General features: G+C 37.0%; 6 protein-coding genes across 8 annotated transcripts in view; 3 read left to right on the plus strand and 3 right to left on the minus strand.

The window, feature by feature from the left end:
- Positions 1 to 9,859: 9,859 nt before the first annotated feature.
- LOC145991078 (tetraspanin-33-like) lies at positions 9,860 to 27,006 on the minus strand. The gene is made up of 7 exons (XM_083126804.1): positions 26,804 to 27,006; positions 26,107 to 26,310; positions 22,116 to 22,289; positions 19,560 to 19,691; positions 16,279 to 16,326; positions 13,101 to 13,217; positions 9,860 to 10,595 (listed from the first exon to the last, which is right to left on the minus strand). The coding sequence occupies exons 1-7, from the start codon at positions 26,897 to 26,899 to the stop codon at positions 10,527 to 10,529; spliced, it is 840 nt and encodes a 279-aa protein (XP_082982930.1). The 5' UTR covers positions 26,900 to 27,006; the 3' UTR covers positions 9,860 to 10,526.
- Positions 27,007 to 34,411: 7,405 nt separating this feature from the next.
- On the plus strand, positions 34,412 to 47,794 carry lost (methenyltetrahydrofolate synthase domain-containing protein lost). The gene is made up of 6 exons (XM_083126805.1): positions 34,412 to 34,638; positions 37,104 to 37,321; positions 37,951 to 38,155; positions 38,873 to 38,985; positions 41,203 to 41,393; positions 43,602 to 47,794. Exons 1-6 carry the CDS (start codon positions 34,581 to 34,583, stop codon positions 44,125 to 44,127), a joined length of 1,311 nt encoding a protein of 436 aa, XP_082982931.1. The 5' UTR covers positions 34,412 to 34,580; the 3' UTR covers positions 44,128 to 47,794.
- Positions 47,795 to 53,237: 5,443 nt separating this feature from the next.
- frc (UDP-sugar transporter UST74c fringe connection) lies at positions 53,238 to 59,250 on the minus strand. The gene has a single exon (XM_083126806.1). The coding sequence runs from the start codon at positions 58,872 to 58,874 to the stop codon at positions 57,879 to 57,881; it is 996 nt and encodes a 331-aa protein (XP_082982932.1). The 5' UTR covers positions 58,875 to 59,250; the 3' UTR covers positions 53,238 to 57,878.
- Positions 59,251 to 62,480: 3,230 nt separating this feature from the next.
- On the plus strand, positions 62,481 to 75,704 carry LOC145991830 (uncharacterized). Its single transcript, XM_083127875.1, has 5 exons — positions 62,481 to 62,519; positions 67,158 to 68,341; positions 69,565 to 69,702; positions 74,906 to 75,066; positions 75,468 to 75,704. Exons 2-5 carry the CDS (start codon positions 67,285 to 67,287, stop codon positions 75,702 to 75,704), a joined length of 1,593 nt encoding a protein of 530 aa, XP_082984001.1. The 5' UTR covers positions 62,481 to 62,519; positions 67,158 to 67,284.
- Positions 75,705 to 80,340: 4,636 nt separating this feature from the next.
- On the plus strand, positions 80,341 to 93,817 carry LOC145991081 (TGF-beta-activated kinase 1 and MAP3K7-binding protein 1-like). Of its 3 annotated transcripts, none has more exons than XM_083126807.1 (6): positions 80,341 to 80,614; positions 83,797 to 83,910; positions 84,602 to 85,210; positions 86,453 to 86,609; positions 88,275 to 88,374; positions 91,173 to 93,817. In XM_083126807.1, exons 2-6 carry the CDS (start codon positions 83,817 to 83,819, stop codon positions 91,668 to 91,670), a joined length of 1,458 nt encoding a protein of 485 aa, XP_082982933.1. In that variant the 5' UTR covers positions 80,341 to 80,614; positions 83,797 to 83,816; the 3' UTR covers positions 91,671 to 93,817. The 3 variants fall into 3 exon arrangements, with proteins under 3 accessions (XP_082982933.1, XP_082982934.1, XP_082982935.1); XM_083126808.1 differs by having other exon boundaries at positions 80,341 to 80,564; XM_083126809.1 differs by lacking the exon at positions 80,341 to 80,614 and adding an exon at positions 80,726 to 80,741.
- Positions 93,818 to 98,992: 5,175 nt separating this feature from the next.
- Positions 98,993 to 144,179, minus strand: part of LOC145991083 (succinyl-CoA:acetate/propanoyl-CoA:succinate CoA transferase-like) — an 80,611-nt gene continuing 35,424 nt past the window's right edge. Inside the window, exons 3-9 of the mRNA XM_083126810.1 lie at positions 139,853 to 140,001; positions 109,291 to 109,381; positions 106,686 to 106,874; positions 106,030 to 106,245; positions 103,305 to 103,442; positions 101,190 to 101,318; positions 98,993 to 99,841 (exon numbers count right to left, since the gene is read on the minus strand). Of these exons, the coding sequence (XP_082982936.1) occupies positions 99,657 to 99,841; positions 101,190 to 101,318; positions 103,305 to 103,442; positions 106,030 to 106,245; positions 106,686 to 106,874; positions 109,291 to 109,381; positions 139,853 to 140,001 (1,097 nt within the window). The 3' untranslated portion in view covers positions 98,993 to 99,656. The remainder of the gene's footprint in view (positions 99,842 to 101,189; positions 101,319 to 103,304; positions 103,443 to 106,029; positions 106,246 to 106,685; positions 106,875 to 109,290; positions 109,382 to 139,852; positions 140,002 to 144,179) is intronic.

Here is a 144,179-nt window from a genome sequence, read left to right on the forward strand (position 1 = left end):
GTGCAGTTTTAATACAACATTAAAAAACTTCTTACGTCATGTGCCGGCAACATTATTGTTAAAAACCATGCAAAAAAATAAAATAAACAGTACAATAAAAGACACTGAAAAGTGTGTTTTATCATAACTTTAATACTTTACACTCAAATGAGAAAAAACTAGCTGCTTTTGAATCATATACTAAACAAATTGCTACTGCACTACGAACTTGTTTTAAATAACTCAATATTAAATAAAAATCATAAAAGGTAAGCTACTCTGGAACAAATGCGAAAAAAGACATATTACTGAAATCATGCTGCAATTTTAATTCAGCATCATTTCATTTGACCATTGCATCACATCATTTTATTTGACCATTGCATCAAACTGACAAATTGAGATCTTAGATTTTGTGAATATACCTTATACATTTTGATTACATGCTCCGTGCATTTTATTTGCCAACATGCCCAAATAGGGCTGGGTACTAGGTTGCATTACTGTCAGCAAGACTGGTTTTTAGCAAAAACTATTTTACCTTATTCTGTGCATGTCGTAATTCATGCATATGTTTATGTCAACCTATCAACGAACAGTGTGACGACAATGTTGCAATATTCAATGTTAAAATCCTGAATGAACGTAAAGTTTAACGCGAAAAATATAAGCCATACTTAAAATGAGAAACTGTAAACAAGTTCATTACATATAATAAAGAAAGCAACTTGTACAGAAAACTGTTTTGGGTGATTCATTGTGCATGTTGCAACAGTACTGCACAACTTTTCAATTTACTGTACATGGATAACTTCACTTTATGCATCAGTTGTGTCACTGGTCCATAACAAACCAAATGCATCCACTTCCCCCTCATCATCTCTCGTAAATACACACAATAAAAAGCATGCAGCCTACATGAATATGTTCCTGTTATTAAAAGCAGCACACACCTTGTTAACCCCCACCCCGCTCACTCCCTCTTTCATTGTTAAGTTGAAGATGTACAAAGGAACACTGTCATCACATGAATGACACATTCACAACACATTTCCTTTACAATCCACGGAAATCTCTTCTCAAAAAACTTTCTGCTATATATTTCTAGCATTTTTTCTTCATCCCCCCTGCAACTGCAAATCAGCAAAAACTTACATTAATATAACATTACGTTGCATATTAATAGGAAGGGGGAACAATGTACATGACAATATATAAATTTACAAGAAAGAATGTCTCATTACAAACCACAACTGAACGAGTTTCTACAGCGTGAATTAATATTCACTTTAACTAGAAACTTTCACCGATTGTTTCTGAAAAGAAACTCATAAACCTCTTTATGCATTCAAATGCATTTTACTCAAAGGTTATTGTTTAAGCCTGTATTGTAAAGTTCTATGATGTATTGGAACTTGTGTGTATCTTGCTAATTTTTCTCACCTTTCTACATCATTAGGTCAATTGTGATGATGATGAAAGGCTGTTGCATAAAATTGAAGTACGAACAAACAGAAAAGAATACCTATGCCCAGGCTGGGGCTTGAACACAGAACCTTCGGTGGTGAGATCATGAGGTGGCAACTTCAGGTGTGGGCTACCACATTGCTGATTAGTTATGTCTCTTGGCTTTTGTGCAGGTGTTTCTGGGTTTGATCCCTGATGAGAGCTCCGAAATTTCACTGCTGATCCAGTCATCATGAACACAACTGGGAATATACTTGAAAAAAAAAATACCTGAAGTTTTATGTGCACTTTAAATTAAATATATCTAAAAAAATCCCTATGTTTTAGAGAAGCATACACACATTAATGAATACAGACAATATATCAATTCAGATTGTATTTTCACTTTCCTGATATTTTTTTCTAACTTTTCTGTACCATTTTAAACTAATACAGAAATGTAATTGTACTATTTTGCTTCACTGTAACTAGTAGCTCTCAATGTTTTACAGTCATAGACATTTACAGGATTTTTCCGGGGAACGGTGACAAGCAAAGGTAATTTTTATGCATGCAACTAGGCTACAAAAATTGACATTTTGCACTGAAAACTCACCAAGATATTACATGAACATACGCTATTGGAATTTTTTCCAACAAAATTCCATCACAAACAAAAACCTTCATAATGGCATTAAAAGTAAAAGCATTTATGATATGTTAGCCTCTTTTCACATGAGCACACAACCAATTACCACACCTCTTCACAGGGTATTGTTTCCATGAAGCAACTTTAAGTGGAGCACTGTATGAGATTCAAGCTCTTACAACTGTTTCTTGAGACCTACTTTTGTAATAATTTTTCCTTTCTTTTTTTATTTTTTCCATTTCCTTAACCTTTACCTTGCTTTTACATTTTGCACAATTGTGGAGTAGTGAAACTTCAGTAGGTTTTTAATCTTGAACCAATTCCTGAATTTATCACTAATAGAATTATCGCAGACAATGGATATTTCATGTGTGCGTGTATATTAATTATGGATGAAAATGTATCATTTATGATTTTCACTAAATATCTTGACACTTGCACACCTGACAAATTGCAGAATTCTACATTGATACTGGTATAAAAATTTCACTTGTACATCTCTATCTGCGTATGTGAAGTGGACACAGAATTCAAAAGAGGGCTTCTGCATAGCTGCAAGGTGGGAACAGTCCCGGATTGATTTCACAGTAAGAAGCCCAAAATTTCAGTGCTGCCCCAGCATCATGAGCACAAACGGTTAGCTACTTGAAATGAAATAGCAACCTTCAGTACAGAAAGCTATAATAACAACAAAAATGGGACCTGATGCATTGATCGTGCATCACCCAACGAAATGCCACTAGCGCAGACCTTTACTCTCAAAGGACTGTTGAACCACAGAGTTTAGTCTCTTAATTTCACCTAAAGCCAGAACTCGATTGATTTAGATCACTTGCACAAATCAAGTCCTGATTCACAACTGGAATTTCATTTCAATTTCAATGAATTCTTACAAGAATACTTAAAGTAACATGTTCTTGTAAGCTGTCCATAATTTATCATCCATCTCTTTGATATTGGAATGGAAAAAGTCCAATATCCTTCCAGGAGTATAAAAACATAAAAAAATACTTTGACAACAGAAAAATCTACCACACAATTACCTCTCTAAAATAAAATGCCTTCGCTTATACAGACATGCAAATACAATTTCTAATACTTCAATGCCTCCAATCTGTACCAGCAGATAAAACTTTGCTAAATGAACTATGTCACAACACCGTCACACTTCTTTCTTTCAGAATAATTTGTCCAATGTACACTATTAAGGTAAAAATACTGTACACAAAAAGTGCAATGGTAATGGCTATGAAGGTAACATGAAATTTGGCACTCTTTTAAATACATACATAAGGCTAATGTTACTTTTCTATTCAACATGAACATAAGGGAATAAATTATAATCGAGAAAATATTTTTTCTCTTAACAAGTCCCATTCAATACAGCAAACCCACTTCCCTAAATACACATTGTGATCATTGTTTTAAATATTTGGATATTCACATATTACACGTAATGTACCAATTATTTCATCCAATAAAAACAACGTCTACAATTTGCCAAAATGTAACAAAGTTTATTGAGCATAAAGAGTTTTGAACTTCCTTTCTGCTCATATGATGATGTCATACCGTAATTTGCAGTGTGCAATTTTATATTTATTACCTATGTGAGGATTGTCCCACAAACATGAGTCGCACATCTAAAACAATAGCTGCATGAGGATGTATCAAAATCATTGGGTTACACCAAGCATGAGTTTGATCACACGGTGCAAGCTGCTGCATACACAACAATGAAAGCTTACAATACAATATTGTTAGGGCTAAGGTGATATGAGAATCCAAAAGGTGGTACACAAAGTGAGAGACCAACACTTTAGTACAGTCCAAATATCATGCATAGGTGCAATTTTCTTTAACACATTCCAGATGAGTGGTGCCCATCATACAACTGTGGTCCTATAGGACTGGCATAGCCCACCCTTTGCTATACACTTGTATGGAGAATGAACGACTGTATAACTGCACCGTGCCTCTTGTGCACATATGTTGTAACCAAATCTTTATTTTACAAAGAATCTGCTTCAGATTTATTAACAATTAATGGCAATTTTGAATTTGAAGAGCAAGTTTTAAGTTAATTTTCAATAATTAATTACGTATTACATATGGAAAATATGTTTTCAGTAACTTTTATTATAGTGTTTAATTTATTTTCTTTCAAAAAATTTTAACAGAAAAATATTCATAAATGTGAGAAAATGTATGTAACATGTACCATATCATATATCTCTGGAAAGAGGACATAGTCTTGTAGAATTCTGAAAGAGCTGGTAACCATAAATTTAGCAACATATTTTCTATGACTTTCTGAAAAGGAGCAAAAAAAGTTGTCTCCTGGGAGAAACATGGAATTTTCAGGCCTGTCCGCAAAGTGTTGATCTTGTGCCAATTTTGTTATGACAAAAGTATTTTTTTGCAATTAAATGATACTCTAATGAGTATTTTTCAGCAAACATCTGGTAGATTAATATGGTATAGTCATAATGGAATACTCTCAATATTCTAATACAGATGGGACTGATATGAAATTTTCTGATATTCTAATGATGTGACAAAACTGAAAATTTTCCTTGAGAACCTTGAATTATGGTTTACTAACCATCTTGATTAATGATTGTAACCAGGTGACCACAATGGGTCCCACTTCTGAAAAAGATTCTGCCTACCTACGAAATTTACTTTACAAAATCATACGAATTATACTTTTATGTTGATAAAAATAATGACAAAATGGCAGAATTTTTACACTAAAATGCAAGTTATGCCTATCAAGATTGGTCATATTGTCAGTATTTTTTTTTTTTAACCAAGAAGCCCATATTAGTTAATACCAATATAGATTATGTGGCGCATCCCTGTATTCTAATATATGCAATTAATATCAGGGGCAGTGGGTGGATGAAATAAAACATTTGAGTTCCTCGCTTTCCATAGCAACAACCATGATTAGTGCATAAAATGTAATCTGGATAAATTTAAATTCTGGACATGAACAAAGAAGTGACGTGCTACCATCTCCACTCCAGATGCCGTACCCTTCGTGAATGAACGCAGTGAGCCTTCGAAATTAATCAGACAAAAAATTACCAATTGTGCAACATGATAAACACGAAACTTCACGTACGTAATAGTTAAACCACATTTACTGCATCCATCATGAATACAAGGAATATGTTGTGAAGCACTTTGATTCACAAAATAATATATTAGGACTGATCTGATACTACTTTGAACTTATACTGATAAGAATGCCTATACTCTCACTGATTCCTACCAATACTGATGCTTGTAAATGGCAATAATTTGAAGTTGTTGAAATTATAGATTAATACTAGTGTGTAAGTATCCCACTCTAATTGTATGAATCAATTTACCAAGATCTTTGCTTAAAATATTTTAGAATTACAATATTAAATTACATGTTTTATCATCACCAAATCCACTTCTTTCACACAAAACTGGTGTAAAATTAAAAGAAACTGAATTTTGCATAATTTCCCGGATAATCAGACTCAGTGAAAGTGTTGCACGGTAATTTGGCTCAGCCTGGCAAATACTAAAATACTGGAAAAGTATTGGCAAGTATCGGTACATAAATTCTGATACTTTCCAATACCGATACTGATAGATCAGCATTCGTATTGGCTCAGCACTAGAATACGTACGTATACACATACGCACACGCACATATATATGTATGTACGTTTATATCATAGCGCGCTAAAATCCTTCCAGCCTCGACACTTTCACCATCACAAATACGATTTTTGGTGCTTGCTGCAACTCCATTTTTTCTCTGCTAGAGGTGATCAACTCTGACCCGTGCAGAGCGGACTTTGCATGTCTACATATGTGCATTTATGCTGTTGTTGAATAGATGCTTAATTGTTATTTTGTGTATGTTCGAAGTTATGCTTACTATTGCTACAAAGTAATAAAGCCGAGCCTCTCTTAATACAAGTTCAAATAAGAATAGCCGGAAAAAGTAAGCTATTTGGAAACATTAGCTTAACTCACCGTTGGCATACGTGTGAGAGCAGCACTCACCCTGGGGTATAATTGTAAGTTTTTCAGGCCCAGATAATGATATCTCTTTCTGGTCTTGTGTAGCTGTATTTTGGAATGTCTATGACTGGTTGACGCCAGTTATATGACAGTCCATGTTTTGTGAGCACCACGCTCACACGTATACCAACCACGTAACCATTTTTTTCACGAATATTTTATTTCTGTGTGCACTGAATTCGTTTTTTATCAGTTTCTGTTTTGATTCTTCGGTAATTATTTTCTTTGACTTAATTCACTTATTACTGTCATTATTTCTGGCTAAATGAACTTTGAAATCAGATTTTCATTACAAATCAACAACGGCAGTTCTGAGTATTGCTTGCTGAACCTAGTGATCACAAAAAGACAAGACCTGGGCAGGGTGTTTGATTCTCAGGGCACAGATGATCATGTTGTTGAGGAATTATTAAAAAGCGAAAATGCTAGTAATGCGGATCAAACTCCTTGTGAAGATTAGCCTATTTTTACATGTTCTTTTCCATCAATATATTGGATAGGATGAAACTACGAAGTAGAATGTACATCTCTCTCGTCAACACGTAATAAATTATTGAATTTATTACTAATGTTGTGCAAAATAGTTAACATCAAAAGTAAATTCCAAATAAAATTATAAAAATTGTTGTGTTTTCCGTGATAAATTCTCTTACATTAAGTAATCAGTAATATTGCAATAAAATAATATAATTTTGTTATTATGTAATAAATAAGATAAATTTTAACATGTAAGTGATATATATCCAAGTTGGGTAGGAAATAATGGCCCGTGTTTTCATAGCATGCCGAAAAAAACATTTTGCTACTACTTCGTATTCATTTAAAAGTAAGATAATTCTTTCGCCTGATTGTGAATTTAGATAGGTGGGTAAATTTTCCCACCGTGTTGCTGCACAAGAGGGGTCTGGGTCTCACCCAGGTTCACATCACTGGATGAGTAAATGTGGCTGATCACATCACTTCCACTACATCCAAGATCAAGAATGTGTAAAGACTTAACTGCAAACCCTAAAGCACTTTTATGCAAATGAAACCCTTTTTTCCAAGGGATGGGGACAAACAATTATTTCCCAGGACAAATAACAATCTTTTTGTTGAGGCGGGCAAACAAAGCTTCCCCAGGGAGGGAATGAATGTATACTTCGTTATTTATTTGACTTTTCACGCAGAAAACACAATGAACCAAGTGACATTTTCAAGACTTGTTTTTCAGGGGAAATGTCTCTGCTTACCCCCACTGGATATGCCAATGTGACATAGCATTTTGTACATACGTAAGTTATTAACATGTTGATATTCAGAGCATAAACCAATCTATCTGTTATATTTATTATTATGATCATCATCATCATTGGCTTTCTTTCGAGCTCCTTGGCAGAAAACGGTACAGCTATCTTCTCTTGCTTTTTGCTGGATATAATTTTCTTCTTTACAAATCCAGCAATAATTGATTGATTGACCCAAGAATATTAAATCAATCAATCAATCAATTAATTACTACTGGATTTTGTAAAAAAGAAAATTGTAGAAGCCATGCCTTGCTCCAATTGCAACACAAATATTTACCACATCCTGTAGTTCAGCACTTTTAAAAGTGACAAGAATCGAATGATGAACTATCCATTGCCCAGCTTTATTTGTGTTTTGTGGACTATTCAGAAAATTCATCGAACCCCCAGTGTGTGTTAAAAGCAAAACCTACGAGAACATGTAGAGCCAACTACCGACTTTGAGAAAGTGCAATGTGTTGTTTTGTTCCATGAATAATGAACATTCTGAATACATAAGTGAACTTATCTGCAGATTCTTCATTCCAATTGTGTTGAAATGCATTGCTTCTTCAACGACAGAAATATTTGAGAGACCTAAATACTTAAATCACAAGCCTGTCAGTCGTAAAGTTTACCTGCTTCAGAAGCATCTTTGGTAGAAGCAGTAGGGTCTGACATCAGCGCCATTAGGTGGGTAGCGGCAGAAATTACCAGTTCTTGAAATAACATGCAAACTGGCCGAGTGCCAAGGCTGGAAGGATCGTAGCGGGCAATGGTTTATACATATCTGACAACCAAACCACAGTGAAGAAGTAAATTAGAATGAACTTACGTACACATCTTTGCTACACTATTACATATGGGTATACTGACAATGATGCACAATTACATTATTAGATTCCCAAGTTCACAAAGAGTTGTCATTTTGATACAAAGATTGCATCTAGAAAACTAAAATAACAGAGGACACACTTTGGAGGAATGGTACATAAAAATTAGTTTGTAATAAGTACGTATATAAAATTCATACACTCTTACAACATTTCTATAGTAGCACTGCCAAGCAATTAAATGATAAATATTGTGATGGATGGAAGATATTTTTAAAAAAGCAATGATACCAGTTACACCGAAATATCTTCTTACATCATATACTGATTAGAATATCATAGGTCACCTGGACCCAATTAAAACATTCAGTACACAACAAAAATGTAAAAAGAAATGTTTTTTTTATTGTGTGCTGATTGTTGTAGTAAAAAGCAAATAAACTTGTGGTCTACAAACAACAAAGGAAAATAACAGAAGTTCTCCGTAAAATAAATATTTGGTCCACTTCAGCATTAGTACAAAATTTCATATACTATTATGGTGGGCAAAGATCTGAAGAAAATTCAATTTTTATTTTTTTCTCAAATCTTTACCACTAGCTGCTCAGTCTCTTCTCAAAATGTGCTTCGTAGTGCTCTATGAACGGTAAATGAATCTGCCCATATATTTGCTCAAATATCTCTACCTACATATAATCACACTTCGTATTACAATAATTTTGTACATACCATTGAGTGATATTTTTTTAGAAAAATCATCATGGGTAAACATGGTTTCTGTATAATGGACACCAAACCATTGCATGAGTTTGTGTGTATGACATAGCAGCCAACTTAATACTGTTATTTATAATGTTATTTACGTAAGTGCAATGTAAGCAGAGGCGTGAAATGATTTGAGAAAGAACTGATTTGCGAAGAATTTTCTTGCTTACATTTCCATTATGGGGAACAACACATTTTGAATGGAAGCTGCCTCGGAAACAGTTTGCTATTTCCAGCTTCCTGCTTCTAATACATAACAGAGACTAGGTATCAAATTACATCTTTCTGTTGCAAAAAGGAAAAAAAATGTTTGTACATTTCGAAGGATTTTGATGCATAGTAATTTTTTCCTCAAGCATTCAGGCAGTGACTAATTATGAATGAGAAACTCTATATTGTTGTTTTATGGAAGATTTCACACTAATGTGGCAAGTGACACTTCACCACAGCCGGTGTCATGTGCAATGTATTGTCACTCAGCTGTGAAATGTTGCACTTATTTCTCAGAGTTAATATTTCAAGTGGCCTGACACTCAAATCACTTCGGTCTGAAATCTCCCGATTTCATGACGTGAAAAACTCATGTCCCGAACCATGTGCACTAGGGATGGGCCGATAAGAAATTTTGGCCAATACCGATAAAGTACCAATATAAAACATACTGATAACCGATATTCTACTGATCCGATATAAAATTCCAAATGGTCCTTGAAGAACCTGAAAGGTTCATTGAATTCCTTAATAAATGTGTGTTTCGAGTTGACTGCAGTGCAAAAGAAGTTTCATATTTAGACACTAATTTTTTTCAAAAGTAGGGCATGGAGATTCTCCATAAAAATTATAACAAAATGGCAGAATTTTGTGCTAAATGATAAGATATTTATAGATATACCGGATCAGTAAAATAATACTGATAAACCGATATGTCTATATCAACAGATTCCGATAGAGCACCGGTTAATCTGTCCCATCCCTAATGTAAACTACAAACACATACAAAGCATGATAAAAAGTGAACAGTAATACCAATACTATATACAACACAAATGCAAATACCCTTATATTACCTTTAGAACATACATACCTCGAGAAATGCATTCATTTCTCCAGATACTATTGACTAAGACTTGCCTGAATCCAGAATCTTACACCATACATGTATCCCACAAACTATATAATTTTCTCACAGCACGTAACACCCAAGTAGATCCTTTGATTGCCCTTACAGCAACAGTAGTTCACATTCCGGCGACACAAAATAACCAATCAAGTATTTAAAAATCTCTACAACACAGCTACGATGAGAAACATCCACTGTAAAAGGATTTCACATGTTAACAACTTTGGTAAATATGATGACACCAAGCGACATGGCACTTACCTAAAAAAATGTTACGATAAGAGATTTAAAAAAACTGTTCATAAAAAATGTTCTTGCCTGGATGGAATCTAAGAAAAACACACACGCATTAATTCTTTTAAGTTTGCTGACCCTTATATATGGTAAACGAGGTCTCAAGTCCATCGTGATCTTTGCAATTCTATTTGACCTTCTAATGTCTTGGCCAGGTATATAACAAATAGCTGCAAGAGAGGAATATTCACAGTTAATATGAGCAAAAAAGATAGCATCTACTACTTTTCATTTTAAACTACACCGACTACTGGAATTTAAATTCTTCACAATAGTACATATCACAACTTCCTTCAAAATACAATAAAAAATACGTGCCTGTAGTGGTCTTTATTATATTGTTATGACTAGGGCTCGCAAGTTGATGACAAATCATATTTTTTCTGAGCCTTGAAAACAATGTTAAACCTGATATCAGTCTGTTTCCGTTCAGTCAGAACCAGAAAACATTATTTTTACTTTGCATTTTTCAGCTTCTTTTGACTTTTAGGTCATTTTTCGGTATTTTTTGCCATTCATCTTCATTTTTAAGCTTTCTTCTCCACCCTTGTTGTTTCATGAATTTTAAATGCATTTGCTAGCATAACTTTAAATTTCCTGATATGGTCCTTTTAGCAAGTTTTCCATTAACCTTTAAACAGCCAATGGGTCATATATGTATGACCCATAGAAAGTATAGGCGAAAACAGCCAATGGGTCATATATGACCCATGGTGCCAATTACAACATTCACGTGCTTTTAGGACCTTCATTCTTGTATGTGAGGTTGTAAACGCTGACAGATGTTAAGATAAGATTTTGAAATGTCATGTGGAAGAACTCCCCCCCACCGCCCTTTCTCTAATATGCAAATTAGCTATTTTTAGCCAAAATGCAGGATTGCACATATTGCATCATATTTCAGCCTGTATGAGGCCTAGGGACTTGAAACAAGTTTCACTTTGTTGCAAAAGGTCTATTCTTTGAAAACAATGCAAAAGTTTGCACCCTTTTTCCAAAATAATGGGAGAAGAGGGGGTGAACGCCAGATTTTTTTTTAAAATTTGGAGCCTTGGCCCCTCCCAACCCAGTTTTACTCACTTGGGATTTCTGAATTGTAGTGTTGCGTGCTCCGATGTTTTTGCTTTCAAACAAAAGTTATCCGAAATAGATTGTTCAAATAGTCTCGGAGATGTAACGTTTTTTCTGAAATAAGTGTAAAAATTTAAAAATTGGGTGCAAAGGCCACGGCAAGAGAGGGGTTACTTTCGAAAACCGGCTCGGCTTAAAGGTTAATCGAAAATACAGTCAATGAAAAGTACAATATTATTTTAACTGAAATATTTTATATTTATTTTTCCTCCAGCCAACTTAAAATACTTTGTGTAAAGCCTACTTTGAGGTTCCCTTCATGGCCTCTATTATCACTTTAATCTGTGGTCTTAAAGAAAAATTAGTCACAATCTTTAAAAAATATAATCTTATGTACACGAAACACTGGCCGACTAGAGTATCATGAAAGGTCCACTCCGAAAGAAGATGAATGACTTATACAGAAAAATCTTGTCATGTATTTTATGAAACCTTGACATAAAAGAAAACTAGATTAACAGTTAATTGCTATTGGCAATGGTTGCACTCATGGCTGATAAGTAGGCCCTTTCTCAGCATTTTCATACGAAAATCCTTAAGCGGCAAAGGCCAGATATACATACACGGTGTGGCAATTTGAAATTGAGACTGGTGCTGTAAAAAATAAACGAGTCTTGATAGAAAGTTACTTACCTTGGATCATTCAAAGTAGGACCCTCCTGCATCCACACATCGTACCGCAATGCCTACCAGTGCATGGAAGGATTGCTGGAATTAGTTTTGTGTAACGGTTTTTAAAATCCATGTCGTAGTCTTCTTGATTGTTGGTACATCATAAAAGTAGGAACCTTTCAGTGCAGATTTTGGTTTAGGAAATAAAAAATAATCACACGGAGCCAGATCTGGTGAGCAGGAAGGGTGTGACAACACACAGTTGATTTAGGGCCAAAAAGTTCTTTGCAATCACAGTCTTGTGACTTGGGGCACTGTCATGAAGCATGAAGCGGACGCCTGCTGCCATCATCTTGATACTCGGGGCCTCACACGTGTTATTCCTTGCATCAAATGTTTCAGTACCTCAAGATAAAATGCAGTGGTAACAGTCTGTCTGAAATTTCAGTCTTCAGTAATGAATGTCCTCACTTTCTCCAGCAATTTTGGTGTTCTCACCGTCCCTGCTACACCTGGATGCTCGTTGTGTTCAATTGGCTCCCGTCCTTCACTGAAACGCCTGAGCCATTCAAATACATGTGTACAGAATAAACAATTGACCCTATAGACTTGCTACAACACGTGCCCACATTCAACAACGCCACAAGCGGCAATGTCACTCAAGGTCAACGAGCTCTGCGTCGATTGTTCGTGAGATACCCATTACTTGTTTGCACCACAGAACGCTTGCACAGTGGCACCACCTACTGAGAAAAAAAATCAGTCTCGATTTCAAATTGCCGCACTGTGTATGTCACAAACAATAACTAAAATTTTGCCAAACAATAGTTCCAAAACCTGCAGATTTAACAATTTAGCACACGAAAGAAGACTTACTTTTATACATGGAGATAGATGAAAGTAAACAGCAGAATTCAGATTTGCTAACATACCTGCGCAAGTGCAACTCCTAGAGCAACACCTGCAATTGTATAAAGATTTCGTTCTGCCCATACCCTCACAACTTCAATGCAACCGCTTGTCCAAACCTTCTTCCCTGCTTCTGCCACCTGTGGAGAGTAAAGTACATCTAGCCATTACTTTCACACTCAAAAGAAAAAAAATACATGTTGCATTAAAGTTTCCCACTTCTACCAGGGATGGATCTTGAATTCAATTTTCATCAATACCATTAAAGTTTACAGACACAATAACCTATATTTTACCAATATTATACATAATTGGGTCATTCCATATGAATTCAAACAAATGTAGACCGACTTTGTACACACCATTCCCAATTTGAAAACTTTTTTGTTCCTGGAAGTAAATATCAGTAAAATAACAGCACAGGCAATATACGAGTTAAATATTATGAAAAGATTCTCACGTATGATGAAAGTTGTGTTGTTTTTTATTTGTAAATCATTCTTAGCTATGTATACTTTTTAAATGCATTTACAACTATCTTTTTCTCGTAATTTCTTCATTTCAAAATTCCACATGTAATTTATTTATTATTGTAAAGGGGCTATTTTTAATCTTAAATATCTTTCCTATTTGAAAAACCATCAAATTTTAACATTATGTTGAGGTCTGAAAATGCTAAAATCACTGCACGCAACTAATTGAAAATGGCCACCAGATCTAAATGCAAGTCTCAAAAAAAAATTCAATGCCAATTTTGAACACTTCAAGGATATTGTTATTAATATTCTTTAAAATGTTAATGTGACAAGGGTTGGTCGAAATGGTATGGAATGACCCCATTCCACATTATACATCAGGATAACAGATCATAGAAACAATAGGGAATGGAGTGTGACTAGATACAAGCTTTGGAAGTTATGAGTATGTACTTATATGTAGTAATGATTACAACCATTTTATGAAAAAGAAGTCATCCTGTAAATTAATTCATGGTGGAATTAAGTAAATACTATAAAAAATGTTTGATTGATTGAGTTGGAGTTTTAAGTCCACAGTAAGGCTAATCGGGACTGGACCTACAGTTTAAAGTGGCATGACAACCACTATCTGCCTCATCCACCGGGTATAAAAAATGTTGTTATAAAGTCTAGAATCATTAATATCATAGTACAATGTGCCAGCAATCCTTTAAAAATCAAATGGAAAGAGATTTAGTAAGCAAGTATAAATGTAAAAATGTAGTTCATTAATACTCAGCATAAAATAGAACATACTTAAGTGTAATTTTACACTAACTAACTAACTAACTATATATATATATATATATATATATATATATATATATATATAATGGATAAAAGCAAGGAGGGCCAAAAGGGCTAAGTAAAAATCAAATAAGGTAAAAGGAAACACTCACCGGACAGTAGGAAAATTCAAAATTTTCGCTAATTTATAGCATCATCGGTGTGAGAAGAAACAGAAGACGGAACCGGAAGTTGGGGTCCTGCAGAGTTGCCCATAAGTGCCCCATTGAAGAAGAAGCGGTGCGTAGAACGAAAAAAACACTGTTTCGTCACCAGGCTCGTCGTAAACTGTGAGTGTGTAGGATGAGTTGGGAGGGAGGGCGGGAGGGTGGGTGAGGGTTGGGCATTACTGGGTGGCCTTGTTCAGGCCAGGTGGAGTGGTTGCACTCATGGCCGATATATAGGCCCTCTCCCATCTTTTGCAAACAGAGGTGTTGGCTGGTTGGGGTAGGAGGTGGATGATCGCTACCCGGAAGCAGTCGTTGAAACTGATGTTGTGGTGGTTGGTGTGGACGGTGACAGTGAAGTCCAGGTTGTGGGTGGAGGAGCGGTGGTTATTGATGCGGAGGTTGAGGGCCGTTGATGTTTCCCCCAGGTAAAAATCACCACAGATGTTGCAGGTGAGGATGTAGATAAGGTTTGAGGCATGGCAGGTCCCTTTGGGATGGAGGGTAAATTTGCCAGTGGCCGTGTGCACCTGGAGGGTGTGAGAAGTGATGAGGATGGGACAGGTCTTGCACCTGGATCGGTTGCATTTATGGGCAGGGGGGTGTTGGATGTGTGGTGAAGGAGTGTTGTGGACCAGGATGTTTTGGAGGTTAGGGGGGCATTTGAAAACCACCCTGGGTTTGTCGGGAAATATGTTTTTGGTTTCGGGATCACTGTGGAGGATTGGGAGAAGAGAGTGCAGTGTGTGCCTGATTTTGTTGAGGTGGGGATGATATTGGGTGATGAGTGCAGGTGGGTTGGTGGCAGCAGGTTTCTTGGTGGTAGTGGTATGTGAGGCAGCTCGTGATATTTGCTTGGTGACCAGGATGGAGGGATATCCACGGTTAACCAGGGCCTGGTGTAGGCGGAGGTTATAATTCTGGCGGGAGGTGGGTGAAGTGTTCAGGCGCTGTCCCCTGAGGGCCAGAGAGAATGGAATTGCTTTTTTTGGTGTGGGACGGGTGGGAGCTGGAGAAGTGTAGGTATTGCATGTGGTTGGTGGGTTTTATGTGGATGGAGGTAGTATATATATATATATATATATATATATATATATATATATATATATATATATATATATATATATAAATCAAATAAGGTAAAAGGAAACACTCACCGGACAGTAGGAAAATTTTGAATTTTCCTACTGTCCGGTGAGTGTTTCCTTTTACCTTATTTGATTTTTACTTAGCCCTTTTGGCCCTCCTTGCTTTTATCCTATATATATATATATATATATATTCTCCCTCTCTCTCTTCTTGTACCAAAAATACACAGAATGTGCAATGTACATAAAATTTACAATGTAATCAATACAAAAAAGGCAAGAAGCAATGCACACAACAAAAAAAATAGCAATATTTGATAATCTATTGACAAATGACAAATATCAAAATATAAATATGTAGAAACTAGTACTCACTTTATCCGCAAAACTGTTTTTCTTCTTTGTTCTGTTAATTTCAGTGGCCACTGCCACCAACTACAAACAAACGATGCACACCAAGCAACAGTACAGCGAGTTCCAACGAGGATGTTGGCAATGGCCACTGAAATTAATAGAACAAAGAAAAAACAATTTCGTGGATAAAGTGAGTTCTAGTTTCTCCATATTTATATACTACCATGTCTCTTTTCCCAATTATGAATCAAAATATAATCTAATAATCAAATTTAAGCTAACACTTACAGATAATTCCTGGACTCCATATCCACACATAAAATTCTGCAGCCCACTCTGAAAATAATATTAATGCAATTAGATGTTTATTATAACTATACAAATCACAAAATTATTGCACATTACAATTGCATGCATGCAACTGTAATCAGATGCTTATTAACCCTAAACTTGATTACTAGTAGTTGAAATCTAAGGAAACTCTGTGATATATTATCAATACTGAAGACACTTTGAATAGCACATGTATCAGTGTTCTACACATCAAGATAAATGCATGAAATGCAGTCCAGAGCACAGGTTGCACCATGTGTTTTCCATAACATAAAACAGGGTAAAACAAGGTATTCTGATTTCCATCAGCCCCTGATAAAGATCATGTTGGATGAGTGGAGGTATATACCATTTGTAAGTATACAGATCTTTGTAATGGTTAATTTCTAACCTAAAAAGTTTTAATTTTATAGCATATGAAATTTTCAATAAATTCCTTCTGTAAATTATATACCATATTTATTTCTGATAATTTCATATTGTGTTTATCAACAACTCAAAACCAAGAATCTATACACAATAGTAATAATGCATACAGTCGGTTCTCGATTCTACGACCCCGGATATAAAGACCCTCTTGAAGTAATGACCCTTTTCCCGGGAACCGTGAAAAATTTGGAAAAAAGTTGAAAAATTGAAGGAAATCAGCCAAAAAGTATGTTTGTTGAACTCATTTTATTCGCACTCATTCCCTTCACGAGCGCTCTACCGCTCGCAAATGAGTCTGATCTAAAAATAGACACCACCACACCATGCTTGAGTGATATCCAATTGCACTTGACCTCTGCCCTTCCGTCCCACAAATATGCCAATGTTACCCTGCACCCGATGGCCTCTACCCATCCCGCCAGGATTATTTTGCCATTGTGATTTCGCTTGCTCTTGGATACGCGAGAAGAGAAGATCAAATTTGCTTGGATGTTATTTTAAATCGACCTTGACTTGTTTCCTTGTCCTAAGAGCTGCTGACAACTCATGCAAGGGGAGGGGGGAGGCCAAAATGACTGCTGGACTTCCAGTCTTTGTCAATATTCATGGCAGGTCAAGCTCTTTAATCTATAAATGCACCACCTTGGAAATATTCACCAGTGTCCCATTGAGAAATGCGAGATAAGATTGCAGAAATGTTCCAAAATACAAACGCGTGGCCTCTGGAAGTCTCTCCCATTTTTCCAGCTCTGATCTAGAGTTCACCAGGTACCCGTGAGTGAGCGACTCTTGGCCTTGTAGCCGAAAACTTCCCGTAACCGCCTTCATTTAAAACATGTTCTTTGTTCCCTGTAACACTTCATAAAAAAGCGAAACTGTTACGAGATAATCAAAGCCACACAGACCAACTAAAGATTGTCAACCCACTTAATGTGTTGCCATCCAGGTTTCCGCAAAAGTTTACTTCGATCTTACGTACATCATAACTCCCATTTCCCACTTCATACGTTTTTATAACTGTGCCGATGTCATAATATTTGCCAAAAAAAGTATCCCGTTGGCTCAGTGATTTTTCCCTATTTTCCTGTCAGCAAACATGAAGGGGTGGGAGCGATGCCAATTGTTTCAGCTACGATTTTCTTGCTCGTGTGTGCACACAGGCTGATTACAGGAGAGGGTGGAAATGGACCCCTCCTTCTTTCCTTTGACGTCTAAAATGGAGCAACCAGTTCTAAATACATTCTTGAAAATGAACAAAAACCATAGGACAAATAAAAAAAGTTACTCCCCCCTACTCCTTTCCAGCTCATTCTCAGCCACTGGTGTGCAGGGCAATGTAATAATTGCAGAATTCAGGGTTGTTTTTTTTATGTTGTTGTCTGCATAGGAAATATTGTCCGTATTATTGTCTGTTGCATGGTAAAACTTTAAGCAGGGATCATTTCTTTCTACTTTACAGTAACACTGCTGATAGAAGTTCCTTCTCCGACAGTTGCATAATCTTTCAAATGCTGAGGATTTTTTCTTCGACCACCTGTTGCTCGAACTTCCAGCCGGTATCCTTGTTTTTACACTGCAGCAGGCGCCAATGCAAAGCTGTCGCTTGCTGATAAGCTGTTTTGATTTGAAGATAATGAAATTCAATCTCCAGATAGAAAAACCAGAGTTAAAACAACTTCATGTTCTGCACCTTCTGATAAGCAAAACTGTAAATTTTATTTTACACCTGACACAAGAATAAACTTAATTAACACTCAGAGCAGTGTTGGAAGGAAATGCACACAATATAATCGCAGCTTTCTTCAGAACCATTCATGCGAAAAAAGAAAAAAAAGTGCTCCCAACAAATGGACGCTGAGACCTATTAAAAAACAAAAACATTATTCAAGGGGAAAACTTTTTGAGGAGTGGGTGTTTGACATCCAGAATACTCCTAAATCCAACATTAAATCGTCGACTTGAGTGTAAATAACGATCTCCCATTTTGATATCTGAAAATGTGCAGGTTTCATAAAGCTTGTTTGGAGTTCATTTTATGCTGATGGGCTAATCAGGACTAAATATACAGTTTAAAGTAAAATCCAATTCCAAACCCGAATGATTATCGAGTGGGACGATGTTTAATGTGTCCTAGAATACACATTCGGTGCAAACAGATCGCAAGTTGGTTGTTTCCTTTTTCAGTGTGACTGGTGTCAAAGTTCTTTGAGTTTCGCTTGCAACAAACGATTGTTTTCCTTTCCATGTCTAAGTGCAAATAGGTTTCTCATGAACTAGAATTGTAAGAAGTTCGGGGAAGAGCAACAACTGTGCACAATTAAAATAAAACAACATTATTTAAAATCCTTTTTTGTGAAAACGTTTTCATGTTCTATTTTCCTCCTCACAACATGCATCCTGTGCATAACAGGTTGTATAACTACAGAGGATAAATGGTGTTAGAGTCCTCTAGGAATCTTTGTGTTCGTTTGAGCTCAAAATTGGTGCAAATTCCAATAACGACCCCTTCGAAATAACGACCCTTTTCCCAGGAACTGTGAACGGTAGTTGTATCGAGAGTTGACTGTATATGACTTTCACTTGACAGTATCAAATTTCACTGTCTAATTCTGCATATGTGCACTGTTGCAGAAAAAAAATCCTATGTATCTTTTATTCTTTCTTGACTACATTTCTCCACTACATGCGACGAGTGTGTCTCTATGGCATCACTTTTATCACAGGCATGGAAAACGAAGCTTTCATAATCATATTGTTATGAGCACAGGTTTCAATTCTATCATGGTCATTATCAACAAAAGTCATACCGTTATATCAGTCACATTCATGCAACATGAAAAGGGAACTCCACATCGCTCCACACTGGGTGAACTGCAATTGAAGTATTCATTCTTGGACCAGTCTATGTAACCATCAGTGCTCAAACCACAACAATGGAACTGAAATGACCAAGGAATAACATTATTAGTTTCCTGAAGCAATATCTAAACAATATGTGGCAAAAGATATGTTTCTATAGAAAAATACCTTATTACAAAAATGGAACATGCAGCAAAAGGATTTTTACAGTAGAAAAAAATTGCCTCTGGGTTAAGTAATATTCTTTTATTAGTTTTACATTGTCATTCATCTTATTTATGGTGATGATGAGGATGAATGATGATTTGATGAAACAAATGATAAAAGAAATAAAGGAACAAGCATGACTTGTCCAGGATATGAACCTATGCTCCAAGACATGTCAACCTTGCAATACTATCACATGACAGATGTGCATGCAGCATACATAGGTAATTCTGTAAGCTTATAACAGAATAATAGTTTTGAAATGGATATGAAATTGCTTAAACTAATGCCACCACATGAAAAAGGAGTGGGCGATTTGAATGGCAGTGTTTGGAATGCATGTGGTGTTGCCGTTATCCGAGGGTATTTCATAAATTATACATAAAAGGGGTCGAGTGACACCTGATTTAATATGTCTTTTAATTTCAATTCACTTTTGAAAAAACATATCTTTGTTGGATCAATGGGTAACCAAAAAAAGGTTTTATAGCTTGAATGAGTTTCCAGCATCATAACGGGTCAATATTTTCAAAATTGCGAAAAAATCATAAAATCATATGTCATCACATGAAAACCCATATGGGTCTCCACCTGGTACAATGCCTATTAATCAGGAGTCCTGGGTTCAATGCCTGGTGGACGCACATGGTGGTTCAGATCCCACTTTGAACTGTAGGTCCAGCCCAAATATCCTTTCCGTGCATGAAGTGGACTTAAAATACAACCTGAAGCTCAAACAAATGAAAACTCATAGGGTGGGTCAAATGGTGACATTTGAAAAATTCATGGTGACTCCTTCTTTGATAGGTCTTCTAATGTCAAGGAAATTGTGTATCTAACATTTGTCGATATGGACCACTGTATTTGAATGAGTGGGGAGAACAATGTACAAGTTAGAAGATAAAGGGAGACCCTGAGAAGGGGTGGAGAGCTATGAATTAAGGTTTTAATTTGTTGTGTGCTGTGTTTTTATAAGCTTTTGGCTCAAAAGTACGTCAGACATGACTGTTCCACCATTGTATTCCACTGTTGTGTAAGAATTATATTAAAAATTAAATCGGATTTGGATGCTTATTCAAAGACGTCAGTGCAGAAATTTTACGTGTAAAGAAAGACAAAAAAAAAACTGCCTCAAGTCATTCAATGCACTATGTGGCAAGGTCGGACTCATATTCTCTAATGAACCTTACAAAAGAAATGTACGTCACATATACAATTATTTCTATGCATTTCTACTTCGTATTCAAATGTAACCCACACACACAACTTTGTGTATATGCACAAAACATTAGATAGTTAATAAAATAAAAAAATTACAACAATCTTTTAAAATTATATTTCTTTCCAAGCTTCCAACATCACAAAAAATAACAAGAAAAAGGAAGCAATACAAAAAATGGTAACAGTTCGTTATATCAGAGACACAAAAAAATCGGATATTTTGTGTTTCTCATGGTTCGTACTTACCAATTGTGTATTGCGGAACATAGTTCAAGGTGCCATTATGCTTTTTACACGAAAACAAACACAATTTTTCACATACAGAGTGATTTTTTGATTCCTTTCTTTGCTTCTGTAACACACAATATGGCAGGCACATTTTGACTCATGTTGTGAGTATGCAGTGTTTCCAACCTTCTTCACAGAAAAATACCTACTATCGTGTTCGTCACGTGTGAAAATTTTACATTATGCAAGGGTAGCTGACGGATAGTTCGAGTAGCTGATGGATAGCCCCACAAACCATTCCCGGATAGCCCCACAAACCATTATGCATGGTAGCTGACAGTTAGCCCCACGAACCATTCACGGATAGCACCACGAACTACTTCCGATAAGGTTACGTTAGGTTTGGTTACGCAAGCATAGTGACAAAAAAGGGGTTGGAAACACTGACAGGGGCATACGTCATCAAATGTACACAGCATGCAGTTCACGTAGCGAAAGCAATGGCAATTGTGTGTCGGTGAAATATTTCAATTGAAAAATACATGATTTCCTGATCAAATATATTCCACGATGAAAGAAAATACCTTGACAAACGTTGGAAAGCTTGGAGAAACTCATTTCCGTAAGTAGTTTCTTCTGTAAAAATGAAGAAATGTGTCTCCGATATAACAAACTGTTACCCAAAAAATTGAAGACATGTGAGTAAATATGTAAAAACCTGACACAAAGTTACATCACCTAGGAGCGTAGAACACATACAAAAATATGCTATAAGAAAAAATCCACCCCAAGGTAGTACGGTAAGCTCAGTATCACAGCTTCCACACAAAAGACTGAAATTCACTCACCTCCTGCTGAGCAAAATCTATAAGATTCTGCAAATCCGGATCCTCTCGGTAGCTGTGGATGATTTTCTCCGTAAACGACTCCTCTAGCATCGACTGCATTGTGTGAGGGAATACAAAGCCCATTATGGCTATGGCCATCTCAAGGAGGAAGAATATTAAAAGGCACAAAGAATACTGAAAAAATAAAATACACAAAAAAATATTAAACATTCACTACTGTTCACTGAGATCTTGTCTGGCAACAAGTCTTCAATATAAGACACAACAGAGCATATCACATGTGAAATAAAACCTAGCCATTATTTTAGGATATTATTAAGAGACGTTCATATTTCATGTTTGAAGGAAATACGAAATGTGAAATAACATAGTAATGTTCATTTTTCATGCTTTTAAAAGGTGTTGGGTGCATATTCTTACCTTGTTTTGTCACAAAATGAACTCCTTAAACATGAAATTTAGAGTTTATTTAGCAATATGACACTTTCTGAAGTCTAAATTATCTTGTGTGTAATGCAAATCACAAAAATTTTATTCATTCTGCTGTAAAAATTTGAGAAGCAAAAACGAACTCCTTTACACAGAAATAAACTTATTCTGTTAACTACATAAATGTGTGCTATTAAAAGGGAAATATTTATTTTGTGTAATAAATGTAGTATATAGGGTTACATTCACCATTTAAACACCAAAATGTTATTTAATATGCAACTTTTAATCCCAAAATGTGCCCATTATTCTTGAATTTTTATTCACTGTAAATATGTCCCTAGATATTGTCACTTAGATTTTGGTATGTCAATGCTAAATATACCACATAAGGGTGACACATATGTTACCCTTGAACTTTAATTTGTGCTGTGTGGCAAGTAAGGGCTCAAAATCTAATTGGTGGGTTCGTTGGGCACCTAAGCAAGAGAAAGGGTGACAATTTGGAGGAAGGAGATATCCGGACCATAATTTTCAATAAATAATTGCCAATACAGATACCTGACAATTGTAACAATTAAAAGTAGTTCAAAATATGGATTAATATTTTGGTTGGTCGGAAACGAATGAGACTCATCTGATTTGGACGTTAAGATCCTATAGCAGAAGCTTGAGACTTTTAGGTATGCTGGACCTATTCTTCCCAGCCTCGATGCATTGATGTCACCTATCATGAACCTCCATAAGCACCTGATGGAAACAGTCTTTCGGGGTGGTACACTCACCTAACTTAGTACTCCAGCAGTTTGTTTCTTTACACAGCATATTTGCAGAAAATACAATTAAACCTACAAGTGTATCAATATACACTGTATAAAACACAACTTATTACTAACTTCATTGACCGAACCACACCAGGAGTTGACAGCCTCCTATAAAGACTCAGCATCAGTGAATTTCTGGCTGCATACTGGCTCTTTCATGCTATCAAACAAGGCATGGAAGGTCCAGCAAGTATGGAGGGTGTTTGAGGATGGCCTATCTGAGTCTTGTAGTTTTGCCCTAGTCTCCAGATATATGGGGCCTGATATTATCATGTAAGAAAAGACATGTTTGACCCATTCCCTGATTGTCTTTGCTGAATTCTCCAACGAAAACAGTGTACCTGTCACTGTTGATCTTGTTGCCCAGTGGGAGCCACTCCAGCAGTACGATGCCATCCCAGAATATAGAAGCCAGCTGTTTCCTACATGTGAAACTTGGTTTGGGTTTTTCTAGCTGCAGGTTGTTGTCATGCATCCATTGCACTGTCGGCTGCTTCTTAGTGTTAATAACTGAAGAAAAACTCATCGTGCATGACCAAATGATCGACAAAACTCTCCAGATAGCCATCATGAATTTCCAGGAGCTCACTGCACCTGTCAACACATTCTCTCCTTCGTTGCTGGGTGAAGTTATGAGGCACCCATTCTCATATTCAAAAGTTCCGTGATGATGTCATGCATCCCTCCCTTAGCCAAACCAGTTTCATGCTGTACCTGTTCACATGTAACATGTCTGTCATGTGTATTAATGTTGGAAACTTTCCAGATGATGGCCATGGTTTGGGATGTTCTTGGGACACTAGACTGACTCACTTCAATCCTTGAAAGCGTACACCAAACGAAACGCAGTTGCTCGGCTAGGAGCATCACACAACATGCAGCCTATAACCAATTCACAATCTCTGATGTAGTTACACCTTGTTTCTGCAAAAATGTGGTTGTCAACTGTTGCCCATGATAGTCATGTTCCAAGATGACAAAAGCATGAGAGCACTTGTCCACATTATACCCAACACTACTGGGAAATACCACATGCCCCATGGTGCAAAATTGCAGGAAAACTCTGCACTTCCCCTTGGCAGCAGGTCAAAGATAGGTGTACCACAGTAAGTTTTCCCCTAACCCAAAACATATTTCATTCACATGGTCAATCAGTCACATTCTTTTCTTACCAATATAAATTTTAGTGGGCGAGTATTCCACTTCAAACATGAGCATCAATTTACCAGAATTTTGCTTCAAAATATTCAATAATTACATCAGAACAGTGGCGGCTGGCAGCTATTATGATGGGTAGTGCCAACGTGATCAAGAAATCAAAAATTTTTTGGTAGCATATGTCATAGAAATCTAATGAAAGAGGTAATTTTAATAGGACTTTGTTTACTAAAATTGCAGACAAAAATTCAGAGTTCCTAAGATTGGTTTATTTTACTTGGCATTTGTACTACTTTTGGTTAATCGCGAAGATAAGGGTGAGTGAACACTCACGAAGAACACCGATGCCCAGGCTGAGATTCGAACCTGCAATCCCTGGTGTCGTAGCTCGTTAACTGCGGAGACTTTTACATGCCTCCGTGCACAGGCTAGACTATGCTGGCCCAGAGCAAGTGAGAGAACAGCTGGGGATGCAGTGCAGGAATTGAGGCAGCCGTAAGCTCGAACACTTACGAGATTCGAATCTCCTCGTTCGTAAATGTATTCATTTAACTATATTATGGCAAAGCAAGTGCTTTTTCTTTTTCTGAGGGTAGAGCCATGGCACGGCCACTCTCCCCTTAGAGCAGCCGCTGCATCAGAATATTAAAATAGCTGTTATGTAAACACAAAAACACAGTTTTCGCACAATATTGGCGTGAAATACATGGAAACTTCAAAATTTACGGTAACAGTTCGTTAATCGGAGACACATTAAAATCGGATATTTTGTGTTTCGCATGGTTCGTACTTACCAATTGTGTATTGCGGAACATAGTTCAAGGTGCCATTATGCTTTTTACACGAAAACAAACAAAATTTTTCACTTACAGTGTTTTTTTATTCCTTTATTCACTTCTGTAACACACAATATGGCGGGCACATTTTGGCTCAAGTTGTGGAGTTGTGGGAATGCTATCGTTATTGTCAGATATTAAAATTTTACATTACGCATGGGTAGCTGACCGATAGCCCCACAAACCATTCACGGATAGCCCCACGAACCATTTCTGATAAGTTTAGGTTAGGTTTGGCAAGCGTAGTGAAAAAATAGGGGTTGGAAACACTGACAGGGGCTTACGTCATCAAACATATGCAGCAAGCAGTTCACGTAGCGAAAGCAATGGCAATTGTGTGTCGGTGAGATATTTCTCTTGAAAAATACACGATTTCCCAGTCAAATATATTCCACAATGAAAGAAAATACCTCGACGAACATTTGAAAGCTTGGAGAAACTCATTTCCGTACATAGTTTCATCTGTAAAAATGAAGAAATGTGTCTCCGATATAACGAACTGTTACCAAATTTACATAATTACCAAGCTAATGAAACTCCACGAAAGTACTACACAGCACTTTTGTTGATCTCAAAAAAGATCAAAATGTCGGAAAAGTATCGGCCAGAATCAGTAAATAAAATTCAATTGATACTTTCCAACACTGATATTGACAAATGACAATACATCAGCCCCAGTGTTGGCTCAATTCTAATGCTTACATATATAGTGTGTGTATATATATAAAAGAAAAAGGAACTTACAAATTTCAGTAAGCAGGTGTTTTCCCTGAGGGCTCCAACACAACCAGCAAAACTGACAATGAATATTATAGCTCCACTTATGATCATGACCAGGGAAATGTTTAATATGATATCGTAGAATGTTTCCACTTTCACCCAGCCTGTTGCCTGCCATTTGTCCAAAAATGCATAGAGACCAACACCTATCAGCAAACCTCCAAACAGCTGTGGAGAAAGACAATTATACAGTATGTTACATTCGATTTTACACATATTAGGTACATTCAATCACTAAAATAAACGTCTATTATATCTGTATGTCACAAACTAATCAAAATGTTGTAACATCCTGAACGGTATGTAGCTACATTCCAACCATATCAATACGAACTGGAATATTTATTGTGTTGCCTGATATTAGCAACCAAAACTGTGGAAACTATCAATCTAGGATTATATACAAAGGTTACGATAATCTTGACAGGAAAATTCCCCCTAAGGCTACATTGCCAATACTATTTATTTTCGGCTATTCACCACCACTTGACGCTTTTTAGTGCCTAAATCATAATTTAACGTTATTTATTGTGTTAATCTATTAACAATGTACACTGACACATATTTGGAGCCAATAGTACTTTACACAAACTTTACTTTTCTTTCACATCTGTTGCTTAGGAAATAAGACGATGGACTTTGATCTCGTGATTCAACTTACCCAAAATATAAAGTTCAAGAAAAAAATCATATATTTTACACAGGGGCTGACGTAAGTAAAATTATTTGTAGGTCTTCTACGAGGTGCATTCATCATTTTCTTATGTGTATGTAGAACTGACTCACTAATGCCACTCCCTCTCTTCTGTTATTATTATGAAACTCATGGCTTCCTACCTAACTGATGTTGTTCAGCAGGGCTGTTTCAGTCTTATGGGAGATTGGTTGACCGTAGTTAGTATTCTGTGTTTCTACTGTTCCTCGCGAACCGGCTGAAGTCAAATTCGTGTCCATATTCACGAACCTTTTCTTCTACTAAATTTTATTACGAGAATGAGAGTAGAATACGTGTAATATTTACAAATAGTACCAGGAATGTACGTATTCTACAACTCTTTCATTTACACAATATTTAGTTTCTAATTTGGATAAGTAGCTTCATCCGGCCGACCAGTCTGTTTACATTTTGAAATTGTGTCGTCTGATTCTTGTCATTAGAATATTATTTTGGGGATGCGATAAGTGTTGCCTAATGTAGTTAATGAAATCGTAATTTAACATTGTATGAAATCACTGCGTAATACGTATCAAAGCTTTTTTCAAAAAGTGATAAAGAAGTATCGCCAAACGCGAACCAAATTCCGTTCATTTCATCTCTGTGGTACAGGCTTGCATTCAGTATCGAAATCGAACTTTCTGATTGTAATTGTGTATCATTTGTTGTTTAAAATAAAAACTCAGGAATTTTAATGAAATGGTAATAATATTATATACTGTTCTGTAAGGGCCAAGTTCCACGTGTATAACTTATTCTGTGATGTTATGCTTCTACAATAACTTATTTTTTAATTCCTCTCGTATTTTCTTGCTTGAATGGTTTAGGTGGACCAGGTTTGGTTCTCTTACTTTTATAATTATACACACGCGCGGAAATAATCAGATAATTAAACCTAATGATCCTATCCTACTTATGATTCTGGTAATTATTTGAAAATAGTCGCAGCCTTTTCTCTTTGTTATGTAGCTAATGCTTAAGGATCATTTGAGGTAAATGCAACTTTGTATTGAAAGCAACATATTTTCAGTTACTATTTTCACCAAGTGGTCAACCTCGTTTTTGTGCAATTTTCACCTAAACTCATGATTCCTCACAATGTGGGAATTATTTTATAAAACAGTCACGTTCTCTTGTAAGATTTTGTTTTGCATTGCTTGTTAGGTTCTATGTCTCAAAAAATAATCATCTATACCATGTGATATCACTGCTCTCTCTAAAAAGTGGTAATAATAATCAATAATCATCATTTTTAATTTGTGTTAAGCTCTGTGGTTAGTTGAGTGATTTAACTTGCAAAAATTGACAATGTGTGAAATATAATAGCATCTGTACTTAATAATATAGGTACAGTTTCATAGATCCGAGACACATTAAAATCAGATATTTTGTGTTTTGCATGGTTCGTACTTACCAATTGTGTATTGTGGAACATAGTTCAAGGTGCCAATATGCTTTTTACACGAAAACAAACACTTTTTCTACTAATTTATCTAAGTGCTACTGAACGCACGTAACGGTGCTATATTGCTTACTTTGTGAATGATATCGCTTTTTTTGTTTTCGAATATCAGTGTTTTCCAACCTTCACCGAAAAATACCTACTATTGTGTTCGTCAGGTGTGCAAATTGTACATTATACACTGGTAGCTGATGGACAGACCCACGAACCATTCCGATAAAGTTAGGTTTGGTTAGGTTAGGCAAGAATAGTTAAAAAAAAGGGTGGGTTGGAAACACTGACATGATTTCCCGGTCAAATAGATACCATGATGAAAGAAAATACCTCTACTAAGTTGGAAACCTTAGAGAAACTCATTTCCGTAAGTAGTTTCTTCTGTAAAAATGAAGAAATGTGTCTCCGATGTATGAAACTGTTACCATAATTTAAAAAAATGGTGAAAATAACTTGTTCTGCTAGTCTCAACACCTCATGAATGTAGTTGCACATTTTTTTTATTTTGAGAATAATTACTGAAAATCATGGTTCCCATTGTGTGATTTTTTTTATTTTTTAGAAGCTATACAAGAGAATGAAAAGGTGCTTTCAGTACTGCAAACAACTGTGGGAATAACTTTGCAGTTCGGAGAAACCTTTCTGTGGGAAAAAAACAACACTTCAGAGTGTGATCATTTCCACAATTTATCTATTTTGATGAACATTTTTGTGTTCAGTAACATGCATGTATCATGATACGCGCAGTACAGTAATTACTGATATAACAGATTAATCAAGTCCAGTGAGATGTATGAAAGTAAGTAGTCTCTGCTGCACACTGTACTTCATTAAATACTAGTTGCTCATGTTATAAAACTATGCGTAATAACTACAGAAAGGAGGTATGGAGTAGCAAGGTCGAATATGAATTTTTCATTTTTGTAATGGTGCTCGTATGTCCTTAGGAAAAAGCAGCCAAAGTTGATAATTAAGTCATGCAATTCTTAAAGTGAGTACATTAAGTACATTATTTTTGTTTGTTTGCCATAGCGTCGGTCAACTTTATATTTTCAAAGTGTACTCTCATTTATGTGGTGAGCATTCTAGCATGTTGGCTACTGAAATGTTAGTGTCACCAGGGAAACTATGTTACCCATTGGGCAATTCCCAGTACGTAGTATTTGAAGATGAAAATGCAAGAAAATGAATCCTACTGTACGGCACTGTAGAGCATTTATTTAATTTCTAGGAATTATCCACCTGTGTGCATGTTTTATGCACACATCAAGATAGAAGAGATGCAAATGCAAAGTCCGGTATGGGACTTGGACGTGGGAAGTGTAATAAATATGGCACTTCTCTGTTTAAGTCTCGTATCAGCTGGCACAAAGTTCATCGTGGAGGGAAATAAATCAACATTTCTCTATTCAGTCATGTTCAGCTATTTAGTAAATGATGAGTATTTGGTTTTTAAATAAGCTGTTTTATGTAAGAGATATTGTAGATATCATTTTATATATATATATGTGTGTGTGTAGATATTATTTTTGTTAATATTTTCTGTTTTTTTTAAAGTAGAAATATTAATTTTCAATATTAGGGGTTTTCATTCTTTCAATTGCTTTAAATGCTGAAAGAAGTCTTCAAGGAACAACTATTAATTTTCCAAAGTATATTTTCATACTTTTCTTTCAGTGTAAAAAGCATATATGTATAGTAGGTGCTGCTGCACTTGCTACAATAAGGTATGAAATTTCACTTCAACTTAATGGTCAGTGTCATGACAGTAAATTTGTGTTAAAAGGCTGAACCTTTTCGTAGCATTCAACCTAGTACTTTTTATTTATTTGATTTTTGAGAAAACTTCCGAGCATTCTCTTGGTAATTATTATATTGTTTCTGTGCAGACTAACCTATTTCTAATCAGTGCCATAAGCATGGGCGTCCACAGGATTTTTTCCAGGGAGGGGCAAGTAAGGCAATTTTTTTTTTCCAGGGGGCAAAGGAGTCACATTTTCCCCCATAATAGTGATGTCCCTTCAAAAAACTCTGCTTCAGTCTGAAATTATCATGTTCTTCAACGCCCTTATAATAATTAACATAAATTACTGACTGAAATAAAATTATGTGTGAAATATATACCTTTTGTCAGACATTCATTATCCAGGGGAAAGGGCGTGCCCCTCCCCCCTTTCGGACGTCCATGGCCATAAGGTATGTGAACTGATCCCTGACAGTATTGAAATTTTTATTATCGAATGGAGCGTAGTTGCTGTAGGCAGTTATTTTTTTCGTTTTAATATGTGGTAAACAAAATGTTTTATTGATCGGTGTAATATCTTGCAATACAATCCTGTATTGCGGAAGGATCAGTCATTTTTTTTTTTTTTTTTTTTTGCAAATATGGATTAGCATGACATAAATCGTTCTGAATTATTGTATACGTATTTCATTCCATTTCTCCACCCAAGAAAAAAAAAGTCACCTATTTTAAGACTGTCATTTTCGTATGATGAAGAATGTTTTTAAAAATGCCTTTAGAGGAAATTATATATTTCCACTTAAAGTAAGAGTGCAATTTCAGGAAGTTTTGGTAATAGTACGTTTTCCATATAATTTTCGTATACTTTTATTTTTGTGATAGAAATCAATTTTAATGCGAAAAGTTTGTACTTAAACGAAAACATTGCATATAATTAATTTCCGCCACTTCTAACTACGTTTAGTCAATTTGCGCGTATAATTTATTATACGCGCGAATCGGCTGAACGCGGTTAGAAAGTATCGGAACGCGAATGGTACGGAACACGATAGTGTTTTGTCGTTTCGAGCAATCCGCTAGTCCTTGCGCATAGCGTTCGTCTTCTGTTTTTTCCCCGACGGTGCTGCCGTCGGTGGTCGCGAGGAAACGACCTTCCAGTGCCGCCATACTGTCAACCATTTTTAACCCGCAGCTGTAACATCTTGTAGTAGTATGTCTATGTTGTTCAGCAACAACCTCAAGTACTGTACAAATAGGCAAAAGAAACCAAATGATTACGACCTGCTATAACGATTAGTCCATCCCCAGAGTTCTGGAAATGCAGCCACGAAAAGAATAAAAGTGAAATTTGGAGAATACAGGTTTTTTGTACATACAACAACTAAAAATACTATATCATTTCAAAAACTTCACACTTCAAATATATAATTATATATGTTATTGCGACATCGGGTAATAATGTCTCGACCTTTCCTTTCGGGATCCCGTCCAGCCGGGAAATTCCAAGAGGTCGTGTAATGGTCATGTTTCAAGGTGGTGAATTCTCGACGCTCTCTGCATTATAAGTGCCGTCAAACTTCTTGGAAATTGCCGTTTTTTATTCCAGAAATGCACTTGAGGGAAGTAAGATTTTTCCATAGTGTTCATCGTCTCGAATTAAATCCCGAAGGGTGAAGGAATTTAAGCGGAGATGGTGCAACCGGGAAAACATTGCGATCTCCTGCCGACCATAAAAATTTTCGCCTCGCACACCCAACCCAACCCACGATATAATAAAAATATTTCCATCATTGGGCGCCTGCAGGACCACTCAGCAACCCAACATTGTTGAGTAGCAAGAACCCTGGAGGCGCTTGCTACCTGGTTGTTGAGAAGGAGCGACCGCGGCTTCACTCAACATAAAATTCTCTCGCTACCTGCGGTGAACTGTCGTGCTGTCGTCTGCAAGTATGTTGTCTTCTGTTAGTTGCAACATGGCGCGGCGGAACTAAAGATGCGTGGAGTAAAAAGTATTTGCAAGTTTGATTATGTACCCCAAGTGCACCTTTAGGTCACGCATCCAATAGCCTTAAATAGTAATAACTTTTTCACCACTATATTCTCGGAGAATGAGTGATCTGTCAACGGATAATTATGCACTGGCTTCAACTGAAGTATATTTAAAAATACCAACAAAATAACGCAGTTAAAAAAAGTAATGAACCCAAATACTGTTCACAACATTATTTTTTTTGGCTAATACGGATGAGCATGCTCTTGCAAACATGTGTTCAGCTTGAGGTGGAGACCACTTTTTATCTCGCTACGTAAGTTTCGGGTTCGATTTCCGGTATAGGCATGGATCTTATTTGATTAATTTAATTTATTTTACTTTTCATTTTTGCCACTTTTGGCTAATCGCGAAGATGAGGATGAGTGATGATATGGTGAAGGAACACTCACAAGGAACAGCATGCCCAGGCCGGGATTCGAATTCGGGACCCGACGTCGTAGCGCGATGTGTTAACCACTCCGGGATATTATTTGTGAATGTCCCTTCTTCAAGTACGTGTCCAGCTTCTTTTTGCAAGAAAAATTGGCATTAAGTATCGAGGCCATTTCCTGGGTAAAATACATAACTATTTTTCAAGGGAGCGTGATATCAAGAAATGCACCGTGTGATATTTGAAAATCCATTGGAAGAAGGATGGTATTACAATAACTTAAACGATGATCATGCAGAGTTAATCATAAAGACAACTAAAAAATGTGGTATATTCATGTATAAACGCCAATTCGTACGTGTTTATTTATATTGCTTTAAGTTACATTTTTTCGCAGCTACGAAAGCACAATCAGCAATTGATAATTTAAACTATATCAAACATTATTACGTGAAAACAACGTGAGAACACCGTTATACAATCTTGCACACATTTTGCAACTTATTACTCATTGTTTAACATTTCTGTTCGTAAGCTAACCTCCGTGGCTACGACGCCAGGGTCACGGGTTTGAATCCCAGCCTGGGCGTTCTTTGTTAGTGTCCTTTCATCAATTTAATCATCAATCATCCTCATCTTCGCGATTAGCCAAAATTGGCAGAAAAGCGACGATAAAAAACAAAATTCAAATGAAACTATTGTTCTTAAATCGTATTTATTATTGTCCTATTAACAATGTTTGATTGATTGATTTGTTTTATTTTATTTCATTTTCGTGACACTTTTGACAAATTTGCGAAAATGGGAATGAATAATGATATGATGAAAGGACACTCACAAGCATTCATCTCCAGGCCGGGAACCACTCCACCACGGGTGCCGACCTATTAACAATGACATGAAACTATTGAGGAATAATGATCCCATTTCAAAGCACATTCTCGAAATTTATCTTTCTTTCACTTATAGTGTAGCGTATGCGTATGTTAAGTTATAAGTGTTTTAACAAAGGTTTACAACCAATAAGGTCACACACACACCAAAAGCGTTTCGGGTTCGATACCCGGTGTAGGCACATGGTGGTTCGGATTCCACTTTAAACTGTAGGTCCAGTCCCAATTAGCCTTACTGTGCATAAAGTGGACTTAAAACACCAAATAAAACAAACAAACACACAAGAAGTAGTGTTGTGTCAAACTTGCACTCCTATACGAAAATAATTTTATTTATTTTATTTATTGAAATTTCCAGTACAGCAGAAGCCATTTTAAACCAGAAAGAAACAACAATAAAACAATAGACTAAGATTAAAAACAAAAGAACGGATAACACAAAATAAACAAAAATAAAACAAGCCAAAAAAAGTACCAAGGTAAAAAGATCAGTTTCACAAAAGCATTACTTATGTACAATTTTTTCTATCTTTAATTTAAACACATATATCCTTAAATAAAACTGGCCACAACCTTTCTACACTCAATGTCACTCCTCCATGGCTATTACGTATTATTTTGGAGAAATAAAATTGTAACCACAGAGAATTTGTTGTAACCAAAGCTCTCAAATTAGGAATATAACATTTCCCCCAATTGTATCTCTATAGACAGTAGACACAGATTTAGATCTACTCATGTTTTACTTCGAGATTAACCACATACTTTAATTTGAAATAGCATCCATATATATGTCATCACATCGATTCATAATCCATTAACAGTGACACCGTATTCAACAGCCCAACACACCCTGCCATTTTCGCTGCAGACGCCACAAGGCAATGCGATTTTCAATTGTTTCCGGCTGGAACGTCGCTACTTCTCAACTCTGCATCCAGGAAAGGCCATAAAACTGTGTGACGTAGCAGGTCAACATTTGCTACCATGTTGAGCGATCCTGGAGGCGCTCATTGTTTTGATAGTTGGCAATTCTGGCTCGCGTCGGTGGTAAAATGCAGAAGAAGAAGTGCTCGAGTCGCATCGCTTAAAAAGGAATTTAGGTTGCGATGGAATTTTGAAATTATCTCTGTTGTTGACAATATACTTTCACTGCAGTAATTATAGAATGTGACAACTCATATTGTTGCCTGTGTTTTTTTCAAGGATGGCATTCTGTTCGTACGTTGGAGAATCCTGTGCCATTTCAATTTCGGAATCTCCAGGTAGTTCATATAATCACGTAATAGGTATATATAACCGTGAAAATTAACACCGAGGAAAGTATTATTTAATTCACTTTCATTTTTAATAGCAGAACCGACATATCTCAGCTATATTACTGTTGAATAGACCAATTTCGTACCAGGACCTCCCTCTCTCTCCCCTGTATGTATATATTCCGAATGTAAACATATATATATGTACACATTAAGCTTTCAAGACAGTTCTCTTATGATAATTTTACTTATGGTTTTCTCCAGATGTTGTTCTTCCTGCAAAACACCTTGCACACCTGGGGGTGATATTATTATTACCACAACAATGTGGTTTATTTCTCATAGGTATAGGCATGTCCAAAGATTAATAGACAAATTTTCTATCCCCATGATGCAAGTAAGTCACCGAAATTGAAACAAAAAATCATAGGTAAAGGCTAGAACAATGCCTCTAACCATAGGTGGATCTGGAATTTTCTGGGTAGGCACTGAATTTGCTGTAAGCAATAGGTGGTTAGATAAACTAATCGGGACTGAACCATCAAAGTGGAACCAGATCTACAGTTCAGTATACCTCCACTAGGCAACGAACAACTCAGGAGTCTCCTGGAAATGCATTCTCCCAGACAAACTTTGAAATTCCCTGAATGACAAGATTTATTATTTTTATTATTTTCATTTTGAAGATTTTTATTGTAGTATTGGAGCGAATTTACAATATAGAGAATATCTCCAATTCCGTTAATATTTGGTATACTAACTAAATTTGGCTTTCTAATCACGAATCTGTTGTTAAAATGCAGGGGCCACGTGTGGAAATCGGGAAAAAAGGCAATAGAAGTGGATTTTTTGTTTAGAGCTGTATCACATTGTTTTACAACAAAATTTTAACTAACCTTACCGGAAATGGTTCGTGGGGCTATCCGTGAATGGTTTGTGGGGCTCTCCGTGAATGGTTTGTGGGGCTACCCGTGCATGGTTCGTGGGGCTACAGCTTCCTCACTGCACAATGATGCCATTTTTCTAGAAGAATGCTTGAACACCGTTGCCAAACTTACCAGCCACATCCATCCTCCTCCACACTCCACTTAAATAATTGTTGCACATTTAACAATTTTATCACTCCTCTGTCCACCATGCAAGTAACGAAGCAGCAGTGTGGCAATGCTGTAGACAGCGCAATGAATGCCAAACATCACTTGTTCATATCATCAAGGGTTCCTATGTTTCTGTATGTAGAATGATCGCGGTAATGAAGAATGTAATTTTGCAACATATGTAGATGTAAGTGTATTCAGCCCCAAATCTTAACTCCAGATACGTTACCAGGACTGCATATTTAGTGAGTATAAGAAGTAGGAAAGAAATTGGAGATATTCTCTGTATTGTACAGTCTTACCGTAGTATTACAGCTTTAGAAGAGTCTGTGTACCTGCATATTGGTTTTATTTTTTTTATTTATAAATTGTTTTTGCTAGGTTATTTTGATCATATTGATTCAATTTTGTATTAACAATACCAGACCACAAATGAATACCAGCTGATATTCAGGTCGTTAGTCTTCCAGAACATTTTAATCTAAAGGATTTGAAGGCTACAAAGAAATCTCCCGGAATTTTATTCTTTAAAGTTGGCAAGCCTACCCAGGATCCTTTGAATATAATTTGACGACATTAGTAGATTTTTCTGAAACATAAGTAGTTCCTAGTTCTGTATTAAGAATGATTACAGAAAGAGAATGCTTGAGAATTTATTTCCTCAGACGAAACTGTTACAAGCATGGGAGACAGTAAACTTGTAACCCAGAAGTCTTCAAATTGATTTCCGGTGTCGACTAATAGGATATAATGCTATGGCTACCAATTCTTTTTATAATACTTAGTCATCCCTTTTGGAAGGGGCATGCCCCCGTGCCTCTTCCACTAAAACCAGTGTCTGTATCAACATCAGAGCAATTCAGTCCCGTAGAATTGCAGTAGAAACGTTTGATGTTATTTTCAGTTCTTTTCTTTCGCAGTGTTTTTTCCCCTCACATAAAAGGTACTGTTTGCTGCAATTATGCCTACTTTTTTACCAATTCTGGAAAGGCTTTTGTAACTTCTGCACATATGTGCACAACAATTAAAGAGTATATGTAGAAATTCTATTGTATGTGTATCACAAATAGATCATGAACACAACTGAACAGAAATATTGATTAATTTCTCTCATAAACATGGGTCTCCGTAGGATTTTTTTCCAGGGGGGGGGGACAAACGTGTCATATGCCCCCATAATAATGTTGCCGCAGTAAAAAAAAACACTTCTTCAGATTGAAAATATCATGTTCCTGCAACATCCTTCCAATAATTAACATAAATTACTGTGACTAAAATAAAATATATATATGTGTGTGTGTGACATAAGTTTATGGTAACATTCATTATCCATGTTGAAATGTGAGTGACGTAAACTAATTTCAATATTTTCAGAACTGACGAAACAAGATATCAGGCAGAGAGTATGGGATTATCTGGAGGAAAAGAACATTGCAAACTTCCCAAGGCCAGTTCATCATCGAATTCCAAACTTCAAAGGTGCATCGGAAGCTGCATACAAGGTAGCACCTTTGGATGCATTCAAACAAGCAAATACTGTGAAAGTAAATCCTGATAAACCCCAGGAAACTGTGCGACTCCTAACATTAGAGGTAAAGATTTTATATATCTCTTCCTAGTCTATGTAATTTATCATTGGGAAGAAAAAGCAAAATGTTCAATCATGTGATAAAAATAGGAGTTCCATGTGCTTGCAAAAGATTTAGATCTATCCGCATCATTGATGCTCTACCAGCAATATTGAAAATACGTTTCAATTAGTTATATTTGTAATTTTGTTTTGCTTTTTGGCTAATGCATGATGAAATTGATGAAGGGACTCTCACGACTATTACCACTCACTATATGTATTGTGTACTATTGTATAACTTTTATCCAGTAACACCACCCACACCCCATTTTACAGTACATGCTGCGTATCCAACCCTAATTTGTTTCGTCCCATCAGCAACTTTTGGTGCCTTGTGACATGAAAATGCCTGAATGTCAGTCGAATAAAATTCAACTGATCCCTGATTCGTTGTTTCCAAGCTGCCACCAGTATATGTAATATTTACAGAGGCACCCCCCCCCCCCCCTCCCTCACAAAATATCTTACATGAACCTGGTACCAGGTGAGCACCTTGCACAATATTTTAAGTGGGCACTTTTCTAATTTATTAGTTGATTGCCCTTAAATCACTGAAGATCTTTCATTTTTATACAATTACTTCCCTTTTAGGCTAACAAAATGTTACTGGTGCCAATTCCTCGCCTGCGGAATGGCTTGTTCCAGCACATAGTGCTGCCACCTGGCAGTGGTAAGCAAGAGCTAAAGATAGGTGCTTCCAGGCAAGGCTTGGAAAAATGGGGTCGTCCCATGGGGTTGGATGCCAAAGTTAAAGTGGATTTGGTTGTCTTAGGATCTGTTGCTGTTTCCAAAAGTGGTAAGTAAACTGATGGAAATTGTAATTTTTAACCCTTAGTTGCATTGAATTGATTGTATTTAGTTCTTGTTACTTAGCATCGCTTTTCTGTCACTTTGGGCTAATCACGACAATGAGGATGAGTGATGAAGGGACACTCGAACCTGGGAGCCTTGGCATTGTAGAGTGAGGTGCTAACCACTCAAGCACAGAGGTCTTCTTAGTTCCATCAAAGTGAGTATTGGTCTTGTAAGTGTTATTATGTTATGATCAGTGTAACCAAAAACTGAGACTCTGTCATTCATGGTAAAATATTGCATAAATAAATGCAAAGAAATGTTACCATATAATGTTAAATTGGAAGTTTTTCAGTTCTAAAATAGTGATTTTTAAATGAACTCTTGAGTACAAAATTCCAAAACTGATGGTTTTAAACAACTATTTGATTATAATTTGTAAAATTTAATTTCATTTAAATTGCCAATTTTTTATCTAAATGTTACTTCCTACCTGTATTTCCAAGTAGCATTATTGCAGTTAGTTCAAAAGGAACAAATTAAAGAAAAGCACTTCTGCACAATAGTCCTTTGATAGTGAAGGCTTTGCATTGTTTTTCATAGGATCATTCCCTGTCACAATTTGACAAACATTAAATATAGAAATTAAAATCTTATAACAAAATAAAATATGTGAGTTTGTTGCATAAACAATCCCAATTGAAATACAGTATGTTTTCAGGTTACAGGCTAGGCAAGGGAGAAGGGTATGCTGATTTGGAATATGCCATGATGGTGGGAATGGGAGCCGTCAATGAAGAAACAATTGTTGTGTCTACGGTTCATGATTGCCAGGTAAATGAGACAATAGTGTCACATGGCTGTTTCTAACAAGATTTTTTTTAAATAAATTTTCTTCTCGCTTTTCTGCCACTTTTGACTAATACTAACAATGAAGATGAGTGATGATGGGATGAAATTGATGAAGGGACACTCACAAAGAACACCCATGTCCAGGCTTGGACTTGAACCCATGACCCCTGCCATTGTAGCACATTCTGCCATATGTTTTTCACAAGATTACAAAATATTTTATATTCTTTTTTTAATATTCCTATCTCCCTTTCTACCAAAACAAGGCAATACAGTGGAACCTTCTCATTTTTTATAAGACCAAGGTGAAAGAACTTAAAATTGGGGAAAATGTAAAATCCAGGAAAATTTCATAGTATTTTTCTCTATTAACACCATGAAAATGTGTAGGTTGGATTTCTGTGTCAAATCTTTTATTTCATCTGGGTAATGATTGAATAACATAACCAGATGTCAGGCACACCTGATGCTGCCCTCTGCCAGGACCAATGTTGCCATAATTAACCCGTCATTGCCTTGTAATCGAGGGGTCCCAGGTTCGATACCCGGTGGAGGCACAAGTGGTTCGGATCCCACTTTAAACTGTAGGTCCAGTCCTGATTAGCCTTACTGTGCATAAAGTGGACTTAAAACAACAACTCAAACCAAACCATAATTAACCCCATAAAATTGTCTGTAATGCATAAAATTCATGAAAATTTATTGTTCTTTTATCAATTCGATGAATACCCACACATACCATAGATACACATCGAAAATTTTTGCAAGTGACACCACAGCTGCCTTTTATCCATGTTTGTTTCCACATACTGAACATTCATGTACAGTAATTTTCTTATTTAATTTTTCAAAAATGTTCACGAAGACAAAGTGAAAGTTTCATGTCTCTATCGTTTTTGGAACAAGAATTACGTACATTCAAAGTCTCAGTTTCGTGACTTTTTGGACAACCTGTATAATGCGGGAAAATGTAAAATCGGGGTTCCACTGCAAATATAGTTATTGGGAACGTGAGTGGTGTTTCAAAATTGGTATCAAATCATCAGTGTGGCATTTAAAGCACCCAAAGTATATTTAATTCTAATTTCACACAGAGATAGTGTACAAATGCTCTGTACCAATAAGACATAGAGGAATACTTACTTAGCTTACAGACATGGAAATTGTGGGGATGCCTAACGTTGACTTGATAATTTAGTGGTAGAGAGCACAGGCATCGTATGTCAAAGACCCAGGCTCCATCCCTGGTTAAACCATAGTTCTCACATAGCTTTTGAGTGAATTACATTATAACCTTGCCGGCCTCTGTGGCAGACTGGTTAGCACATTGCGCTATGATGCCAGGGGTCCCAGGTTCGAATCTCAGCCTGGGCATGGATGTTTGTAAGTGTCCATTCATAAATTTCATCATATCATCCTCATCTTCGCAAATTAGCCAAAAGTGGCACAAGAAGCAAAGTAAAATAAAATCAATCAATACATTATAATTACATAATGCTTTGTTAGTTTTACTGTGTTACTTTTAAGTCCCTAGTTTTACTAAAATCTTTCACTTGCAACTTGAAATAATTTATATTTATAATACAGGGTGTGCGCAAAATGTCTTGACACATTTTAATTATTACTAAATCAAAAACTAATGTCAAGATGATAATATATTTTTTCACATGTTCGAGTCAGCATGTTGACATCCGCAGTATCTATCATGTTGTTATTCTGGCTTTATTTTCATCACTTTTGTAAGGTTCGTCGTGTTTTGAATGAACGCTTGCCGGGAAGATGAATTTGATGTGTTGGTCCAATTCCTTGACCCACCCGACAAAACCCCATTGAACTTTTTTTCTTTGGGTATTTGTGTCAGAAATGTTTATGAGGCAAAAGTGATGAACATATGAACTGAAAGCCAGAGTCAACAACGCGATAGTGACTGTGGATGTCAACATAATGACCCGAACATGTGAATAAATCGATTATGATCTTGACATTCTCTGTGCGACAAAAGGAGCACGATAGAAGTGTACTGATACATGACATAAAACTTTTTGAGTTTATCTGTCATTGCCACCAGTTTATATGTATCTTCATTAGTTTCTGATTTATTAATAATTAAAATGTGTCGGACAATTTGTGTATACCCACTATATTAATTTTTGACTTGGTCATTAATAATTGTACTTCATGTGTGCTTCATATTGGCAGGTGTTCGATAGTTTACCACCCAACATATTTGGCAAGCATGATGTTCCTGTAGATTACATTGTGACTCCAACTCAAGTGATAGAAGTGGAGCCTCGTCTTCCAAAACCAACAGGAATCTTGTGGAATCAGTTAACAGCGAAAAAACTGAATGAAATTCCAATATTAAGAACTTTACGTGCCAATGAACAAAGGTATGACATTTTTATTATGCTCAGTTTCCAATTATTATTATTATTATTATTGAGATTCTTTCTATTTTTGGATATCATCTGTGTTTACATGTGATAACAAGTAGATTTATAACAATTCGCTGTTCTTCGATTGTGACTACTGCTCTTTACACTTCCAGTTTATAAAAACATGTAACCTGTGTATTTCTGCTTGGGTGACATTTTAAGCAATGTTACTGATACTTAACATTTTTTTCCACCAAAGGTTTTTACTTTATAGCAACAATGTAATAAATATTGCAACTTTTAGTAAAAATTAATATTTTTCATTTATGGACATCAACTCCTATGTCACTTTTAGCTATTGAAAACAATACCAAAAGAAGGAATATACAGGGTGGCTCAAAAAGTCACTTAACAACCCAGGTACAAGGCCACTGCAACGTGCAACATGGAAATGGTGATGACCAATCGTTATCAGGCCAAGGGGGAACCACATTGACGCCACCCGCACTTTCGGCGGCCATCTTGAATTCAACTTCAGAATTTTAAATGGGAAGGGGGTGATATGATATATCAAATCAGGCTAGAATTTCACGAGAAATGCAATGGTGAAGATTTTTTTGACGTATCTTTAACCAGTAAAAAGTTATGACTGAATTCTTATACCAATTTGCTCCTTTTCGAGGTGTTAGAAAAATGCCTTAAAATTTGTTTAGCGCATCGGTAACTCATCGAGATCAAAGTGATGTCTAGGGAAAGAGGTTCGCATGCCATTGCACATGATTTTAATCGGATACATCCACTAAGAGCTGTACATTATGAATGGTTGTCGCTAACATTTTACAGTGTGTCGCTTCAATTGAATTAAAAGTCCTTCACAGTGACAAGGCTAATGTTTATGTTCATAAGGAAGTTCATAAACAGAATATGCGACCCTTGTCATCTGATAAAATAACTTTGGACAGAAACTGCTTCACAACGTTCCCATAGTGTTTTGGTGTTCCTCCCTATTGAAAAAACTATGTAAAAAGTACTTTCTTCCATAAGCAAGGATGAAAAAAACTGTTTATTTAACAAATCCAAGTAGCCCTAAGCATTTAAAGTTCCGTTGATGGAAAATTGACATTGAACATTAGCCTTGTCACTGTGAAGGACTTTTCATTCAATGGAAGCCTCACACTGTAATTGTTCGCGACAACCATTCATAATGCGCAGCTCTTCATGGATGTATTCAATTAAAATCTTGTGCAATGGCATGCGAACTTCTGTCCCCAGATGTCACTTTGATCTCAATGCGTTACCGATGCGCTAAACAAATTTTAAGGCATTTTTCTAACACCTCGAAAAGGAGCAAATTGGTACAAGAATTCAGTCATAACGTTTTACTGGTTAAAGATACGTCAAAAAAATCTTCACCATTGCATTTCTCGTGAAATTCTAGCCTGATTTGATATATCACCCCCTTCCCATTTAAAATTCTGAAGTTGAATTCAAGATGGCGGACATTAAGATGGCTGCCGATGGCATCAATGTGTTTCCCCCTTGTTCTGGCAACGATTGGTCATCACCATTTCCACGTTGCGTGCGGCAGTGGCCTTGTACCGAGTATGTTAAGTGACTTTTTGAGCCACCCTCTAGTGCTTGTGTACATGTTTTAATTGATTTGAAGTTGTTTTAATTAACACTGCACATTTGTACAATTGCGTGAGAAGGGGATTAAAGGAAAGAGACAAAGAAGCTTGTTTAGTGTACAGTCTCGGACACTTCTGGGTTGTTATTGATCCCATTGACTTTCATTGGATTGGTAAAAAACCAGAAGTGTGCATGTGTACATGTGCATGCAATACAGTGTTTTATCAAGAATTTGACATTTGCAGGGGGATCTTATAAGGGTAAATTTAGTGTCAAAATGACTGCAAATTTAATTTTAAAGGGTGTTGGCAGGGTGGGTAAGTCACTGATGCAGTGGTGCACCTTACTGGCACATTTTCTCGTAATACGAATAAAACTTAATAATCACTTGTGTTTGCAGAATGTATGAATACGTATGAATGTACTATCATGTGTGAATATATCACAGTGTTTATCAGTAGTTCTCATGATAAACTTTTATGAAGGGTACTGGAAGCATTTGCAGCACAGCACCATGCATATATATATAAAAAAAGACATTTTGGGAGAGGCTGATGTAGAAATTTAAAATGCTTGTTTGTTTGTTTCTTACAGGTTAGGCAAAGATGTAACACTGAAAGATGGTGAAGATTATCCAGTTACAAATGACAATGAGGATGCAAATGGAAGAGATGGAAACCAGACACTCTGTTCAGAGAATTTAACAATCACCTTCAGCGTGGACAAAAGAAACAGGATTTTGAGGCGGAAGGTAACTGTAAATCCGGACACAGATTCTACGGAAGCAAGGAAAGATTCATCAGGTCAACAAAGGGGAAACAATCCAAGCTGGGGAAAAGCAAGATCCGACCAGAACTCTCCGAGAAACACCGTACGTAGAGAGACCGAGGTTTTCAGTGTCCACGTTGGAGGAATCCCCAAAGATGCAAGGGTAAGGGATTTAAAAGATGCCTTACACGAGCGAGGGGTCAGACCACTGGATATTACATGGAAGGGTCAAAAGGGGTTTGCCTTTTTGCATTTTTCAAACGATAACACACCGGAAGGTGTAATCGGCTTGTTGCAAGATGTTAAACTGAAGGAAGGGATTTTGAAATGTGATATAGCAAGGCATAATTAACTACATTTTGCATGAATGTTAAGTCTCATTGTGGCAATGAGATTAAAGACACTTTACGTATAATTTTCTTCCAGGCAGCTTAATCATGCATGGGGTAAGTATGGGAATGGTGGCACCTGGTGTTTCCTGTGGCACTATAGTTCAGAACAAATATCCAGGAATTGTATTTCTTAAATTGGCAACATTTCAGTACTCCGGCGGTATTTTTTTCAAGCAATGCTAACCATGTGTGTATGCAGCAGGTGAAAAAGTGAAGCAATTTTTTTTTTTAAACAATTATCAGTTGACAAAAATAGTGTGTGTAAGTATTGAAATATTGCCACATAAGAAATATAGTGCTCAGGTGATGTTATTGATTTGAAGGACATCATATTTTATAATATTGGTAACACTATACACACACACACACTGAGAGCCTCCACATAGCTGAATGGTTAGCACTGTGATGTGAGTGGTCCTAGGTTCGATCCTGGGAATGAGCTCCAAAATTTTGGTGTTGACCCATCATCGTGAGAACAATTGCGAAGTTACTGGAAAGCGCCAGTCGTGGATTTTAATTTAGAAAGTCGGAAAACAGTGGTGATGGGACTCTGTGCACTTTCCCCACATCACCTAAAGAAAACCACACGGTAGGCCTGGCCTTCAAGGACTATTGCACCAGGGAGTTTTATACGTGCAGTAAGATTGATAAAGTGCAATTTTGAAAATGGCTGCTACACAATCAAATTCAAGGCAAATGCAAGGGTTGTACATTTAAGCAAAGTTCATTTCCTACAGAAAGAAGTTCATGACATGAAGAAAATAATGTAAAGAATATTCAGCATAGAGTTGTAAGTGGAGTTAGCTGTTACACAAAGTAAACTTCTGATTACAACCGTTTCTCTGACCCATATCCCACAATTTGAGAAATACTTGAAAAGTAAACTCTGATCCTGGTCAGATAAAAAGTGATGTGTCATGCTGCTTAGGTTAGTTATGCAGGCCCAGTAGTTATGATAATTTTGCATTAGTCTAGCTGGTGCACAAGTAGAAACCTATGAAAGGAAATACAGCGGAACCTTGATATTTTAGTTTTCGAAGGGGACCAAGAGTAAAAACTTTTTTAGGGAAGGTCAGGCCATTGACAAAGCTTTGATAGTAGAAATATTAACAATAATTATTATTATGATCATGGTTGTGATTATTATTATTCAGTGATAACTAGTATAATCTAATGAAAATAAAGTAATCTTAGTTCAATATTTTTATTATTATAATTGGGGAGGCTTTCTACTTGATCCACCAGATGAGTGGATGCATATCCAGCACAACTGTTTTTCATTATTATTTTCATTTCATACAGTTAGTGCACTGAAATACATAGTTATTCTACTTTTCTATTAACTTTTAGGCACCCCATTCAAGAAGAAGTTATGGAAAATTTTAGTCATATATTTCATCGTTTGACATGTTACATAAAACTCAAAGATTCGGAATTTTTAAAAAGTTTGGAACAATTGGTTAAGTGGTAGAATATGACAAAACATAACCTGATTCCTGTTATTTTAGACTAATTTTTTTGCGGTCTAATGCAGTTTTACTTTGGTTATTCTGTTCAAATGCTAACTAACTTAACTTTATTTCTGTTAACAGTAAAAGTAGCAAGCTATCTGCTTTTTTGTAACCTGAAAAGAAAGATGTCAATTTCCGGGGGGGGGGGGGGGCAGCAGTTTGACGCCCATGTCTATTGAGACTATGAAATAGGGTTAGCAATGTGCCAGTTTTTGATGACCCAATTTTTAAACTTGCTTCATGTGGCATGTGTTGCAAAGTCTCTCCTAAACCCCTAGTGAGTTTAACAGTGAAGTGATATAAGAGAAAGTGGCAGTTCTGATAAAGTGCCATGTATGTTCCGTATTTTCCTGCTGAGGCAAGATATTATCAGATCAATGAATTGCAGATGCAATGTCAACTTTATTCTTTCTTACTCCCTTGCACAATGCCAATGTTCAGATTAAATAATAATAATAATAAAGAAAAAAGTCCTTTACAAAAAAATTGCTGCATATACACCCAGTGGCATCCCCAGGATTTTCGAAAGGACAGGGTTACGTGATTTGTTTTTTTTTAGTAGCCAGCCCTCATTTTGCCATCTTTTCCTGCCTTTGACATTTTTTTTTTTTAGAAATACTCGGCCAAAGGAGAGGTGGTTAACACTCCCCACCAATTGAAGACTAAAATTGGTAAAAGCTGTAAGTGCCACAATAATTCAAACACCGTTTTCCGCGTTAAACTATAAAATGTGCCATGCTTTATAATGTAAACGTGAAAAGTGGCTGGAAGCCCTCTTAAGTAGTTCAAAGGGCATGTAAAGAGGTCACTAGTATGAACGTTCTTACAGGCTGATGTGCGGAATGATGCGATTTCCCAACACTTTCGCTTTTGGCACTTACAACGTTTACCACTTTTAGTCCTCACTATGCACCGTTATGCATGCTACCAGTCTGTTTCACGAAATAAACTAAGAAGAATAGAAAACTGAATAAATAATGATACAACTGAAAACAATATTTTCCCTGAAACAAGTTTTACTTGACCATGTTATATTTTCGACAAATGCAGATGATGTTCTACTGGTATAGTTATCTAAATTATAACACCACGATTAACTTGTTCCGTTACGTTTTGACTAGTGAAGTTGGATCATTGAGTTACAATTAGTAGAATTCAGAATACTCTAGGAATAGAAAGTCCCATTGGCATCACACCTAGTCATTTTTCTTATGCTAGCTTAAATGTTTTAATATTATTTTCTCACCTGCCATTTCCTGGCTAAGTTACACTTTAATGGAACTATCCTTGCATTTGCCTAAACAACTGAGAATGAATTGAATAAAGAAAATATAATTCAGCATTAAAAGTCTACTAGGACTAGGAAAGAAAGCAAGATGACCCTTTAGTGCAGCTTTTAGAAGTGCCACAGGTCAATAACATATATCCTCACCTTTTCTCGCTTTCAATGATGGATCATGCTACATCTAGTTTTTCTCTCATGCTATGTCTACCACCAAAGTACCAGGTCACTTATTTGTGGGATGAATTCCTCAAACTGAAGCACACCATTCTCATCCAAAAGTTTTTTACAAGACCTCTTTGTTGATGCAATAAAGATCTATAAATAATGTGGCAAAAAGATTGGTCAGGGAATTTACTTAAGTAATACCAAATAACCGTTTTGTAGTTGTTCTAAATTTAGACTGTCTCCTTAAGCTGTTGTGTATAGTGATTGTTTATGGTAGCACCTTCATAGATATTGGTGTTGTTTTAGTTGTGATTTATATTTTTATTTTGTTGGCCAAAGTCTTTAATTTTTTTATATAATAACTGTGCCTTATTTTAGGCTAGAAATATTTAATATTTATTGTTCTTGGCAGATATGCTATTCTAAGTTATTGCTTTCTTGTTATAAATAATTCTTGTTGTACTGGTAATTGTTAAATGTATGTTATTACAGCCAAATGTGATTAATACATGTCTCAACTGTGTGGATGAGTACAAATTGTCTATTGCTTGTATTAATGGAAAGTGACTGTGTAAATCACGTCTTTTATATTAAAAAAAGTTTTATGATAATGAATACCATATTTTTTTGTTGAAGGATTTACAATAAAAATTGAGAAAAACAGAATTTGCATTTTATATTTCATTGCAGTAAACTGCTTTTCAATTCACTATCTAACTCCACAAAAGTATGGAGATGCCCAAATAAAAGTTGAATGACATACTGTTCTGCAAAACTAATACTGTAGGTTTGCAATAGAGGTGGGAGAAATGCTATAGAACATATGATGTTGACTGACACCTCAATTGAATAGGAAATGTTCTCAAGAGTTCAATGGTTACACACACCAGGCAGGACCGGGACACCAGGCAAAATCCCGGTGCACCCTCTCGTTCCTTCCAAAAACACAAATTCGGTGCCTTCTTTTTCTACTGCGTACAATTGCTCACAGATATAGCAGTGGTGCATATATATTTTCTTTTCTGTACCCTCCTGTACTTCCACAGGGGCAAATTAAGGGCCGAGCAACCCAATCAATTGACCAGGAGCATGCCCTCGGGGAGAGGAGAAGGTGCCAAACTGGAAGTTCTCCTTTGATGATAGCACCAAAACCTTATTCCTGTTTACATAAGCGTGGCTGAGTCTATTTTAGAGTCCACTTTATGCACACACAAGCAAATCGGAACTGAGCCTATAGTTTAAAGTGGAATCCAGATCACTACGTGCCTCCACCTGGTGCGTTGCTAAAAAGTTGGATTAATTCAAGTTACTACTGGCCTACTGCATAATACATTACCAGCAAAGCAAGATCGACAGGTAAATAAAGCATGATAACATTCTGTACTAAGTATATAAATTACTATCGTGGCCATCATGTTTAAATGTTATCATTAAAATATGCATATTATTTTTTATTTTAAAAATGCCTTCTCTATCTTCTCTATCAGTGGCGCAACCAAAGGGGGAAGGGATGCATTGTCCCCCCCAACCGTGGATGGAAATCAACTTGGGGGAGGGGGGACATTGAAGTAGAAAAATGCAAGACTAGCAGAATCCAAGAAAAGCAGGACAAAAGGAAACTCAAGATGAAATTAGTTCTCCCCTATTTCTTGCATTCTTCTCTTCCAGATGGCCTAGGACACCTGCAGGGGAGGGGGGGGGGGGCAAAGAGGTGCAATTGCAAATTTTATACAAATAAAAATAAATTTCGTAAATTTTTCTTTTCAATATCTGCTTTTCTTCCAGTCTTAAATTCAGAGCCGTGGAGAGGGAGTCAAATGATTTAAATGGGGGGGGGGGATGTAAGAGAATGTCATGGCACCCCCGTGAAATTATTTGTCCCTTTTAAATTAATATTGTTCTCAGTTTGCAAAAAAAAAATCAAGTGATTTATATTGGGTTGGCCCATAAGTTCTGGCATTTTTTTTAAGTGAAAATTTGGCATGAAAAATAAAATGTGTTGGCAATGCGTTTTATGTTATTCGATAGAGAATTGTGTGCTCTACAAAATAGTGTGTTTAGTTTTTTTATGCTGATATACTTTTTGTTCTTTTCAGGTCATTAAAATTGAGTGTCAAGTCGACAAAAAAGAGCTTTTTCGACACCTGCTTTTTGCGTTTAATCGAGGTGTGAAAGCCACAGAAGCTGCTCAAGAGATTTGTTAAGTGTATGGCGAAGAAGCGATGCCTCTTAGGATGGCTCAAAATTGGTTTAAGCAATTCAAAGATGGCAATTTCGACCTCAAAGACATGCGTCGCACTGGATGCTCTGTTCAGTTCGATGAGAAGTGACTGAATCAGCTTATTCACAAAGAACCACGCCAAACAATGAGAGAATTGGCAGAGATAATGGAATGCTCCCACAGTACCATAGAGCGTCACTTTCACTCGATGGGAGAGGTTCAAAAGTTCGGTGCATGGATTCCGCATGCTTTGAACGACAACCACAAAAATCAACGAGCCACGATTTCTGCCGGTTTGCTTGCCCGTCATCGGTCAACTCATGGACACAAGCAGCGATTCCTCTACCGAATTGTTACCACCATACACTTCACAAATCTCTCAAGCAGCTTCTGTGGCTTTGGCACCTCGATTAAACGCAAAAAGCAGGTGTCGAAAATGCTCTTTTTTGTCGACTTGACACTCCATTTTAATGACCTGAAAAGAACAAAAAGTATATCAGCATAAAAAAGTAAACACACTATGTTGTAGAGCATAATTATCTATCGAATAACATAAAATGCATTGCCAACACATTTTATTTTCCACGCAAAATTTTTACTTAAAAAAAACCACCAGAACTTATGTGCCAACCCAATAATTAAGATTTCTAAAGTCACTGAACTAAGCAATATAAAAATGAACAAAATATGGTAGCAACGTCTAAGTAACACAAACGTTTCCATTTCTAACGCAGAATACTAGGATTCAAATATCTAACATTCAGAAGATTCAGCCCTATAACCAACACTTAGCTCAGTATTATAATCTTCTAATTAAATAAAATAATTCTTCTAGAAACTGCAAAACATTTTTTTTTAACCCTTAAACAGAAACATAGGTCTTTACTTCATAATTAGAAACATTCGGTCTGAGAGGCCTTATTTTTTAATATTTGTTATTACATTTTTAAAAGTTTCTTTAGACAAAAAAAAGCAAAATTATGATTAATAACTGAAATTTATTGAAAACTAAAATTACATGGGAACAAAACTAAGAAAATGTATTACGTAAATCACTTTCAACTTTTACTCATTTGATATTGCACGTGTGATACTTACCTCATAATTAGAAACATCCAGTCTAAGATATCTTATTTTTTAATATTTGTTATTACATTTTTTAAAAGTTAGATAATAAAAGAGCAAAATCATAATTAGTTATTGAAAACTAAAATTACATGGGAACAAAACTAAGAAAATGTATTATGTAAATCACTTCCAACCTTGGCATTTAATACATAATGCGAAACACTCGGTCTGCACGTTTCCAAACAACAATAAGTCTCTCATAACAAACTGAGCAGTAACATGTGCAGAGTGTAGGCAAGTGGTTGATAATAAGGTACTGTGGAGGGGGAGAGACAGCTCATTCATCGTCAAAATTAGCCAAGAGTGATGCTAAATAACAAAAAAGTAATTACTGTTTTTTATAAATATATCGTATTTTATATTTGGTAACGGAATATGTAGCCTTCATAATCTTTATAATGTGTAAATTAATTTCGTCCCTTGACATCGAACTAAGAAAATATGAGTTAGGTTGTTAACAGATACTTGTCAGTATCCAAAGAATCCTGTCACATGTGCAGAATGTAAACATTTTTTATTTTCTTGTTTCTTTGACAAGAGTAGGGAAGCTAGTCATGCCTGGAATTTTGCTATCCGATCCTTTTCATTTCTTCATTGCAAACGTGATCCATTCCCATGACAGCAATAAACATATGCCAATCTTAAAAAGAAACAAGTGTCGGCATGCTCACAAGCACACACACACAGAGGGGGGGCATAAAATTCTTCAATCAATTACGCAGCTATTGTTTGATAGATAGTAGCAGGAAACAAGTTTATGTACACCTCAGAATCCATGCCTCAGTGTACTGATGGCCTTGTCTGCAATGACCTTCCTTCATCCTCTTATCAAAATACTGGAGTAGTAATGAAGTTTGTCCAACTCCCTTCTGAAAGATTAGGTCTGTTTCTTTTGTTCTCGTGTATACTTCCTTCAGGAATCTAACCCAAAACTCCTTAGCTATTGGGGAGGTCTACATGAAGAATCAAATACCTGAATGAAACTTGCTGAAAGTGCCCAGTGCCCTGCTGCTAATAAAATACATATTTCCATGAAAAAAAAAAGTACTTTAAGTCCTGCTTATATTTCAAAAACCTACTTTTATTTTAAAGGACAAAAGATGTGCACTACATATTCTGGATATCCATTTCATGATGTCTTTGAATAAAGAATATAAATATATATTTATTATGCAATAAATTGAAGATTTTTAGGGGGAAAACAAGCTAGAAAACAAAAATTTTAGTTTACAAGTAAACTTGTGTATTAACATTACTTTGCATTATAAAGAAAAACAAAAGGCTTAAACACTGTTGAAATACAGTAAAACGGTTTGAAAGGCATGACGAGACAAAATCAGACAATTATGATTAAGTTTAATACAAAATGTTGAATAGCCATAACATAGCCTAAGCAGAAGGTATGAAGAAAGAATGCCCAGGGATCAACTTGCTAACTTTAAAGAATAAAAATTCCAGAAGATTTCTTTACAGCCTTCAAACCTTTTATATTAAAATGTTCTGAATACCGGCTGATATCTGTTTTGCGATTTTGCTACTACAAACTTGAATCGACTTGATCAAAACAACATAGCAACCACAATTTGTAAGTAGACAAAACAAAATCAATATAAATACAGATACACAGGCCCTTCTATTTATGCCAGAAACCAAAATTTTAAAAAATAGCATTTGAGGTTGGAACTGAACACACAATAAACTTTCTGACTTATCTGTTTCATATGCAACATTACCACTTTTCCAGTTGAAGTGTTTTGTGTCTTATTGAACTTTGCCAAAAACACTTGTCAACAGTCTCTACATTCCACTTCACGCTCACCCTTCTTCTGTAACAAATCGAAATAACTTTTCATGTGATATTGAGTGTGCAGTAATACTTTTTTTCTCGTGACTCTGAACTCGCTATGACAACACGAGCACTGAAATGCATGAACCCAATATACTACGAACTACATCTATAAAATGAAGCTAAATTGGGTGAAGACTTTGACGAAACAAGGCCTTCGTTTTCTGCAGCTCTTGTGTACATGCTTTGTCACAACACTGTGTTTAAACTTTCTCCCTCCCCACTTACACTTAAACACTGGCTCAATTTCCACGAGTATGCAAAATATATATTTTGAAGTTGAATTGTTTGATTTGCAATAACTCATTTCTTCATTCGGCAAATGCATACCAAAAGATAAAATAATACAAAATCTTGTCATTCCAGGAGATAACAAAGTTTGTCCAGGAGAGTGAGTTCGACTCCGGGCAGTGGCATGCCCAAAGGGGGGGGGGGGTTATAACCCTCCCCTTTGGCTCAGTATTCCTAAAGAAAAGAACGTCAAAGGTGGGAAAATATGACAAAACGAGAGCTGACTACCAAGAAAAAGTATACATAACCCCCTTCCCTTTCAAAAATCCTGGGCACGCTACCGACTCCGGGAGACATTCTGGGAGGGTTGGTAAGCCAGTCTACCAAGGAAAGCTTTGTGGAAGGTATAAAGAAAGAATGCCAAGGAAAGATTTGTCAAGAAGAAAATGCAGAACATGAAATGACGGTTTCTGGGAAATTCTTCCTGGGAAAAGCATCTTACGGAAAGAAGCAGCTAGATCATGGCAAATGGTAACCTCTGCATAAACTTTCAATACTACACGATACAGATGGTTACAATTAAACTGAAAGGATACACCAATACACAGACTTATTAAAAGTACAAATTATTTGCTAATTTCGTTCACTTACACATCACATACCTTAAATGAAATTACATGACATACAAAATATAAAGCAATACTTTATTTCATTTCTAATACACACACAAAACTAATATAATGCCACATATGATTGAGCCATACTAAATCATGATGCATAAAACATAAATATTTACACAATCTAGTCTCAAAAATCATTTCATAAAAACCACGATGAGGTTTATAAACACATCCTGCATTGCATTCTTGAACAACAATAGTACTTCATTAAAAGAAAAGTCTGCCTGAATTATAGTTGTAACTACGATGATTTTACTACATTTACAAAAATTTTGACATAAATCAATTTACATTTATTATGAGTGACTACATGAAACACTGGGTGACGTTTGCATTTATACACGGAACTGTACAAAAGGAACAGCATGTCACTGGACAAGTCTACTTTGACTTGTAAAGTATGAACAACCAGAAGAACAGATATGTATGTAATTGTTGAGAACTTGATCAGATTACACACAGTGGCAGCAATTGGGGGGGGGGGGGGTATGCCACTTTTACCCCGCACTATGGCCTCTTAATGCCAAGTCTTGTCTACCAAGACAAGTTTTGGCACTCAATCACCACCACTGATTACAAATATCGTGATTCTGTGTAACCATGTTTGTTGAAAATATGCAAAAATCCCTGCCTCATAAAATGTCGCTTATCAAAAGGCATATGGAATAGTAAGGATCTTGGCATGTGCTTTATTAAAATTATAATGTGTAACATATCATACAAGAGCTATTTTAAAACCAAATATAAGACTTGAAAGGAAATAATTTGCACAACTCCCATTAAATTAAATACATGATCTACATTCTAACATTATTGCAAACAAGATGGTGTTCAGAATTAGCAGAAAAGCAGTAATTATGGATAATCATAATTTCTCATTAGCAAAAGAAAATTACCAGACATTTCTGTCACTAATGCAGTTGCATTATTTTCTTTTCTTCATTTTCTATCTTCACAATTCCCATTTTTGAATTTGCCACTAGTACACGCACTTCTAAATAAGCTGTGGTTCAACAAATCCATACAAATAGAGGGTTGAAAATTTGGCAAGTCTGTTGTTTAAGTACAATCTTCCTAACAGTACTTTCCAAAACTGATCTGAACACTGTATTCCATATGGAACATTCACAATAGAGGATATTGTATTGATAACAAAGATAATGAACATTGTGTCAGCTTACTAACATAACACACACACACACTTGACACTATTTTCATAAAATGGCACACCATATGTGGAACCTTACAGAATTTGTGTTTCGCATTACACATAAAATTACTTGTGAGAGCAACATAATAGAAATGCAGAATTCACCAGTAATTTATTGGCACATTACTTTAAGATCAAGCATATGAACAACCATAACCAGGAGTTCATGGGGGCATCCAAGTCAATCGACCCTTATGTACAAAGCATTGTGTTTATCTCAACTGAGAAAATTTAATTTAAAATGGGGATCCAGATACCCTCCCTCCCCGAAACCTCTGTCAGTTATGCTTATGACTCTATGAATCCTATTTTGATTAAGATCGGAGTTTTTGATATTCGGCATTAAAAACAATCTACTACAACGGTTATAAAATCACCAAAGAGAGAACTAAAACACTGTCCACAAAACCTGGCCCTATTGGGAAAGAGTAGTTCTACGGAAGACGTTATTTTCACATTATCTCGAAGCAAACTTTTTGGAGAAAACGGACCATATATGTGAGAGGACAAATGGACTTTGAAATCATGGAGAAATGTGCATATGTAAACCATTTAGAAACATATTCATAAATAACAATAAGATAGGTACATTGGGAAAAATGAAATCACCAAAAACAATTGGCTCAAAACTATGTTGATGGCAGACATTTCTTTCTTTAATACAAGGTGGCTCAGGGAAACAGGAAATTTTGAATCTAGGATTAGCAACACTGTAGAGCCGGCATTTATTCTGGACTGATTCAACATCATTGAGAAGGCTTTGCATTTAGTAAAGATGGTGCATTGGAGTGGTGCAGAATGTGCATTCACTGTGAAAGCATTTTATAAGAACGGCAATAGTGTGACTGCAGTGCAAAGGGTATTTCGGTACCATTACCAGCTAGGACGTCATGTCGAGTTCCATCGACTCACGCGATTACAACCTGGGTGTGCAATTTTGAAGAAACTGGTTCAGCCTTGAATAAGAAGCCCCATGATGGCGTTCGAATGGTACATACCCCAGAGAATATGAAATCAGTTTGAAGAGGAGCCCTTGCCACTCCATTCGACAATGTGCATCAGCGCTACAATTGAGTTGAATCCATTAATTAATTTATGAAATTATTGCACTTAGAAGATTAATGCTTTTTGGTTTATGTTGTGTTTCATTTAAACAAACATCTCCAAATAACTACCACTGAAAGAAAAAAAATGTTTGTATCTAGTACTAATTTACTATTCATCGGACAGATTTCTTCATTTTTACAGAAGAAACTACTTAGGGTAATAACTTCCTGTAGCATTGTCTAACATCTGGAAGGTGTTTTGTGTGATGTGGGAATGTATCATAATGGAAATTCATGTTCTTTGTTGAAAATTAATTCTCCGACGGACAATAGCCTTTTGCGCGTACACCTTCGTACATCATCACACGTCGTGATTGTGTTTTGTTCATGTTCATTGGGTATCCAGTGTTTCGAACTGTCTGTGTTTGCAACAAAAGTTAGAAACATGACGTGTCGTGGATGTGTGGTGAAATTCGTACCGGGTGTGGAAGATCCAGTGGATTTTTTAATTTAATTCAACACGGGATTGTGAAGAAAGGAAATGAATGTCGAAAATGTGGCAGTGAATGTAAGCTACTCGTTAGAAGAAATGGACTGCGGGTATATGCCTAATATGACGTGTTGTGGATGCGTGGTGAAATTCACGTAAGTTTTCCATATCCTGGAAATGGATTTCTTCAAATTTAAAAGTTTGGGGCTCATTTGGGGGCACGTGACTCCGGCCAATTTCTAACATGCCTTTAACATGGACTGTATAGAGAAAGCAGGGTAGCCATAGCGGGGCCACGGTAGGTCAATTACCCCAGGGGCGAAGCCCGGAATCGGTGGGAAATTTGGACTCAAAAATTTCAAACGAAAATAATTTTTTTGTTTAAATTTCCCACAGATTCCGGGACGGATAGCCCCAAAAACCATTCACGGATAGCGCCACGAAACATTACAATTTTCTTCGTAAAACAATGCAAAAAAGTTAAAAAAAAAAAAATATCACATGAGGTTTGTTCACGGGTATTTCTTGGGTTCCGAAGGTTGAAACACTCCATAACGAATGAAAATCGACAAAACACAAGCACGACGTGCGATTATGTAGGAAGGTGTTCGTGACATATTGTGTCTCAGGCAACAGAAAAGACTATGAGAAAGAAGTACTCGTAATGTGAAAAATTGCAATTACTTTGAACAAAAAAACGTCAATACACCTCAAGGAATGCTCCGTGAAGCGGATAGGTAAGTACGAAACTGACGAAACGAAGAAGTTATAGGTGTCAGACAGATAGTAAATTTTTACCGAACAAGTAAATATTTTATGTCAAAAGTGTGAGGTAGGTCTATTTCTTTGCACGCAAGTGTATATTGAATATGAATTACAGATTTAAAAGTGTATCTGCACAACCCTGTCAAATCAAAAACAATAATATAATAATAACAATGTAATAAAAAATTATGGTTCAGATTACATAAATAAGTATTTAACCAGCTTTTTCATGACTTAATCTGGGTACTACTTTACTATACAGGAGACACCTATCAATGATTTACTTTGCAATTTTTTACATTGCTAATGTACTATTCTGCATTGCAGAACATTTATTTAGGTGAAATAATGAATTTCTAACAAAAATAATGTCTATTTGTTACATTAACGAGTACTTACTGATGTTCCTTATTTCCCACAAATCATCCACGGGTAGCCCCAAAAACCATTGACATTAGCCCAAAAATTCACAATAGCCCCACGAACCATCACGGGGATGAGGTATGCCTACTAGGTTAGGTTAGGCCTGTTAGGTTAGGTTCCATTAGCACTCCTTTCATTCAATTTAGCATATACGGACAATACGAGAGCATATTGTGCTCTTGTGCAGAAAGCAAATGGCGGCAGCAACAATAGCACGTCGGAAATAGATTTTCGTAGAAAACCACATGCATTTGCATTAAAATGGATCAAAACTACATTCCCGAACATCAACAACGCTACAGAAAATGATTTGCGTAAGTACTTTCTCCTGTAAATTTGAAGAAATCCGTCTCCGGTATAGTAAAGTGTTACCTTATCTGTACTGAGCACATCTATTGAAATATGAACAAAAAAAAACAAGAATTATGAAAACCGATTTACCATCTCCTCTTGAAGGCTTACAAATTCTGCCAAAATGTCAAGTACAAAAATTTGAATAATGTACCATGGATCTCTACCCAAAAAAAATGACGAAAATCGTTAATAATCTAACAAAATGATCCTCAACATTCAAAACTCCTTGTCTGAAAAGTGGTACAGTTTTGTGTGTGCGCACGTTCATGTGACATGAAATGACACCTTTTGGCTTGTTCCAATACTGTAATAACCTGTCCGAACACAATGTTTTCAATTAATCATGCAATACTATCCTAAGTAACTGTCACAACTGACATAGGTTTTTCAACAGGGGCTTCTCTGTGTCTGAATGTTACCCAAGTATACACTAAACTTGCCATGATGCTTATGTTAATACCGATGAAGTTAACCCAAGAAAAGACATAATCACCACCAATTATCATTCCAATGTAAGTAATACAGACATTTTTTAGACATCCGATAATTGTTGTTGTGAGAGCTGAATTATAATGGGTGCAAAGAATAACACTGTATGACAAAACAGACCCCATTGCACATGATGTTAAAAATTGAATAAAAAATAGTGGGTCATGCCAATATTTAAAACTCATGACTTTTTCAAATTCCCCTGTTAGTGAAATAAAAATAATTGTGGGTAGGAACATAAAAAAATTATTGTAATACAGTAAACCGTACTTGCCTAATTCTTTTGATTTCAATTTCTTTTTCATGTACACACCATTCGTAGCCGTAAAAAAGTCATTAAGAAAAATAAATATATACCCTTCTAAATTGAATGCTAAATCGTCTAAGGCAGCAATTATGGCACCTCCGATCATTGCATACACAGACACTTGCACAGGGAGATTAGGATGAACCTTCAATATGTAATATTCTGCTATCATCGTCATCAATATAGAAAACCTTCTTAGAGCACTAAACATAGGCAAACTTAACTCTTTCGTGCCTCCAAGTCCAAATATCATGTTGCCTATGTATATTAATGGAAGAGGCCAAATTTTGGAAATCGTGTCCGTGGCTAAATCAGGAAAGTTTAGAATTTTTACCTTTTTAGCGATGTACAAAACGCATATTGTCGTAGTAATCTGTCCAACACCCAGCATTTGGAACGATGGGAATTTGTAGGTTGTTAGCACAGTTTTATTCACAACTGTCAAAATAAAGCTCGACACGCCGTAAAACACAGCAGAAAATATTCGCCAGAAAAGTATGGACCGCCTTCCCGAAACTCCTGAACCATCGTCCTCGGACACATTTGTTGACGTCATTTTTATTACTTCCGAAACTTCACTCGATGTCAGTTACAACGGTTTTGCAAAATAACTTGAAACATATTTTAATGTTTATAATCATATCTCTCGTGTGTTCGTGGTTTAGTCCCAAGGCCAGACGGGTATTACACTAAGATTACACGTCGACAGCACCCGTATCATGCTGCACAATTAATGTTTCACATAATTAGCCCGCACAAACATTTACCAATATCATAACGATTTCACACACTACACATTTTCAGCTTCCACTTTAGCACTTCACCGGCACACCACACATTTTCCCCTCAAGATTTGAGCGATTACAAAGTGTTATTTGTCACTCAACGCCCCCGAGAAGAATGATCAACATCATTCATTGTTGCCAACCGCTATCCGTATTTTGTTTTAGGAATTGTTCTGTTTACCCAAAGAGTGTTTACCGATATCCAGCTTGCAACACCACGCGCAAAGCTTCGAAAAATTGCACTGGGCATGATAAAGTGTATCGTGATAAAGTTCAAACGTTGTTGTTCTTTTCTGACACTTTTGGTGATGGCGGGACACTCGCAGAAAATAAATACTCATGTACAGTGGGATCCATGAGTATTACCGTGCAAATTGTCCATCACCATGTTCGTGCACTTATTTGACCCAATAAGAGCTTCAAGAATTAAAAGAAAACTCAAAACAAGCTGTTGACAACTTCTGCACCAGCATACATAAAAATGCATCGCTTAAAAACACATGGGATGTAAGAAAAAAATTAATAAAAATAGTCATGGACAATTTGCAGGGTAATACTCATGGATCCCACTGTACAGTTCGGGATTCGAACCCGGGACTCCCTCGCTTAACAGGCCAGAGTAAGAGAGCAAAAAAATGTGGATAACTGTGCATATTCTAGGCTAGCCAGGCTATTTCCGAAGCTCAAATTAAAAAGCAGGAAATAATCGACTTGCAAATGTGACTGATGCTGCTTCTCTCTCACGTAACGACTGCGGGTTAAAAGCGCAAGTGAATGGTCGTCTTTACTTTAAACTATCGCATAGGGGATGTAGGTGAGGATCCACACATTCTCGATCTCGATCATAATCAGCCACCCTTTACCCTCAGTATTGTCCTCAGGTACATTTATCAAAATTAAATAATTGCAGAACTCATTTGCTGAGTAATTTTTTAGTTTGCGTTATTATTTTAAGTCCACTTTTATGCACAGAGAGGCTAATTAGGACTGACCTACAGTTTAAAGTGAGATCGAACCCAGGACCCTTGATTTCAAGGCGACATTACCAGCGTATTTTTTCGAAGTAAAATATGCAGGGGTGTAGTGGCGCCAGGGCGCCGCCCCGGTACTTTTTTGTAACCCCTGGGACCGCCCTGGTTCTTTATCTTTGTAAAAACTATTTTTTCCTTTAAAAGTCTTCCTTAAAATATATGTAGGCCTATATCGAAAACATATTAACTGATATAATAAAATACATCTACTGTGTTATGAATAGCCAGTAAAGCAACCGTTATTTAGGCGAAAGAATCAATTAGCTGGCTGCATTGTGTCGACAATGGAAATTAAGACTGACGCCGCCGCCAGCATTTTCGCTCTCAACAATGGATTTTAGTTGCGATAAGACGGTGAAGCATAAAAAAGGAAGAATTTGTGGCTGATTCTCACTTGCGTCTGTGTTTTTTAGCATTTGCATTGTGAGTTTCGAGGTGATTGAAACGTATTTTCGGTCGTGCTCTGATTTTCTATTCGAAATGAAAGGAAGGTCTGAGAACAAGGTTTAAAATTATTTCCAAAAAGTACAAAAAACATAAAATAAAACTGTGAGTGACAATGGTAGTGATTCTGCAGTACTGACTGTACATACTGTTAATCCTTCGCCGAGTGTATCACACGTAACACCAACAACAACAACCTCAGAAACGGCAACAACAACAGCGACATTCCAACATTAAGCCAATACAGGTAGTTTCGTATTCTGATTTTCCCTCTATATGGTCTGAGCAACAGTGCTTGGAGCGTAAGAAATGGGTATTTAGGATGTGATGATTGTTGCTCCGTAGGTTATTTAGTGCCTGATAAAAGTCAAGGATTATTATTAAGTAAGGAATGGGTTAAGTGTCAAGTTTCATTTAATGACATAAATAAAGAACAACAGTTGAAGTCAGTCTTTCGGCCCACCAGCTATATGTAGTACATCAGAAGGTAACACAAATTCTTGCTGCATGTAAACAACAGAAATTTGAAAATGCTACTTTAAAATAAGAGGAGCATTTGATTGATGCGACAGAAAAAAATCTTCAAAACTTCATGCTATTTAGATAAGAAGGATAGATCATAAGGATCTAATCAAATTTGCAAAGGAAAAATGGTATTGATGTGGGGCTAACAATCTAACTCTTCATTCTCGTTATAGTAATACCGAAATAATTAAATACATATCTGAAATGAAGAAGAGGTTAACATTGAAGTTAAGTTCCGACGACAATAAATTTTCTCTCCCATTAGACGAATTTTAACACGTTTATTAAATAAGAAAATATGAGGTTTACATATAAAACTTTAAATGTATTGTTCTTATTTTTCGCTGCTACAATTATTACTTTAACCTTTGATTTATCCTCTATTGCGTAGTTTTTTTAATTATTAATATGCAAGTTGCATATCAAAATGTTCTTGTATTTTTATGAACCAAATCGGAATTCTGCATTTGCTGCATTATGGAAGAAATTGGAATGTTACGATAATATTTATTCAATTTATGAAATACTGTGCAGTGAATATGTCTCGAAACAGGCGCGATAGTGACACGAAGATGTCAATTATGAGAAAACACCGAAGGGAAGGGACCGCTCTGGTATTATTTATTTTACCACTACACCGCTGAAAATATGTATATATGGTATGAGAGTCAAGCTGCAGTTTAAAATGTAGACTGCAATCATTGCAGTGATTGCAAAGTACGAGTTTTAATATGTCATGATTATAGATAACGATTGTCGTTTAATCTCTTTATCAAAATCAATTGCTATTGATTTATTGTATATATTGTTCTACATTCATAATAAAATATCACATTGTTTATTTTTTCTGACATGAAGTACATTATCCTAATTGCCGCGTCCTTTACGTTGTTACTAACTAGATAGTAAATGATAGATAGACCTAATAATAATGGCCTAAAGATTTCGTGATCGAGGCTCGGTCTGGACATGAGAGTTCCTTTGTGAGTGTCCATTTATCGATTTAATCTAATCATCATTCATCCTCATCGTCGCTATTAGCCGAAAGTGATAGAAAAGCGACACAGAACGAAAAAATTACAACAAAAATACTGTTAATAGTAAAAGTAGTGACATAGAGGGAACAAGAGAGAGGAAGAAAAAAAGATCTTCCTAAAATATCAATTAAACTCGTTTAGAAGTGAAAGCACTCTAAGATCAACGGCAGATAATGTGACAAGATATTTATGCAGTTAACAATTGCTGGTCAATATCAAGGGTAATGATCTAAATCGGATATCAGCGCAGTCACAAAAGAACTACACAATGTTATCATTTGTAACTGCTTAAATATTACTGATAACATTCCAAGACATCTGATCTTAATTCTAAGTCGCTGGTGCCACTTAGAAAGTCTCAACAACAGCGCATTGATCGGTGAGTAAACTATTGCAGATCGTTAAATGTACGATCATAATCGTATATAAGGATTTTTGTGAATGGTCAATATCTTAGTTGAAAAATTTGGGCAAGCAAGTTGCATTTAGCAACTTACTGGAAAAGTAATTCAGCTACTCGTAAAAGGTATCTCTGTTATCGTTACTTTTCATATAACTATCACTATGTTACTTTCAGTTACTTTCTGCTAGATACTTTCAACTTCAATTTTGGTCCCAAACTTACTTTTGCCCTATTCTCATCAAGAATAATTTCTTAAGGAAAAAAGAAACTCGACACTTATGGTAAGAAAACAATACACTTGACTTTTTTTCTACATCCAAAATGACTGCATGCAACTATCCGCTATCTCATACCAAAACAGTGCACTCAGTAATATGATATTGTCAGAAGATACATCTTTATGTGGTGAACTTGTTTCTTTATGGTCTTCGTGGTTGGTAGTCTAAATTAGAGGTAGTCGACATTCGTCTAGCAGACTTGAGACTGACTCAACCTCTTCCAAATACACGCTGCTAAATATGAATGAAAAATAAATACTGGTGTTTTTTAAAGTAAAAAGGAACAGAGATATACATATATTTACTGAAGGATAAATCTGGTCTTCGGAAAGAGATCACCTCTCTGATCTACATTTCAAGAAAGTGAGAAAATCTGTTTTTATGTTAAGTACCATGCCTCTGGCTACTTCAATGGAAACTCCGCCTCCACAGTTACATGAGAGGACAATTCTTTACAGAGCTAACATATTTGTCATATTCTCCTGTACGTACTGGTCAACCCTGTAACTTGGGGATCTTCGGTTCGATTTTAGTGGAGGACTGTTGATTTGATCCCATTCTTAACTGTGGGCCCAGTCCTGATTAGCCTACCTGAGCACAAAGAAGACTTAAAACAAACTTTTGTCATAATATTTAAGTATACTCACTGCCAGTTCGTTACTAATAGTATATTGCTTCCAGAGGCAGAGAAATAACAATGCGTTGGAAATGTTGTCGCTATCCCACCCAGCGTCAAATGACATGGGTACCTGAGGGAAACCCTGGGAGGCAGTGGCGTATGCTGGTTCTAACGAGTGGGTAATCTCCGACCCTTGATCCTCAAACTCCAAAAGTTTCAATGCAATTTATGTCAGGATCCATATTGGATTTAGGAATGTTGTGTCGGAATGTTTGTCATATTGCTATGACCACAATCAATTAATTCTCGTTATTGCAGTTTAATATACGTGTAGAATTTCAAATAATAAAACAAGACAGTATGATAAAGCTATAAATAAACAACCTGTGAAATATAAAATTAAAGACGTGCACCAGTGAAATAAAAACCCGCAATATTAATTTAAGGGCAAAATTCAACTTACTCCAGGACCCGATTACTTGTGCTGTACCACATCCAAAGCACGATGTTTGTCCACTTGCACGTCAATACGTGTCTGTGCGAAAGATTGCTGCTTAACAAAGAAAGTTATGTGACTTTGGGATTTTTCATGTTTGGCACAAGCGTTTCAAAGATTACAGTATCCGCCACGCGTCCATACATTCTTTTCAGCCCCGAAAAGTAAGCACGGCCAACAAAAAAAAGCAAAGCTTATACTTCCTGTCAACCATGGTGTTTTGTCATAATTTGCTTGCGAAAATGCCTCACATATTCCCGATTTTTGTCTTTGTGTGTAGAAATAAGTTCAAGCGATGACACTGGCCTACCTGTATTAACAATATGCAACTTCTCCTGAAAAGATCTTGTTCCAAAAGGTTTCACCAGCAAATCTTGTATCACATCCATTACTCTTTAACACAGCACTATCACGACAAACACTAACACCTAAATAAATAATAAACACGAAGCACAGCACGAAGCCAACGACTACACGCATTCAGTTTCACGCGCCAAACTTCTGTTGTTGGGTTCCTGGCTCAGAATGAAATTCCCTATGAATGATAAAAAAAAAATCCCTTTCCGAACTCGAAATGACAGGTTTTAAAAGTTCGAATCATTGCAGGCCAGAGCCAGAATTTTATTTCGGGATAGGGATCATCCCTTATTAGCAGCCGCCACATAAAGTTGAAACAGTGGGGTTAGAAGTCCTGAAGATGAATCTCAGATTATTACAAGGTATTATGCAAGGTGTATAATCCTGCTAATGAAGTAAAATTAATTACCACTATACACTTTTTAAATTAGATATTTGTAGGATTTCTGGGAGGGGGGTTTCAGCCCCCCGAGTCCTCCACCTGGCTACGTGCCTGATGTGTTTTTTTTTTCGTTTTATGTTTAATTCGTTCATCTTCATCACTATTAATCTAAAGAGGCCGAATACAGCAACTTAAATTAACTAATATATATATATATATATATATATATATATATATATATACATATATATATATATATGTATGTATATATATATAATTTATTTTTGATATCTTTCCCTTTAAAAAATATTCAGTTCCGTGAAAGACGTATTCTCGCTGCTTTTGAAGATTAGAGAGGAGAAACAATCACTATTTTTGTAAATACAAGGATGGGGGGAGTCAGCATATAGGCATGGACGTCCAGGGAGGGGCAAGGAAGGCATTTTTTCCAGGGGGGCAAGCAAGGTACATTTTCCCGAATAATAGTGTTGTTTCCTCAAAAATCATTGCTTAAATTTGAATTTATCATATTCATGCAATAATTAACACATATTATTGTGGCTGAAATGAAATTATATGTGACAAATATATAATTTTTGATTGACTTTCATTTTCCAGGGGGGCGGCCACGGCCCCCCCCCCCTTCCGGACGCCCATGCATATAGGTGCTTTAATTGCTTAAGCTTTGAATTTAGTTTGCTTCATCTTCAATATTTAAGCTTTTTCCTTTTGATCAATTTATGTTCAAGTAACAGAAATCAGCAAGATAGAAGCAAATGTAAAGTGAAAATTAGCGTAGAATTGGTTTGCCAATGGGCCCGTTCCGAAAGTCGCACGAGTTTAACGCGTTAAACGAGTTATGGTAACTGACCGTTCCATAAGTGCTTCCGTGCGTTTCGTGAGTTTCATTATGCTGTCCCAAAAGTCGCATTCCGTGCGTTTCGTGCAAGAACGAGATTCACCAAACGCACGGGCCAGGATGCTGGTTTGTTCCGTGAAAATCGTCTGCTCCTTGCAGACAAAGCGCGTGCTGATGGATTCAAACTGCACTAGTTCGGAAAATGTATTATAATTTTAACAGATAGTGATATGAAGCAACATGCACAAGATAAGTATGCCTTGACCGTTCTTAGAATGTGATTAAAATGAGTAACAGTGGCCATAATAGAGTTTATTTTTGCCATAAGGACATTCCTTCCGCTGACGCCATGCGGAAACTTTCTCTAAACAAAACGCTGCGCCTGCGCTTTCGCCTAGAGTGTCCCATAAGTCCGTAAAATAACTGGTTTCACCAGATTCACGAGCCTAGTTATTTTCGTTGAATGCGTTCGTTTCGTTAAGACTTTCGGAACGCACCCCATGTTATTCAATTTTCCTGTTCTTCGCACTCTAGCGGGTATGTTTTCCCAAGTTCAGCGGAGGGAATGGAAAGGGTCTGAAGGTTGAGAGTGCGACCGGTGGACTCTCACAAGAAGGAGCTTACCCTGGGCACGGAATCACCGCGCCTGAGAAGCAGTGTTTCCTCCCCCTCTTTCCTGTCTCCTCCCTCCTCGCCAAGGGTTGTAAGGGAAGCGGGAAGAATGACGTCAGGGTGAGATTCCCTGAAGTCATTCCACCGGCTAGAGAAAGGTTCGCGGACATTCAGCGGCAAACTGTTGGAAGCATTCGCGCGCTGGAAGCAAAGAAATGTATGCATCGAAATTGGTTTGGAATAATATTGCGAAGAAATGTATATTTATATATATATATATATATATTTAAAAAAAAAAAGAAGAGAAATACAGCCGGGTCATCTGCGATTACCTAGATGACCCAGAGTATATGCCGCTGCTGGGAGGCAAAGGCGGTCAGGGGCGTGATGCTGATCACATCACCCCCACTCACGACCGGATCAAGAAAGTGTCGGGCGTTACCCCCCCACACCCCCCATACGCCTTCATGGCGTGGTGCTAAGCACAGGGGAGCACTTTACCTTTTTCTTTCTTTATTTGATTCTTATTGTTACAAAGGTAAATGCTGTTTTTGCAACATTCTCACAAGAATTACAATAAATACAATTTCATTAAAAAGTTTCTGTACAAAATGGACAAAAACACACCTCTACGAATCGCAGACATGAAAGATAAATACATCTCAAGAATAAGGGTAGTAATCTTCAAACTAAGAAAGTCGTGTCGAATTTTACCCACAGGTTTTGATTTCATGTGAACAATTTTGGTGATAAAATTACTTACTCTAAAGCTAGAAATCTTTTCTTGCAAATTCTTTTGTTACCGAAAATTTTCACGTGAAATAATTGTTTGCACTGTTTCTATGTCATCCTGTTAATATTACATTTGAACTGTGACATTATTTGTTCTTGTAATATGTATAATATTTTCTCTGAAATGTTAGTTCATGATTTTAACGATACTCGACTCTGGAGGTTCATATTATTAATTTATTATACACATTCAATAATCAGTTATTTGCTTTATTCCAGGACGCTTACTAATTTCAAACCCACAACCATTAAGGGAACTGTACACAGCCGAATCAAATACGAAATATGACTAGTTCTGGTGGATAAGTTTCACAGCGTTAAAGGAATAGGATCTCCAGGCACTACAATGTCTGCAAGAGGGCCTATCATTCCTCCCCCTTGTGAGCAGGATGTGAAGGCACCTGAAGGCCCATATTCCCTAGCCGATCCACTAACATTGGCTCTTGGCACCTCAGCTTTCGTACTGGTTTTGCCTTTTGTTCTGTTCCACTTTAAGAAGCTACCGATAGGAACAACAACTGCAGTTCTATTTGGCGCCTTTCTGATGGTTGTCACGACAGTACTGTCTCAAGACGATGTGTACCATATACTGGGTGAAAAGGGGAATCTGCAAACTATCTTTCTGCTTCTTGGTATGATGCTGATGGCGTACTTCTTCGAACGTGAAAGACTTCTGAACACTTTGTTGATGAAAGTGTTGAAGCCAGACTTATCGTTCTTTGATTACCTTACAAGGGTAAGCATTATTAGTTTCGTATTGTCTGCACTGATTACTAACGATGCGTGTTGTGTGATCTTGACACCAATGCTTCTCACGCATTGGACAGGTCAAGAGAGAAACCACGTGGAATTAGGAACTTTGCTTCTTGCGGTTGCCACATCCAGCAATATTGGAAGCGTCACGACAATATTTGGAAACCCACAAATGGCTCTTATAGCTGCGAGGACAGATTCTCCAAAGTACATGAAAAGCCAATTGGATCTCAAAACTAGCGTGACGTATCTCGGTGTTCCTGCAATCGTCTGCGAGGTGATCAACATATGTTTCCTTTACTTGCATTACAAAATTAGACTGCCAAATTCGGGAGGCGCACCCACGGAAAGACAACCTCTAGTGGAGAGAAACCGACCCACGTTTTTGGAAGCATCTGAAGAAGCGTGTACCAAGCTGCACGATTCATACGAATATTCTACAAAAGATAGTTATGAGGTTTACCCTGCCCTAGGACGTTATCCATCAGCACCAACAAGATCTAGCGTTTCAACAGCATCTGTTAATGACATACCAATAGTTGACAACGAAGCCAGCGGTTCCAAAGCGTTTCAAGCATGGGTTATATCCATCTTTATTTTGGTGGTAGTTCTATTCTTTGCATCAACTCCGTTAGCAAAATTTGACATAGGTAAGGCAAGATCCATATTTTTCTTCTTGTGTCTGTGTGTCCATTTTAGTAGACAGTTGGTCTGAATGTAGCAGCATTTATCTTCATATTTTTATTGAGAATGGGAATAAAGACAGAGTTCGTAGTTGGTGGAAAATTTTCCACAAAGAATCCCCACATCTAAGATAATTTGCGGAAGTACCCCATGTCTCCAATGTTGATTCATGCAAGCCTCACATATTCCCAAATTCGACCAAGCATTCCTCCAGCTAGGAATTTCCACTTCGAGCATTGATTGATTTGTTATTTTAAGTCCACTTTATGCACAGTAAGGCTAACCGGGCCTGGACCTACAGTTTAAGGTGGAATCCGAACCACTATGTGCCTCCACCGGGTATCGAACCCGGGACACCTTGATTACAAGGAGACGACGCATCCACTGCGCCACTTCGAGCACTGGATAAAGATACGATCATATATTTTTACCACAATCCCTACCATTTTCGACATGATATGAATGATCTAATAATTGACTAAATTTTCCAAAACCTCAAATTCATTCAACTAATTTCGAAAACTCATGAAGCAAGTGAAATTATCACGTCATTGTTCTGTATGTAAGCAAATGCACATCTCAACACCATGTGCTACTTCAAAGCAGCAAGGTATTGTGGTTCTAATTGTTCGATTGTTTTTCATTATTTAGCATCACTTTGCTGTCACTTATGACTAATCGCGACGATGAATATGAGTAATGATATGGTGAAATTGATGAGGGACACTCATACCCAGACTGGGATTCAAACCTACGGACCCCTGGGGTCGTAGCGAGCTGTGTTAACCACTCCGCCACGGACATGGGACTTGTGGCACTAGCAATGGAACTTTGAATTATTAAATAATATTGGTGTGCCTATTGCAGGTTCAAGAAGTTATTCCACGCATTAGTTCAGATTTTATACAAGAACAAAAAAAAAAAAAATACCGGCCCAACGCGCTACGAAAGAAGAGGTCGAAGGTTCGAACCCTGACCAAAACATGGATATAACACTATATTTGTTCTGCCATCCAGTTTATTCATATTCATCGACACTGTTAACCCAAGAGGTAAATAAGTGACTCAATTTATTTAAGGAATACCCAGGGATATCTGAAATAGTTAAATAATACCACCACTTCAAAGTATGGTGCACACTTTTACTGTTTTTAATAACTATAAACTGATTGAAACTGTTTCTTTCAAGGGCTGATTCCGATGGGTGGAGCAACACTTGTTCTCTTAGTGGATGCGGTATTCAACAAACGCGAGACTTACATTGCTTTACGAAATGTTGATTGGAGCGTTCTCATGATGTTTTTCGGAATATTTGTATGGTTAGATGGTAAGTACATCTCTCTGATATTACTAAGAATACTGTTGCAATGAATTACTTTACATGATCTTAAGCATAGGCGTTCGCAGGATTTTTCCTGTTACTTTCCGTCGCTTTTCTATCAGTTTGCTAATCGTGACGACGAGGATGAATGATAATTTGATAAAATTCATGAATGTACGCTCATGTCTAGAAGATGACCTTTTGTCCTTGGCTTTCATCTATCCACATATTACTATTGTACCATGAATGATTTAGTGGATGAAATAAATAAATTAATCAATCAATATGTTTTTCAGTAATCATTGTTCTAGGCGTCTCCCTTAAAGGAATAGCCAATTCTCTTACACTGACGATATTTTGTTAGCTTTAGACATCTTGCATTGGAGTGTAGTCACGATCAATTAATACACCCATAAGATCAGGGAATGAGATAAGAAAGTATACGTGGTTTTTCCTAAAAGTGCCGTCACATTATTTATCTGGAATATCTGCACGACCAAGATTTGAATCTGGCACCTCCAAAACATCAGTTCATTCCACAAAGGGCTCATTAAAATCTATGCTTGCCACAAATGATTTTAGTCATCTACTCAAAGATATTCTTTGGTACCTATGCCCAACGGTATAATAGCAACACACTTTTATTTTCTCAATGTCTAGTAGGTGAATGTCTGATTGATTAAATTTGTCAACCAATGCTTTATTTTCTCATGAGATCACGACCATTGTTTTACATTTTCAATTGACTGATTTTCTAACAAATCTCCTCCTCCTGTTATACAGTCCACTAATTTTTTTATCCAATTTTTGCAATTGAAAACAATATTGATTTCATACGGCGCAAATAATTTCACTGGACGCCATGGCATTCTCCCGCCGCCCCTAGCTACAGCTCTGAACTTGTCGAAAACGAGTATAGCAGATAATGCGAGCGAAGCAAGCAAGAAAATCTTACAAAATGAAGTCTTATTTGCATGAAATTTGAAATCGAAGGCGTAATTGCGCCTCTGTGAGCCCCCTGCACGTGCCCTTGACCGTCATTGCTTGTCCTCCATTGCCCCCCTAGAATTGACTTCCGTCGAAGGTTGGGGGGGGGGCAATGACCCCCTGCTCACCTGTAGTTGCGTCACTGTATAATACAGACATATTTAAGCAATATAGTATGTTTACTGTAGATGCTTTAGGCTCACTGCCATTGTTAGTCAACCTTATTCTGCACAGTTTGTCTGCTCGACTAACCTTGTATTAATGCGAATACCACGCCCCCCTGCATCTAAACCGATTCAAAAGATTTCAGTATTTTATATTGGCTTTTTTCTCTGTAAAGAGCTGTCAAGTACTCACGCGTTCACAGAAATCCTCATCATTATTTTTACAAATATTGGAACACGTGGTCAATTAACTTTCATGAACTAAAGCCCCTATCACACGGAACTGGATTTCTAGTAGGAATGCTCTAGTTGGCGCTGAACTGACTTTCTAGGTAGAAATCATGGCCGCCTGGCTGACTGCTTGACTGGTCTTGAGGAACAGAACATATTCTAATTGCTACTAACTTTCTTCGACTAGATTCTGTGGAACAGCCAATCAGAGAAAAGTTTGACCATGTGAAGATAATCTGTGAGTTCGCAAAGTAGCGTTTTTTGTCTGTGGTTTCCGAGTGCATACAGCACGAAAGGCATGTCGAGTCGAGTTACACCGTCTATGGTGAGTGTACGGTGTTTACAATTGAAAAAGTTAAAATATTATTCCATACGTGTATAGTAAACGTTGTAAAGTATATATTTAATCAGCGCCATGCTTCTATACCTAAAACCATTTCATACGAAGCGTAATTCCTCTCGGTTGAATAATTATCGTGTTTTAAAAATGTGAATTGATACGTTGTTTACATCTCGTGCGGCCGCCATTATGGGAACGAAAGACTATCGACAAGTACGGTGTAACAAGTACTGTGTGAGGCGAAAACTAGCAAATGGGTAGCTAGTCCAGCGTCAACTAGAACATTCCTACTGAATATCCAGTTCCGTGTGATTCAGGCTTAAGCTTATATTACATTTCTTGGATCTGAAGTGAAACAAAGTAATAATTCCTTTCCCAAAATTGACGCATGCGTCACTTCAGATCCAAGAAATGTAATATAATCTTAGGCTCTGTCCGAAATGTGCAAAGTACATACTTGAAGTGTGGTTTTGACGGAAGTGACGTCACCTAGTACAGTTCGAAAGCGCCAAGAACAGAAGTACGCAAGTTCGCAGCTCCCAGCACAGATGCTTGGTGACTAGGTCACGTGATATCCACACTCGTTGCTCATTTGTTTTGAATCGCGGAAATAGAAAGGCAGCAACACGGGTTAAATATGCGTTATGGGTCAGTAAGTTGTTGGTTAAAGTTTTTCTAATGTATGGAAATGTATGTGTACGAACATTTGAAAATGCTATATGATTTCATTAAAATTTCGGTAACCACCAAACGTCTCTAATTCCCTTATTTTCGTATTTTTCACATTGATACTTACATATTCTGCATTCGTAAGGATTCTTCTATTTCGCGTTTCGTTTTTTGCAGGCAAATAATCTCAATTTTCGAAATATGGAGTATTTTTATTTTCTTCGCTTTTGCTTGCGTTACACGCGATATGGCGGAGAAATCTTGACTAGCGTAGTCCATGATCAGTGGTTATGCAGTGTTGCGACCTTCTTCATAGCAAAATATCTAGGTACTAGTATGGAGAATACGTAAGTATGAATGTGGAAAATACGAAAATAAGGGAATTAGAGACGTTTGGTGGTTACTGAAATTTTAATGATATGGATAACAACATAGGCCTTTAGCCTAAAAATAAACTTCAGTCTGCTGACGTCAGAACGCAAGGTAGCAAGAGTGTTGTGCGATAAGTGATTGAAATAAAACAAAGCAACTGAAACCATTGGCGCGTGGATAGGTTAGTAGGGCCACGCAAAGGTTTCAATAGTGAAAAAGATAGCCCCACGAACCATTGGCGCGTGGATAGGTTAGTAGGGCCACGCAAAGGTTTCAATAGTTAAAAATATAGCCCCACGAACCATTGGCGCGTGGATAGGTTAGTAGGGCCACGCAAAGGTTTCAATAGTTAAAAATATAGCCCCACGAACCATTGGCGCTAGCCCCACAAACCACTGGCGCGTGGATAGGTTAGTAGGGCCACGCAAAGGTTTCAATAGTGAAAAAGATAGCCCCACGGACCATTGGCGCTAGCCCCACGAACCATTGGCGCGTGGATAGGTTAGTAGGGCCACGCAAAGGTTTCAATAGTTAAAAATATAGCCCCACGAACCATTGGCGCTAGCCCCACGAACCATTGGCGCTAGCCCCACAAACCACTGGCGCGTGGATAGGTTAGTAGTGCCACGCAAAGGTTTCAATAGTGAAAAAGATAGCCCCACGAACCATTAGCGCTAGCCCCACAAACCATTGGCGCTAGCCCCACGAACCATTGGCGCGTGGATAGGTTAGTAGGGCCACGCAAAGGTTTCAATAGTTAAAAATTGGTTTCGAAAAAAATATTCGTAGCCCCACACACCATTCTCGGATAGCCCCACGAACCATTGGCGCTAGCCCCACGAACGATTCACGGATAGCCCCACGAACCATTCACGGATAGCCCCACGAACCATTCACGGATAGCCCCACGAACCATTCACGGATAGCCCCACGAACCATTCACGGATAGCCCCACGAACCATTCATAAATAGCCACACAAACCATTCATAAATAGCCCCACAAACCATTCACGGATAGCCCCACTAACCATTCACGGATAGCCCCACGAACCATTCACGGATAGCCCCACGAACCATTCACGGATAGCCCCACGAACCATTCATAAATAGCCCCACAAACCATTCACGGATAGCCCCACGAACCATTCACGGATAGCCCCACGAACCATTCATAAATAGCCCCACAAACCATTCACGGATAGCCCCACGAACCATTCACGGATAGCCCCACGAACCATTCACGGATAGCCCCACGAACCATTCATAAATAGCCCCACAAACCATTCACGGATAGCCCCACTAACCATTCATGGATAGCCCCACGAACCATTCACGGATAGCCCCATGAACCATTCACAGATAGCCCCACGAACCATTCACGGATAGCCCCACGAACCATACATAAATAGCCCACGAACCATTCATAAATAGCCTTAGAGATACTGGGCGAAAGGGGGGGTTATAGCCCCCATCAACCTCACATTGAGCACGCCACTGATCCTGTGCACGTCATGTTGTCGCAAGTTCGTAATCAGAAATGATTAACAGTAACTCACGTTTATTTACGTTCTAGAACTGTTACACAGTTACAAAACCGCGTATTTGGAAACACTGACCGGTTGTTACGTCATGAAACGCTCGCAAATATTTGGTTCACGTAGTAGACGGACATCAAGGGAACAGTTTCGTGCATTGGAGTGACATTAATGTCGAAAATTACATGATTTACCGGCAAAAAAATGTCAACGAGGTGGAAACAAACTTCCAAGACATTCCTAAAGTATAAATAAACCCATTTCGGTAAGTACTTTCTCCTGTAAAATTGAAGAAATACGTTTTGGTTATAAACAAGTGTTTAAAACGCGAGGGAAACAACGTGTCCTCAGTTCTATCTACTGATCTTATTTGGCGCTGCAATCGAAGTACAATTTGAAAGACTTTCACCATACTTTCACTTCCAGTCCACGACTTGAAGATCGCACTCCATGACCATACACGGAGGATGCTCGCTTCAAGTACGGTCTTGCACGTTTCGGACACGGCCTTTGTTGAGCGCGCTCGCGTAAAATAAATACTTCTCCTATATGAAGAAATTAGAATGTAGAAATGCTCATTAATGTCGTCCCAGAGCAAGCTGTCCTTTTTCCCACAATTGACGCATGCGTTCAGGAGACGCCTCTGATTAATATCATGCGCACGTCAATAAAAATAGGACACCTATTCTGAAATACTTTCTTCCCTGCAAAGGCGTTATGTGTGTTGCCTAACTTTACGGCTACAAGTGGACTTTAATAGCAAATTTTCAAATGGAAACGGTATGACATCGTCGTAGAGTTTGGCAATACACATCACCTTGCAGGGAAGCAAGTATTTTAGGATATAGCTGTCCCATTTTTATTGCCGGTGACTGTACATACATACATGCACAATGGTTTTTATATTGCAGGTTTCAATAGAACTAAACTACCACATTACTTCTGGAACACAATGGGACTTGTTGGGAAAAATTTCATGGATTTGAAGATTCTTGGAATGTTCTACGTGTTTGTCACGATTGGCTCCAACTTATTCAGTAATGTTCCACTTACAATATTAGTCTTGGATCAGGTAATGTATGACTGACTTGATATATTTATTAAGAATTACATACAGGTACAAAATGGGAAACATACTTACTGTTGAGAGCTTTCGCGATATTTTCACTATTCCTGATAACTTTGTTGCACTATGTCTGAGGAATTGCTTTGTTGATTTTTACCATGAATGTCTGTTAAGCAATTTCCTAGAAATAAAGTCAACACCCTGTGATCCAATTATAAATAGAAAGCAAGTGCAAAACTTACTTGTAGATAAGGGTAAATTATGAATGCTTTTACACATAACCTCATATCCATCATTCATTTGAAGCAATTTTCCCACCGTAAGTCAGTAATTAGTTATTATATTTAGGCGAAAATAACCTGTGTGTGAAATATAACATCTTTTCAATATGAAATTTCTACTTCCAGATACCTCCATGTGAAGATAACTTGTCCCTTGTGCTGTATTTAGCTTGGATTGCAACCATAGCTGGTAATCTGACATTATTTGGAAGTGTTGCAAACCTAATAGTTTCACAAAAAGCAAAAGAAACATTGAACTACGATTTCTCTTTTTGGGAATATCTGAAGTTTGGTTTACTTTCTACTCTTATACTAAGTATATTTGGCATGTGTATTATTTATGCTTTAATAAAGATAGTGTAATAAAATACTACTAGAATCTAGAAATGGTTTTCTTATTTGCAGACAAAGTTTGTGTTAATATATTATTCGTAAGGTTCCATTCATTCAAGAGATAGTTTTGCAATACAGCCAATCACTGTTAATGATTCATGCATCTGACCAGGCACGTAGCCAGAAGGAGGGTTAAGGGGGCTGAAGCCCCCCCGATATCTTAGAAATATCTAATTTAAATTTCATTTATATTGGTAATAACAGAAATAAAGTTTAATAAAGAAATAACCACAGTAAAAACTGCATTACATCGAACAAATTTAGTGTATAATAGAGGAAGCAGGTTATATAAACTTTATGAGTAAAATTTACCACTATCTGTTAAAGCCCTTTCTAACGAGTTTAAAAGTTAATAAAAATGCAATAACTGTGATTTTCAGTACACTAACTGTACAAAATATAAGAAAATAATGGACAACAATTGTGTTAGACATTCACTGATACGGTGGATCGAATAGCAATGTCTCTCCATTTTATGTAATAATAACAATAAAGTTGTATTGAAATTGGTGTATTTTTAATAACTTATAATAGATATTGTAAAATAACAATAATAGTCATTATTATTTCTAGTAATAAAGTTTTGTCAATGGCCTGAATCCCTCTACAAATATTTCTGGCGACGCCCGTGCTGAAAAGGGATGACCCCCACCCCCCAAATAAAATTCTGCCTACGGGCCTGCATCTGACTCATGTGTAAATTCAATGGTTTTATGAGCATATTCAAAATCTTAAACATCTAACTGAATGCGAAATCCGGTCCGCAGAGGACCAAAATGAACGATGAATCCTACCCATTGAGGACCAAAATGAATGTGGATCCTTGTCGGCAGGATTTGTAGGTTACTAAGCTCGGCGACAGGTTAAGTTTGCAGCAGATTTTATGTATTCACGCGAGAATGGCGCTCTGCATCTCCCATGCAAGCCTTGCCTCAACTGCCGAGCTGTTCATATCACAGACAGTGATAAAATTGGCAGTATTACAGCGGAACTACATTCTGTGCGCACTATATGCGAAAAGTTGCTGCAAACTTAACCTGTCGCGGGGCTTACTTACATATCTCTGTAATGGATTATATTGGGCTAAGTTCACCGCGATCTTCTTGGGAGTTGCAAAGAAAGTACAGGCACACACACTGATAACTATGTATTATAATGTATATACACATACAACATGTAATGACACTTCCCTGCACTCCTGTCTAGGGAAAACTGTTGCACGAAGTTTGCAGCTGGTGTTACAATAACACGCCACTAATGAAACATAGCCACGTTAGGCTTACGATATCCATAATTGTTCGCGACGGTTTCCGGCCGTTTCTCCACGAACACTGAAAACTGTAGAGTGCAAAGATATGGCGGTAAAAAAACACCGCGATCAGAATGAATCAACCAATTGGAGTGCAGGTTTGTTAAAGTATTTGAGATACACAAATAAACAATTGAAGTTATATGCGAATATAAAATATATAAAGAAAGAATAATCGTGGTTAGTTTTATAGACAAATCTCCAACACTAAATTTAACTTACGTCTAGGTTGTTTTCACGGTAGAGTTGTCAGTGCAATGCGGTTTCAAGTTTGTACACTGTACAAGTCATGGATATAACCTTCGCACAAAGCTTAAACGTTTGTCGACCTCCTTGGTTTGAATCCTGGATGTTTGGGTTTGTTCTGTTGAAAATGAAAAAAATAAAGGAAATAAGAGAAAATAAGATACAAAAGATTTCCTTTTACAAAAATAAAAATTACACAAAAAAATATTGTTAGCCTTCTCGCCTCACGGACATTTCCACTCCATTTTTTTTACAACAATTTTAAAAACTACACCCTGGAAAAATGACCCCTCCAAGTTCTCGCGTTTCTCTGCGTCCAGTTTAAGGCAGAAACGAGACTTCCAAAGTTCCGAGGCTAGCGTTGCGCTGAAAACACGCCGCCGCCATGTTAATACGTCACGCCTTAGAGAGAGCTCGTTTGTCGTTTGCTTCGAGCATCCAGTTCCGGATGGGTAGCCCACGGTGAGCGAACACGTGCAGCAGTTTTACAAATCTGTACCGATTTAAATAATGGAAGAAGGAGCGATAGGAGATAGGAAAGCTATGCTGTGTAATGATCATTCTTCTATGAAATATCAGTGCTGCTCACGTGCAAGATAAATGAAATGGTTCACCTGCGTGTGTGTTCTCAGGCTATGCGAAAAATATTGCTTATAAAATTGGTTGCTGACCAGACACTCAAAAATATTTTTTAAACTTATATTTATCGAAATTTACCATAACCTATGTAGTGCAAAATAAGAATTTTCACATTCTTCACTTTATTTATAAAGCCTATTTTACTTTCTTTTCCATAAAGCAATTTCAGTTTGTGTTCCATTTCTGTTGCGCAAATTATGATCAAATATTTTTGTGCAGATAAGAGAAAATACACTGAGAAGATTTCATTAGATGCACAGTACATATCTATACTTAGTTTATGTATAATTATTACAAGGAAATAATATGTATAACCAAGGGCGTATTTAAGGGAGATTCAACGGATCCAACCCCCCCTCTTTTTTTGGTTCAATAAAATTGCCAGAGTTACCTGTTCTATCCGCCCGCCTCATCTCGTTACCCCGAAACGCATTAATTGGTTGGTCCTATCGAGACGAGACATGGCAGCCTTGGTCTCGTTCTCGTCTAGAGTTGTAAATGTCTATTTCGTGTTTATTTGTAAATGTCTCATTGACAGTCTCGTCTCAATTTATAAACATCCGTCTCGGTTTGGAAGGGCAATTCTCGTTCTCGTCTCAAGTCTAGAAAAATATAGAATTAACAACGTATGCAAAGACTTATCATTATAAATACAAAAAAAAAAACTTTCTTAATATATATATATTTTTTTTACTCCTCGTTTCCACGGTACGAGCCCTCGAAAACTGAATATTATCCTGCTTTTATATGCAAATCATGTTCCAGGTTTGACTCTCGACCTGGGCATGACTGTTTCCTTGTGAGTGACATTTCATTGAACTGGAAATTGTTACATGGGAGGATGTTTGCTCGAGACTTTGGGGACAGCTAAGGGGATGCTTCTATTGTTAATGTTAGTGTTGCTCACGAGACGAGTCATTTTCCGTCTTGTCTCATAAAAGGAGATGGGACAAGTGAATGTTTTCGAAATGAGATGGGACAGAAGAAAAAGTTTGTCTCGTATCGTGGCAGGTTGGGTGATATTTAGATTGTGCAGTTGGTGGTAGTGTGTGTGTGTGGTGGGGGTGTACTCCTGCACCCCGACTTCGAATACTCTTCTAATCATTCATCTTCATTGGAGCGATTAGCCAAAAGTGGGAAGAAATGTGATGTTAGAGAAGATACATACTAAATTAACCATGCGTTCTCATCGTTGCGGTTAAACAAAGTGAACGGAAAAGCGACGTAAAAGTAGGCTAAATACAAAAATTTGCAATAGATATATATTAACTGAAGAAAACTGTCATTTACTGCAGGAAATTAAAAAAAAAACACCGTACCTTTTTATACCGTATCACCTCTTATATTGCATAAATTGGCGTGTAAACCAGTGTTCTAAAAGTATTATCTTAAAATTTGCGAAGAAAATATTATGACGAAAATAATTGTAATTCCAGAAAAGGCATTCCTATAACATTAAGTTCTTGCCAGTCAGAACCAACCTATGTATTCGCAATGAACAAGGCTGTTCACGTTTTCAGCCATTGACTGTTACAAGGCTTGCTTTGTCACCCTAATGGGAAAACCCTCTACCGAGTGGCTGAATTATAGTAAATACTCCTATACTGCTAGGACATAATTCATCTCCAAGAAATGGAGCACAAATTTTTGCACTGGAAGTTCCAAGATACTTGTTTTACACAATAACAAGTGAGTTTGCCGTCGCTTCCGGGGCTCATGCTACGTTGACGGGGCGAGCAGAAGCTCTGCCTGCACGCATTTCTAAGTGATGACGTCAGGGGACCTCGTGTCTGTGGAGAGGACGTTTTCAAAAGCGTGACGTAGTAGGTGAATTTCAGCGGTGTTTGAAGGCGTGTTTCTCGAGAACCAAAACAAATGTCGCCGAGGTATTTTGCACATCTCATGTGTGTGTCATTATCTGTAAAATGAATGGATTTAAAACGTTTTTCATGTCAAAGTGGAAATGTCCAATACACGTTTTCTCGTTGTGTAGACTCAGTTCCAGCTTATCGTCTGCTTGTGACGTCACCACCACTAATGGACTCCCTTCTTAGTCTGTGGTTTATCTTTCGACTTAGTTTTTCAGACAAAAAAAGGTACTTGGAGTTCATTTTAAGGCGGAGTGTCAGTTATCACTTTAGATTTTCCAGAGTTATTTACTGCTTTTATTGAAAATTTTGTTTTCTCAATATTTCGGGAGCCCATCAGTCACCTTCTGCAAACACCAGTGCCCCCATCCCAGAAAAAATCTCACCTCTAAACCTAAACTAGTTGGCTACACTGGAACCTTCCCTTCGTGTGGACACAGCATATTACAAACAAAGAAAGAAGAAAAACTTCGTGTAATAATCTGTGGCGTGAACGCTACGAATTTGTCTTTGTCTCCCTTATTGCACAACATTTGAGCAACCATTCGTTCTGACAGACGAAGTTTTTAGGTTCGGTCTGTTATGTTTGGTTCTATTAGCATAAATACACTGATAAAATATTATTTATGCTAAGGGAACTAAACCTAGCTAGCCTAACCTAACAGCTTAGGCATTGAGCCTAAGATTAAAAGCTTTCTTCCGTGACGTCAAAACACAAGGTTCCTAAAGTGTTGTGCGATAAGGGAGATCCCTAAGATAAGAAATGCTGTAATGAATGTTTAGTATCCTAATTTCTGTGGAAGTTTCTATTTTAAATGGTAATAATAACGTATTTGTGTGCATATGAAACATGTTATATTTCAGAGATTATATGAACTGTGATTGTATAAATCAAGGATTGGGTCGACTGCATCTTCTTGCAGAATTAGACGATCTACAAGTGAAGTTTGTGCTTTTCCCCCTTCCCCCTTAAAATTCATAAAGAATTGCTGCATTATTCATACATCAAAAAAATAACGCAGTCTTCAGACTACAGAACAAAGAAAAGGATTAGAAAGATTTTTAAAGATATATCTACAATTGGGCCAAGTTCTGATTGTTTAATTCCGATTTCATCGTGGTACATTTTGTTCATGATTCGATTTCTATTTATGTCTTTTAACATACTTAGGAGTTTTAACGATTACTTACTGCTTGGTTGCTTGAGAATTGGGTAAATGTCTGTTATATCGAAGACACTTTTCTTCAAATTTACAGGAGAAACTACTTACGGAAATGAGTTTCTGTTGCATTTATCAAACTTCGTGGAGGTATTTTGTCATTATGGAATGCTGCACAACAGAAAATAAGCACTTTTGATGTAATAAAGTAGCCTTTTGTGCGAAGCGACAACATTATGCAGTTGTTTCCATTATGAACCTGCAGATGGCGGGAGTGTCGAAGGTCTCGCGAGAGGAAGAAGTGTTTCCGAACGTGCCTTTTTTTACCAGAATTTTTTATTTTTTTAACTATGCTTACCTAACCTAACCTAGCTGGAAATGGTTCGTGGGGCTAACGTGAATGGTTTTTGGGGCTATCGTGAATGGTTTTTGGGGCTATCCGTCAATGGTTTTTGGGGCTATCGTCAATGGTTTGTGGGGCTATCGTGAATGTTTATTGGGGGCTATAATGGTTTGTGATGACATAATGAACACGAAAGTAGGTATTTTTCGGTTAAGAAGGTTGCAACACTCATGCCGACTCCAAATCGACAAAACACAAGCACGACGCGTGATGATCGACAGCTGTGCGCGAAATATTCTATGTTCCGCAACGGAAGAAAGGACCCAAAAGAATTACTCGTAATGTGAAAAATCGAAGTTATTTTCGTGTAAAAAGCATAACGGCACCTTGAAATAGGTTCCGCAATACACTATTGGTAAGTACGAACCATTTGCAACTGAAAATATGCGTTAGAAATGTGTCTCCGATATAACAGACATTTACCGAGAATTGTTTTTCACTTCCGATAACTCGTACATGATTCTTCTCTTGCAACCAGCCATTCACTTAATGTCGTATTGGTCACGGACTACTGCTGCTGCCATCTAGGTCACGTGTGTGGTGCGAAGGGATCTCATAGGCGAGTCAAGTTAGGGCTCCTAGTATTCAAATAGTGTTTCTAAATGCTTTCTTGGTTAGGTTAGGCAGCCAGGTTTAGGGCTCTTAGAATTTCAGTAATTTCCCTAAATGCTTTTAACATCTTATCATGTTGAGCACAAAACCCCTTTGAGTCTCATCAGCAGTAATCTGTTCTGTGGAATGTCTGGTTGATGGGAAGAGGGGATATTTGTGTAAGGTACCTTTTACATTGTGTTTTATTTTTCCCCCCTTTATCACTTCCATCATATCGTCATTCATCCTTATCTTCGAAATTAGCTAAAAGTGGCAGAAATGTGAAGTAAAATAAACCCAATCAATGAATCTTCAGTTTTGATTGAGTATAATGAGGGCTTTATAAGGGATACAGGCACACCACTAAATCAGCAGCGTTGTGTACTGATTTTGAAATTGGAATTCAGGCTATTGTTTACAGTATGATCCCACTATTTTCAGCGGAAAATGCATGCTCGACCAGGACTCGAACCTGGGTCTCTGGCACACCGTGCCATTGCTTTACCACAGCTACCGAGCCGGCCTGGCCTCACCTGATTTTTCGCAGTCGCTGTTTTACTTGCGTAGAATCGTCTCTGCCAGTGCTACCACAACGGAATCTGTTGCCTTTGAAACACAGTAGACTTAGACGTTGCCTGGCTCCTCCAGCGAAGAGATGTTAATTATGATGATGTATAATGATCCCACTAAAGGCCTTAGATATTTCTCTGATTGATTGATTTTACTTCCGCTTTTTGTTCCACTTTTGGCTAATTTGCGAAGATGGGGATGAGTGAACACATGATGAGTGAAATTGATGAATGGACACTCACAAACATCCATGCCTAGGATGGGATTCGAACCCGGGACGCCTGGCATCGTAGCGCATGTTTCTCTGATGACTGTTGATTTAGTCTCCTGAATGAGAATGGAATAAAAGAGAGTGGCAGAAAGTGGAAATACGCAGTATTTTGGTCAGGCAAATTAAATGTCAAATCGTGCCAAGCAGGTTCTATTAGATACATTTAGTTCATATCACAGGAAATTGGTAACGATAAAAATTGCATAATAAATAGTACCTCAAAACTTCAACAGAAATCACTTGTATGGAACATAATCTTCATGCAAGAATTTCACTTTGTAGTGGAGGTATGGAGGGTTAAAACATCAGAAATAAACTAATGACCCACAGTTGTTTACAGCAATTAACACAAGTTCGTGGCCGCGGTGGCTCAGTCGGTAACACGTCTGACTACCATGCTAAAGGTCCCGGGTTCGATCCCCGGCCGGTTCAAATTCGGGAACTTTTCTAACGATGGAAGCAGCCCCGGCGCCCACCCAGCGTCGAATAACATGGCTACCTGGGGGAAACCCTGGGGGGTAAAGGCGGTCAAGGGCATGATGTTGATCACATCACCCCCACTCACGACCGGATCAAGAAAGTGTGGGGCGTTACCCCCACACCCCCTATATGCCTTCATGGCATGGTGCTATGCACAGGGGAGCACTTTACTTTTACTTTAATTAACACAAGTTCGTTTATTAGTGCTGAGAATTTCCACCACATTTTACATGTTCTTTGGAATACTTATTTCTGATGGACTTAGTGTGGACATACAATTCACCTGAGAAATTGCTGTAGCCACTCTAGTGACATGTGTAGTCTTTGCTTTAAAAGGACACCCAGAAAGTAACATTCAAAGATTTTTCCATTCTGCTGTAATGGGGCAAATGTATATTGTGACATCCATTTACCGAAGTTCTACTCAGCAGAAACTACAGTGCCAGGCAAATAGAAGGCAATTGATTTTGGCTGCATGAATTTTCATGATTCAAGTTCTTTTAAAGTTTTTCTTGTTTTTTATAGATTCTTTATGATTGATTACAATGCCAACTAGAGCTGAACTTCCTAGGCCTACTCAAGAAACATTTGAAAATGTTAATAGCTGGATAGATGATTTGCCAGTTTGTCGCCAGTCAGGTATGTTAGTGTTTATTTTGTACTGTGCCTGCTATTTTGTATTCATCATTCTTGTTGAATGTAAAATTAATTGCAATTAATGAAAAATATTCCTTCCTTTCATGATTCTCATATTTGCAGTTCTTCTCTAGCATGTTTCAGCAGTTGTCATAGACTACATTCCAATATTTGACAGCACAGACATGTTTATGAACAGTTGTGTAATCTGTCTGATCAAGCAATTGTACTACAATTTGAGTGTAAAAACTCTCTCTTTGCATGAAAATGTTCAGTTGTCATAAGTTCTGACCAAATACCACAGTTTTGGGCTTCTCCAATGGTGTAGTAGTAATGTCACCTTACAATCAAGGGGTTCCAGGTTAGATACTATTTGGAGTCACATAGTGGTTCAAATCCCACTTTAAACTAAAAGTCCAATCTCAATTAGCATGTCTGTGCATAAAGTGAACTTAAAGCAAACTAAAGTGTACACCATAGCTCAATAGTATATGAATTTTTCTTATTTTAGATCACTATTCAAAAACCTTTGGCTAATCACAATTATGAGGGCAAATGCTGTTTAGATAAAATTGTCAAAGGAACATCAGGCTAAGGACGAAATGTAAAATCTAACCAAATAATTTAACAGTGTTGCAGTTTTTGACTTAAAACGAAGTCTGAATATGTTTTTTTGGTTTTCCATATATTGTAGGTGTTGGCTTGTCCATCAATCAGATCTACAGGGAGGATGGCTATGGTCAGCCGGAACATGAACTTGAAGATCGCAGTTTCCACGTATGTCTAGATGAAAAGACTTTCATATATGGAGTCTTCGATGGGCACGAAGGTGCACAAGCAGCTTCGTTTGCACTTCAGAGGATGGTGGCCGAAATAATGTTCACTGTATCTGGAAAGACTACAGACGATGAAATCAAAGATGTCCTTCGACAAGCATTCATCGCAGTTGAGAAGTGCTACTTTGATTCGATTGACGACAAACTAGCAGAACGTACAAATCTGCAGTGTGAAATCCCGGAAGGGCTTAACTCTTACGAAACATATCAGAAATTCCCAGACTTGGTCGATAAGTTGAAAGCATTGAACGGGGAGGTGTCTTCGGGAACGACCGCTGTAGTGGCGCTAATATATAATGAGAAGCTTTATGTGGCCAATGTTGGCGACAGCCGTGCTTTGTTGTGCAGGACAGACGAAAATGGTGTCCTTCGAGTTGTGCAGCTCAGTGTGGATCATGATTTGAGAAATGAAGATGAATTGCTGAGACTGTCGCAGCTTGGGCTGGATGTGGACAGAATCAGACAAGGCAAGTATGTTTTGTTGGTTTCATGTTTGTTTTTTCTTCATATTAATCCTTTGAGAATTATGCATTCTTGTAGTTTTTGTGGATGAAATGAATAAATATTAGTGTAAAAAGTGAATAGAGGTTAATCAAGACTGACCTATACTTTGATGTGTGTGTGAGAGTAAATGTAATGAATAAAACCAGTCCATAGTGGCAAGAAGGGTTGGGTAACCCATTCTTCCCTGTATTATTCACTGATGTTCCAGACTTTACTGTTGTGTTCAGTTTAACACACTAGATAGTCAAATTCTTACATAAATAAGCTAGATTAGCTCTGTTGCTGTAATAAGTCTACCTCATGATTAAATATACATTCTTCCTACATATTTAACTGAAACAGGCAAGTCTTATGCATATTTTTTATCAGTTTCTACACAATTAATTTGATTTTTTTTTGTAATCATACATCATCACTATTTTTCCCTCCAATGTTGCAACAGCCTTCTGATGGCAGGGCCTGCCAATTCCTTTTTTTATTGGGCAATATGTATTTTGTGCATTGAGTCCCAAATTCCAGAAAATGTAATTTGTGTACTTTTTGTTATTGGAGCAACAATAATATATCTTGTTTTCTGGCTTTTGAGACCAGAGCCTCTTGCTGCTTCTTTTCAAGTAGCTCCCCAATTGTCCCCGTGATGCTGGATCATAACTGAAATTTTGGGGGGGACCCCATCAGGAATCGAATCCAGGACCACTTGCCCCAAAGGCAAGTGTATTAACCATTTGGCTATGTTGAAATCTGCAAGCATCGTCACTGATTGAGATGGGTAAAATTTTACCTGTAAAACACTATGCCAGTTAAGCAGTCCAGTTCACGGTAGAAGGAAGAAAAACGTGGTGTATATTGAGAAGTTCTGTTGGTTTCTTTAGTTTTGATTGTGGAACTGTGTAAGCAGTTTTCTTATTCTTGTCCACGCCAGTGTCTGATCACAGTCAGTTGTCGCTTGGAGACAAACCTTCACAAATAAATGCAATCTTTTGCACCAGAGCGACATGACATGCTACACATGTTTCTTGTCACGTGACTGTCATATTTCTATAGCATGCAGAATGTAAAGTAAATCCTTTTTCACATATTGGAGGAAAAATTGCCTCAGTTGTAACTGCAGTCTGAAAGCTCCCGTACATATTAAATGTGGGAAGTTAATTTTTTAATACTTCTAGTTTTGCTGTTACATCCTGGTATTGAATTTTTATCTCTAGGTTCGAGGCTCGGAAATCAGGAGAACAGCCGGTGCTTGGGAAATTACTTGGTGAAAGGTGGCTACAAGGAAATAGAAGAGCTAGTGCCTGCAACTGCTGAACCTGTGATAGCTGAGCCTGAAATCCATGGAGGAATTCAAATTGATGACAGCTGTAGGTATGGAATTCTCCAGTTTCACATTCTCCCATTTTCAGATTGCACTTCCTGGGACAAGGTGGTGTATTTTTTTTCTGTCAGACTTGAACGACCATTGGATTTTTAAAAATTACTCACGATCTCTCAACCAATAATTTTCGGTTCAGGTCTTGGCATGGTTGTGGGTGTTTCTTTGTGAGTGTGGCTGTCATTTTCTTCTAATCATCAATTAGATAAAGTGGCAGAAAAAATTACATAAATTAAGAAAACTACAAACCTCTTTGCCTTCCCGATTTGTGAAAATGTTTATTGCCTGATATTTTTACAGACAATAATGGCATTTTTTAAATAATGTTCATCTGTAAATGTTGACATGTACAACAGCCGATGGATGGGCAGGCAGAGAAAGAAATGCTGTAGGCGACAGATTAAAGACATTACCAGAATTTTTGGTGGTCATGTTTGGTAGAAGTAGCTTGAATCCCAGTGACATGGATTGGCTGTCAAAGTCACATGATTCTCCACTATGTACCATGCATGTAGGTCCATCGGGCATTGTATATGTTTAGCTGTATAGCTGGAATTTCAGTACCAGAAGCAATGGACACAACTCCCAGATAAAGCAAAATACAAATAGAAACTACTTACATTCATAAAACTTATTTTTTTGAATTTAAAGACCAAACTCAATCTCTGTGAAACATAACAACAACAGTGACATACAGCATTAGTTAACAAGTGCATTTCATACAGTTTATGGTGCTGTTATAGTAAAAATATTGTGATGCTCTTTGTTTACAAACATGATCTACTTTTTTATGGTAGAATATACAGGGTGTGGCAAAACAACTTCAACAATGCTTGGGTGCTGGTAGATATCATTGAAACAAGTTACTTTTCCTAATAAACATTACCTCATAAACGCTTAGTTTCTGCCCTATAAGTGCTTAAAATCTATCCTGTATGTATGCAACCCAACAGAGCAAACCACCACTCTGACATAACTTCCAGGGGCACATCACTTGGTGATATTACCTGAGCAAAATACAAAAAAAAATAATGATACTTTTGATGTTGTAAGAAGTATTTACAGTGCTTGCAAACTGACCAACACAAAGGATTTCCAATAAATGAGGATTCTAAACAGTCTCCCATTGTGTTTTGACTGTCGTGCAATATCAATAATCGCAAGAGAGGCGTGCGACAGATGTTGATGAAATCAACGAACGAACAAATGCAAACACAATGTGCTCGCCACCTGTAAAAATTTATTTGAAAATTATACCTTGGCATGTAGCGTAATTTCTAAGTGAGTCTGTTACATAATACAGGGTCGAGATTCTTACTGAAGATAAAATATCGGTAAGGGCTCTTGCTGTAAATTGAAAAATATCGTTTAATTATTAATTAATTCAGAATGAAAGTAATAAAGGGATGTATTTTGCTCAGGTAAGATCGCCAAGTGACGCTAGTGGCAATCCTACTGCCTGCCCCTGGAATTTATGCAGTCGTTTGCTCTGTTGGGTTGCAGGATAGATTTTAAGCACTTATAGGGCACTTTTGAGGTAATGTTTATTAGGAAAAGTAATTTGTTTCAATTATATCTCTCAGCACCCGAGCATTGTTGAAGTTGTTTTGCGACATCCTGTGTATTGTATTGCTTATGTTGTGCATTTTTCTTTGTAGGTTCCTTTTATTAATGTCTGATGGGCTATTCAAGTCTCTAGAGGAAGCCACTGGTACTGAGCAAGTTAACAAGGAACTGGCACAGTTAGCAGTTGAACAGGTCAGTGTTTTTTAACCACCAGACTCAAAAGGCTGTTTTCCCAAGTTTTAGCCTCAATGGCTTTTTTTTTATAGCGTCAAATTTGAAATTATGTATTTATACTGGGAAGTAATAATGGTAGTGTTATGAATCATACTTTGTTTTGTTCAGTATAAATCAGGCTTAACGTCTTGCTCATGTAATCAGAAGAAAGTACTACGAGGGCAAATCGAAAAGTCTTTGCACCTATTTAAGTGGTATTACAAAGGTGAGATATACAAGCGATGCAGTAGGCTTTTGTTGGAATGGTCCTATTGTAACTTCCGATTTCTTCCACGGCACGGTGCTGTTATCAGTTGGCAAAGATGGCCGGAGTGCTCAGGAGGTCCACGCCATATGAGCAGCGAAGTGTTATTCGTTTTTTATGGTGCAAAGGACAAACAGCCATAGATATCCACAGGGAAATGGGCACAAGTGTTTATCAGTGTGAAGTGGTGGTGCAAGGAGTTCGAAAATGGATGGGAAAATGTGGAGGACAATGAGCGATCGGGCCAACCTTGTTCCTCACTGACACCGGGTAACATTACCCATGTTGATGAAATGGTGAAAGCTGATCGACGTGTTCATCTGAAGGACATTGCCACTGAACTTCGCATTTCCAATGGCACTGATAAACACTTGTCGTCCCCAAACACTGGCTCCATTTCCCTGTGGATATCTGTGGCTGTTTGTCCTTTGCACCATAAAAAACTAACACTTTGCTGCTCATATGGCATGGACTTCCTGAGAACTCCGGCCATCTTTGCCAACTGTTAACAGCGCCGTGCCATGGAAGAAATCTGAAGTTACAATAGGGTCGTTCCAAGAAAAGCCTACTGCATCACTCTTATATCTCGCTTTTGTAATAACACTTATAACGAGCTAGAAAAAAATAGGTGCAAAGACTTTTCGATTCGCCCTCGTATTTACAAAATTTGAATTTTGGCTGAAGTATCCAGAAACACTTCTGGGTAGAAAATTTTATCAAAATATTGACTGACATATATGTACTTCACTCTTGTACAAAGAATTATGTATAGGGTGGCCACAAAGTCCCGTTACCCTTACAATATGCAAACACAATAAACGATAATTCTTTTGAGTATTTTTTATTGATAACAGACAATGACTTTACTAAACACTTATCCAAGGGATCAGTCTGTGCATCATCGTTCTCATGGCAAAGGATAATACGCAGCCAGGTTCTGTGTGACATTTTGCGGATCGATGCTGGCGTAACGCAAGTAGAAGCCCGTCTCGCAGCATCTTTCAGTTGGTCAGTGGTACCATATGGTCTAAAACGGAAACAAATATATATATACTTTTATTATACTTTACATAGGGGTAACGGGACTTTGTGGCCACCCTGTACTTGGCTGAAGTGTCCAGAGACACTTCTGGGTAGAAAATTTTATCGCAATACTGACTGACACATATGTACTTCACTCTTGTACAAAGAATTATGCACTGAGGAAAAAATAATATTTGTATGCAAGAGAACGTACACTACAAAATTTCATGTTTTTTCAAGATTATTTCTCTCTCAAACTAATAATAGTTAAGAAATAATCTAATTTTCTCAGGTATAAATCAAGATGTAAGGGTATGCTTACATATAATTTAGTAATTAGATGAATCAAATGCCTTTTTTTTTTCCACCAAATTTGAAAGGTGCCTCAGATTTGAAATTGGAAACATGTGATTAGCTATGGTTCCTAGAATTTAAACTCAATTTTTTACAATTAGGGCTGAAGCCAATACTGATGCCGATGTATCGGTATTGCCTGATACCAGCCGATACCTTTACAGCATTTTGATCATTGACAGGGTCTGCAAAATTGTTACATGGTACTTTCACAGTCTATTTAGCCTGGAAGTTATGCAAAATTCAAAGTTTCCATTGATTTTGCACCAATATATTATGTGAAAAAAAAATGTATTTTTGTAATTACATAACAGGTATTTTAATATTATGATATGTTTTGAAAGCAAAACATTGGTGCTTTTCATTGGAATGGAATCATTAATATTCATAAATATTTTCAGCAACTTGTAATTTTTACAATTTTCAATCATCAGTATTGGTGGAAATGTGTGAAGGCAGGTGTAGAAAATTATGGGGGTGCCTGAAAATTTTCACGTGGCTACTGAATTTTGATATTCAGTGCTAAGGAAATATATTTTTTAAATATTTCGAGTTCGCTTACAAACATTTCCATTACTTTTCTGAAAAGTAACAAGTATATTATATGTTTTTTAATGTTTGTGTTTTCTGTATCACATGTGTCATTAAATGAGAATAATAAACATGCCATTATAATTTTTTTCACTTGCTAGCCGAATTTTAAAATCTGCTGCAATGTGATTGAGTCGACCATATATTAGAATGTATTGCATCGTTATTCATGCTGTTACCAGTTGAGCCTGCTATATCAATGCTACTCTTGTGCAAGGATTAATTACTTGTAACCAATCTTGCATTAATAAATTACATGATTTATGATCATATTGCAAAATGTGTAGCTTTATCCGAGTTGAATTCATGACTATCTCAGTCCAAAAAAGAAAAATGCTGGTACCTGAATTACCTGTTCGAGGGTATCCATGTGAGTATCAGTTCAAAGTGGTGTCGACTCACCATCATCATCATATTTACTCATTACAGACATATCATAATTAATGTAAAAAATACCACATTACCCATTCATAGCAAATATAGAAATGGGACAAAAATATTGTGTGCTTTACTGTAACACTACTGAATAAATAATTGTTTTCAGTTTCGAATCCAGTCTACTCTCACCGGTGTTGCTCAGGCAGTTGTTGACAAGGTTGTACGTATTCATCACGACACATACATGAGCGGCTCCTCAGCAGTGTGTCGTAAGCGAGATGACATCACCCTCCTTGTACGAAACTTCAACTTCCCCATGCCAAATGCCATGAGTAGCCCAACACAGCAGGCTGTACGTTTCAATGATGAAGTTGTGATGGTCCCAGCATCTCCATGGAACGGCAGCAATTCTAGTTCCCAGGAACAAAGCACCGGTACTTCAGAAAATCATGCATCGAGTACCGACATTGAATGCGAGTCGAGTAACACCGTATCGCCCACTAGTTCGGAGAGTACAGATCGGTCGGCCGGTGCGTGCGGAATATCACAACCCGATATCGAGGAGGAAAAGCGAATTAAAGCGTACGTGGACTTCAGTGATTTCTACAAAAATGTGGAAGAGGCACGTAAAAATGGAACTTTGCCAAAAGACACTCTTCTCTGATGGGAAGGTTTTTTTTTTTTTTTTTACTGTATGAACTGTTTTAAACTGTTGCTCGTACCCAAAAATAAGAATTAACGGTGGAAGCACTGTTCCTATTAAAACAGGTTCTGTCATGGTTCATAGTGCACACAGAAGCTTCAATGGTATATACTAAAACATTTTTCCAGCAGGGGAGATGTAATTGAGCTCATCACATATCTACCACATCTCAGCCATAAATATGAATGTTACTACAATGTTTATATTAATTACTTCCACATCTGTACTAGAGAGCTGCCGGGGGAGGATTTCGCTCCAGCGAATAACTCAAACTGGCAAAATGAGCCTTATACACTCAAAGCCCAGTAGTAAACATAACAGTTATTTGCCTGTGGTAGTGGGCCCTCAAATATGGACCGTGAAGTGAAAGATGGCAGTGGAATTGAAACTAAAGTGAACATAGTCATAATCTCCTTGTTAAAATGTAGTTGTCTATCTTACCAATGCACAGTAATATATGATTTTGCACTGAAACTACCAAGGTAGATATTTTCCATGTGTGTCTACGATTATTGTCACATTAAAATTATATTCCATTGTATACACATAAGGGTGGGAGACTCAAAAATAAGCAGGAGCGAGTGAAAGCGATCGCATGCAGTACTGTAATCTGTACCCTCCTGTTGTTGAATTTTGAGTATAGGTAACAGCTAGGATAGAGAAGCTGGAAAGTCTAGCTAATATGGTGGATACAGGCATTTGCTTGAGGTGTGACATTGTGCCAAACATTTTTGATACTTTCTCCGTAGCTACAACTAAAAGTGCAATGCGCCTCTTAGGCCTCCTGTACAGATTCACTGAAATTGATACTCCAACTTCTCTTAGCCTGTTTTTCAAGTCATTCATTTCTCCGATTCTCGAATACTGTTCTCCAGTCTGGGCCATGGCTTCCAATACAAATCTTTCTAGCATGGATTCCGTCCTCAGCTTCTTTACCGCCATTGTTCGTCATAGAATTCCTTCTTTGCGGCATCTTCAGAAACCTGACCTCCTGACTACTTTGAACATTCAGTTACTGCAGACCCGACGCGATATGGCCGATATGAATTTTTTCTATAAAATCACCAATGGGAAATTAAGATCTGAATCTCTTCTTACAGAATTCAACTTCAGAGTTCCCTCTCGATCGACCCGAAACACTGAATTGTTCCACACCTCCACAGCTAGGCTTTCTCTTATACAGCGCGCTCTATTCCACAGGCTGCCCCAGTTCTACAATAATTTACCCATAAACATAGACATTTTTGCCCCTGAAAGCATTTTCCGATCTTCCCTAAAAATGAATATGTAAATATTTGTTTCCTTGTTTATGCCTTATGTTTATATTTAACTTTTCTTGTTTTTACCTTAAACCACCTTGACTTGTTCTTGTTATTTGTTAGAGTTTTCAGTGTAAAATGGCCTTAAAAGTGCTGTATCTGAAACTTTGAATAAATAAATAAATAAATAAATAAATAAAAAGATAGAAACTGTATGAATCTCTTCCTTAAAACTTCGAAACTTTCCACACATTCATGTCCTGCTTGCAACCACCACTTCAACTACCCCTGCATGATAGTTATTTATTGCTTTCGAAACTGCAAATAGTAATTTTTCATACTATGGGAATGAGAGACGTGGTAATAGATAATTCAGGTACTCATGTTTTCCGCGACTATTTTAAGTAATTTTCTATCAAGCAGCAACTCGCAACAAATTCCAACGAGGATGGTGGCAGTGGCTACCGAAATTAATAGAAAATTACTTAAAATAGCTTAGCGGAAAATGTGAGTACCTGAATTAGTAATTTATGTTCATCTGCTAGTAAATCAAATTTTGTTCAGACTGGTATAATAATAAAAATAGCTTATTGTACAGACTTACTTCAGAGTAGGTCATTGAAATGTAAATTAATATTATGGCTCAAACAAACTCTTCTGAAACTTATAATTGTTCTGTTCTTTGAGTTTTACTGCACCTTGAAAATATTAAATGTTACAAAATTACAGTGTTTGTGTAAGCAAATTTATGAGGGAGCATGAAAATACCCTTATTTGCTTGTACTAAATTCAAAGTGAAATGATTAGTGTAAATAATGTGTTTTATAAAGTTTGCAGATAAATTGAAACATTGAGGTGTTTGTTGTTTCTTTTCTCCATAAATTAATACCCTATGATGGTGCAGTCAGTGGAGCATATGACTGTGATGGAAAGACTGGTTCAATTCCCAGGTTGTATAATCTTAAGTAAGGGCTCCCACAGAGCCAAATGATTAGTGCTCTCACCTTTGGTGTGAGCAGTTCCAGGTTAGATTCCCGGTGGGAGCTCCAAAAATGTCTGCATTGGCCCAACGTCGTGAGGACAACTGGAAAGTTACTTGAAAAGAAGTAGCGGGCTCCGGTCTTGAAAGCCAGGCAACAGCGGCAACGGGACTTGATGTGCTGCCATGCGTCACCCAATGAAAAAGCTGCTCTGGCAGTCCTTGGTCCTTAGAGGGCTGTTGAGCATGAAGTTTGTTAAAAATATAATCTTGGATAGGGATGTTTCATGTAATTTCCCAGCATAAAGCAGCTCTGGGGTGCACCTGGTCTCTAATCAATGAGTACACTCAAGATTGAAAGAGCATAATACACACCTGTATTTAAGGAAGTAATATTGAGTTGGAAACACTTCAGTTTCAATACCAAAACGTCCACTGAGAATATAAATTTTCTACGTATGTCCAATTCTTCATTTTTTTTAGGGGAGCCCTTCAAAGTTTGATCCAAATTTCTTGGATCTTAGTCGCCATTGGGCTGAAAGTTTGTATCACTGCAAATGCTGATATATTGAAGCGCCTCTAAAAAGAAGAAGTTGTTTGGTTAGGTATTTATGCTGTAATCAATAAATGAAATTTCAGATAGAACAATTGCATGCAATACTAGCTTTGTGCCAGTGTTCTATCTACCAGATGGAGATGAAACAATTTCATTAGAAATTTGTCATTCGGTAGCAAAGTAAAATAAATAATTCATATTTTGGGAAATCAATTGACTACTATGATTCCTCTATTATTCAAAATTTTTCTGTTAACAATAAAAGTGAACCAAAGACCACTACTATTTATGATAGAAAATCAAACAAGGCATCAACATAAAAAAAAAGCTGTGGAAGTTTTACTCCCACGACTCACATTACAAAGATACAACATGGGTAAACATCCAAACAATAAATCAAGTACATGCTATGCACGAGACAGCAAGTCATTGTTCATGGTTTCAAAGACTAACAATTCACAGTTGAACTTTGGCAAATCATTCAAAAGGGTGAAACATGTGCATTACTACCAAAACGCATGTGGAAATGTCTTTGCACCATTGTGAGTGAATCAGCTCCAACACATAATACACCTACTGGTCACTAGCCATTTTGAAACATTGGCGATCCTGGTGGAAAGCAGCATGAGCCCACTTAGTGAGAACAAAACTTCCAGAGCTTTTCTTTATATTGAGACATTTTCAACTGTGTAAAGTTGCACCATTCATTTTTAATTACTCTGTATACCAATATTGGTTATATGTAGGCATCAGATGATAGCAGAGATAAAACAATTGTGTCCTAAATAGGCAACAGCCAAAATATCTCTATTTGTTTACAATTTGGACGAAATATGTATTGAGTGAGTCTAGGCCTGAACTGCCATCAAGATCGTAGCACCTAAACATGAACAACTATTGGCCATTTGTCTTCAATAAAACTAAACTCGGGGTTGATTTGGAGAAGAAATGGATAATGGAAATATTTTCTCCATGAATGGCTGGAACAGCAGTAATCACAGATGCTGTAAATGCCTCGAGGATGGCTGAGGTTACACCTGTCTCGGCATCACATAGTAGCATTTAACACATTTCTTGAAGCCCATAAATAAATATTTCAGTTCAATCATATACATATGAAGGTATGATGTACTAAAATTTCATCGCTATATTGAGTATTGGAAGTTCGTCAAAAGGAGGTTTTATTTTTCATAGGTTAAGAATTTTTTGAAGAAGTGTGGGATTTTCAAATGCATGGAAATGTTTTTAAAAATTCAGAGAGAGAACTATTTACTCAATACAGGTGTAATTGGAAGAAAATTATAGTTTACTCAAGAAATCCCCCCTGCAATCCCCACATTATTCTGAAATAAATTGAAAAAGTCCAAAATGTAGCACTAGTATGTAAAAGGGCATAGATGATAGTAGACAAACTACCCATCACTATCATGTGTTGTTTTAATTTCAATATATGATCACCAGGACCCCGATTTTGATGACCTAAAATATCTGAAAAATGATTTATGAAACAAACTAAAAACATAAATAAATTGAACTAAAAAAATGACTTTTTTTTTGCAATTATGCAAAAAAATACGTAAAATGCGAAAAATTGCTTCTTTTTTTAAAACATGACCTAAAATTTTTAAAAAATTGAAAATATGACGAAAAAACTCGCAATAAAATTCACATTCTTATAATCAGAGGTTCGAATTGAGGATTTTAATACTTAAGAGCAATGCATACTACGTAAGGACAAAAGATGACATGTCATCAAAATCCGGGCCCTGATGATCGATCACATTGGAAAAAGAGACAATGAAAATGGTGATGTACAATTTGCCTATTTCGTTTGCCATTGGGTGTGTCCAGCGCTTTTTGTTTGGGAAGAAAGAATCTGGTACTCTTCATGTTGGATTATCATTGTTATTGTGTTCTTCATAAGAACTGTCCCATAGTGCATCATTAAGCAATATATTTTAAAAAAAAATGTGTTTCCATGTATTCCTAATTAGACTATTGGTTCCAGCAAATTGAGCAATAGCAGAAAAAAATAGTGTTGCCATCTATTCATAATAGGCTATTGTTCATGTAACGGCTATGCAACCTAGTTATTTGAATTTATGCATCACAAGAGACTACTCTAAGAATTTTAGTTTTTTTTTTTTTGTAAATTGCAGAAACTCAAAACATATATATAAAATACAGATATTCTAAAAATTTTCTTCTGTATGACCCCTATTTGTGCAAAAAATCATGCTTTTTTTTAGAACTGTATAATCCAATATTTTTTTATGATGACCTATTTAAAAAAAGTAAAAGTCCTCCCTGTGCTTAGCACCACGCCATGAAGGCATACAGGGGGTGTGGGGGTAACGCCCCACACTTTCTTGATCCGGTCGTGAGGGGGTGATGTGATCAGCATTTGACGCTGAGTGGGTGCCAGAGCCGCTTCCAACGCTAGAAAAGTTCCCGGATTTGAACTGGTCGGGGATCGAACCCGGGACATTGAGCATGGTAGTCAGACGCGTTAACGACTGAGCCACCGTGGCCACTATTATGATGAATTATGAAGAACTTGGCACAGTTGTAGGAACCTAACAGTACTATGTATTTTTAAAATTTCGTATAATTCACAAATATGTTGAAAATTGTTGACAAGAAATTTGTTCTGTTAACAAGAATAACGTCTCTCGGAGTTATGTACAACTTTTATTTACACTTCTACCCTTCTCCGTATATACATTTTTCCATTACAGATCCAATATCAACTGATCCTGGTTGCTTTTTGCCCCATAACACAGAGAATTGCACTTCTCGGGACTTTTTTCTACGAGCGCACTATTTACAATAGCGCTAACTCGCCCCCACAGTTTATTACGCAGAGGTCCCTACACCATCCTCGTATTAAGTGCAGTACAATTTATAAGAGCTACGAGCGCACTATTTACCATAGCGCTAACCTGCCCCCGCAGTTTATCATGCAGAGGTCCCTAAACTACTGCGCTCACTCTGTGTATATTTCTAAACATCCATAAAAACGGCCTCACTCCATCGGGCCTTGTATCGAAATCTCTGCGAGCCTGGGATTCTGAGATATGAGAGACCGTAACAAGTCGGAACCGGTATTTATACCTCTGACAAATGACCCACCCCCAAACCACCGAGGCAAGGTCCTATTGTTACCTTTCAAAACGGGGAAGCCATTTGAGAAAACTCAACCGTTGGTTTGACTACCAAGCAAAAAGCAACCTAGGCCAGAGCACGTACACAGAAATACACTTTTACATACATATTTCCCTTTTTCTAGCTGTGTGCGTAAAAGCCACACAGCAAAATGTAGCCGATTATTCCAATTATGCTTGGAAGACAGAATTGTAATGAGCAAGTGTGTGTATTCAAAAATATCTGAGATGCGAAAATCTGAAGAAGAAAAATTGAAACACATTTTAAACTTTCCTCCCATCTTATGAATCATCATAACTTTTATGACTCCAGCCTTTCGACACTACATTGTCACCAGTAGCCTAGAGATAGAAATTTTTTTTGTCATATGTGGAACTAACTCATCATGACAGTTCAGTGGCTAGCTTACATCACATTCATGTTGGGATTTCCTGGAGCGACGTGGAGCAGAACGGATACTCGGAACACAGCATCCACAAAACATTAAATTTTGTACTGTTCAAGAAGACCAGCACAGCAGAAAATACAGACGCATCAGATACACCGGGAAATCCGGACAAAGCAGAGGTCCAGTAGATAGCCTACCATATATCGAAAACCTCTCCAGAATTATCAGCTGCATTCTTGCTAAACCCGACATAAAACCATTCACAAACCACCACAGATCAGAAGCCTACGTTGCAACCCCAAGGACAGTTTAGGCCTTAAAATGCTGAGAGTTTACCGTATTGTCTGCAAATGTGGTAAAGCATACACTGAACAAATGGGCAGGGCAATTGAAGAGTGCTGCAGAGAACACCAAAGTTACATCAAGAATTTCCATCCGGAGAAGTTGGGACTAGCTGAACATTCTGTCAATGAGGGTCATAGAATAGATTTCGTCAACACCGAAATTATTGCCAAATCAAACTACTTGGACTGCATCACCAAGGAAGCAATAGCCATTCATGCGGAAAAACAGAATCTGAATCGTGACACGAGGCTTGAACTGGACCCCGCTTGGCTAGCGATAGTAAACCAGCAGCACGGACGCAGAAGACACTGCTCCTGCCTCTTTGGTCCGTCATCTTCACCAGAAACCTCCATCTCCACACACATATACACCGGGATGACGCTCAGCACTATACTTCTACCCTGAAGATGAGAGTGATGTTAGCCGTCGAAAGCTTGTAATCTTTTCCATAACTCACCTGGTCGATAGCCTGAGAGAATCTTTTCAGCAGTTATCCTATCTCTATTTACCCTTTATTCTGCTTGCAGTTTTTATATCATGAACCTTTATTTGCTCAAATGTTCACAAACGCACACAAATGAAAAAAGGAAACACTTAATTTTTCACTTTTATTGTAGCAATTGTAGAGAATTAATTACACATCTATTAGTAGCATGTACATTTTTTTCCAATTCTTACTGCTGTGACTATTTCATGATTTGTTTTCCTTCTACCAATTCTTCACAAAACAATTATATTAAATTTTACAATTCTACACTGTGAAAAAAATATAAAGGATTTACAGTGCTGCTGGACTCAATTTGTTAACGACAACGAGCTATAAAAACTTACCAATGTGGTATAAAGCTATTGTTCTGAACAACATACGACTTGCAACACTGGCCACTGTACAGTCAAGTTCTAGTTTTTTTTTCTTTTTCTTTTTTTTGAGGCACTGGAAGGGCTCCTTAGCTTTTTTCATGCCATTTCAACAATGGATCTCCTGTGGAAAGAAACTGCCATGTCTGGAATTTGAAGCTTTCTGGATGGACATGTTTTTGCAGCAGATCCAGATCGTAAGATCCTATGGTTCAATTTATAGATGTATGAATTTCTTTCACATGGCTTTCATTGCCAAGATGTTTTGCCTCTTGTTGTCTCGCTTTTATCCCACGAAAGCATTTTATTTTTCATCTATGTCTTCCATGGTCTACTTTTAACTTTTTTTTTGTCTTTTTTTCCTATTTTTTTGCTTAGGTTTATCCACCTTGGGTCCTTATGGGGAAGGCATCACCTTCAGCCTCTCAAATGCAGCCTTTTCCAGTGTCTCTCGATGGTCTGGGTGAGCTATCTTGATAAGTTCGTATGCTCTCTGGCGCAGACTCTTACCAAACAGATATGCAATTCCGTGCTCCGTGACAACATAGTGAACATGTGCTCTTGTGGTCACAACACCCGCACCTGCGAGACAATTAATGCATTAAGCAAAGGCTTTCGGAAGAGTTCTTGAGATCTGGGAGAGGAGTCTTCGGAGAGTGGTAAGGTAAGGCCAAAATGCTGATGGGTTATGTTCGGTATCACAATAAGTAGGTAAATTGTAAGTTTCACAGAAATATTTTGCACTATGTCTAATCAATAGAATACATACACACTTTATTTAACTAGCACTTGTCCAGGATTTGAATGCCTCACAGTGTGCCATACTAAATCCTAAAGAGGCCAGTTGCACTCTTTTCATACAACCATCTTCTCATTAACTTAACTCTCTTGCCCAAACATGATACCTATGTGAAGTTTCGTGTTTCCACGTTGCACAATGAAGGCAGTGAGTAATCGAAAAAAAAAAAACTATCCAATTGTGCAATGTGGAAATACGAAACTTCACGTAGGTAATACTTAAACTGCATTTACCACATCCATCATGATAACCTACTTTGTAATTGATGAAATAAGGGAAATAGAGGTGTGCTGAAATATTACCATGCAGAAAAGTTCTTCAAAGACTGTAATCTTGGTGCTAAAATCATTGATCCATAAAGTAGATTATGCACTAATTGGTGTTCTATGAATCATGTTAATATCTTCACACATGCCTTGAGTAACAGATGTGATATCACCAATTTAATTATAGCTCCTCCTCCTTGACATTTTAATGCAATACAATTTCTTCAGCCAAAAACATTCATAAGAAGAAATCGGACGTTGTGCACTATAATTATTGAACTAATAATCAGAACTGCACTACAAGTTCTACCTCTTCCTTTGATGCCATTAACAAACAGAGAATGCACCAAAGCTTCCAAAAAAATGTGTACGGCAACAAGCAGGTCTAATAACAGATACATTATATTTTGATTGAGACTGAATCTTTCGCAACCCTCAAAAAACGTTCAAGGGATCAAGGGGAAAACTTCCACCTTCTCCTTGTCCTGTGTAGGGAGAGGAAGTGCCAAGATTCTTGGCAACTCCAAACTAGCCTTCTTTTGCTGGTGTGTGCTACACCACAAGATTTACTGCAGTACTTTTCCCTCTGATTGGAGAAACAGGATGTTTAAAGAAGTCAAGGATTATAAGGACAAATGGGGAAAAATTCTGATTTCTTTCAGTCCTGTTTAGCCTACCTTAGTAGCTTATTTAGTGGTTTTAGACAGCCTTAATAATTTGGGAGCTCCAATTTTAGGCAATTTAGAACCTAAACGTATTACTTTAAGAGACTAAAAAAATCTTTAACGTCTGCTAATTACAAATTAACATGTCACAATGTTCCGTATTTAATTAAGCATGTTCAATGCTGAAGTGTGTAACTTACCGAGTTTCAGAGTTGGGGAAATTTTGCTTTCCCCCTTGTTGGTTGTTGAGGGCAATGCAATAATAGGTTTACCCTTGCCGTCAAGGGCCTCTGCAGATCCTCTGATGAAATCAACCTGACCACCAAAACCTAAAAGAGAAAATTACGTATTTTCAAAAAACATAGTTCAAAAAACAGATCATTCCTTTGCACATGATATTAAAATGCATAGGTATTGCCAGGAAGGGGAAGGGTGTGAGGGAATACTTACACATACCCCTTCTACAGGCCCAAATTTCTTCTTGATGGCAAGAATAACATTAACAATATTAAATCATGAAAGAATGTTTTACAGTACATGTTGTATTTCGAGGTTTGACAGGAAAGTTCATTGAAACATACGTCCAGTCCCAGTTAGCCTCTGCCAAATAATACAACACTATTTATTTTAAAGCAGTCATGAACTTTTATTTCTTTCTGTTTTAGTTAATCTCCTATATAAATTATTCAATTATCCTTTATTTTTTCCTCAATTTGGTTATTATAGCATATACTGTAATATTTTAGGTAAGTTAACATTGCACTATTTTATTCATGCACGGCAAAAGTTGCTATGTATTCATCTTAATAGATGCAAAAACAAAACCGTATGCTTCGGTGTAAAGCTGCAAGTCCCTACTGACAAGACAAACTATGTGGCAAATACTTTTTTCAATGAAATACAGTTTGTACCCCTCATGGTTAAGTTCTGCATCTACTTAAACATTGGTGAAATTGCAAATAAAATTAGCATAACTTTTGTTTACCCTAGCTATTTTTTTTTTTCAGGTTCACATCAATGCTGAAAAATAACCAGTGAAACCAACTACAGTATTATGCTAATTTAATTTATGATTTAATGAAAGAAAACTAATAGTGAGAAAGAACCAATGCATTCTCATCCAGAAAAAAAGTGATGGTAAAAATTATTATCTAAGAATATGAAGGTAAATTACTGAAATTGTATTTGATTATACGTATAATCCTAACAGAAAAATAAGTGTAAAACCTATGGTTTCTCATGTTAAGCACTGATCTTCCTCACGAACTATCAGTGTCCACTTTTTTCATATATACCATGCTGTTGCAACATGTTATGCCTTTGTACATTGATATTTGTGTACCATAGATATAGGTTTGAATTTCACTGCACATAGCATTCCCAACTGAATATTCTGTGATGTGGCAAAACTGTGTTCCAAAAGAAATTTAATTCCAAAAACTGAATAAATGAATATCAGAATATTTCAACACAAACTATGGTTAAAGTGCTGTGTAATAATAATAATTTTAAATACATGCATTCATGCACATTATACATTTTTCAGGGAACTGTGGCTAAATAACTTGTAGTATGGGAAAATGTAAAATCCAGAAAGAATTATGACACTGCTTCATTCAGACCACAAAAATGTATAAAGCAAGAAACTGTAAAATGATGGAGTATCAGATCGAGCTTTAACTCTAATGGCCGCTAATTTCAATTTACCACAGTTTACAGTTTCTTGCATATTACAGTCAATATGTATATACTGTATTTATGGTCACAATTAGGGCTGAGCCGATACCAATGCCTATGTTATCGGTATAGATCCATACCAGGTATTGGTATCAGAAAATATCGGTTGGATTTTATTTACCAATACCAGCCTATACTTTTCCAGCATTTTGATCATTCACCCAGTCCACAAAAATACCACGTGCACTTTTGTGAAATCTAATTATGTGAAAATTGAAGTTGCTTTTTATTATGCACCAGTTTTGCATGAAAAACTGAATTTTGTATTAAAATAACATGTAATCTAATATTCTGATGTCATTTTTCAATATTTTAAAGCAAAAATCTTGGTAAATTGATGCATACAATTAGTGGAGTATAACACACTATTAATCAATATTTTTTAAAACTTTTAATATTAACATTTTTGAGCATCCATATCAGTACCAGTATCGGCATTGATATCGGTAAGTGTCCAAGTATTCATATAATAATTGGTAGCATGGTAAACACTTTTTATGCAATTCTATATTACTAACTCGCACACTGTTGTAACAGGCTGGATATTTTTTTCTTTTTTGTATACAGATTTTTATTACCTGAATACATCCTGGTTCCAATGGAGTCTGAACACACCTGCCCTGTCAGGTCAATCTCAATGCAGGAATTAATTGCAGTCATTTTGTGTTGAGCTGCAACAATAGGTACAGAGTTCACCCAATCCACCTCGAACATGACTGAAATTAAATAAAAAAAAAATAATAATTAAAAATTCAATCTTAAGCATAAGGTTTATACAGAGTGCTAGTGACAAAACAGTCTGTTATATACTTTTATAGTGCATGCCATCAGTAAACTTCTAAACAATCTTACAACACCTCCAAACAGCTTGTATACCGAATTTTGCTCAGAATATCACATAAAAAGAATAAAAATCCTTGAAGATATTAAAAGAAGCCTCTTCAATGGAGTAGAGGTTATGCTGTTGTCTTGCAATTTAAGGTTCCCTGGTTTGATCCCTGAAGGAAGCAGAGTGCACTGCATCCCACTTTAACTTGTAGTTCCAGGTCCTGATTAGCCTATCTGAGTGCAAAGTGGTCTTAAACAGAAGAAATGTTGGCATCATCTAGTTTCTTGTAAGAATAATTATATGCAATTATAATTAAATGTTCTTGCACTAGTGTTAATACTAAATAGTATACAGGGTGTCTACAATTTTTTCAAGACAATTTCCCCACACCTTTTTGATGTTTCCCAGACGAATTCATTAGGGCAATTACTGTACATGTTTTGGCTGCACACCCACATGAATCCTGCACAGCAAAGTTTAAGAATGTTCACTTCATATATTAAGGTAGGTAATGTTGAGTTGATTTTTTGTTTTAAGTCCACTTTATGCACAGAAAGGCTAATCGGGACTGGACCTACAGTTTAAAGTGGGATCCGAACTACTATGTGGCTCCAACGGGTATCGAACCTGCGATATATTAAGGTAATGATGAGAATAGTTGGAAACTGAACATTTTCACTCTAAGGTAGGAAGAGGAAAGCATACAAGTATCAGGGGTCGGTGAGCTTTTGTGTAATATGTACTGACCATGTATTGACTAAAGTGATTAAAATAATTACTTTTTCTAACAATTCATAACTATTATTCTTTATATCACAAAGATATAGCAAAATTTAGTAATAGTATACTACTCCAGGAAACTATCTACCGAAAAAATTGCAACAAGAAAGTGGTAAATATCAAAAAGTGCCTTTTGTAATAAATTTCTAAATCATAAGAGTTCAAAACAAGACCATTTTCCCTAGGTTATTTAATGCAAAATCTCCAGCTAGCAGCAATGCTCAGTATACTGAAATGAAGTACAGCTTGTCCTCAAACTTAAAACCTAACTTCTCTATTTATAAAGTAAAAGTAAAGTACTGTGCTCTGCACCACGCCATGAAGGCGTATAGGGGGTGTGGAGTTAGGGCCCCACACTTTCTTGATCAGGACCAAAGGTAGGGGTGATGTGATCAGCACCACGCCCCTGGCTGCCTTTACACCCCAGAGTTTCCTTGAAGTACCCACTTTATACGATGCTGGGTGGGCACTGGAGCCACTTGATCAGGTGGAAAAAATCCTGGTCCCCCCACCCAGGGATCGAACCAGGGTCTCTCATCTCCCATGGTAGTCAGACGTCCTAACGACTGACCTACAGCAGCTCTATTTGTAGGAAACTAATTTCATACTGTTATAAATATAATATTTACAATTAGCAAACAATCAATTAACAAACATAAGCAACATCCAGTACAAAAATAAGCCAATGTATGACAGTCAAATAGCACTCACGTAGATAAGAGATCTTTGTTTAACGTGGAGATTAGGAACTGTGAGTTTCAGATGCCACTCCTTTCACATGTTCCTGATTGGTCGAGTAGTAACTGTCAAATTCACATTACAAATTATTATTGACAATAATCACTGTTGTTCGGGTGTGGTTCAACTGTGGAAATATTAGAAGTCACAAACAACTAAGTATTGCACCACGACATGAATTGTCATGGCTCTTGAATTATTTATACCTTTTGTTTACTCAAATCTTAAGATGCATGGTATGTCCTTGTTCCGAACCAGCAATACCACAATGAGAGGAAATTGTGGTTTATGTGCTCTACAATACTAATGTGATTCTGTTAGAGATTTTCCCCCTAAATATTCTGAGCCACACTCCCCTAATGGTGGTTTTGGGTTCAACTCCCATTCCCCATTACACGGTAACACCTGCTGGAGCCAATTTATCAAATTTTGTTAATGACTTTTAAGCATTCTCCATTGTAACAGTTCCCCTACTACAAAAAGAGTTTTATTTTTCCATTTTTTCCAGACACCCTGAGTATATTATGTTTAATTACAGCCTAATTAGATAGATCATAAACAGCTGATATGTTGGGACACAAAAATTATTTTTTTACACATATAAAGTGATTTCTTCACATGCTCAATCTGATTCTTCAATGGTGCCAAATGACAGTGTTTTACGACCAAAAGAACTCCGTGTGTGTCCTTGCATCGAATGTTTCAATTATTAATCAAAAATTATAGAAACTGAATTAAACATATAGCTTGCACAGAATTTCAATCTCGGAACCATTATATTCAATGTTATCACTTCTTCATTTGTGTACTGTAATGTGCACAGTTTCAGCATCCATTTCTTGAAATAGATCAGTTCCCAAGACCAAAGAAAGAATTTATGCACTCACTGATACATTTCCACAAATAATTACTCTTAGCTTACAAAGAATAGTAGGTAAATCAAGCAAGGTGCTTACACACAAATGGGTTATTATTCACAAAGTCATAGAGCTTCTTGGAGCCTAGGAGGAAACTGCCAACGATTCTTCCTCTTTGGGTGCTCTTCTTGCTGCACGTAACGGCTCCAGTTTTCACCAGATCAACGACGCCATCTGAGAACATTTCAGAATGAATTCCCAGGTCCTTGTGGTTGGCCAAGTTCTTCAGAACAGCATCAGGGATGCTACCAATACCTAGAAAAAGAAATTTAAACTAATAAGTGTTGTACAGATAAATAAATTAAATGTAACCAGCTTCAACAACATTCAGCATAGGAATGAGCTGATCTCTATTTTGAACTGATATTAATTTTCCTGAAGATCCTGGTGATACAGATACCGAAACTTGAAATATAAAAATTAGTAATGAACCAATATAACATTCTGGCTGATACCCATAAAGTATCGACATAAAATTTACCAATAACCTATGTTCTATCGATCCAATATAAAATTCTGAATGACCATGAAGAATGTAAAATGTAGGGAAAACGTAAAATCGGGGTTTCACTGTATTTAGCATCATGTTGAAGCTTCCTCCCAAAAAAGAAGACTTGTCATCAATTTGTAAGCCTTGATGATTGCATTACACAAATGCTTATTGAAAAGACACACTACACTGAACAGTAACTCACCCATCTGGAGGGTAGCTTCATCTTCCACAAGGTTTTCAGCTATCAAGGTACCAATTTTGGATTCCACTGCTGTAGGCTCCTTGTGGCCATGGTCTACAAGAGGAGCATCAACCTCCACAGCAAAATCGATGTGCGACCTGTGGATTATGCTGTCTCCGAAGGTTCTTGGCATTTTTGGGTTGATTTGAGCTGTACAATGTAAACAGTTACATCATGACTACTGGTGATCACAAACAATTCATAGCATAAAACACTAGCTTAACCTTCAAGTTTAACTGAATATGTACAATTTGTTCTTAAATATAAATACATGAAACACACACACAATGGTTTGGTTTGAGTTGCTGTTTTAAGTCCACTTTATGCACAGTAAGGCTAATCGGGACTGGACCTACAGTTTTAAAGTGGGATCCGAACCACTTGTGCCTCCACCGGGTATCGAACCCGGGACCCCTTGATTACAAGGCAATGACGCTACCACTGCGCCATGGGGGAGGCTACACACACAATGATAGGTGTGAACATATGATGTTGGAAAAACAACAAAAGATGTAATTCATGTTTGGAGAATAAAAGACACTGTTGATAATAATTAGATGTAAGCAAGTTACTAATTTTTATACACGACACTTACTTGTCGAGGTTCTATTAATTTTGGTGGCCTCTGCTACCATCCGTTTAAGAGGCCACCAAAATTAATAGAACCTCCCACAAGTAACTGTCGCGGATAAAAATTACTAACTCGCTTACATCTAATTAAAATATGTTAGATCAATAAATAATGAAAAAGTTGAATGCACAGAGGTTCACCTCTCAACTATCCTAACAGTTTTGAAGTCTTAGGGAGATATAACACCAAAGAGACATGCAACATGTGTTGCTTTGGAATTTCACCAATGCAGGCTTTTGCAGCCTGTCATGCTGCTATGGTGTGTGCTGTTGATTGGCTCATTCCAAAACAACATTTGTCGCATGTTGCTTTGGTCTGAAAAATGGCTTAAGACACAGCTGGAGATTTGACTGATACCATTGAAGAAGTTTTCAAAATTTTCTGTCTTTCTGAAAAACTGCTGTGATATTCCAAATTATGAAAAGTTACAGCTCTTTATAATTCCTTCCAGAGCAGTTATGTGAACCTTCGTGCAGTTTATTTTTGATCTTCTATACACAATAGTTTCGTGACCACCCAAGCCTATTAAACTATTGTGAATATCTAGACAAAATCTAAACTAAACCACATGAAAATTCATGTGAATGCTCTAGAAGAAATTCAGAGCAGACATAATTTTTCAGAATTTGAATATCATAGCAGTTTTTTTTGAAAGGAGAGGATATTTTGAAATCTGGTTGACTCACATTGGCCGAAGGTCTATCCGAGTCTTAACGGATTACCTTTGGGTGATTTAAAAAAAGGACGAAAGGAAGATTCTGTAATTATGTTAATGCTGACAATTTTTAGTTTATCTTTTCTGTGTATTTCCCCTTTCAAGAAACACGCTCTTGTAGTATAATTATCGCTGTACTGAATTGTGTCACATTTTTGTATTAATTTCTAATTAGAAATGTCTATTTCTAGTATTATTTTCTTAGAGTTTACGGTTATTACAAGCATAAGAAAACAGTTTTTCGTTGTGACATTTCAGGAGAACACACGCTCCCTTAATCAGACATTTATTTTCATTTTGACTAAAGATAGTGTTATAACAATGGTTAGCAATTTTTTTAACAAAAAGAATCCATTATATAATGGATGTTGTCAATGTTACATTGTTGTAATATAGCAACTTAACTGTGCAGTCTTTTAATTTTATTTCAGATTTTTTTTAAAATTAAGAATCCCAAATAACATCAGGTAATTCAAAGTCATCATTGTTTTCACAAAGTCTCTTGATGTTTTCTGTTACATTAAATTTTAAAGATGGGGGCTTATTCCATTTGTGAAAAAGAAAACTCCATACTGGATCTATGTTACCATTTTCATTATTTAATTTATTCCAGTGTTCTTATGCAATGAACGAAGCTTCCCAGACATTCAACTCTATGTTTCCAGTCGATCTTTTTAAAACCCTTCTCTTTTTAATCAAATGCTTCTCTTCGATGATGTGAGCTGACAAACCTGTTCTTGGGTTTAGATTTATAGTCCAAATCGTGTTCGTGCCATCTTACTGCCATTTTCCTTGCTGTTGTTTTCTTATGCTTGTAATAACTGTATACTACAAGAAAATAATTCTACAATGCAAGCAATGCGTACATACAAGAAAAACTTCTATTTCTAGTGTTAGGTCCTGCTAAATGGAATGGAGAAAAACAAAAAAAAACCTTTACCGTGACAAGCCACCTAGATTAATGAGGATAGTGTAAAATTAACATGTGACTGAGTTAAAACAAAAGTACAATACTGGTTCAGTTTGTCATGTAATTTCTAGAAATTACAAATGCAGCTGTAAAAACTTTACCAAATATACAAACTAACAAGTGACTTACCAAATATACAAACTAACAAGTGATACATTCTACAAAATTCTACTTGTTGTTTCATAATATATCAGAGGAGAAAAATACAATAGATTAAACACTAGTAATCAAATTGTAACAAGCTTCTCACCAATAATCATCTTTGAGTGGTTTACAGCAGCCTTCACACAATCAACACTTGTTCCCAAAGAACAAAAACCATGCTCATCTGGTGGAGACACCTGCAATGATAAAAATAAATGTGTAGATGGACTATGTGTACTTAAAGTCTGAATACATGAAACTAGTATTGGTTAGACAGAACTGAAATCCACAATAAACAGAGAAAACCATATTTTTTGATTCAACCTATATCAAGTCAATATAATTTGCTTTGTAATTGAAGAAACTACTTTTGGATAATATTAGCTAGCATCAACTGATATATGCAGTAAAGTTTATCAGCCTATGTGTTATAATTAGAGCCTGGGACTTTATGTTATAACATATTTTTTTATTTGGCATTGGATCGATTATTGGGGTCAGATCTTTACATATCTGATGAATATGAGCCGAAATAGACGAACTTGATAAGGCATATTTTGATATATTTTAGCAATATCGCATTTTTACAACATATTTCTTCAATGTTCTCCAAATAAGACATATTTCTGTATAATTTCGTAATTATCTTGCATGTAATCGGTTATTTTATAATTTATTCTTCATACCTTCAACGCAACGCATAGTTCATATTACCTATGGCAGAAGAAAGGAAATTACGAACGAAGAAATTAAGATCAGATGCATTTTTTTTACCAATTAGTACATAACAATAATACCCTCTTTTTTCATTTTGCTGACAATTGATAGCGTGCGAACATTATTGAGGAAGAATGTTCTGTGTCATTGTTGTGCAGGCACGAAAATCACCGGACAGGAGATAAACAAGTTTCAATTGTTCTAATTTCTTTACCTTTTTTTCGCTTCTCACAACAATCAGTCAGATTTACCAGAGCTGTAGTGAGCTGCCAATTGTGCTTTAGTTTCCAGAAATGAAATATTTTGAGTGTTTTCCCACTGCTTTCTTCTGTTAAAGAAATTTTTACTTCATTTAATAACTCACCCTAGTCGATCTTTCCTGGAAGATTCTGACATCCCATATAATGAGAAATTCGAAAGTACTGTTGTGCATATTTTTGCTTTACTGGAAATATTTCTGCCTTTTTCAGACATATTTTGAATTTTTCATGACATATTTTTAAATTTTTATGACATAATTACATACATATTTTGCAGTTTTATAGGACATAAAGTCCCGGGCCCTAGTTATAATTCCCAAGATACTTGCTGTGTAAAGTCAAATGCTCCATCATAAAAACAAAGATGGTTCTAAATTGAGCATTTATGAGCCTTAAATTCAAGATAAGAACTGTTACTTTCAACGATGCCCAGGCTTTGTTTTGCACATTTCGGCAGTTTAAATTAATGGCCTAGTTTAACCATTTGGGAGGGGGGGGGGGAGAAAATTCACTCTGAAATGATAATTTCAATCAAAAGTACAGCTGCGAGTAACAAATAAATAAAACTTAATGTTTGTCAAAGATGGAGAATATTACTGCAACTAAACTCAGTTGCCAAGGCCAGTGAAGCACCCTTTCTTTGGGTGAGGTCTGCTCAATTCCATCACCCCAGTTTTCTGGCTTTCAAGACCAGAGCCCATAATTTCTTTTCAAGTAGCTCGACAATGGTACTCACAAAATTTTGAACCAGAATCACTCAAATCAATGGCTGGAGCAGTAACGATTCAGCTGTGGGGTCCTTTGAAATTTTTCCCCATGGCTTTTACTTTATTACTGTACTAAATTATGAAATAATACTGAAGACGAAAAATTATAACACAACACCAGCATGGTTGCTCTCAAAAAGATGGAGCAAATGCCAGTAACATTACAACACAAGAAGGAAAAATGCAGAAAGTTGTGTGGTTTTGAAGCAATAACCACGTTATAAAGGTATTTTGTAGTCATTTTTTAATACCAACCAAGTTGTTTTGTGGCATTTTTAATAGCTACCATGTTGATTCAGAAGTATTTATGACAACATTATCTTCCAGTCTTCCAAAATTATCTTCTATTCTCCTTTTCTGTCTCAATTTGGGGTTCTGTGTAACTTGAGAACTGTGCAGCTGGTAGTTTGATTTCTAGTTCAAACTGAATGTTCAGTCATGATGGGCTGTGTCCAAACACTGATACTTTTTGGCAGAGGCAGCTCAAGAGGGAGAGCCACCGTGCCATGGCACTACCCTCAGAAGAAATGCATACATAGCCCAAGTATTGTTAAATTAATACATTGATAGTTTACAGACAAGGAGATTCGAATCTTGCAATCTGTTCAAGATGACGTGACGACCACCCAAACCACAGACTAGATATGAACAGCCCAACCTCCTCACTGCATCGCCAGCTGTTTCGTACCCTCGGCGAGGCAGCGGTCCACGCCACTCAAGAGCTAGCCTAACCAAGTTGAAACACGTGAGATGTCTCAGCGAGTAACATTTCCACCATGAGCCGAAAGAAGGTGACAGGGGGTGGTGTTAGCCAATGGGGTTAGCCCATAAGACACCAGTCGTGCCCAATTTCGCTTTGGCACAGCAAGGGAACTTTCGCAGTGTTGACACAGTTGCAATCTTCAGAGATAAGTCGCTAAATACGACAGATTTGTAAGACCCGTTGGGGAAATAATTCTTGAAAAAGGTACTATCTACTTTTCTGCCAACTTTTGGAGAAACGAACCTAGTATTTTTCCAAAGTTAATTTAACATTTTGATGCACCTAGAGGGCCATCCAGACTTTTCAAAAATATAAAAGTAAAAAATCCTATGGTGATGCGAGTTTTCTTTGGCATTTCGACAATTTCTTTTTACATCAAATGTCTAGAATATTTTCAACATCCAGTTGGAATACATGTGCATGGGGGAGGAGAAGGTGAGAAGATTTGTTTTCCCTTCCTCTTGTAATTGTGTTTTTAGTGAAGTGTCCTGTAGTGTAGTGCATAAAGATAGGTTAGTGAGTGAAGATGAATCGTATTAGTGTGTTATTACTTAAACCCACACTGTTTTCCATGTTACCAAACGAGGATAAACATCTTGGCCAGTGGGGCAACCTCAAGGAGGGAGCGGGGGCATTGCGGAGTTTGTTTTTTTCCGATTTCTTGATCACGTTGGCACTACCCATCATACTTGCTGCCGGACGCCACTGCTTTTTGGTGAAGACCCAACTCTCACAGGTGAACAAACAGCTTGAACTTGTAGCCCTTTAAGCTTAGAGAAAACATTCACGTGCATCTTCCTAGCTGTTATGGTGCCTGAGATATGTGAGCTGTTTCTTGGAAACTATTTTATTGGTATTTTCTGCTTACTATGACATACAATGACAAAAAGGTAGGTTTGCTTCTAGAATACCAGGGTCAGCCACCAGCTATCTCTAACAAACATGAAAAACAGAAAGAAGACAGGGTTTTCTGATAAGGGATGTCCACATCACTTGAACAACACATACTTAAGAGAAAACAATTTTTTCTGCAGTGACTGGCAGAAATGAAAGTATTGTCACTTATCTGCTAATGAAAATGGGCCAAATGAAAAAATTCTGACACAGTCAAGAGGAACCAACTGGTAGTTATCAACACCTCTGAGTTGTAAGAAACCCACAAGATTTCAATAGAGTCATTCCATATGAAATCAACACAGCCCACAACCTGACCACCTCCGATTTTCATGAAATTTGGGGAGTTGAAGCTATGAATGGAACTTAGTAACTACGAATTTTCTTAGTTTCGTGCATCTTGTAATTGTTAAATTATTCAAGGTCAAAGTTAGCATAAATTGCCCTTTTTGAGCCCGCTTAGCTATACTAAATCTGCTGTAACTCCGCCCCTATTTCGCCTAAAAAGCTCAAATAAAGTTTATTTTACAGGGAATTGAACAAGCTTTCCAGTGACATGTAACAAACCTACCTTTCGATAAAAATATAATTTTGTCACGTGCTCTTGACCTTTGACCTTGAATATCTCAAAACATGTCATAACCAAAAATCGCGAAAAAATATATTTGGTCCCTCATACCATACTCTAAAACATATCAAAAAATCATTCTGGGACTGCAATGGGATCAGAATATACAAAATAATATGTGTAACTATGTGACTGATAAAAGCCACATTATATGAACTATGACGAGTCAAATGTCCCTTAGCATCCCCTACAAAATGTAAAGGAGTTATCCTGGGTATAATTGGTCATGAAAGAAATAGGTTAGGCACAGGGAGATCCCTAGTCATGTGTGTCAAGCGCAGGTCCGGCATATTGTTGACCGCCATATTGAATTCAACGCAAAAATTTTAAAGCAAATTGGGTGATGTGATATATCAAATCAGGCTAGAATTTCACGAGAAATGAAGTGATGAAGGTTTTTCGAACGTATCTTTAGCCAGTAAAAAGTTATACGCATATCTTTCACTTACGATATATGCACATTATAATGTTGTCAATGTTCCTGTGAGCACACTTGTTGACGTCTCTCACACTCACATAGAACATTTGGCAATGTAGCAGGTGCAACAACAGCGCAAGCAGCAACTATGACTTCTCTCAGATGGTCAATATCACGGACTTTTAGTGCATGCACCATTCTCTTCAAATGTTTCTGAAGATAAAAGTCCTCCTAAGAAGTTAGATCTGGGGAATGTGCAGGCCTCTTAATAGATCCCTATCTGCCCATCAATCTACCTAGAACTTTACCATGAAGAAATTGCCACAATATCCACATAGTGTGGTCACACTCTGTCCTGTTTCAAAACTCTGGAAAAGTGCAATATCCTTAAACCAAGGATGAAAAACCTGTTCACTTAACAAATCCAACAAATTTAAGGTTCCGTTGTTGAATATGGACCAACCATTCCAGTTCTCCATACACTATACCACATCATTAGCTTACCAGCAACAACCATTTGGCTGGGATCTGTCTCAAATCACATGTATTGCATATTCTTTTTATTAACTTCACCGTCAACATAAAAATTAGCCTCCTCACTGAAGAATTTATCATTCCAAAGGAAGTGTCACGTAATTGTTTGATATACTTTACCCAATATTCTTCACTGTTCAATTATTTGGTGAATGTCGCGGATTAAAATCATATGGAATGGTGCGTATACTTCTTTCTCTCCCGAGATGTCAGCGGGATCTCGATGAGTTCCTAACACGTTAGGAGCATTCCAATGCTTTGCTTTTAGCACCTCGAAAAGGAGAAAATGGTTGCAAGCATGAAGTAATAACTTTTTGCTGGTTAAGTATATGATGGATAAACCTTCGTCACTTCATTTCTCATGAAATTCTAGCCTGATTTGATATATCACATCACCCAATTTCCTTTAAAATTTTTGCGTTGAATTCAATATGGCGGTCAACAATATGCCGGACCTGCGCTTGACACACACGGCTAAGGATCTCTCTGTGCCTAACCTATTTCTTTCATGACCAATTATACCCAGGATAAATCCTTTATATTTTGTAGGGGATTTCAACAGTTTTCTTTTTTTTTTGTTACTTACTTGTTTTCTGATTTTACTTCTGCTTTGAATATAGTACCCTGCTTCGGCTTGCGAGCTCTGGGTTTATGGTACCAGACCGACCAGTCACTCGTAAGTCTTAAGTTAGCTAATTTGTGAAACAAGAAATAAACCACTGATATCTAATTTTTACCTTGTATTTGAAAAATATACCTTACCAATAGTCACTACATTTTACAAAACCGTGGTATCAACTTTTCTTCTAATGCTGTTCTTGTGTCAGAGAATGTGATGTGTGATTATAAAATTATTTTAGCGACGCTCGTATAAAGTTTTAACAATCGCGGGAAACTCGCAACGCGACGTCCGACGGCACTACTCCTAACCGAGGAAATCTTTCCGCGCCGAGAAGGTTAATGTTACTCCTTTTCTGTTACCAACCGTACTGTTCTCCTTCATTTTGCACCACTCACCCCATTGCAACTCTAAGTCTGTGATTGGTCTTTACATAATCACACCATGCAATGTTATGCCAATAGCATTCAAGCTCTTAACCGCCTAGCGACAGCTTCTATTGCGCCACTATGCAAAACCCGCTCACTGTAATCCAACACTCTTCCTACGCACTATTGCTGTTCCTTGAAATCACCCTTTCGTCCTACGTGTGCATTATTTTACGTGACCCAAAGTAATCGGTCACAATCTGCCCCTCCCTGGGCAGAAATAAAAATTTCGGGTCAAATGAGCAATTTTTATTTCAGTACGTTGGTCCTAAATGATCAGTTCTATTTACTTTGGTCACTTGACTTCCTCGGTTGGTCATTCACTTTTTGAACACTCCTCGTATAATCACTACACACGCATCATCATTCCCTATCACCACATTGTGTTGGCAAAATTTATATTTAAATTTGACATTTATTTTATACAGCACAAAATATAAAAGTACAAGAGATAATATAAAAGTACAAGAGATTATACAATATTAGGTAAATCCCTTATTTTCCACCATCCTTTATCCTTTGAAGTAGTACATTGTTTACCTAATAAGAATTAATACATAATAATATATCAAGTTCTTATGAAACACATTTCTCTAAATACACCAATAATATAACAAATACATAGGAACCTATATTCCAATTTTTATCTAAAATATAAAATTATCTTTTTTTTTTTACATACAATAACTCTACAACACGCTTCCTTTCAGTACACTAAAAAAAAACTAACATTCTTATCCTAAAAATTAAACTTTAAAGATATTAACATTTATACAAGCAACTACACTACACTTTTCTTTTCTAATCAACTAATTACTAAATATTCTTCAAATTCTCATTGAAAGCTCTAAACCTTAGTACCTTCTAAATTCAAATGAAAAGTATGTTTTGGTTTTTAAAACCTAGCCTATTACATTGTAACATTCAATTTTTTACAGTACTCAATTTTCTTTTCCCTTGAACATCTCCATAACTTAAGGTTTTCGACATGTTGGTCACTTACCAACTCCTCAGTATCACAATCCAATAGATCAAAAACTCCATTTCTAGTTTGTTTCATACATTAATAAGGCCCTCTAAACAAGTCAAAATATTTAGCAATCTTTTTATCAATTAATGAACTATGCTTATGAGTCTTCAAAAATACTAAATCACCTTCTACAATTTCAGTTCTACCTACTTCTTTTTCAGCATGTTTATCTACAAATTTCTGTCTTTTTTCACAATTTTTGACTTTCACCATTTTTAGTTTATTACTCCAGTTGACATTAATTTCATTTTCGATTCCAAATGTAGCTTTCAAATTTCCATCAATCTGTTCATTTAAATGTATTCAGACAGGAGCTTCTCCTAAAGTTTCATTTATGGAATAATTCAATAAGTTAACAATTGTACTAACATACAACGGCCAATCTTTATGCATGTCTTCACAATATATTCTCATGAGTCGGTTAATCTCCTGGTGAGCACGTTCTACTAAATTGGTTTTAGGATGATAACTGCTACAGTAATATATCTCAACACCAAACTCTTTCATTTTCTGTTTGAACTGTTTACTAATAAAACAAGACCCTCTATCGCAAATCAATCTTTTCGGTATACCCAAATGAACAAAGTAACAATTAACCAGCTTATCCATAACTTTTTCTGTAGTAGCGTTTGGTATAGCGTAAGCAACTAAATACCTAGAAAACCCATCCAAAACTGTTAACAAAAATTTCTCTCTACGAGGCCCAGTAGGCAACTGGCCCTGCAAATCTACAAATACTTGGTCCCTTACGGTATTAATGACATGCATACCCAATTTGGCTTTAACAGGGTGTTTATCTGGTTTAGTTTTAGCACAAATAACACAGTCATTTATCCAATTTCTCACATCCTTTCTCATCCCTCTCCAAACAAATGATTTTATCAGCCTATTTACTACTTTATCAACACCAAAATGTCCACACTGATCATGATAAACCTTAATCACATCAGCTACAAAAATTTTTGGCAAACACCATCTCCAATTTTCCAGAAAATGGTAATTTCTAGTCAACAGAACACCCTCTTCTAGTTTATAAAATTTATTTACATTTATTATTCTTGATCTCATAACATTTCCCTCTTCATTTTCCAAAATACTAATGATTTCCTTCATTCTCTCATCTTCCCGTTGCGCCTGTTTTAATTGTTCCTTAGAAAAAGGTAAATTTTCAAGTTTCAAGTTACCAATTGTGTTAACAAACACTTTTTCTATTTCAAATTCCGGGTTGTTTCTTGACAATAAATCAGATAAATTATTTTCGACTCCTCTAACATAAGTTACTTTAAATTTGTGTTTTCCTAATTCTAACGACTATCTACACAATCGCAGATTCTAGTGTTTAGCGGAATTCAGCCATTGTAGTGCTTTGTGATCAGTTAAAACCTCAAACTCCAGACCTGATATATACATTTCAAATTTCTTTATGCAAAATAACACTGCTAGATATTCTAATTCAGTAATGCTGTAATTTTGTTCAGCTTTAGTCAATTTTCTACTTACATAGTGCATCACCTTCTTACATTCACCCACCATTTGAAACAAATAACCGCCAATAGCGACTGAAGATGCATCACAACTAATATAGAATTTTTTGTTAAAGTTAGGGTGACATAACATGGTTTCATTAGCAATTACCTCTTTCATTTTATCGAAACTTGCTTGTTCTATGGCTCCCCATTGCCATTTCTTATTTTTATGCAACAAATCAGCTATAGGAGCTATAATATTGGAAAAATTAGGTACAAATCTCTTCAACCATGTGAAACTTCCCAGTAACTTCTGTATCTCCTTTTTATTTCTAGGTTCTTGCAATTCTAAAATGCTTTTTACTTTTTCAGGATTGGCCCTCACACCAGAACCAGAGATAAGGTGTCCTAAGAACATAACTTCCTTTTTACAAAATTCTGTTTTTCTTAACTTAACTGTCATTCCAGCTTCGTGCAATTTTTTCAATACAATTTGCAAATGTTTTACATGATCTTCAAAAGTACTATCAAAAATTAATAAATCGTCAACATATATTATACAAAATTCTGACACATTTCCCAAAACATGATTCAAAGCACTAGTAAAGGCAGAAACGCTAGTCGTAATTCCAAAAGGTAATTTCCTAAATTGGTACATTTTCCCCTCAAAAATAAATGCTGTACATGCCTTACTATTTTCTGTAAGTGGTATTTGAAAATAACCTGCCGACAGATCAAGAGAGGTAAAATACGTCTTTCCATTGAAATTTAACAAAATCTCATCTAATTTAACTACTCTGTTTTGTTCTAGTCTTATCTTTTGATTGGTTGCACGAAAATCTACCACAACTCTTTTTTCATCACTTCGAGGCTTAGGCACTACCAAAAGTGGATTTAAATATGGTGAGTGACCCAATTCTACAATATCATCTCTCTCCCACTGCTCAATTTGTCCTCTCACTTCATTTTTTAATGCAAAAGGTACAGAATAGAATTTTCCCACAACTGGTTCATCGTCTATTAACTTGATATCATATGTAAACTTATTACAAGTGCCCGGTCTATCAGAAAAAACATCTATTAGAGGAGACAATGCATCCAACAACTCCATCTTTTGTTTACTAGTTAATTCTTCAGAAAATTATATTCGTTCCCGCAAATCATTCACTGTAGCATCTCTTTGGTCATTAACTTTCGCAGTTGGCAACACTTCAGCTCTCTCAGTATATTTCAAACAATCATCTCTCTCCACTCCAACGCGACTCACATTGGCTTCCTTTTCACATTCTTCCTCTTCATACTGTGTGGGTAAAAACTTAATAACGTTTCTTCCAACTTCTGTATTAAAAAACATCTTCTTTTCTTGAAAGTCTAACACCCCTTCTATCGTAAACAAAAAATCGCTTCCTAATATCACTGGTAGATTAAGATCTTTAACCACTACAAACTCCATCAATAATTCAGCTCCGGCCAGGTTAAGTATAGTCACTGTTTTTCCTAGAACTCTAGATTTCTTTTTTCCTGTGTAGTCAATCAAAATTAGATTATCTACTTTTGTTAATGAAGGTCTTGTCACCTCAGATGTGACCTTTTTCCATGTCTTCTCGGACATTATCGAAATCATACTTCCGGTGTCTACTAAGCATGTCACTTGAAGTTTATTGACCTCAGCTTTCACGCAGACTGAATGTTTAATCTTTCTTCTGTTAGCCGAACTATTCAAAATTTCTTCATTAAATGCACTATCTTCATCCACTAAATCTTCATACCACCTCACGTCAATTTCACACACTTGTAATAAACTCTTTTCAAAAAGCATTACAAATTCTCTCATTGCTAGTTCATTCCAATGCACCAAGTCTTGTCGATAATTATAACCATTTCCCATCGTCTTCTCATATTTATCTAAGTTAATTTCTCCGTTATCCTTCAAAAACACACTATCTAGGCTGAGCACTTGAACTTTTTCTCTTTTTCCCAACTCTTTAATCACTCTGTTAAAGAATGTAAGTTTTTTCCAATGATCATAACTGCTTTCATTCGCCACTGCTGGCACAGGAGGAACCGTACACAAAACAATCTCTTCACTCTTATTCTCCAATAAGTCTACTAACTCTACGTAGGATTTCTTAAAATCTTCCTTTTTTCCTCTTTTTAAGACATCATTTGTACCTATTAAAACTAACACTTTATCGAACTTGATGCTATGTTCTATTTTCCTTAATTTTTGTAACAAGTCATCAACTTTACACCCACTCTCACACAAACCGACATATCTTCTTCCTTCTCCGTTAAATTTCACTGATCTATTTAACACAACGTTCGCAAATCTCACTAATTGACTGTCTCCCATCAATTCATAATCTTCAAGTACACAATTTTTCTCAACTTTCTCCACTGCTTTTCTTTGTATGCTATTCTTGCATTGATTAGCACTAAAACCCACTTTATTATCTTTTTTCTTTAAACTTATTCAGCGTTTCATCTTCCACTGATTTCTTTGATTCGAAGTCAACTATAGTTGGTGAGGTGCAACTTTTTCTTTTACTTCCATTTTCCAGTTTATTTAGTAAAATACGAAGACTATTCCCGACTTTCTCAAAATTAGAAATACATTCACTACACAAATCACTAGGAGACAATTCCTTATTATTAACTTCCTCCAAAAATGATTTCAACTCGCCTATTTTAGTTACTAACTTCTCCCTCAATGGAGGCTCATGAACTTCAGCTTTCACAACTAATATATCATTCATTTCTTTCTCGGGGTTATTTTTACTATTTTTCACTACATCACTGTAAAGAAACTTTTGATTTACTATCGTCTTTCCGTTATCAGTTCTATTTTCGGTTCTTATTTTATCAGTCACTATCCGAGAAAAATCACGTGACTCTGCCATTACTCGTTTTTTGAACTAGTACGGCTTGCGGTAGAGTTATTAAAACCTTGGCCATTAACCGGTACATTTCTAGAAATTTCCTTTCCTTCCCTATTTGCTAAACTATTTCTAGTTTGATCTTCCTGTCTTCTCCCAAAGTATTCATTTCTTCGAGGTGTCGGCGAGAAACGAGCTTGCTGTGGAAATCACCCTTGGTAAGGAAATGGCGCTGTTCCAACGTTAGAAGTTACACTTGCATTATTTCCCAGTGGAGTTATTCTATTTTGCCCATAAAAATTTCTAGCGTTTCTTTTGACTTCTACATTCCTCACAGGATATCTCCCTTCATTCTGCCTGGCTCCTCTCACTTCACCTCTTCTTTCTTCTGTCATTCTTTGTCCTGAGTTTTTCTGTCCAGCCCACAAAATTTCATGCCTTCTTATAACGTCTGCGGCCGAATTCAAAGTTTTACATTTTGCTGCCAGCAACATTTCTCTTAGTCTAAAAGGTAACTGATTAGCGACCAAACTAACACACTTGTCTTCTGAAAGTGAAGATTGTAGCAATTTCAACTGTCTCACATTATCCCAGTAGAATTCTTCCATTGCTTTTCCGCGTCCAGGTATAAATTTCTGCGTTAATATCTCTGTCAATTTTGTAGATTTCACATCTTCAGATTCAAACTTCCTTAAGAACTTCTTTTTGAAGTGCTCATAATCACTGTACTTAGACTTAGTTTCTAAGAACCATAACTTTGCTGTCTTAGTTAACACAAAAGGAAGTACATGTAAATACTGATATTCCTTCACTCCCATTAAAGTTAAACTTTCTTCGAGATCTTGCAAGAATTCAGACGGTAGCAAGTCGTCCATTTCACCCGAGAACTTTTTCAACTTTGTTATATCACTATATTTGATAGGGCTTTCTTTTACTTTCTCTTGCTTTCTCTTTTCCTTTCTTCTATTTCTTTGCTCCTTCCTTCGATACGTCTTATTATAGGAATCGGAGTCCTCTGAGCTGGCACTCGTGGAAATACGTATCTTACTCCTAGCACCTTTCTTCAAACTTTCTTCATCACTTTCATCACTACGAGACGACTCGCTTTCTTCATCACTATCACTCACTCTTTCTTTCTTAATCACCCTTCGTACTGGTAGTTTAACAACACTTCCGCTAGACTTTTCTACACTACGTCTATCTCTACGACCCCTACTTTCACTGGCAAATTTCAAAACTTTCTCTACACTTTCATCCGTCATTTCTTTCAAAAACTAACCCTTTAAAACGCTTCACTTCTTCCTTAAGAGCATCGATTCTGTTATGTATTTCTCTATCACTTTCTTTCAATTTATTTTCAAACACTTCAACACTTTCTTCGTTATTCCTTTCTAACAAAAGTATTCTTCTTGAAATAACCTGAACCTCATTCTCTATCTCTCTTTGTTGCACTTTCAACAATTCATTTTCACTTCGCAGATTATCACATTTCAATTCAAGGTCACCTCGATTTATTTTACACTTATTTTTAACATTACTCAATTCTTCCACTTGTATCTCTAATTTTCCTTCCGACTTTGCCACTGCAATTCCCATTTCTTTCTTCATCTCTTCATGCGCCTCGTTACACCATTCACGATGCAACCACAACTCTTCCCTAACACTTTCCACACTAACTATTTTACTTTCTAACACTTGAAAACGCTCGATCATTTCACTCTTATCTTCTTCACTTTGTTTCACCATACATTCTAACTTCTCGTTTTGTTTTTCAAATTTCGCATCCATTTTCTCGGAGTTCACTAACAACCGTCGGAGCATTTCCATCACATTTGCATTAGTCATATCATCCCTTTTCTGATCTTCCGACACTACATCCTTCCCCACGGATTCATTTTTCTCTGAACCACTGCACTTTGCACATCTAAACACTTTTCCCTTCTCATTCACAAAAAGACTCGAACTCAACATCAGTCATACTTTCACATGATTTATGCTTCCAAAGTTTACACTCGCTACATTCTATGCTTCCATCTTCGCTCAGCATCTTGCCACAACACTCTAAAGTAATATCCCAGTTAACTTCAGGGGCGTCGTCTCTTAATTTAGGGGCAACAGACTTCCTTCTAGCCATTTCTTTTTAATTGAAACACAGCAGCACAACACGCAAGACAAAAAACATGTCGCTCTCCTGGCTAGTTGATGCACAACGTCAATTTTCCTCCAGCTGTGATCGAGCACAACAAGGTCAACACAGATATAAACAATGAAAACTATTTGCCTCCTCTCAAACACAACGCAGTTTATCCAACTCACTAGGAAATATAAGGCTCTTCCACGATGATTTTAGAAAATTTAGAAGTAAATTTTCGATAATTTAGAAATTTAGCGAGATTAAAACTAACTATCCCGGGTTCCGGCACCAATTTCAACCGTTTTCTTTTTTTTTTGTTACTTACTTGTTTTCTGATTTTACTTCTGCTTTGAATATAGTACCCTGCTTCGGCTTGCGAGCTCTGGGTTTATGGTACCAGACCGACCAGTCACTCGTAAGTCTTAAGTTAGCTAATTTGTGAAACAAGAAATAAACCACTGATATCTAATTTTTACCTTGTATTTGAAAAATATACCTTACCAATAGTCACTACATTTTACAAAACCGTGGTATCAACTTTTCTTCTAATGCTGTTCTTGTGTCAGAGAATGTGATGTGTGATTATAAAATTATTTTAGCGACGCTCGTATAAAGTTTTAACAATCGCGGGAAACTCGCAACGCGACGTCCGACGGCACTACTCCTAACCGAGGAAATCTTTCCGCGCCGAGAAGGTTAATGTTACTCCTTTTCTGTTACCAACCGTACTGTTCTCCTTCATTTTGCACCACTCACCCCATTGCAACTCTAAGTCTGTGATTGGTCTTTACATAATCACACCATGCAATGTTATGCCAATAGCATTCAAGCTCTTAACCGCCTAGCAACAGCTTCTATTGCGCCACTATGCAAAACCCGCTCACTGTAATCCAACACTCTTCCTACGCACTATTGCTGTTCCTTGAAATCACCCTTTCGTCCTACGTGTGCGTTATTTTACGTGACCCAAAGTAATCGGTCACAGGATGATAAGGGACATTTGACTCGTCATAGTTCATATAATGAGGCTTTTATCAGTCACATAGGTACACATATTATTTTGTATATTCTGATCCCATTGCAGTCCCAGAATGAATTTTTGATATGTTTTTAGAGTATGGTATGAGGGACCAAATATATTTTTTTCGCGATTTTTGGTGATGACATGTTTTGAGATATTCAAGGTCAAAGGTCAAGGTCACGTGACAAAATTATATTTTTATAGAAAGGTAGGTTTGGTATATATCACTGGAAAGCTTGTTCAATTCCCTGTAAAATAAACTTTATTTGAGCTTTTTAGGCGAAATAGGGGCGGAGTTACAGCAGATTTAGTATAGCTAAGCGGGATCAAAATGGGCAATTATTCTAACTTTGACCTTGAATAATTTAACAATTACAAGATGCACGAAACTAAAAATTTTCGTAGTTACTAAGTTCCATTCATAATTTCAACACCCCCAAACTTCATGAAAATCGGAGATGGTCAGGTTGGAAATTGCACATATCTGTGTTGATTTGGCATGGAATGACTCAATGGACTGGCTAAGTCGTGCATCACATCCGGTTAGTTGCCTAGGCAACCGCCATGCTAGTTTCCAATCAACTGATAAGCGTGGTTGATAGGGCGTGCAGTGCGTAGGAATAAACAAAAAAACGATGGTTGTGTGTTTTGTACCAGACTGTAAACATTACAGTGAGAGAGATTCGTGTAATTTCTTTCGTTTCCCTACGAACGAAGTTGAGAAGAAGAAATGGGCGAAGGTGATAAGGTAAGTGCAAAGTAAATTTCTGCACATGCATAGAAAAAAGGTAGTATTATCATCATCCCCATGTAGAAATAAAATTAAAGACATGTTCATAGCTTTTTCCGTTCCGAACTTCGGTATAAAATAACTGTAATGGTTTCCTGGAACGCTTCATTAAAAGAAAGTGTATTCTGGCATGTAAATCAGAATAAAAAATATCGCTCGTTTGTAAGTGCAGGATGAACTTCATTTTTAGTTTGTAGTAGAGTATTTCAATGTTATTCACTTTCATATGTGATGCTTTTCTTTATTTACGCAAAATTTATTTATGTGATGCAATTAGTAAGTGGATAAATAGTGTATAAAATAGCGACAACTAAGTTTTTACTTTACTAGAGACAGATACAAACAAAAAAAAAAAAATGAAGAAGTTCATATGCAAGCCGGAGCCGTACATAAGATAATTCTTGTAGCTAGACCCATAAAATAGGCAATTTCCATTGCTTTTTTTCACTTTGCTGGGCTAGATTACTTCATATTAGGATACTAGTTATGTTTTGTTTCTTTCTTATAACCAAATTAGTGACAGATATGATAGTTGTCTTTACTTTTTTTTTCCTAGAAGAGAAGATCGATCTCCATCCAAACATTCCTTAATTTGCAGTTGCCATTTTGTAAACGGGGATAAAAGTAAAGGGCCAAGCATTTTTACAAGGAATGCTGACAAATATATGAGATTCACATCTCCAGAAAAGAAGAAAAGAAAATATAGGTAAGTGAAATGGTAACAGTTTCGTACATCGAAGACACATTTCTTCATTTTTACAGAAGAAACTGCTTACGGAAATTAGTTTCTCTAAGGTATCCAACGTTAGTCCAGGTATTTTCTTTCATCGTGGTATCTATTTGACCGGGAAATCATGCCAGTTTTTTAACTATGCTTGCCTAACCTAACCAAACCTAACCTAACCTTATCGGAATGGTTCGTGGAGCTATCCGTCAGCTACCCGTGCATAATGTACAATTTGCACACGTGATGAACACGATAGTAGGTATTTTTCGGTGAAGAAGGTTGGAAACACTGATATTCGAAAACAAAAGAAGCAATATAATTCGCAAAGTAAGCGATATCGCACTGTTACGTGCATTCGGTAGTAGTTAGAAAAATGCATTATTTTAGTAGAAAAAGTGTTTGTTTTCGTGTAAAAAGCATAATGGCACCTTGAACTATGTTCCGCAATACACAATTGGTAATTACGAACCATGTGAAACATAAAATATCCTATTTTAACGTGTCCCCATTCTATGAAACTGGTACCAGTGAAATAAAGCAGCATTATACAATATGTACTTCCCCCCCCCCCCCATCTTGCTCAATGTCAAATGAAAGTCCTCAACAATTCAATTTTTGGTTAATTTCAAATTTGGCATACTGAAAGGGCCACCTGAGGCAGGAACTTGTGTAAAGTTTCAGGTCCATATCATTTGTATTTATGAAATTAGAGGGCTTCAAAATGTGCGATTTTGAGCATTTTGCATCATCATATTAATTTCTAATTGCAATATTTAGGCAAACACGTCACGTACAGAAGTGATTCACATGCTGTTGCAAAGGTGTTGAAGAATCATTTCATGTGAAATATTACATGCCTATACGAGGGGAAAATTTTTGAATGTGGTGCAATCAAAATCTGGGTAGCCATTTTCTCAAAACTGGGCCTTTTTATTTTTCACACACACACACACACACACACACATATATATATATATATATATATATAGGGGTGTGTGGGTGTCATGTATATACAACTACTCAGTAACTGTACAAAATTTGGAAATAAGATGCAATTGCCAATGGGATCTGGACTTATGTTAGATTTAGGTTAGGTTATGATTGATACTATATTTTGATTGATAAATTCCTACAATTCAAAGCAAACGTTTAAAAGCAATGAGGGTACTTCAGTATTATACGGACTACCTGATTTCAGACCTGTCTGTTTTCTGAGAAAGCAAATGGTCGTTTATGCATTTCTTTTTTGCCTAACCTAACCATGTTTGTGAGGGGAATATAATTTAACGTAGCCAAATTAGGTAGTCCGTATAGTACTAAAGTACCACAATGAGAATAAAATGTAAACACAATATTGTTGAAATTAACATACATGAGACCAATATTTACATTACCAGCTCTTAGAAATATATTGCAGCTGAACTGCAAACTCGCAGCAATATGCACGTAACCTATTTCTAAAAATATGTGATGTTGAAAATTGCCTCTTCATTGGTTGATTCACATGTTGTCACATGGTATAAGCCAGAAGTAGATGACTGGGAAACACATTTTTAAAGAATCACTGGACTTGATTTTGCATTCTTAAAAGTTTGATGGAAACAGAAAAAATCTAATTATGCACCATAAAGATGCATTGGCAGTAGAAAGTTTGTTATGTTGTAAGAAGCGACTTTGAATCAGTAATAAGGTATGGAATCATGAGCTGGGGAAACAAGGCATGGAGCTCCATACTGTTTAAATCACTAAAAAGAGCACTTTGATTTGTGGCAGGGGTAAATGGGAAATATTAGTGCAGAAATCTCTTCCGTAACATCCGCTTGCTGACATTACCATGTTTGTGTATCTATTAATGTCTGGTATACATCAAACAAAATATTAGTACTTTTGAAACCAACGAAGGTATCCATAGCCTGAACACGAGAAATAAAGATAAAATTAGATTGAATTTCTTACTCTCTGCAAGAAGGAACCTAAAAACTCAGCAGTTGACCTATATAACAAGTTGCCCGGAGTGTTAAGACACGAACCAAAAGTGGAAAGGTTTAAAAATAAAATCAAAACCATGCTAATTAAACATTCATTTTACAGCATACAAGAATATACAGAGTCAACACTCATCTTTTGAATGCATACAGGCATATCTATTGGACAGAGCGTGAAGGACTCAAGGTCTTGTGTATGTGTAATCAGAATAAATGTTAAAAGGTATGGTTAGTTACCATACATGCACAGCTAGCTGCTGCACATCAAACTGAAATTGTCAAGTATAATATCTTTATATGCAAGGGTTATGATGCACCAATATATATGTGTGTATCTTATGTTAAAATTACCAAACTTTAGTACCATGTATTTCTATTTGACATGTTGTAGGTACTACAGATGTACCTACCTACTTGTACAAAATTGTAGTCCTTGGATGCAAATAAATCATATCACTTACTTCATCTTGTCATGTCATCAGGAAGATGGGTAGGACAGATAATGATGGATAAAATGAATGTCTACACAATTATCATGCCTTAACAGGATCTCACACTGAGCGAACTGGCATTGGATCACATAGCATTTTCGGCGCTGACTGGTAGATTGGAACATTGGTGCTGAGAGTAAAAAGAAAGCTAAAAGTAGTGTGCCTAGATATGTGACAGGAGAGTGTATTCTATGCTATCTCGGCTATTAGCGAAGCTCAGAGATTAAAATACAGTAGAAAAATGAATTACAAAATGTGCATAAAATTGTTATTTTAATAATAAGATTATGTCACTTCAGGAATTGCCAACCTGTCTTGAAGTAATATTTTTATTATTATTATTTTGTGATTTATAATTTCAGTTTTAATCCAATATTTCTTTTTCCAATTCAAACATTACAACATGGTGAGATACTCCTCATTTTGAACTTGAGCAGCACATGCTACTGTTATGCATATATTACGTTTAATAGACATGCATATTGCAACATTCGGTTCAAAGATATTTATTAAATCCAATGCAGAAGAATTGAATCCTCGGGGGGATATGTAAATTTACTTTGTTACTCTCTTAGCTGCCCTTGTGTAACCAAGCATGTTGATTGATAGAATATTGAAATTGCTATCCAGGGTACCAGGTTAAAGTTCTGGTTTGAAGACTGGCATTCTTTGTTACTGTCCCTTTATTGATTTAATTGTTGTCACAGTTATCCAAAGGTTTGGAATCTTCAATATCTGTTCTTTATTTCAGGCCTAATGTTACAAATCCTGAAGTGAACAACCCTGATGAGGAGTCACTTGGTAATACTGAGTGTACTACAAATGAAGAGAGCAATGACAAAGCATGTGCTTCCTCATCTTCGACTAGCAATGTTGCTCTTGAGGCTGAAGTTTTCTTCCTGCAAAAAGATGTCGAGAATTTGCAAAAGGAAGTGCAATATATATGCAAAATTCTTTTTCATTCCAAGTAATCAAGAATGATGAAAAAATGATCTTGATGTACACTGGACTCCCAAATCAAGAAACCTTCAACACATTGTTAAATTTTTGTTCCAGGTTTCCATTTAATTATTTTTATGGTTGGAAGGTGGAATGTGTGAGGATGGAAGACCAGTTGCTTCTCACATTAATGAAACTCCGCTTGAACATGCCACACAGAGATCTGGGTTTACGTTTCAACTGCAGTACTGCTACTGTGTCAAATATTGTGCTGACATGGGTGCATGTGTTGCATGAAGTGGTATTTGAAGGGCTAATGAACAGAATTCCTTCCCGATACAAGAACCAAACTTGTTTACCAAGTTCATTCTCCCAGTTCACAAACTGCAGAATCGTTCTTGATTGCACCGAAGTATTCACAGCAGTACCAGGCTCCATGAAAAAGCAGCGGTTGACATATAGTCATTACAAACACAGGAATACATTGAAAGGCTTGCACCAAATGGAACCATTACGTTTGTAAGTAATCTTTATGCAGGGTCAACGTCCGATAAAGATATAGTTCAAAATTGTGGTTTGCTCGAGCAGTTACAGCCAGGTGACTTGATACTTGCAGACAAAGGCTTCCTCATTTCAAATATTGTTCCTCCAGGAGTTAGTGTCAATGTTCCTCCATTCCTAACAACACCACAGTTTTCTGCAGAACAGGTTTTGCAAACCTGATCAATTGCAAGGGCTCGTATCCATGTTGAGCGTGCCATTTGCCGGATAAAAGGATTTACTATTCTGGATTACATTCCACAGTTTCTCTTGCCACATGTATCCAAAATTTGGCAGGTTTGTGCTGCCTTAACAAATTTTCAGTATCCTCTGATTAATGAAGTTAAGGTATTTTACAGACCTACTGATGCGGAATAAGCAAAGAAGCAGTGCACCTGTAATGCGCTCACTCATATAAGTGGAAATTTACATTTTCCAGAACTGTGCTGTGGCTCAAAAATAACATCCATGTTGGCATGAAGTGTAAAACCTACATTGAAATAAAGGTTAATACCAAGGTTTAGTTTATTTGAAAGTACAAGTGTTTCTGGCACAGCATTTCTTCCCTTATGTTTTTGTGTGTTTTCATTCTCTACATTATGTGAAACATTGACATGAGTTTACAATACCGGACCACTCTCCAATTTCTATAAAATTTCGCCTACTTACTCATTTCGGTGTCCTGATTACGTATCTGTAGTTCATATTTGGCTGTCACTTGTTAAAATTGTACATTTACATGTAGAACTTGTAAAATAACCTTGCGATTTACCACGGTGATTGTCCATAGACAGCAATTCGGAACCATCTTTCTTTCGCAATTCGTTAATGGTCTTCCTTTACGTGCAACAATCTTGCTGGCGTCAGACGAGGAATGCCTACGAGGTTAAGGTTAGGCCTGTTAGGTTAGGTTCCATTAGCATAAATACAAATAAAAATTAATATTTTAGCTAAGAGAACTATACCTTGTCTTGCCTGTTGATTTTTTCATGTTTGGGAAAATGGCATCTTCCGTGGAGCTATTGTTCTTATGGTAGGGTTACGTTACGTTAAGAAAACATAGTTTTTTCATTTTTTTTTCTCGATTTCCATACTTCACCGCCAATTATTACATGAAGATTTGTGATTAGGAGTTCACAATTAATGAGTGGGCAAAATTTTATAGAAATTGGAGAGTGGTCGGGTATTGTAAACTCGTTCCAAAACACTTAACATGTATTGTTGATATGTTGTAGTATATTGTGTAACATCATTCCCAGTTCCTAAGAGAATGTTATGATTGTACAGAAGATTTATTCCATTACAAATTAAGTATACATTTCTTGTTTTAGTGATATTAGGTAACTGTGAATAAATAAAAGCCTTGCGCATGGTGATTATTATGTATTCGTTCTTCTTTGTTACCCATGATAATGTGGCTCATCACTAAGTAGCCATGTAAATCCATAGCAACCACCAAGAGACATTAAATTGTTTTTTAACCACTGTTTATCATTCGCTTGAACATTGCTGACAGTGGCTTTAAACATTTTGAAGACAGGAAAAAGGTCCTCCGCAGTGAATACTTTCTTTGCACAGTCTTCCTTCTTTTTTACATTCCAACTACAGTGTTTATCTGTTGCTGAAATATTTCTACAGGCAAATACTAGTAGTGCTGCAATGTGGTGGCATTTGTAGTTTCCTCTTGGGCATGTACAAGATGCCTCCTTCACTTTGCCCGTTGAGAGTAAATTGACCTAAAAAGAAAGAAAAACACTGTTAACTAACTTCTATTCCAAATAACACTAATTTTTATAGAATACTAAATTATGTGTAAGATTTTCCAGAAAAATTGGATAAATACACTGCAATGTTTACAAGGATAGAAGAGAATATGAACCACTTCAAAATGAAGGCTTAGTGTTAGTTTGGTAACAGTATGGTATAGTGAAAACACATTTCTTCAAATTTACAGGAGAAACTACTTACGGAACTGAGTTTCTGTAGACTTTTGGAAGCTCGTGGAAGTGTTTTCTCCCTTCGTTCAACTTATTCGGCCGATAAATCATGTATTTTTCGACATAAATGTATCTCCGATGTATGATAGCTATTGCCACCATAACCGTCGACTATGTGAATCAAATGTTACGCGAGTTCAATTATGTAACCCCCTGTTAGTGTAGCAACCACGTGATTGTTTTACTTAATGAACTGTGAAGGTTGCATTGTGAATTTTTTTTCTAATTTAATTTTCTATGTTTGCCTAACCTTCCGTGAATGGTTTGTGGATCAATTTTCGCTTAAAAACCTTCTGTGAATAGTTTGTACAGCATTTTTCAGTTAATAAGTGAAGGTTGCATTGTGAATTTTTTTCCAATTTAATTTTCTGTTTGCGTACCTAACTGAACCTACCCTTCTGTGAATGGTTTGTGGATCAATTTTTGCTTAAAAACCTTCTGTGAATAGTTTGTGCGGCATTTTTCTGTTAATAAGTTTGGAAACACTGCATATCAGCTGACGATAGACAACGTGAGTCAAGATTTGCCCACCATATTGTGTGTAACGAAAGCGAATTAGCAACGAACAATAAATACTTGTAATGTTAAAAATTACGCTTTTTTCAGTGTAAAAAACAATCCCACGTTCAAAAATGTTTCCTTATGCATAACAGGTAAGTGCAAATGTAAATAATTAGGAAATAAACGAGTGAAATGTGTTTTCACTATACCATACTGTTACCGTTAGTTTTGATGTGCTCTATGAAAGGACAGCACACTAAACACTGTTACTTGTACATGAAAGAAGAAACTTTTTATGATATATTAAATGACATTTCCTGTTCTTGGTGGAATCTACTTCATTTCACATATTTTATTGACCTTCATGAAAATCAAGCTCTTTTCTAAAGTTTGAGAGTACTTTTTTCAATAGTTAATGGCTACAGTTCATATGACTCATGTTTTTCATGCAGTATGTGCACCCAGAAATTTTTTAAAATATGAAGGAGTTCAGGCTGCTGAGGAATTGGTGAGACGTTGGTCCTACTAGACATCTTGGTTGCATGTAGTTTCCACATGTAAATGAAAAATATTCAAACAAAACTATAAAAAATATATTTAACTCAGAGCTCTGTACAATGGAAGTGAGTATATGGAAGAATAAAATATAATACCTTAATATTTTTCACTTCAAAGTTATGTATGATAACATTTTATTTTATCTTTTTCATATTTTTTTACTAACTTGTCAAATTGTAAAATAAAATTTGATGTATTCTAACATATGTAATTACTAGAAATGTTAAACCCTTGTAATAGTGTGTTGATATATGTTATTGTAAATGAATTGACCTGTTCAACATCATGTACATTATGATCTAATGAATGGAAAATAAATTAATGAATATTTTATTTTACTTTAACACTGAAATCTGTCTATTAAATTTAATGAAGTTGAAATTTTCAAGGGTGTACATGTCAGTCACGGTTCTGATTGTTTTTCAAATTCTCCTAGCATGAAGACTAATTTGCAATCATTGTCACACGAAATTTGAACCTTCCTTAAAGTAATGAGCACTGTTTGGATTTCGAAAACTAGTTATTTATGTTGAAAAACACAACTTCAAAATTACCTCACGCATGCATGCTTCCCATGGATAATGTATTTTCCATTGACAAGCGACGGTAAGTTTCGTAGACTTTTGGGAATTAATGTAGCAGTAAATCGGAACCTTAGTAGAATGCATTCAGGCACTTTTAATGCTAAGAGAACCAAACCTGGTCTGCCTAACCTAACTGCGAAGGTATATATTAAAAAAAAAATCTTAAGTAATCGCTAAAACTTCGCAGTGTGTTAACAGAAGTAAATGAAAATCAAACTATATTAAAATTGCATGATAAAATCGCAATAAAACCAAAGGAAATTGGGCCGTTAATTCACAGTAATTTTGTACATTACTAATATCTGCTACATTCCCGCCCTTGCTGCTTAATATTTATTAACAACATTTACCTGTAGACAGGTAAATGTTGTTAATTACATGTTCAAATTCTCGCAAACAAATACGTTGATGCAGGAAGTGATAAGAGAAACAAATAATATTTTAATTATTCACTCGTTACGTTAATTTGTACTGAGAAGTTTGATAATAATGGGTTGTCCAACATACTAGTAATAACGAGACATTCTCTTCACAGTATTGGTCCGCAATATGTTGCAGCTTTTAACGACGCAAAGTTACAAATTGCACCCAATTTTCTTTAAAAAGGATCTCTGAGAGAGAACATTACTCAAATTTCACTTACCTCCACGTCGTAACTTTTCTTCTTCATGCTGGCGCTGATGGACCCACGAAGAAAAGACATATCTCCATCATACGTAACTTTATCGACGTGGCCTGAATCAACAGCATTTTCACCTCGTTCTACAAGTTTCACTTCGTCGTGGAAGTACTCCACAATTGCATGGAACTTGATCGAAGTCATAACCTAGTCTTAAAAACAACGCACCTGCCCTTCAATAGCTTCCTTAGCAACCAGTTGTTTAGAAACAATATGGCTGCCTATCAACGGACGTGACGTCATGACTTAACCAGTCCATAGGATCATTTACAATCCACATGAGTCAGCGACCATAGAAGGTGCATCATGTTTCAAAGGTAAATTTTACACATGGCTGTGATAGGTCGCACATAAAGAAATTTTGTAAGGGGGGTTGTGGGCTTTGGCCCCTATCTACCTGCAACACACATACCACTGATAACAATAAAAATTATCTATGCAAAAATAAAATTTTAAAAAAGGCAGCAAGATAACTTTGAAGGATGGAAACATGAACAAGTTGCTTGGGAAAAAGAAAGGTTGGATCATACATTATTATTAATAGTTTTACTGTTAACAAAAATATTGCATGTAAATTTTATTTCTGTTATTAGTTATTGACAGTGGCGGCGATTGGGTCCCAAAACTGGGTGGGTGGGGTGTCAAGGACAGTTTACTTTCCCTTAGTAGATAAGGTTTAGAATGGTGCAGGGGGCCAAAGTGGCAAAAAGTAAGGGGAGGGCAACTGCCTCACCACGCCCCCCCTTAATCGCCGCCATTCGTTATTGTAGTTTTCGACCCTCCACTCGAAGTTGCAAATATTGGTGGCGATGATAGGAAAAATTTAAAAGAAGGGAGCAGAATAGCAATGGTATGCAAAAATCCCAAAATGTTCGAAAGTTTACACAGAATACAGAGCATGGTAATAATGTTACAATTGAATTATAATCAAAATATTAAAAATAAAAACTGAGGGGGACAAGGTCAACGGCTATTCTTGAGGGGTGTCCACACACACAGTTTCGCTTTAGCGTCAACACTGGCAAATGCTATGATGCATATTTCTCACTATTACAGTTCCTGAGATATTCATTAGTTCGAAAAGCAGACGGATGATGCACATAATTTAAAGTGGAATAACTTATTGGGTGTTATATTTTCAGTCTTATAGACAATCGTCGTACAGTGGGATCCATAAGTATTGCTCAGCAAATTGTCCATGACTATTTTCGTTGGTATTCATCTTCATCCTACGTATTTTTATGGACTGTATTTTTACGTATACTGGTTCAGAGGTCGTAAGCAGATTGTTTGGTGTTTTGTATCAGTTCTTGAAGCTCTCATTGCATAAAACAAAGGGAGTTAACGTGGTGATGGACAATTTGCTTGGTAATACTTATGGATCCCACTGTACAAGGGGTTCGTCATTTAGTTTCCGGTGACCCACATTTCAATCGTTTTAGTTCCAGCTTTAAAACTACAAGTCCAGTCCCGATTACCATATCTGTAAAAAGTGGGACTTAAAAATAAACTCTGGGTATATATATATTTTTAAAGTACGAAACTTCGATTTTTCAGTCAACAAGGCGTATATTTTTTTAAACAACAGACTGATTTCAGCTACGTAACTCCGTGTTTACTTATGCGAAACAATCGACATGGTCCTCGTGCACGATTCCGCCAATTTTACGACAAACATCAGAAGATCCTGGCCTCCACTTTCGTTTGCAATCGATCCCTCTGACGTCAGAGCGAACTCTGGGGGTGTGGTTTGACGTCACAGCTATTCGGGACAAGGAACCTAGGAATGAACGAAACTCTCTGCAGGTGCCAAATATGTTACGTAACGCAGTTCTATATGCAAACAAATAGAGCATGCAGGCATAAAGTTTCTCGCAAATACCACCACTTATTAATTATGCGAATCCGTAAGGTTAAATGGGTCATGCTTTCAGGAATGGAGGGTAACATTAATTTATTTCGTCACGTTTATACTTTCAAGGTTAACCGTGATCATTACGACGGACGATATGGCGAAATATAGGGCACAACTACTACAATTGAAATAAAGGGTGTCAGGTTCGATTGCAGGCTGAGTCACATCGCATCTGATCTTACTTTAAACTGTATGTCCAGTCCAGATTAGCTTTTTCTGAGTATAAAGAGGGTTTCAAACTTCAACGAATACATAAGCTTCATTGTGTTTCCTGGGATTACAACCCGAAACCCGGTAACGATTTCGTAAACGAAGGGCCTGGATTTCAGTCCAGGTTCGCGTTTTTTCATATATTCATCATCGTCGTCACGATTAGCTTAAACAGACATGAAAGCGACGCAAATTCGTCACGACGCTCGTTACACAGCGTTATGGAGGAGAGATTACAATATCTGAATTTGGTATCACGAAACTTAACACATTTACCGATATATCGCGTCTACAATATTTTACGATTTGTTGACTGGTATATTTTGCTCGCAAAGTCGTCCGTAGAATTTTCACCGCGACCAGGGATACCCTATTTTGTTAAGTGAAAACAGGAACTTCTTTTTTAATTTTCGAAAACAACTGTACTTGTTTAATGTAATTGTAAAAGCATAACAACACGATATCATGTTCATGTGAACGCAGATGCGAGTTGTGTCCGAGATAACAAGACGCGCTAGATGGCCTGTATAAATTTCTGATTAACAACCTCTTCAAAGATGATCATATTAGCATTCGAAACAAGCGTGACATTTGCCATGTTATGACAAGCTATGCTTATTTTAAACGTTTGAAATCTTGTAAGGATTCGCAGAAAACTCGGACGTTTTTATTCTGAGAAGAAACACCGTTTTTATTATCTAAAAAGACTTGCCCGGGGAAAAGAGGGCGTATGGCAATCCTGGCCGTGACGATACGCGCATAATCAAAGCTGGAGCCTTAAACCCAGCTCGAACTGTCTTGGCAATATTGTCTTCGCGAAACACCTTCTGTGCGATAAGGGGAGAAGGCTGGTTAATGATGTAAAGATTTATTGATTGATTTCGTTAATTTTACTTCACTTTCCTACCACTTTTCGCTACTCGCGAAGATGAGGATGAGTGATGATATGATGAAAGGACGTTCACAAAGAACCCAGAGACCCTGGCGTGGTAGCGCGCTGTGCTAACCACTCCGGCATTGAGGTCGGCGTAATTAGGTAAAGAACGCACAACGAGAACACCATGCTTTGAGTACGAAACCACCACGCCGTCTGCTCCAGCCCTTAGGCCTCAATTACAGCCAATCAATTTCATTGTGGTTAACAGGGAAGCGAGTTCGAGGTTGTACTTCCAGATTGAAAGTCTACATGACAGACATGCGCATCAATTACGTAAAAAAGTTGGCAACCTTTACTTCTGCTGTACTACCTAGCGAGGACTCATCAAATCGGGGACATATCTAGAAATATATTTGTAAATGGGTTTTCCAATATTTGGCTTTGGGAGACTCCCTGTACTAGTTGTGTGAGATGAGAATATATCTTTAGGGGCTATCAGACCGAAGCGACACGCGACGTGCTCTCTTTAGTTATAATGACCTCCGTAGCGGAGTGGTTAGCACAGCGCGCTACGACGCCAACGGTTCCAGGTTCGAATCCCGGCTCGGGTGGTCTTTGTGAATGACACTTCATCATTCATCACATCATCACTTATCTCCATCGTCAGGACTGGCCAAGTGTCAGGAAAGCGACGTAACTAACTCAATCAAAACCTTCAGCCTATACTATAAGACCCTACTTCAAACTACTTTCAGTCCCAACTTAAAAATTCTTGACTCAATTTGAATGACTGGAAAGTGTTCAAATGTTCTATTCCAAAGGAGGAAGAAAAGGGTCGTAGAATCTCGGAACGCCAAGCGTTTAACCTTGTAATGAACAAACAGGAGTGGGCGGAGAGCTGCATCTGTTGTGTCTGCCAAGGCAAACCTCTGGATCTCACTTCAGCAAACTCCCAAGCGTAGACGTCGCTTCGCCAGTGTTTGCATTTGCACAAAGGAAAGGAGCGCGAAGATAATACACCGAACACAGCGATCTCAAACTCCTGATACGGTCCACTAAACTCTGCTTTTAGTCCCTTGCCGGTAGTCCAAATTAGCAATTAGTGCTGATTGATGAGTTTAGATGAAAATGACTCAGATTACCCAAGATGAACATCAACAACGGAACTAACATACAGAAAAATCTAATCTATTTATTTCAAGTCACGTGGTTTCTCTTACGCAACTTCATTCTTGAGGGATAGATCAAGCCACTGAATACTATTGAAGTTCTAAAAGATAATCCATTTTTTTTACTTGGAGTGAGAGTAGCCAATAAAGAAAGATTCAATTAAGTGATGTTACATCTCCCCGTACGACATGGTACGGGGAACAAACTTGCTAAATTATTAGGTACACAAATTAATTCTCAGCCACTAAATTAATTCGCCTATTATACTTTATCGTGTGGCCGCGGTGGCTCAGTCGGTAACGCGTCTGACTAATATGCTAAAGGTCCCGGGTTCGATCCCCGGCCGGTTCAAATCCGGGAACTTTTCTAACGGTGGAAGCGGCCCCGGCGCCTACCCAGCGTCGAATAACATGGGTACCTGGGGGAAACCCTGGGGGGTAAAGGCGGTCAGGGGCGTGATGCTGATCACATCACCCCCACTCACGACCGGATCAAGAAAGTGTGGGGCGTTACCCCCTATACGCCTTCATGGCGTGGTGCTATGCACAGGGGAAAACTTTACCTTTACCTTTTTTTATTACACTTTATCGTTGCGATTGCTCAATTAAAACTTTCCCCGCCATATTTGGGCACTCCCAATACCAACCCAAGACGCCAAAATGCCAGACTAGCAGACGAGGTAACATAACGAAGCAGAAAGTGAGGACGATGTCTGTCCTTTGAGAAGCAACACGTCAGGCACTGCACGCATTTTGCATGTCAACTGAAGAAAAATGCCGCTGGAGCAAAGGAAATAAGTTTGTTCGGCCTTGAGTCGAGATGCTGTATCATACGGCACCTGTAAGCAGAGCCGGATTAAGACGAAATTGGGCTTGATGCTTCGGTGAAAAATAAACACAACGACGTTATAGTTACGCCACAGCGCAAAAAATAATAGTAACTGTATAATAAGTAACGCTGTGTCTAGGCGTCCGAAATTGGGGCTCCAAATTTCATTCTAAGATTTATTTTCAGGTTAATATAGCAAAAGAAAACTGTTCAGCTTTCGGAAAATTCTCGTCTGTTTTCATCTGGGCCTATTTCAGGAATGGGCCTAATGCTGCAGCATCAATAGCACCAACCTTAATCCGGCCCTGCCTGTAAGAAGTAGTTTCAGCGATTCCGGGAAGTGAATTTTAATCTGGAAGACGAACAGAGTCCTGGACAGCCAAAGTAAGTGGAGAATGAAGAATCTGTTGAACGAAAATAAAATAAAAAATCAATGTCAATTGATTCCTCTGAGTAACGATATTTAGAGGAAAAGACCATTTACAGGCAGAGGCAGGTGATGTTGCTGCATGATAATGCAGGCCGCACACGGCAGAAAGAACTAAGGAGCTACTCTCTTTATGGAATTGGGAAGTTCTGCCTCATGGGCAGCTACTTCCCTGGCCTGGCCCTTCAGACTATCCCTGCAGCACTATGTAGTGAATTCCCACGTCAGAAACATTCAAGAGGTGGGAAATGGCATTGTTCAGTTTGGAGAGACTAAACCAACTTCCGTTCTATTAGCAGGGGATTCGCCAGCTGCCGGAAAGATAGCAAATATGTATAAATTCCAATGGAGATTACTTCGCCGATTAAAATATAAAACTATTTTTCATGGATAAGCATTTTCTGTCATTAAAAAGGGTACAGAATTAATTTGTATAACTAATAGAACGGTATTAAGCGGTATGTGCAACGAGAAGTTAGTATCCGACGAAGTACCAGAGGTAGTGGCGGAATTCGTTGACCGCTTTAATGCAAGCGGTCATTCGTTCAGATTCCTAGTACGAACCTCGAAACTTTTTTACCCAACATCGTGAGGTCCAGGGGTTCTTTATTCACAATTTTCCATCTGGACGTTGTTAAGTTCGTACTCGGGTGGATGTACGAGTAAGTTTTGAGCCAAAATACGCATAAATTGGATATTGGTGGGGAAAAAATGTGTGGGGGGTAAAGCTACTTGGAAAGCAGTACTAGCGTACTCTGGTCTAGAAAACCAGATACGAGGAGCTATATAACGAAAAATCGCTTGGCCACTGCCATCGAAGGATTTGCCATAGTTCAAAGACATCAGAAGAGCTATTTCCCTTCCCAGCACCACATGAGAGACAGATCTGACTTACGTTGATCAGAGCCACGTCTGGACAGATGAGCTTCCTCTTGAAGAGCAGCGGGATTTCGTGGAGGAAGATTGGAATAGGATCCACGCGGCCGTTGGCCACGGCCTTCCTTACATTCCCGGCCATGAAGAGAGACGACGCCCTAAAAATACCTGAAAGAGATAAAGAAACATTGTAACTAAACGTGGCCAGAAAGAAGAACGATAAATAGTGACTGTTTCCTGTCCAAGTCACTTCCTTGGCAATGAAGTGTGATACATAGGATGTTCACGTACAGATGCACAAGTATTGCTCGGCAAATTGTCCCCGACTATTTTCATTGATTTTTTTCTCTGGCTTCATTAATTCATTTACTTTGTTTAACGTTGCATTTGTCACTTTTGGCTAATCGCGACGATGAGAATGATGAAGGAACAGTTACAAACATATGGACGACACAAAGCCCCACAGAGAATTAATTATACTGACTGAGTCCAGGCACCAGAGCCTCGTTGGCCTACCGGGATGTACTACGTGGATTTGAGGTTGATTTTGAATGCTTTTTTCCCCTCTTTCATCCTTTACGTATGCTGGTGCAGACATTGTCAGCATCTTGTTTCAATGCTTGAAGCTCACGTTTCTTCAAACAAGACGAATAAACATAGTGATGGACGATTTGCTTCGTAATACTTACGCATCCCACTCTATATACACACAGGAGGAAACTGCCGCTGTCGGGAACTTACTGGAAAACGCGCAATGTACTACAACTTGAAAACTACTTTAATTTTCTCATTCTTCTTTCCGTAAATGTTGGAAGTTCTTTTTCTTTGTAGATCCTTCTTATCTCTCTATGTCCTTCATTTGCAGTCTGGAATCAACTTTTTAATAAAATATCTCCGTTATAGCACTGCTTGGCATGTCCTTGCTCGTGTCACGCGATCGTCCATTCAGATCACTTGGAAATGTTCGACTGCCTTGAGAAGATGGCATGCGAGAAACTAGGTGATGTTCAAAAGCGTGCGCTTCGAATGGACTCAATCATTCGCGTGTACAGCGAGTTCGTACAGCATTTGCTCAATTAATGATCTCTTCCTTCCAAAGCAAAGGGTTTTCGGAAAAATTAAATAATAGCAGAAATATGGCACAGTTGTTGCTATCTCAACGACGCCTTGGAAGTAGACAAATTTGCACAAGGAATGTCGTTTAATAAAGCACGAACAGGGTTTGGTTATCTCGGGCACGAAATTAAGTGTTTATTCGTACTCCATTCTGTTAGAACCTGACTCACAGCACGGGACTACAAAGCCAACTTATCGTTATTTAATTTGCTTCTGTCGATCATAATGTTAATATCCAATGTTCTCTCTCTCTTTTTTTCTTTCTTATTTTAGCTATGATGCAGAAATCATATTTAAATACAAGCCAAGTGTTTATCAAGAGTTTTCAATCTAGGGAGTATAAAGGCAAATTAAAATAGAAAATTATCATAAATCACATGTTAGCGAAAAATTTAGGGTGTATGAAGGAAATTTGGGGGACGTACTAGGGGGTGTAAATAAATAGATAACAAAATTATTTTTTTAATATGGATCGTATCTTCGAATTTCCTGAGTTACATTTCTTTAAGATTCAGGACCTCCGATGGCGCACTGGTAGCGTCGTCGCCTTGTAATAAAGGGGTCCCGGATTCGATACCCGGTGGAAAAACATAGTGGTTCGGATCCCACTTTAAACTGTAGGTCCAGTCCCGATTAACCTTACTGTGCATAAAGTGGACTTAAAACCCCAAATCAACCAACCAAATCTTTTAGATTCACTTCACGCACGGAGGTTCATCGTGACTGGACCTGCCATCTCGAAGTGAGATCCGAATCAATATGTGCTCAGACCGGAAAACGAACCAGGGATTTCGATTACAAGACGACAGCGTTAAGCGGAGCGCTATCTGGGAGATCCATCAATTTTTATAAGGACTGATTGATTTGGTTTATTTTACTTGGCTTTTCTGCCACTTTTGACTAATCGCATAGATGAGGATAAGTGATGATATGGTAAAATTGATGAACGGACACTCACAAAGAACACCCATACCTGGGCGACCAGGGACCCCTATATATTACCATAGATATTACTGTCGAGTCATACAATGTAGGGAAATTAATTAACGAACCAGATCAATGAAAGTGAAGCATATTATCATGTGTACTTGTTACAAAACAAGAAAATGACTTGTACACGTGTTGAACAATGCAGTAACAATCCGTAAAGAACGCAAAAATAATCCCACGGACCCAGTGGCGGATTAAGCTTCCTCGCCGCCCCTAGGCACAAACTTAATGTGCGCCCTTCTCAAAAGAAAAGTAGTAACTTATTTGCAGTATTTTTACAGGCTAATATAAAAATTAGCGAACATACTGAAATAAAAATAACAAAGGATAAAAATCAATAACAAACAACGTTTTCAGCATTCTGATTAATTCCATGGCAATTGTAGACTCATTCAGACACCACTCGGCAGGATCGTCACTAACGAAATTTGAGCTCTCACTGTCACAATCAGGAACTCCTGCGAACTGAGGGGACACTACCTCAAGTGCACTTTCTTCCTCCAGTAAACCCACAATATTTTCGACATTTTGCATTTCATAGAGTTCACTCGATGTAGCCGCTTCCACTTCAATTTTTGAACTGCTTCAGGAAATCACTTGTTCCTTTCGCCTAAAAAACGTGTCCACTGTACGTAACAAGCTTTTTCTGTAAGGATGCTTCTCTTTCTCGTTTTTCGTTTGGAAGTTTACGATAAGCCGCCCCACTTAACTTTGTTCGCTTCATGCTGCCTACTGCATAAAAAAAAAAAAACACCAAATCGCAAACGCACTAGCAACAAACTGAATGCACCAGCCAGAGAATACAGTAAGACAAAAACTAGTTGCGGTCCACGCGAAAGGTGCAGTCACTCACTCACTTATCAGCAGTGTTTATGTGTTTTATTTTTTTTAAGACTGGCATTGTTACAGATGCGAGTTTCAAACAATCAGCCTTCTTTCCTGCCTGGCCATTAACAAACGCTTAGTGGAAGATCGAGTGGTATGTATTTACAAAAACAAACCAACATTGTCATTGCAAGCGATAAAAGCCACAGCAAGCTTTAAGGCTCCTTCATACCGCGACGAAAACGCCCAGTGCAGACGTTCCGTTTTAAACAGATTTTTCAGTTACGAGCAAAGATAGGACCTCGGGGTTTGTTTTCTATCCTTCAGAAAATATGGCTGCGTATCTCCTACAAAGCCGAAATTTAAAAAAAAACCTGCTTAATAAGTAAATTGGGCATAAAAATGTGGAAAACCGTAATTTTCACAGGCAATTATCTCGTTAACCACACAAGCTTATGGAAAACTGTTTTGTTGGGGATATGCAATGTTCATTGTACTTGACATTAACATCATCACTGTAGAAGTCAGTTTTCCTATTTTGAGACTGTTTGAAAAAAACGAAACCCTTGCAATACGTAAAAGTCTCCCTGCACTGTGGCGACATCTCGTGCAGATAGTTAGAAGCGTTCTAAACCCCACCCACATTAGAACGCGGAGGGATACAACAAAATAGCTCGTGAAGACAAAACACGATCGCATGAGACAGGGAAGTGTGCTTGCGTCAACTGGACGTGTTCAATTGCAAAATATGGGTGACGGCAGAAAGTGTGTTTGGCGTAAGATGTGGGCTCCGAGAAAATCGTCTGCTGCAGAAACAACAATGAAGTTTCAAGCGCTACAAAATAGCCGGAAAAATAAGGGTTCAGAATGAAATATAAATAATACCTATCCGTTTACTACATAATCAAATGGGGAAGTATTTATCGGTTTCCATTAGACGTTTACATTGTACGTACGTAAACCAGTAACGTTATTTTGAGTAATTCAATTAAACCGGTGTCCTTGGCAAATATTACGCTATAATACGTAGAACAAGTTAGCTGGGGGTCCGGACCCCCCCCCCCCGAAAGGATTATGAAGTACTAAAATTAAATAATATAAATATACTCCTTTAGCAATTTTTGCATATTCGATGGATAATTTCCTCTGAACGGGTATTGGAAGGAAGGATTATAGCTATAAATATAATACGGCTTTGAAGTATAGCACCCGAAATACTTATCAAGTACTACTATTTTTACTCTGAATATTTTGGAAGGCAATGATTAGGATTGAGATCATAAGGCTTTGAAAGACAAAGGATTTATTTAGGGCGTCTGGACCCCCTCCCCCAAACGAAAAGATTACCAAGTAATAAAATAATAACAATACTCGTTTAGCATTTGTTGTATATGATGGTTGTTAGCTTTATCTGA

The sequence above is a fragment of the Lepisma saccharinum genome, chromosome 8, assembly GCF_977018435.1.
Source record: "Lepisma saccharinum chromosome 8, izLepSacc3.1, whole genome shotgun sequence".
In the NCBI taxonomy this organism is placed as follows: Eukaryota; Metazoa; Arthropoda; class Insecta; order Zygentoma; family Lepismatidae; genus Lepisma; species Lepisma saccharinum.

What these genes read in the sequence shown, in the direction of transcription:
- LOC145991081 (XM_083126807.1), top strand. Translation starts at nt 83,817, where the DNA reads ATGCCAACTAGAGCTGAACTTCCTAGGCCTACTCAAGAAACATTTGAA. An exon ending in TGTGGACAGAATCAGACAAG is followed by an intron (nt 85,211 to 86,452) that starts GCAAGTATGTTT and finishes TTTTATCTCTAG; the next exon opens with GTTCGAGGCTCGGAAATCAG. An exon ending in CACAGTTAGCAGTTGAACAG is followed by an intron (nt 88,375 to 91,172) that starts GTCAGTGTTTTT and finishes AATTGTTTTCAG; the next exon opens with TTTCGAATCCAGTCTACTCT.
- LOC145991830 (XM_083127875.1), top strand. Translation starts at nt 67,285, where the DNA reads ATGTCTGCAAGAGGGCCTATCATTCCTCCCCCTTGTGAGCAGGATGTG. An exon ending in GTTAGCAAAATTTGACATAG is followed by an intron (nt 68,342 to 69,564) that starts GTAAGGCAAGAT and finishes GTTTCTTTCAAG; the next exon opens with GGCTGATTCCGATGGGTGGA. An exon ending in CAATATTAGTCTTGGATCAG is followed by an intron (nt 75,067 to 75,467) that starts GTAATGTATGAC and finishes TTCTACTTCCAG; the next exon opens with ATACCTCCATGTGAAGATAA.
- LOC145991078 (XM_083126804.1), bottom strand. Translation starts at nt 26,899, where the DNA reads ATGATGAATGCACCTCGTAGAAGACCTACAAATAATTTTACTTACGTC. An exon ending in ACACCTGCTTACTGAAATTT is followed by an intron (nt 22,290 to 26,106) that starts GTAAGTTCCTTT and finishes TTATTTTTTCAG; the next exon opens with TATTCTTTGTGCCTTTTAAT. An exon ending in TAGATTTTGCTCAGCAGGAG is followed by an intron (nt 19,692 to 22,115) that starts GTGAGTGAATTT and finishes TGGTCATTTCAG; the next exon opens with TTCCATTGTTGTGGTTTGAG.
- lost (XM_083126805.1), top strand. Translation starts at nt 34,581, where the DNA reads ATGGCATTCTGTTCGTACGTTGGAGAATCCTGTGCCATTTCAATTTCG. An exon ending in TGTTGCTGTTTCCAAAAGTG is followed by an intron (nt 38,156 to 38,872) that starts GTAAGTAAACTG and finishes GTATGTTTTCAG; the next exon opens with GTTACAGGCTAGGCAAGGGA. An exon ending in TTACGTGCCAATGAACAAAG is followed by an intron (nt 41,394 to 43,601) that starts GTATGACATTTT and finishes TGTTTCTTACAG; the next exon opens with GTTAGGCAAAGATGTAACAC.
- frc (XM_083126806.1), bottom strand. Translation starts at nt 58,874, where the DNA reads ATGACGTCAACAAATGTGTCCGAGGACGATGGTTCAGGAGTTTCGGGA.